This window comes from Drosophila innubila (assembly GCF_004354385.1).
Source record: "Drosophila innubila isolate TH190305 chromosome 2L unlocalized genomic scaffold, UK_Dinn_1.0 5_B_2L, whole genome shotgun sequence".
NCBI lineage: Eukaryota > Metazoa > Arthropoda > Insecta > Diptera > Drosophilidae > Drosophila > Drosophila innubila.
Window position 1 is genome coordinate 4836781 of NW_022995373.1, and position 144179 is coordinate 4980959.

General features: G+C 33.8%; 4 protein-coding genes and 1 long non-coding RNA gene across 6 annotated transcripts; 4 read left to right on the forward strand and 1 right to left on the reverse strand.

Annotated features, from left to right (window-relative positions):
* Nucleotides 1-6146: 6146 nt before the first annotated feature.
* LOC117782693 (casein kinase II subunit alpha) lies at nt 6147-8818 on the forward strand. Its single transcript, XM_034619722.1, has 3 exons — nt 6147-6283; nt 6889-7094; nt 7215-8818. Exon 3 carries the CDS (start codon nt 7345-7347, stop codon nt 8353-8355), a length of 1011 nt encoding a protein of 336 aa, XP_034475613.1. The 5' UTR covers nt 6147-6283; nt 6889-7094; nt 7215-7344; the 3' UTR covers nt 8356-8818.
* A 10607-nt stretch (nt 8819-19425) lies between these two features.
* LOC117782692 (acetylcholine receptor subunit alpha-like) lies at nt 19426-98304 on the forward strand. 2 transcript variants are annotated; one of them, XM_034619720.1, is made up of 11 exons: nt 19426-19655; nt 24825-24869; nt 28051-28160; nt 29513-29693; nt 47624-47739; nt 63525-63693; nt 86564-86700; nt 86761-86904; nt 97300-97422; nt 97497-97743; nt 97814-98304. In XM_034619720.1, the coding sequence occupies exons 1-11, from the start codon at nt 19452-19454 to the stop codon at nt 98009-98011; spliced, it is 1674 nt and encodes a 557-aa protein (XP_034475611.1). In that variant the 5' UTR covers nt 19426-19451; the 3' UTR covers nt 98012-98304. The 2 variants fall into 2 exon arrangements, with proteins under 2 accessions (XP_034475611.1, XP_034475612.1); XM_034619721.1 differs by lacking the exon at nt 29513-29693 and adding an exon at nt 31434-31614.
* Nucleotides 98305-113990: 15686 nt separating this feature from the next.
* LOC117782614 (seminal metalloprotease 1-like) lies at nt 113991-114978 on the forward strand. The gene is given in 2 exon segments (XM_034619635.1): nt 113991-114213; nt 114273-114978. Coding segments are annotated over 2 exon segments (771 nt in total). The 3' UTR covers nt 114821-114978.
* Nucleotides 114979-116148: 1170 nt separating this feature from the next.
* On the reverse strand, nt 116149-116875 carry LOC117782584. Its single transcript, XM_034619607.1, has 2 exons — nt 116799-116875; nt 116149-116737 (listed from the first exon to the last, which is right to left on the reverse strand). Exons 1-2 carry the CDS (start codon nt 116835-116837, stop codon nt 116222-116224), a joined length of 555 nt encoding a protein of 184 aa, XP_034475498.1. The 5' UTR covers nt 116838-116875; the 3' UTR covers nt 116149-116221.
* A 19409-nt stretch (nt 116876-136284) lies between these two features.
* LOC117782688 lies at nt 136285-137401 on the forward strand. The gene is made up of 2 exons (XR_004617314.1): nt 136285-136521; nt 137240-137401. It is a non-coding gene; the product is annotated as an uncharacterized LOC117782688 (long non-coding RNA).
* The last annotated feature ends 6778 nt before the right edge of the window (nt 137402-144179 follow it).

Here is a 144179-nt window from a genome sequence, read left to right on the forward strand (position 1 = left end):
TATTTAACATGAAATATTTAAAATTAATTTTAAAAATAGTTTTTAGTAATTCTTATCGGATTTAAGAGATAAATTGAAGATTGAATGTTTTTATTTTTGAATTCACGACAGCTCTGGTTCATGTCGATATGCACAAGCCAGGCAGCTGTGACATAAAAATTTAATGCAAAAATGCAAGCAAGCAATAACCATAATTGCCGGTATTTTGCAGAATTAAATTAGCAATTTAGATTATTTTTTTTATCAATTTCTACTTCTTCATTGGCTAAAACCGCTGATGCGGTGATGACTTACTGCTATCGAAACGCTTTCGAAACCGAGTTCGAAAAGTAAAAACAAGTCCATTTCGGTCGGAATTGGGAAGAGCAAATAGTGAAACGTTTGTTTTCGTTTTTACTCGAATACGTTGAATACGTTCGGAATTCGGAACAGGCCTGAATAAATACTTTTTGAGCAGTGTCAATGCCAATTTTCGTGCTCTATTTTATTTAATTTGTATTTTTTTTAAAAAGTATATTTGTCATAAATCGCCAAAATGAGTACTTTAGATAAAAATTATTTTACCAAAAGGCCCCAACTGCCTCATTAGCTGCAATCATTTAAATTTTGCCACTTACACCCCCGTTCACATGACCCAGGTGAGTTAGAAAAAGTTTAAGTATGTCATTTTGAAAGTTAGCACCTTTCGATTGGTATATAACTCGATTTGATCGGACTGTCTTAGCAAATTTTCCATATAAGCTGTATATATTGTTAGTCGCTTTTCAATAGCGCGAACTGACGTCCACAGTGATAAAAGAAGTAGGGAGGAACCCGATCCTATGACTTAAATAAAAATAGAATTTGGATCCAATTTTTATAGATTGACCCAATATGCGCGACGACTGCCAACTCCTCCTTTGCTTACAATCTCGTCTCCATATCTTAAAAACGTTCCATGTTTTTTATATTTCAAAATTGGCGCTTTATAAAATGTTAACAAAGCACAGCTGACGCACCAATGTGACCATTCAACATTAAGTTACTTTTTGGTGTTGCGTTGGTAACAGTAATTTTCGTCGCTGAGCGTCCAAATTTATCACTTTTCTTTTTCGCTCCTCACAAACATTGGTGAGTATCTACCTTAAGGTACTGATTTCCAATAGTTGGATGAAGCAGGCTATAAAATACGTTTTCGAATCGGTATCATTATTTTTCTTTCTATCGACGTTTGTTTTGACTAAAGGCCTGTCTCCAGCAGACCAGCAAATAAAAATTCCTGTCAAACTTCATATTAAAAAAAAACGAAAAAAATTCCTGCAGTTTTTTTTTATATAAAGTTTGACAGGCATTTTTATTTCTGGCCTGCTAGAGTCTGGCCTTAACGGTTGACACTTCAAATTTAAAATATCAGCACTATCTTAGATCACTAAGCAAATAACCTATAGAGTTTTCATTTCATACAACGAAAATATGTCATTTGCTTAGTGGTTATATGCATGCATAAGCAACATGTCTGCTGAAGCCATTATGTATTGCAACATAAATAAAATGCCGGGTTTATTGAAATAAAGAAATTGTATTTCTTCTGCGGAGGTTATTTGGTAGGAACATACAAATCTTTTTAAAATAACAAATTTCCTGTATGAATAAAAATTAAACATTTATATAATTAGGTCCCACAGATGTTTCAGCTGTATCACTGCGGACGGCAGTTCGCGTTAGTGACGAAAGCATCACGATGGGGGCGCAAGGCGACTAACTATATATACAGATAAGTTGGAAAATTTGCTACGACTGTCCGATCAGATCGAGTTATATACCGATCGAAAGGTTTAGTCCTTACTTACAAAATGGCATACTAAAACTTTTTCTAATCCACCTGGGTCATGAGATACGGGGGTGTAAGTGGGAGGGGAAAAATTTAAGTGATTGCAGCTAATGGGGCTGTTGAGGCCTTTTGGTAAAATTTTGTATTTTTTAAAAATTCTACTTCTATTAATACCTCAAGCACCCAAATCCGATAACTGGCTCAAAAGATAAATAAATTTGAAAATTTTAGTGGACTTCAGGTAACATTTTACAGGTGAAATAAAGTTTTTTAGCTTACATTTTGGCGATTACTGATAAAACGGCTCTAACGATTTCTGTTAATATTTTAATATGTTGTAATACGTACAATTTCGCGTTTTTTGGTATATAAAACATAAATTTTGGTTGAGGGGTTCGGAAGATATTACCTGTTAAGTGAATAAATACATTTTTCTATCGGTCGAAAATCATGTTTTAGTACGAAAAACTTTTTGGTTTTATGAGATATCTCAACCAAACTGATACAATATACATTTAACTTGGTTTTATATATTCTGACCAAAGTTGGTTTAAAGCATCTCCCAAACCAGAGCGAATAAATCGCAGCGGCAGCGGCGCGAATATATAATTACATTGCGTCTTATGAACGTATGCACACCAAAGCGGAGCGAATTCGTTTCGACGGCGAATGTGCAACGTTTTTTTCCACAACCGCGCATGCAGCGTTTTTTCCGCTTGCCGCCAAGAACGATAAAATTAGATTGCGCAGAAATTTGCTCATGTTCTGCGCTGATGACGTCACATGTGATGCATGTGTTGAATTTTTGCCTTGTTTACATGTTAAATTATTATATTTTGGCTTTTAATACAATATAATTATAATAATATAATACGAGACGCAGTTTTTAACTTATAATCATTCACTTTTATTGAAAAATATTTATTTAAAATCATCACATGTAACGTTTATGCGTTTAGCTGTTTATGCGCAATGTCTTTTTTCATGGCTGTCATTTGACGAAGACATTTTTGCGAATAAAGAAACCGCAAATAAATTCGCCGCGGTGTGAACACACTTGCGATTTTGGCGCGGAAAACATCACCCGGTTTATTCGCGCCGCTGCCGCTGCGATTTATTCGCTCTGGTTTGGGAGATGCTTAAATCGGATCACTATATCATTTAGCTGTCATAGGACCGATCGGGTCAAAATTAGGTTTTGGCATTCGGCACTGCGCAAAAAGTAATTTTTATGTACAAAGAAGCTCACCCTTTTTACTCACAGTGCACAATGCCAATTTTCGCTTTTTTTTATATTAATTTATATTTTTATTTAAAATTTTTAGATTAAACTGAATTTTGTTCGTCACAAAATTGGATATCACAAATTTTGGGTCTAGAAATTGCTTTCGTCACTAGACTTTTACCTCGTTTAGAGGTTTTTTTTGTGGGATCTTATATTCCAGCATTTTTTCATCGTTGAACGACTACAAAAATCTTTATTTTGAATTCAACAAAATGGCGACCATTTTTGTGATGGGGTGTAAAAAGATTAAAAATTTCAATTTTTTACAGGCAGCCGAGTGAAAATCAGACTTTTCACAAACAGTGCTGAAAACCGACAGACTCCTTGATCTGGAAACTCTGTCTTTTTGTTCTGAGGTCAGCTAAGCTGCTGCTAATTTTTGTTCTATCTTATTTTTCTACCGTTTTTTTTCATATAGAGTTGACAGCTCGCGAACAGCATTTTTCCGTCTAGAGTACTCTGCTTTATCTTGCTGTTTACTGAGGCTTAATAATTACCATTTTAGTTTTTTAATGAAAGTGCTTTACTAAATGCAGAACAACAACATTGGGAAGTAAGTGAAGACTGATTTGTCAGATAAAAATATTTGTTTATATATTATATAACAAAATTACAGATAGTGAGCTTGGAATATATATATTTAGGGTTTTCCATGGACAGAATTAGAAACTTTCAACATTCTCCAAACTAAAATGGTAATCATATATAATTCCGATCTTATCTCAAAAAATAAAAGAGCCCCATATAGGAAGTTATTTTTGGGGTCTCAAATCTATTTTTGTCTAGTAAATCCATGTTAAATCACATAAGTTTATTTTTAAAAAATCTTTGAAATTTTCATACAAAATGAAATTTTGCATGGTTGTTTTGTGTAATTTTCCACAATTATTGTCCATTAACCAAAAGTAATTTGGTCACACGGTCACATGTAGACAAATTTTTTTTTTTTTAAATATCGCTTTTTTAAATAAAAATTTTTGACTGCGGCGCTGTTTTCCCAAGTTCCCACAGACACCTCATGTAAAACAGTATTCTGCCAATGGTTCTCGAACTTTATCCAATGTATTCATAATTTTTCATGATATTATTTTCCTATTGAAATTTTTCACAATGAAATTGACAAGACCATTAGATTTAGATGGTAAAAAGATCATAAAATCGACGAGCCGAAGAAAATTAGTGTTGGCAAACAGGCCACAATAATGACAAGCTGCACAAAAAAACCGTAAAAGAGTTCATTTCGTATGAAAATATCAAAGATTTTTTAAAAAATAAGTTAAGTTAAACCCCAATCTAGTTTTTACTGGTAAATTCGTCATAAATCACGCCCTATTTGGAGTACTTTTTTTTTAATTTTCTTTTTTGAGATAGGACCGCCATGACAGACATTTACCATTAAAAAACTGCTGCTGCAGTTGCACATTGATAACAAAGAAAACCTTCGATAAGCATTTCATGTATTTCGATAAATATTTCTGGCGGGAGCAGAAAAGTAGCACAAGTAGATACGGTATCAGTCCCGTTCACCAGAAGTATCATAGGTATTACTACAACGATCAGGGAGCAATCGTGCCTGGAACGCGACCAATGTTATCGAAGTGAATGGGCACACAGATAATCCAATTGAAATCTGCCTTAGAGCAGACTGCACTTTCCGTCGGCAGAAATTGCAGTTGGGTGGTAGCACTAATGCGTCAGCTATGATTTGCCTATATGTTGAAAACGCTTAAATGCAATGGAAATGTCGATAATAAAGCTGAGTATGGACATAAGATTTGACACAAGCGAAGGAAAAGTGCTCAATACTTAGCTGTAGGCGAGCGAAAGCAGTGTTGCCAACGCAACACATAAAAATAACAAAAATTATGATGGTAACTCTGTTACGTCTGTTGTACTTTGTTTACCTTTTTAAAAACGCACAGCTGTATAGATTACATTGGGGAGGCATAGGGAATGGAAAAGTCCGAAAATTTAGGATATTTATTGTGTTGTAATTCAAGTAGGACGAATATGTAAAGACACATAAAAGTTATGTGCGTATTTCTCTATTTTATTAACAGAAATTAATAATTTATATAATTTGGGCTGACAGATTGTTTCAGTTTTAGCTAATATTCTTACAATTTTGTCCTGGCTGAAAAACACAAGACGTCTTTGTTTTGCTTTCAAATGAATAACGGCTATTTTTAGCTTGTCAGGCGTAAAATGTTTAAACAATTCCATATTTTCGCAGTCACCCGAGCTAAAAGCTAGCAGTGTTGAAAAACGACAATTTCTTGATCTGGCAACTCTGTGTTATCCGGTCTCCGAACAAGCCAGCTAAAACTCTGGCTGAATTTCTATCTAGCTAATTTAAGCTGGGTATGGACATAAGATAAAAGCTGTGCGCTAAATGTCAAATCCATATAAAATTTTATCTGGCTAATTTAGCAACTGTTTTTTTTTATATGGATTTGACATTTAGCGCCCAGCTTTTATCTTATGTCCATACCCAGCCTTAGCAACTGTTTTTTTTATATGGATTTGACATTTAGCGCACAGCTTTTATCTTATCTCCATACCTAGCCTAAAAGTTAAAGAAGGAGGAAACAAGCACATATCTGCTTTAACATTTTTTGCTTATATTTTGAAAACGCTTAAATGCAATAGGAAATGTCAATAGTAAAAATTCAAGGGGGAAACAAGCACATATTTGCATAAAACTGTTATGATGATTCTCCGCTTATATTAATAAAAATATACAGATAAATCTTTTTAATATATATGCACAGTTGTCATTGTCATTATTGACCATATTCAAACTTTTCTCTTGTGTGCCGGTACATTTTGAAGCGATTAGTGTTTATACGTTCATCTAAAGCGGATTGAAAAGTTACCGACGTTTTAACATGCAAACTTCGCTAAATCACTGTTCGCGTTAAGGCGCATTAAAAAAGTGTTTATAAAGGTGGGTTAAGGTAACTCGAGCTTAGTCAAAGCAGCTTAATCATTGTGTTTGATATTAAGCCAAATATATATATATATTGAGCAGCAATTTATTTAATCAGATGGTATGGTGATATGTCGTGTAAACGAAAAGTTGCTGTTGTTCATATTAACTAGTTCAGTGAACTGTCATATCAGTGATATCGGTTTAGCAACGAAAATAAAGAAATTTTCACGTCATCCACGCTGTTTGACATAAAGATGTAAGTATTTTATTTAAGTAGCAAATCTACATCTTTTATGTCTAATTGTTGTGCCAAAATGTGTATTCGCTCCATTCAAAAACGTGACATTAATTTTCAGTGTATTATATATATTACTTCATCCGCAAAAACTCATTGAGTGCAGCGATAAGTTTTTTTCTTTTTAATTTGTGTGCCTTTAACACCTTGAACATGCATTCCGATAAATGTATGTACATACATGTGTACATAAGTGTATTTCAATAGTTAATTTGTTTGTTAATTCGAAGGATGCTTATTGCGGGTACTTTAATGTGTGAATATATATGTGTGTGTAGGCTCTTGTATATACATATTCTTATACGTATCTATACATAAGCATTTCTACATCTTTAGGTATGTGTGTATGCATGTATGTACATATGCATGCATGTAGCGGAAAATGTGCGCCTGTAACTTGGTGGATAAATCAAAAATAAAACAGAACAGTGATTTATTTACTCATTAACATCAGTTTTTCGCATTACTTTCATTTTGTTTACCAACAATTTGGATTTCTATACAAACACGGCAAACACATGGATTCATTTATTTTTTCTTTCTCTTCCCCACATTACATAAATTAGTCCAACATTGGAAGTAACGTGCTCGCCGTCCACCGACAATTTGCTTTGTGCTGCAAATTACGTCGACTGCATATAGCGATCTCTCTCACAAGCTGTAAGGACAGGCATTCAAGATCCCGGCTCTCATTCGCAACAACATCCAGGTCCCATAAGGGGCCGACGCATCCTCATCCAAAGTTAGCTCGGAGGCAACCTGTTCAGCTCGGGTATGTTATTGTTGTTGTCACATTTGTTTAAATTCAAAATATTTACATTACATACAATGTGTGAAATTCAAGACACTTTTATATAAGCTAGTACTAATTTGTATTGTATTTATTTTGCAGTCAGTTTTATAACACGAATCTTGCTGCGTGGACCCATCAATTGACAACAAGCGAGTCCGAATACGAGTCCGAGTCTCCTGAGGATTCGACGACAATAGCTATTTCTGAAGTGGACAATAATTCGGCGGAGATGACACTACCAAGTGCCGCTCGCGTTTACACAGACGTGAACGCTCACAAGCCAGATGAATATTGGGACTATGAGAACTATGTAGTGGACTGGGGTAATCAGGATGATTATCAATTGGTACGCAAGTTGGGGCGTGGCAAGTACTCGGAGGTGTTTGAGGCTATCAACATAACGACGACCGAAAAGTGTGTTGTCAAAATATTGAAGCCCGTTAAAAAAAAGAAGATCAAGCGCGAAATCAAGATCTTGGAGAACTTGAGGGGTGGCACCAACATTATAACGCTTTTAGCTGTCGTCAAAGATCCAGTGTCCCGTACCCCAGCATTGATCTTTGAACACGTGAATAATACAGATTTTAAACAACTGTACCAAACACTAACAGACTACGAGATTCGCTACTATTTGTTTGAGTTACTCAAGGCCCTCGACTACTGCCACAGCATGGGCATAATGCATCGCGATGTGAAGCCACATAACGTGATGATCGATCATGAGAACAGGAAGTTGCGACTAATTGATTGGGGCCTAGCTGAATTCTATCATCCGGGTCAGGAGTATAACGTACGTGTGGCTTCCCGATATTTTAAGGGACCCGAACTTCTTGTCGATTATCAAATGTACGACTATTCACTGGACATGTGGTCGCTCGGCTGCATGCTTGCGTCTATGATTTTCCGCAAGGAGCCATTTTTCCATGGCCACGACAACTATGATCAACTAGTGCGAATTGCCAAGGTGCTGGGCACCGAAGAACTGTACGCCTATCTTGATAAGTACAACATTGATCTTGATCCGCGATTTCATGATATTTTACAACGCCATTCTCGCAAACGTTGGGAGCGATTCGTTCATTCTGACAACCAACATTTGGTGTCACCGGAAGCATTGGACTTTCTGGATAAACTATTACGTTACGATCACGTTGACCGTCTTACTGCTCGCGAAGCTATGGCGCATCCATACTTTCTGCCAATTGTCAATGGACAGGTTAATCCAAACAGCCAGCAATAGACAAGGATTCGCATTGTAAAGTAAACAAATTTATGTCAAAGTGAAAATTAAAAGAAAAAGAAAGCGGAATACAACAGCAGCACGATTAAGTTAAAAGAAGAAGAAGAACTGTTGTGCTAAAGATACAAATAAGATCACATTCAGCAAAATGCGTGGACTTGTAGTTCGAACCCATAATTAAATGGACATACACTGATTTCCCCCAACAACCACCACCACCACCACAATATTAAAACCATAGTAATGATACAATGAAAATGATTATTTCGAAAACATACACCGACAGTGATTATAAAACAACTAATTTTGAATTCACAGGCGTATTTTTTTCATTTTCAAATTATTATAAATACAAACTCATGTATGCACATGCTTAAAACAGAATTTCAAGCTACATTACAATTAACGTATATTTATATCAATAATTATAAATATAATCCAATAAATCTCCATTTCTTAAAAATCCTTGAATGCTAATCAACAATAACGAAGTCTCAGACTTCGTTCGATCAAAATACACTGTCAGTCAAAAATTACGGTATTATATTCGCAAAAGTCTGTTACCAAATTCTATAGTCATACATATATATGCGACTTTTTATAAATACAAAAAAAAAACCCTTTAAAGGTGATACATTTTATTTTCCATTCATATGACATCAAAATGTCAAGAATACGAGTATAACTAAATTCTAAATTGAAATAATTATATTTTGTCCACAACCCAACCATACGTTTTATTACTTTCACGAATGCATTTTAAATTGAAAATAGTACTCTTATAAATAAAAAAATATTAAAAAACACATTGTTAAAAAAAAATTTTGCCGAAAGTCACTGAAATTCGTGCGCGATTTCAACATTCTTAACAGAATAACAGAAAATTAATATTTTAGACAAAAATTGCGTTTACCAAAATTGATTAATCTTTATGGTCTTCCCAAAATAAGGTGCAGTCAGTTTGTCTGACGGTTGGACACACAAGTCGATATAAGAATGCTTTCGACGACTTTTACCGTGAATAAGGGTTTTTTTTAAAAGAACATGGGTACATATGTTTTATCTCAACTGTAATCTTAGCCATTTCAAAATGATCTAAAGAATTTGACGTTCGCATTAATGCATACGTAATTTCAATGAATCTACAACTTAAATTCTTATGACTATAAGGGATAGAATCTTAAAGTATGTTATGTACACAGGCTCCGGATCAAAAATCTAGTTTTTACACTCCTTATTTAACAAATATGTAAAAGGGTATATTGTGTTCGTTGGAATGTATGTAACAGGGAGAAGGAGGCATCTTCGACCCCATAAAGTATATATATTCTTGATCAGCATCAAAAGCCGAGTCGATATAGCCCTGTCCGTCCGATCTCGGAGACTATTAGAGAAGATTTCAGCTATCCATTTTTGAATTTCGAAAATTTTGATCTTTTTGTTTTTTAACTTTACAACTCGAAAAATTCGAAAAAAAATTCTTACATATGGTTTGAAACTAAATAGAGCTTCATTAATTAGACATCGTTAAAGATACAACTAGTTAAAATCAAGGATCGTAAATAATAGTTATGGATGCAAACTTTAACTTAATAAATCAATGTGAAGGAAATATATTACGACAACATGGAATATACAAAATTCATATTTTAGTCGTAATTAGCGATATCAACAAAAAACTTATATTTTTGAATTAAATAATATAAATCGTCTTTGTTTTTCATTTTATATTTTGATTCTAAAAATGAAAAATAATAATTAAATACCAATTATTATTTTACTTTCAATAGAAATAAATAAGAGATTTTTAAAGGCTACAAATTAGAGTTATTCCGTAACTCTTTTTTTTAGTTAAATAAAAATATGATTATAAAGCTCCTAAATTATGAATTTTGTATTGTCCTACACAACCTGACCAAATTTAGTTGAAATCGGAGCACTATAACAAATAGCTGTCATGGCGACTATCGGTCAAAAATCAACCTCCACTTGATATTAGTTTACTTAGGTGGGTTTGATTTTATGCTAATAACTTAGCCGTCTCTCCATAGAAACTAACGGCTAATATATTAAGCGAAACTTAATTTTAAAAGATGTGTAAATAATAAAAAAGCTTTCCCAGGTTTATAATTTCAAAAACTCGCACAAATACCAAAAGATATCTTCATTTTCCGAATTCAAAAATTTATTTCTGTAAAACTATTTGTTTACATTTTAAGCTGTGTACATTTACAGGTATATTCTGAAAAAGTAAGGCTGATTTTGGCATACTTGAAATATGCAAGCTAACCTCGTTAAAAAGCTAAAAAAGAACAAAATTTAGAAAACAACTACACCATATGGGGCTCCATATCTTAAAAATAAAGTGTGTTTGGTTCGTGTATTTTTTTTGGCTGTTATTAAGGACTGAGTTTGTCAAAGAACTAAACAAATTTTAAATGCTTTACTTGCCTTTTTAATAATATTGATGTAAAGAGAGTCTGGCGGTCAAGTCAGCAATGTGACATTTATGAACTGGATGTTTCTTAAGTAGGGTGAAGTAAAAAACACACCTTTTTTTTTTGAAACTGTATAATAAATGGTTGGTACTAGTGATATAAAAACAACTCTATATATTAACTTTTGTAGAACATGCATTTTTCTCGATCAAAACCCGATATTAGGTATTAGATATTAGTAGTCATTAATATGCCCTGTGCGGGTATATTAAGTTTTCTCGATCAAAAACCGATATTAGGTATTAGATATTAGTAGTCATTAATATGCCGTGTGCTGGTAAATTAAGTTTGTGAAAAGTATGTAACAGGAGAGCTTTTCAGACCACATACTAGTTCACTTGAAAAGTTTTGAAAGCGAAAATGAAAAAAAATGAATAAATGGGTTAAACTAAAATTATTCTTTAGTGTAATCTCTGAGCTTAATACATTTTTTCCATCGATTTTCCAATTCGTTTACACCCCCCTGATACTCATTTAGTGCAGTTATCACTTCAACATTTGTTGAAAAACGGGTCCCACGCAGTAATTTGTTGAGGTGTGGGAACAAATGGAAGTCAGAGGGTGCAAGAGGGTGATCTGGTGAATATGGTGGATGTACCAACAATTCATAACGTAAGGCATGCAATTTTCCCATCGCCAAAGTACCTTTGTGGGCCGGAGCATGGTCTTGATGATAGACGATTTTTTCTTCGCTAAGCCAGGTCTTTTTCACGAATCATCGCATCCAGTTGGTCCATTAGGCTGCATTAGTTATTGTTTTACTACTTTGCAAGTAGTCTATCAACAATATTCATTTCACATCCCAGAAAACTGAAGCCATAAACATTTCGATGATTTTAACCAACTTGGTTGCTTCGGAGCCGAAACACCGGCTTCAGTCCATTCTGAAGTTTGTTGTCGCAGTGCTACATCATAGTGGTAAACCCAAGTCTCATTCATAGCAATAAATCGACGCACAAAATCAGTTTTATTCTTCTGGACAAGATCCAATGTTGGGAAAATTGCATTTGATTGCATTCTTGACCAAACACTAATTCGTTCTTCAATATATGAAACACACGTTTCTCCGAGATGTGCACAACCTCTGCTATTGTCAATCATCTGTCTGCTATAAACATATCATGCACAGCATCAATCATTTCTTGGTTAGTTGCAGTTTTTGACCGTCCAGAACGTGGGTCATCATTGACACTCGTACGAACTCGTTTAAACTCTAAGGATCATCTATGAACAGTCTGAAACGAAGAAGCAGAGCCCTTTAATTCTTTTACCAACTTGGTATGAATCCCGCTTGCAGATAAACTATCCAAAACATAGAATTTTATCACTGCACGAATTTCCTATTTCTCCATGGTTGACATAATACCAAAACATATGCTGTTTAAACAGCTGATTAAAAAAGCTTTGTGACAGATCGACTTGAAAGCTCCGGCATATTTACTGTAAGAATGGAGCTTTCAAATGACATACAATATTTGGTTATAAAGTGACCTAGTATATTGGGAGCATTCAGCAGGTAATTCTGATCATCAATCATGATACCTGATCACTACTTTTTCTATTCAGCAGGAAATTTCCGACAGTCAAAAATACCAAATTTTGGTATCGGTACCACAAAAAATGTATCGAACAAATAGTGTGATACATGATACTGATTACTGATTCTTAACGGCAAACAACAGATTTTGTGTTGCTACTTTGTGTTTGTTAACGATTCTTGTCTTAAAAAATACCACAAAAAAGCCTATACACGAGGTAAAAGTCTAGTGACGAAAGCATATCACAGCCCCAAAATTTCTGATATCCTATTTTTCGACAAAAAAAAATAAAGTTCAATATACAAATTTTAAATAATAATATAAATTAATTTAAAAAAAAAAACGAAAATTGGAATTCTGCAGTGCTCAAAAAGGGTGAACTACCACGAACATAATAATTACTTTTTGCGCAGTGCCGAATGTCAATATTCGTTTTTTTTTTGCTTCGTCACTATACTTTTACGTTGTGTAAAGGTTTTTTTTTGTGGGAAATCAGAAATTTTTGCAATTGCATTTTTTTGACATTGTATTATAACTATTATTAATGCAGATAATAAAATATGTAAATTTATTTGTTGAATTTCTTTCATATTAAAAACAATTGTTTTCTTTAATAATAAAGAAAACAAGGAGGAGCACGCTCGACAGTAGGATACCCTGAGCCCAGGTACTCTTTTATTAAAGTTAATTTTGGACCAATTGTTCCTATGGCAGCTATATTATATATGGAACCGATTTGAACCAAATCTGGTTAGAATGTACAAAGCCAACATTAATGCGTATTGCAGTTTGGTTAAGATACCTCAAAAAACAAAAAACTTTTTCAAACTAAGACCTGATTTTTGTCCAATCGGTCCTATGACAGCTATATAATATAGTGGACCGATTTAAGCAAACTTCGGTCAGAAAGTACAAATCTAAGTTAAGTGCATATTCTATCAGTTTGGTTAAGATATCTCAAAAAACAAAAAACTTTTTCATACTAAGACTTAATTTTCCATTGACCGTCTCTATTGCACCTATATGATAAAGTAAACGGATCTTAACCAAATTTGGTCAGGCCTTGTGGCCTCGGAAATCGACGCGTTCAAACAGACGGACAGACGGACATGGCTCAATGGACTCGGCTGTTCATCCTGATCAAGAATATATACACTTTGGGGGTCTGCCACGCCCCCTTCTGCCTGTTACATATATTCTGCCAAACACATTATACCCTTTTTTTTTGCTTAGGGTATAAAAAGAATAAATAAATTTCATATATAACAAGTTTAGGTCAATTCAACTAGTTAAAGCCCGAATTGTTAAAAAACAAAACTAAACTATCTGGCAAAACTGGCTTTTTCTGCAAAACAAAACAAAATTTTTTGGCCGCACTGGTTATTTTTGTCGCGCAAAAGCTGTCTGCTACATGGGTTTTCTGATATGCCACTTTATTGCTGCTGTCGTCTTTGAACTTATAGTAATTTGTATATATACACTTAATCGGTAATATCTTGCCGAAACGAATTTTTACAGATAAGTGTGATATATCAAAATTTTATTTACTATAGCCTATTGAAATTTAATAAAGATGTCATGTGTCATTTTTTAACAAATCGCTAAAATGTAAGCTACAAAACCTTATTTTACCTGTAAAATGTTACCTGAGTAGTTTAGAAAAAAAATTTAAGGGTTCAAGTGTGTTGTATCGTGATATTTTATTAAAAATTATTTTTTTTTTTTTGAATTATTAAAAAAAAGCATGGATTTTACCGACAATAATAATGTTACGGAATATGATATTGACAGTCTTGGGCGCAGCTCACAGCTCCGCAGAGTCTTATTAAGTTCAACCTGCTCTACAATTTCAATAAAATATCACGATAAAACACACTTGAAAGCAATATATAGAAAGCAATATAAAATATCTCAAGTAAAAATATGTTGGAGATGAAATATGTCAAGTAAATATTTGCTTGATTAGAAAATCTTAAGTATATATATGACGGAAAGGAAAAATTTTAAGTAAAAATATGCTGGAGGTAAAAAATCCCAATTAAGAATAAAATCTCAAGTAAAAAAATGCTGAAGTATAATATCCCAAAAAATTAAATAGTTGATATAAATATCCCAATTAAAAATGTGGTGGTAAAAAAATTCCCAATAAATTTTTTTAAGGCTTGAAAAAATGGTAAGTAAAATTGTACTGGAAGGAATATAAATAAATAAATATATGCTGGTGCTGGAATATAAACCAGTGCCAGGAATAATTTACATTTTAAATGTCAACTGGAAAATTTCAATTAAAAATACAAATGATACAAAAAGTAGTTGTGACAGAATTGAAGCATTTTCTAAGCTATTTACTGTAGACTAGAATATTCAACAAAATTTATAAAAAATTATTTTTCGCTTGAAAAATTTCAGTATTTAAATATTTATTTATTTTTTAGTTAACAGGTGCTGATTAAAATTTTTAATCAGTGTTCCCAGCCCTGATGCCTATGTCTTATACTTACTAAACATCCTCTCAAAGGGAAAATCAAGTTTTAGTAAGAAAAACTTTCTTTTTATTTCAGCTATACCAACCAATAAAACAAAATATATAGGGCTCGACTGCATCAAATATTATGCGATGCAAGTATCTGAATGCCTGGGCTCTGGATATCCTAGAGTCGAGTAAGCTAAATGTTTTTAAATTTTTATTAGTCTTGGCATTTTCCATAACAAGTACAGGGTATTTTAAAATCGACAGCACCGCGAGCGAAGCGAGCAGGGTGCGGAGCCTTTTAGTTTTTTTGTACTGCACTGAGTGATATTTTCAGCTGTAATAGCATCATTTAAATCACATTTTTTAATTTTTTCCCTTAAAATAAAATACTTTTTAATTTTCAATATGAAAATAAAGAAAATATTTTAAAGGATTTGATGGGGCAGATGCCCATGCCCAGCACCGTTGCGACGAAAAGTTGCTCCCGGGGCAAAGATTTTGTCGGCGCCCCTCCACCCCCTACAATTTCTTTTTAGCAACACATTTTTTAAGCAAATAAACAAAACAAAGATAATTCCTTTAAAAACATATTAAATTGACAACTCCAGTGTCAAAAATGTTTACTAAAATTAATTAAATGTTACTACAATAAAAACTTATAACATGATAATTAGCTCGTTACATAAAAATGGGTACTATTAGATTCGTGACAGATTATGGTATACCAGTTTGAACACTTTTATCTCCGAGACTATAAGAGTTAGAGGAACCAAATTGGGTGACAATACTCTTATGATGTTAACCTACCGGAAGTTAATTTTAAAATGCTGAGTCGTTGCCATTTTAACCGCATATTGTCTGAATTAAACAATAACATCCTGAATACATACTTTAATAAAAATAAGAATTTTATACTTTAATTTTATAATGGTTTGTTATTTCTAAAATTGTAAAATTGATTTAAGGTCCCCCAAATTGAGGTATTATTTGTTAGCTTTTATGAAAGCAAACTAATAAATTACTTTATCCATATGTGGAGATATTCGATTGATACCAAACGGAGACTGCTAAGTTATCTTGTCCAATTGATGATCTTTAGTGGTTCAAATTTATTTGAAGTTTGCTAAATAAACGGTGTGCTAATGCTAATGTGATGTAAAGGATGTGATGTGAATCGTTAAAAAATCGTTGTCAAATTCATTGTATGCTTTTCAAGTTCACTGTCCAATTTGGATTTAGTGTTAAAGACCTGTTTATAAATTCAAATCATCAGAAACAATAAAAAGGGCTTAAATCTCAATTTTAGTTGCTTAATGATGGGGTCGATTGATTTTAAAAATAAAATTCGAAATGTAGCAGTTTCTGGTATGTTTTTGCTATCATCTGCAGACACACATTAAAATTGTTTTCGCACTTTTCGTTGTCTGATTTATTTAATTTCAGGCCCAACCCCTCAAATTTTTTCTAAGTTCAAACTCTTTTTGAAATATCGGCGCCCCTTATATCTTAGCGCCCGGGGCGGTTGCACCCCTTGCCCCCCCTCGAAACGGCGCTGCCCATGCCCATAACATTCTTTTTATATTAAAATAAATTTTAAACTTAATTTACAGAAAATAAGATAAAAGTTTTTCTGCATAAGGCCAGGTTACACTTGAAAAATAATAGTAAACAATTTTTTTGCTGTTTATTTTTATATGGATTTTTCATTTAACTCCATATACAAATAACAGTAAACAATTTTTTCGCTGTTTTCTATTTTATATGGAGTTTTTCATTCCGAGTTCGTTTTGCATCCAGTGTAACACGCCCTATAAAAAGATATATAAATATGAAGTAGCTGTACATTTCCATTGCATAATTTAATAATAAATGCAAAGTAAAACTTAAGACCATTTAACTTAATTTCCAGTTAAGAGCAATATAGTTGAATAGGCTTTTTTATGTTTGTTTAATTGATTTAGTGTAAATCAATACCTCTTCAAATGTTAGCAGATAAAATAGGGTGCACTACAGTACTCGCAGATATGTAGGGATAGGCTATAAGTATATTGCTGAATTGATAAATTTCTCGATTTCTAATAATCATCTTGATATTCCAGTTACTTTTGAAATAGTACCTTTGGCATTTGCACTTGTTACCCGCAGTTGTATTAAAGCCCGAGTTGATGATGCTTTAGCTGCTCTCGAATATCGTAACCGACTGACTAGCAGCTGATACATTTATGTGTCCAATTCTGATAAGAGAGCAATCAGTTTGAATCGAATTGTACTGAAGACCTTATTATTATTAACCGCTAACATACACAGTATACATTCGAATCGGTGTCTCCAAGTAAATCATATTCTATCATAACTATCATATTCTTATTGTTATTGTGTTGGCTGCTCTTGAATATGTTTGAATGTGACTAAGTCTGATAAGAATGCAATCAGTTTGAATTGGAGTTGATGATGGGGATGTGTAAGTATATATCTGTGTTAAAGTAAGTTACGTCTAAATGTATTTACATCTCACCAATATCGTATGGTTAGATACTTAAATAGTAAATAGAATAAATTATTATAATTATCAAATAAATATAAACTTCTTACACACATACTATACATTTTAATATGTGTCTGTAACTAAATTAAATTTTTTGGATGCTTTAATAAGGGAAGCATTCATATTGGAATAAATCTTTCCCATCTCTAGTTACCAAACAGCTGATTTTGGGGGTTGCATTTTGCATTCCATGACTCCTTATTCCATTTTGCTCTGGCATCGGGTTGGAAGGAAGACAGAACGATTACTGATTACACATGGACCACAGTACTCTGAGATTATTCATTCAGCGTAGTTTATTTATGTATTACGGTGTTAATAGTGTTGACATTAATATTTTTGGGTGTTTGCTACTCACATACATATGTATGTTACATTCAATTTCCAAGAAAATTGTGAATCGGAGTTAAAAGCGAAGAAAATTCAACGGTAAACTTTACAATGTTCTAAATACAGTGTGTGCTGTTTCTTTATATAAACGTATATAATCATTTTAATGTAGACTTGGCTAATGTTTAGGTGAAAGTTACATACACAAAAAAATTTAATAGAAAAAAACTAATAAGCCAGAAACACTTAAATTTAATAGTTGAAACAATACTGTTGTTGTTATTGTTGTTGAGCATTTTTTTATGTTACAAACAAAGTCGTCCACGCCCAGTTAACGTTTATGTATAACCAAGCAAATTCCGATTAAAGTACATATGTACATATGTATTTCCTTATATACAGATGTACGTACGTACGAATGTTTTTCATAGCGATTTAAAATTGAGTTTTTCTTGCACACTATCAAACGATAAGAACCTTAACACATACATTTGAATGTAGTAAGATATATACATGGTATGTATGTATGTATATATTTTAGAGTTATTCAATCATAACAGTCTCTTTTTTTTGTGGTCTGTGGCAAACTGAAGTCCAAAAAGAGTGCATGATAACTTTGTGCCAACAATTTTAAATACGTCTTAGGCAATCATAATAAATAATATACGTGTACATACATACATAAATGAATACATATTTGTGCATATTTCTAATTAACATCAATAACCGATTCAATTTGTACAAGTTTAAATTCAATACGCAAATCAAATGAATTCAACATTTTGCTTAACATCTTTTTTAACAGAGAAGATATTTTAAAAACTTAAAAAAAAGAAAAGTTCATAATCTTTGAAATAAGGGGTGCTCAAATTACAGGGTACTCGAATCTTTGAGGTCAAAGTTCCGTAATACTTTCTCTACATATATTACGAGTATTAATCTTATAGAATTTACTTTTTTAATCTTAATCATACTTTTTTGACCCGTTTTCTTTATTAAATTCATAAAATGATATATGTTTAAAATTATTTTCTAACAGTCAATTGAGCTGTTTCTACTCACACACTGAAGCCTCAGTTTTTGAGAATAGCTGATGAAACTAGGTATGGACCATCATAACAAAGATAACAAATTTTGTTTTCGGTATCGTCTTGTATATACTGTCAAACTTTGTATAAATTCGGTCTACTAAACCATTTAGTTATCATAGGAACGTTCGGTCGAAAATCAAAATAAATTAAAAAAGATATTTATTTTTTGAGATATCTCAAACAGTTCAAGTCGGTTCACTTTATCATTTAGCTATGATTGGAACAATAAGTCGAATATTTAACACAGCGCTCTGCAAGGGCATCAAATCTTTTGCGGCCCGAAGAGCATTTAGGTGCCTGGAGTCGGGGTATCCTACAGTCGGGCACAAGAGTATATTCCTTTAAGCCAATCGAGAGTTTATATATTTTATGTTTATGTAAATTTGTTTGTGGTTTTGGCTTTCCGAAAAGTCTTTTGAGCTAAGTTTACTTTAAGAACAAATATGTACATGTTTTGAACTTTGATCTTAAGTTTTATAATTATGTTTATTTTATGGATGTGCCCATTTACATAACAATAATATAGTTTTTTTTATGTACTTTACAGATAACTTTAGATCTAAATATTTAAATATTTAGGCACTTATGCAATTCGTAATTCTTTATTTACGAGCATTTGTTATGAAGCTAACATCCCAAGAAAGCATAAGAGCTTGGATACTATCAGCTCTTATGGTACATGGAGCAGTTGCAGGCAATCCAGATGCTAAGCGACTCTACGACGATCTTCTTAGTAATTATAACAAATTGGTTCGCCCGGTTGTTAATACCACAGATGTTCTTAAAGTCTGCATAAAGCTGAAGCTCTCCCAACTTATTGATGTGGTAAGTATTTTATTTTATTTTTTTTTATTTACTTATGCACGACTAAAAGTAGTCGGCAAAGGAAAATTACCAAGTATGTATAAAAATTAAGTTAAAGATTACAAATACAAATAAAATTAAATATAAGTTATGAACTGTAAAGAAAAAAAAATTAAAGTTAGATCTGGGGTAATCAAAAATTATAACTGATTCAACATTTGTTGCAAGGATTGGGGAAAACCCAGAAAAACCCAATCAGATCAATAAAGATTAGTGTTGTTACTAGTAATAGAATGAATTTTAGACTAGTATAAAGTAACATAACAAGTTATTAGTATTAGTAAGGTCAGTGATTCAACGAAAGGTATTGGAAAAGTGCGGATTTTAGGGAAGGGAGAGAGAGATCTGAGGGGATACCGTGAAAGAAGCTATTATAGTTAGTGCATAAAACACGAAACGAACTGTGTGAAGCGTAATCAGTTGTGCATGTAGATAAAAATAAAGGCTTGTAATTTATAGTAGACCTGCGGTGGACCGAAAAGGTGAGGCGGGCCAGAAGGGAACTAGAATCGATCTCGCCAAAAATCAATTTGTGAAGAAAAACAACACCAAGAGTTTTCTTACGATTCATTAAAGACGGAAGATTGAGAAGGCGAAGCCTATGGGAGTACGGTGGTAAACGAAGGTTGGGATCCCAGTTAAAACCACGTAAGACGAAAAGCAAAAATTGCTTTTGAACTGATTCAATTCGATTCTGGTTTATTTGATACTGCGGGCTCCAAATGCATGAACAGTATTCCAGGATGGGAGGAACTAAAGAGACGTGAACGAGTTTAGTGGTGAAAGTATCATTATATTCGTTCGACCAACGTTTAATAAAACCAAGTACTCCTTTGGCGTCATTAACTATAGTGGAGATGTGCAAATTGAAGCATAATTTGCAATCAAATAAAACTCCAAGACAACTTATTGGCCGAGCGCCATAGTTGCATAGCGTTCAAATCGTCTTGTAGACGATTATGAAGAAGGGTCAGTGTATGAAAATATAAGCTTTACATCATCCGCATATATTAAAACATATGAATGGGACAGAATGGTCGGTAGATCGGTAATGAATAGAGTAAGAAATAAAGGCCACAAGTGACTACCTTGAGGTACACCAGAAGTAACGTGAACCGAAACCCAACGTACAAAGGCGGGAGGGAAACCTATGCAATTAAGTTTGTAAAGTAAGAGGTCATGGTTCACAGAGTCAAAAGCTTTACTGAAGTCAGTGTATATGACATCAGTTTTCTTTTTCTCTGAAAATGTATCCTTTACCAGGGAGGTAAATTCAAGCAAGTTGGCTGTAGAGCACCGGCCCTTAATAAAGCCGTGTTGTGCAGGGGAAATGATCGATTTACAGAGATGCTGCAAAGGATTTTTTCAAATAATTTAGGAACGGCTGATAGCTTTGCAATGCCCCTGTAGTTCGAAATATCAGACTTACCACCTTTTTTGTGGAAGGGAATGATATAAGATTCTTTCCAAAATTATAGAAATATTGAAGATTCAAGGGATAAATTAAAAAGCTTATGCCACGGAGCAGCTAAAGAAGAGCAGCATTCCTTAAGGAGACAAAGAAATAGAGGGAGCAAACATAGTGTTTGATTGAAAAATAAAAAAAGGATAAGATGAGTTGGAAGTGAACATTGGAGAGTAGGTGGATTGAAAAAAGTTAGCAAATAGTTCAGCGGCTGCAGAGCCGTTGCTGGCATTATCTATCTCATGAGAAAAAGAGGAAGGTAAACTGTCATTAATAAATATTCTACATTTTAGTCATTGGGGCTGGTCGATGGTACAATAAAATATAAACGCTATGTTTGAGATATTAAAGAGATTTTATTTTTATTTGAAAGGCTTATGTATGCCATTATGAGTAAAATATATCACCATACTCACGGTTCTGCAGACTCGTAACCTCTGCGAGAGATAACCATACCATATAAATTGTGTAGTCCGGTGTAGGTCATGTAGCTCCGTCCTCCTGGAAACATATCGTCAATTTGGATGTTCTGTATCGTTCGTTTTTGGAGGTAATGGCCTGGCTATCGTACTTTCCGAAAACGCTTGTACTTTTCCAGTTTTTTAAATATCATCACTGGATCAAAAGATATGATTCTTGGAACGCAAATGCGAAAGGGACCTCCGGTTCAAAGTCCGCATAAAAATTTTTGTGGATGCATTACCTCCTGATGAGCCTCTTGCGGGTTCGCTTTGTGTCAAATGTGGAAATTATTCTTATTTAAATGGCCATTTATCCAATAATACGCCTTGTCGGTAATGATTCGTTGCAACGCTTGCACCAACGCATATTCTTTTGGTTTTTTTTGTATATGTTTATTAATCTTATGAGCACGCTACACGCTACTTAAAGCATTTTCAGTGCAATTTAAAGAATTAACAGAATGGGTAAGTTCAAGATTTTAAACATGGCAGGGCTCGAACCCAGTTATTTTTCAAACTGTAGTTCTAGTTATGTGATAGGTCAGCGACTCTAACAGCTGAGACACGGGACCACACATTCATTTTGGTAATGAAATTTTTCCACTTGAAAGTGCTGCTCAATCGTGTACGACTAAATATTTGTACATACGCCATCAGTTGCCAACATCGACCCGCACCAATTTAAAAACGCAGTACACTGTTAAAATAATGAACTAGAATTAGGATTATGGTCCCAAAACTATGAATTTAAAATAAGACCTTGGTTTTACTTTATGAATATATGTTCTTTAAATTTAGGTCAACAAATTTTAAAAGTCAGGATGATTTTAAAATTTATTTTTTTTTTTTTATATATACATATAAAATATGACATATTTATATGTTCCCATGTTCTTGATTTTTAAATTTTGGCTTTTTTTTAGGGTAGTTGATGCTGTTTAAAATAATATATATGTGGGACGTTCTTTGTCAAACGGAACAAGCCTCTGCCCAAAATTGACGTTTTTTTTTAAATTTCAAAAAGTGCCCATCGGCTTTCGAAAGAGTGATCAATATCAAAAATTTTAAGACCAAGATCATTAAAATCCCACAAAAAAACCTCTACACGAGGTAAAAGTCTAGTGACGAAAGCAATTTCTAGTCCCAAAATTTCTGATATCCAATTTTGTGACGAACAAAATTCAGTTTAATATAAAAATTTTAATCTAAAATATAAATTAATAATTAAAAAAAAGAAATTTGGCATTGTTTACTGTGCGCGAAAAGGGTGATCTTCTTTGTACATCAAAATTACTTTTTGCGCAATTTTCTTTTTTTTTTTTATTATTAATTTATGTTTTTATATAAAATTTGTATATTAAACTGAATTTTGTTCATCACAAAATTGGATATCAGAAATTTTGGGGCTAGCAATTGCTTTCGTCACTAGACTTTTACCTCGTGTAGATGTGATTTTGTAAGATATCAGAAGTTAATGCAGGCAGATATATACAATTTATTTGTTGAATTTCTTTCATATTAAAAATAATTTTTTCCTTTAATTATAAAGAAAAATAGGGTGCTCCGCCCGAGCATACTCTACTGTCGGAGACCCCGTACTTACTATGACAAAAAAATTTGTCTTACTAAGACTTGGACTTCACCCGATCGGTCCTATGACAGCTATATGATATAGTAGTTCAACAAGAACCAACTTTCGTCAGAATATATAAAACCAATTTAAATGCATACTTTATTAGTTTGGTTTAGATTTCTCATAAAACAAAAAAGTTTTTCACCGTAAAACTTGATTTTCGCCCGATCGGTCCCATGACAGCTATATGATATACTGGTCCGATTTGAACCAACATTGGTCAGGATATATAAAACCAAGTTAAATGCATATATTATTAGTTTGATTTAGATTTCTCATAAAACAAACAAGTTTTTCACCGTAAAACTTGATTTTCGCACGATTGGTACAATGACAGCTATACGATATACTGGTCCGATTTGAACCAACTTCAGTCAGGATGTATAAAACTAACATAAATGCATATTCTATCAATTTAGTTAAAATATCTCATAAAACAACAAAATTTTTCATAATAAAACCTAATTTTGACCCGATCGGTCTTATGACAGCTATATGATACAGTGGTCCGACTTAAGCCAACTTCGGTCAGGATATATAAAACCAAGTTAAATGCATATTGTATCAGTTTGGCTGAGATACCTCATAAAACAAAAAAGTTTTTCGTACTATAACGTGATTTTAGACCGATAGAAAAATGTGTATATGAAGTAAACAGGTAATATCTTCCAAACAGCCAGAATTTTACGTACTACGACATACTCAAATTTCATAAAAATCGTTAGAGCCGTTTTCTCAGAAATAGCCAAAATGTAAGCTAAAAAACCTTATATCACCTGTAATATCTTACCTGAATACTTTAGAAAAAAAGTTTAAAGGTACGCCTAAAAGCCCTCAAACATATATTTCCAATGATATATAGAACATATCTGTATCTTCTATGGCTTGGAAACTGTTGAGTTTTGAATTTTAGCGTGATTTAGCGTTTTTCGCTAAACTAGCGGGAAATTGAAAAAGTCGTAGAGCAAACATTTCTGGATTTTCGAAAAGGAATAATTCCCTGTCATAACATCTTAGGTGTTTTAGCGCTTTGATGCAAACAGACAAACAATTTTTTCATCTCATTTTGAGAAGTCCACTAAAAATTTCAAATTTATTTATCTTTTGCACTAGTTGTCGGATTCGGGTGATCGAGGTATCAATCGACGCGTATTTTTAATTATAATTTTTAAAAAGTAAAAAATGTTAATATTAGCGGCAATCATTTAAATTTTTCCCCTCCCACTTACACCCTCTTAGCTCATAATCCAGGTGAGTTAGAAAAAGTTTTAGTACGCCATTTTGTTAGTTTGGACTAAACCTTTCGATCGGTATATAAGTCCCTCTGATCGGACAGTCGTAGCAAATTGTCAATATTAGCTGTATATATTGCTAGTCGCCTTTCGCACCCTTCGTGTTGCTTTCGTCACTAGCGCAAACTGCCGTCCGCAGTAATCCATCGCGTCAATTTTGGGCAGAGGCTTGTTCCGTTTGACAAATAACGTCCCATGTATACCTTAAATTGTCAAAAATTTAGAATTATTCTTTAATTTGGTTCTAACTTCTAACTACATTATTTACCTTTTTTTTAGAACCTCAAAAATCAGATCATGACGACAAATCTTTGGGTGGAGCAGGTAAGAAAATATTTATTAAACATTAATGGAATAGATTTTAGATCGAGCTTTCGACTGCTGTAGTGTATCTATTCGAAGCTTATAAAAAAAAACAACACACACAGTTAAGCCCACCACGGTGTCAAACAATACTTATTTAGAGCATTAATAAGCATTTTCTGGTAAAAGTTTTTATTCAGTGCACATTAACTAAAGAACAAAAACAACTAATTTAGGGCTCCAGTAGCTGATCTGCCTGCGATCTATGTATGTATGCGTACATGTAATTTAAGCATAAGGACTTGGTTACACTAGGAGCGAAACGTCCGCGGAATCAAAAACTCCAAATAAAGAAAAACACCGATAAAAATTTTATGATTTGCAGTTTGAAATTTGTTTTACACTTCTCGCAACGTTCCGCAGGGATAGCAAAAATGGCAAAAATCATTAATCGATTAATGAATCATATGGTTAATTACACAGCCACACAAAAAAAGTGTTGTTCTGATTTTTGGGTCTCACTATGCGTACTATATGGTTTTTGGATCGCTGAATCCGAATCCGTAGTTAATTTTGATCCAGCACGTCAGGAAAGTCGTAAGGAAGTCGTTACTCGGGGGTTTTTGGGGTCGCTGATTACGAATTTAAAGTCAATTTTCAAAAATTTAAAATGGCGGATCAATTTGAAAATAAATCATATTTGATAATTCCGCCATTTTGAATTTTAAAAATTGACTTCAAATTCGTAATCAGCGACCCCCACAACCTCCGAGTAACGATTTTCATACGAATCCAATGAATTTTTTTTTTAAGTGTGTCCGCCCTAATGGATCCGTCATTTTGAATTTCTTGAAATTGACTTCAAATTCGTAATCGGCGACCCCCAAAAACCCCAAATAACAAGTTTTATACAAATCCGATAAAGTTTTCAAAAAAGTTTCCGCCATATTGGTTTTTTGGGGCTATTTCTAAAACATGACGTGCTGGGGCAAAATTGACTTCGGATTCAGCGACCCGAACACCATATAGTAAGCAAAGTGAGACTCCCAGATCAGAACAACACTTTTTTTTGTGTGGCTGTGTTATTAATCGTAATTAATCAAGAAAAATAACAATAATTGAATAATCAAATTATTTATTAAATTTGCACCAATTTTTAAATATTATTATGACATTAACATGTGTAATGCATTAGATATTAACAACAACTAGAAAATATGTAAGAGAGCACATAAGGGCTTAATTTTTATTTATTTAATGGGAAATTGAGGAACAGTAGTTGTGGTGGTCAACCTGTTCCACTTTTCAGTGCTAATAGCACCCGCCTTTGAAAAAATACACTCTGCTGGAAACGAATTGCTTATTCGAAAACAATAAGGACGAGAATAAGATATAGCTTAGTGTCATCATCAATCAATGAAAATCGCTCAGGCAACTTTTATTTGGCATTAACTCGCAAATAGTAATGCGATTATTTGAGCATTTAATCGTTTAAGATAAGACCGAAACATAGGCAACCCTAAGGATTTCAGTTCGTTTCGAGTGTAAACTAGGCTTAACAGCAAAAAATTACGAGTATATCGGACATGAAGCCCCAAAATTATTATGGACATAACGCCGGAATTTAGTTTTTTACTATAAGTAAAAAATTTGAACTGATACAACGCTTACAATTAATTTGACATTGGTCTGTATAAAAGGCTAATACTTTTATAATGAAACTACAAATAGGTAAGACAATCAACTTCTTTTAGGTTGAAGTTGGATCACCTGTTGATGCCATTACGCGACTGTATGCAAAAGACTCTGACACATTTCTGTTCGAGAAGGTATATCGCTCTTCAACACCTACCAGTTTAAGGAAGATCGGGCATATAAGGTAGTCATAAAAGAACTGCGCTATTCCACGCTGCACTCCGTTATCAAAAGCGAGCTCAAAAAATTACCAGTCAATAAACCTGTTCAACAAAGATGGGTTAATATCTTTCGCTTGCTCACGCTCTTATCAACTGACTAAGGCTATTGTGCTCACTAAAATAGGAGAAGTGAAGATTGGTTCCATCTACTACCCGCCCGTCATCTTTAGTCCAATATTAAAATGCATTGATCGCTGCCTAAATTTTAAATACTTAGTCGCTCAAGACAAAAACACTGGCGCTCTTCTAGAGGGAACAATTGAGACATCGAACTGATGGACTCAGCCCAAATACTCGCTTCAGATAGCCAAACTTGACGCTGCATGGCAATGCCCCACATATGTCAACTTTGGAATATACAAGAGAAGCTTAAGAGTTCCCAAAATATAGCTCTTAGCTCGGATCACCTACCACTCAGTATGCCGTTTCCATCCTCGGGTTACGAGATTAATCAACCAAAATACAGCCAATGGTTTCGCCCCAAGCAAGAGCAGACAGATGTATTTGCAGCTCATCTTAAAGATCGATTTTTGCCCTTCAAATAAGCTTCAAACGAGGAAACAAAAGGTTCCTTTATCCGCTCCACTCCTGCTAGATCTTGATCAAGCACTTGAAGCCTAATAAGGCCCCGGCGTGGAAGCTGGCAATCATCGCTATGATAATTATTATCTAAAAACCTAGTGATGCATAACGTACGAAGCAAAAAATACAGGGATAAAATTGTCTACAATTGTTCGATCACAACGAGTTTTAATCCGCAGGAAATGAATTGAAATAAGAAAAGTGCCAAAATGTGTTGGTAACTAACCGGAGCCCCATAATTATAATAAATAATGATTGAATATCCTTCGTCACCACCAAATTGAATATTGAAAGCTATAATGCTTCAATTTCCATTCGTCAACACACATTTTAACCATATATCGTGTAGAGGTGTTTTAAAATTTGATTTGAATAATGTAATACAAATTTTGTAATACAAAACTCCACTCATTCTAAAAAACTTTAAAGGTATTTTTAGTATTTCTAACTCTGATAAAAGAGCCCCAAATCCCCGTGTCCACGTATCGGTGTGTTTTCATAATTTGTAGCTTGCCAAACAAATTTCAACATAAAGATAAACACCTTACAAGTTAGAAATCCAGGAAAATGTCGTATTTTCAAAAATATAATGCCAAACTTGATCAAAAATACAAAATACAAAATTTAGTTTTTTACAGGGAAAAGAAAGTATAAGGTTATTATTGATAATAAATGTTATATATTATTATATTTTGTGATTATAGTCCTGGTATGACTACAAATTAAGATGGGAGCCGAAGGAATATGGAGGAGTACATATGTTACACGTTCCGTCTGATCATATTTGGAGGCCGGATATAGTGCTATATAATAAGTAAGTAACTAACATCTGCTAAAACAGTGATTTTTCAATGTCTGGTGTATATAATTAAAATATGATCACAAGAAATATAAAATAACCATACAAAACTAAATCTTCGATCTACATAAATATTACATATTTTTATATGATGATTAAGCACGATAAACTTTTAAATCGGTTGACTTTATATACATACTTTTGAAGTATATTGGATTTCATAAAGTTGATTTTCTTTGTATTTATTTTATTTGCTACATATTGTTAATTAGTAAATTCTGACTAACTTGGTCTAAACCAAACCAAAATAACTAAAATTAACATTAATTAATGAATAAATTGGTCGCTTAAGGCGAAGTAAACTACGCTTTTAAGCTCTACAGAATTTAAGAATAATGAATAAATTGTCATTTAAAATATTTATTAATAATAGGTATAGTAAAAGCGATATTACAGTTTCTAATATACATATGTATGTACAATAGGAAGAAGACTTTCACCAACGGATGAGGTTTAAATCTGAACAAATTTCTTTTTTTTATTTGAAGTTAGTTTGAAACAGACAATAATAATATAAATTTAAAAATAAAATACATTTCATAAATTAAATGACAAAAGGGTACAAATCTATCTGTTTGACATGTTGGGAAAGTATACAGTTTGTTTTTAAAATATGTTTATCTCATAAGTAATTGTTAAATGGTCATTGAATACAATTGCGGAAGTAACGTTATTTGTATATATCCAACCATGATTTATGTGAATAATAATGTGAACTCGTCGTCTTGTAAGAAAGGGAAAATGACTCTTAGCATACTCTTTATTTTTGTCAGGAGTCAGGTGCTTACCATAAAATTTCATTATTATACATTTTGATAGTACATATGTATTTTAAGTATTTTGAATATTATCAACCTAGTTGTTATCTTATTAAATAATATAAACAAGACAGGAATATATATATGCGTTTGCATTATTATCATACACTCTTTTGTTATGGTGACACACAAATTTAGTTTATACCAAAAAAACGTCGAAGCGATTTTTGTACAAGATTAAAAGTTTTTTTTTTGACCCGTTTAAGCTTTGCCCCTTCCTTATCTTATATTACTAGGATGTACATAGCGTTAAATAAGTAATAGGCATACTTGTATACAAAAGCAACGACATTAGAACTACACACTTTTGAAACAAAATTACAAAAGTATTTAATAAATATGTACTTATGTTAGACAAACAATCGTTTTGGAAAGTTAAAGGTCAAATTAAAAATGCAACAAATTTTATTCACCTAACTATTAAATATACAAAGAATTGTATTTATTATACGAATAACCATTGGAAAAAAAAACTATGATATTGTGTAGTGCCGATGGTAACTTCGAAGTGACTCTTGCAACAAAAGCTACAATTTACTCTGAAGGATTAGTTGAATGGAAACCACCAGCTATATACAAGTCATCCTGTGAGATAGATGTAGAATATTTCCCATTTGATGAACAGACATGTGTTCTAAAATTTGGCAGTTGGACTTATGACGGGTTTAAGGTAGGTTTGTCAATACTCTCGCACGATTTATTAACGACTACCTTATTGTTTTACTATCACTAAAACTCATATATATTACCATACATAATTTTTATTTGTGTTTTATGTACACTGATAAAAGTCGTTATTAAACCAATTAGCATTTGTGGCATCTAAATATACAAGCACAATAAACCCTTAAATAACACGGTATCCGTTGTGCACTGTTACGATTATACACAAGTTTAGAATTGCTCAAAGTTTTTGATTAAGACATTGATCAACTGTTACAAACAGTCTCAAGTATACATCGTAAACAAAAATACATAACAAATATTTTGATCAAAAAATTTCGTTTTTGTATGTTTTTGAAATTGATCGATTTCGTATTTTGGAAGCCTGGATTGTGACTGTGTTTTACTTTCGAATAGCTTAAGTTTGTTTTCATAGTTTTATTTATCTGTTTGGAACAAAACGACTGTGTTATTCAAGGGTACTCTGTATAACATTCACATTGTTATACCTACAATGCTTAGTAAACATACATAAATTATTTTACTTTATGTGTACAAAGATCAGAATTGTACATATAATTGTTTTATTGGATGTTAAAAAACTAAGTATATTTGTATATTTTCTGTCGTTTTTTTAAACAAATTTCTTCATAACATTTGCTTTCTTTAATATATATATACATATATAAAAATTCTTATGAATAACAGAAGAAGAGTTAACAAACAAACAAATATTAATTAATTTCGGTAATTTTAATAATTTCACTATCCCCATGCATATTCCTTTAAGTTAGACCTACCTATACAAAATTACTTTTGTATATAATTTTAATGTATGTATATAACTATCTTATTACGCATTGATATACAAAATATATATTTATATATATTTTGTGTATATAAATATATACTTTAAAATTACAATTGTTTTAATGTAGAATTGAATTTTTATTTTTGTATGCATATGACAGCTTTTAACAACTTTTTTTTCAAAAGATTTGTAAGAAACTTTAAAGAAAGCGATCCTTGAATACCTGAATACCTTTAATCTTATAAGTGACATAATACAGTTTAGTTTTTATGTAATTTGCTTTGATTTCACATGATAAATCATAGGTAAAATTGTATGGGATCACAGACTATTAACAAATTTTCATTTAATTATTTACGTTGTAATTAATATAATTTATATCGCAATAAATGTATTCAAATTAACGTGAACTTTCATGAAAACTGTGCTATATAATACTTACAATAATACAATTTATGGAAGTGGACGTTCATAAACTTACTTAAGAGTCATGCGATCATTTTTATAATTTATGGAATTTAAAGTGGATATTGCTCTCTCTCTCTCTCTGTCTCTCCCATGTGTTTAAGGCTAAGAGACCATAAAAATTACATAAATTTATATTGTATACATTCATGTCAATATTCGGCTTATATAGGAGGTTCTTGCGCAACGATAATTTTATATAAAAATCTGTAAATGTGCGATTCGAAAAGTTGTGTTTAATAGTGGTTGTTTTGAAGTTAATATTAAGACCAAAACTACGTATCTCATACGAACTATAAACGAAATAAACAACGGTAAAATAAATAATATAAATAAACAATTCTCTAAATAAGCCTCCTAAGTATAATTATGCTACACACAAACATATATGTATTACATATTAACTGTCAGTATAACATGAAAAACAATTTATTGGTAACAGGAGCTGTGTTCAAAATATATATTTTTCAGTGCTGATGGTCATTATGAAGTGACACTTATGACAAAAGCAATAGTCTATAGTAATGGATTGGTGATTTGGCAACCACCTGCCGTATATAAATCCTCTTGTTCAATCGATGTGGAATATTTTCCATATGACGTGCAGACGTGCATCTTAAAATTAGGAAGTTGGACCTATGATGGTTTTAAGGTGCTAATAAAATCTTTTTTAATTCAGAATCATTTGAAAATCAAATATTTGGTTATGTTACATCACTTGTACGTCAATATGTAATCACTAATCAGTAAAAAGGCGTATACTTATATATGTTATTGTTATTGAATTGGAATGACACGAAATATGTTTAGTTTTCTGTTCTATATGAGTTTAACAATGCATTAAAATTTATGTATAACTATAATGTTATTATATAATCGACGTAGCATTGATGTTTACTGCCCGCTCTGTAGAATAAAAATTGTTAAGCGGGAAATATATTAATAAGTAGTTGAAATTGAATATTCAATGATACATAGCATGATATATATGACGCCCACAATAATTTACTCAATATTGCATGTAATTAAACAAAAAAATTAAATTTAATAAGATATTCTTACGGAGACTTTTTGTCCCTTTTACGTTGAAAATTTCTTTGCTATCCAATGTCCAATATAAAGAATATGTGCATGAAAATCTGTTAAAATATTAGGTAAGCAATATTTTTGAAATATATAACTAATTGCGTAAAAAAGATGCATGTATTAGTTGGCATCTACTAATTTTAAAAGGAGTGCTATGTTATGCTAAGTTTCCATAAAACACATTTTCTAAGAAAATTAAAATTATTTATTGAAAGACAAGATTCATCTATATCATTTAGCGGCGCCACTGAAATTTTTAAAGGCTATATTTGAAATTAATGGTCACATAATCGATTTAAATACCATAAGTCAAAACGAGAAGGTGAACAGCAATAATCGATTTAAAATAATAATTTGTAAAAACACTAACAACATCAAATCTTGTGGCATGCAACCAGATATAATTCAACAATTTTAAGCTATTCGCATCTGTGAAGCTTTCAAACCTACAGACCTGCACTTAAACCGACTTCTACAAAGCACGGTTCAATCTTCTATTACAGTTTTAATTGGTATCTACAGTATGCTGCATGATAATTTTTAGAAATCTTCAAATAAGGAATTTGGAGGTAAAATAATAAATATATTCGAAATTTGTACTTAAAATCCAGCGGACTTTAATATCTATGTTATTTGATAATGCATTTGAACTTTATCCGGAATGCTATAATGCTTGCGATGGCCTTATTTGATTTATATATCTAGCGGGTCTTGTGGGCATGACCTTATCTTTTGCATGAATTTGATTGCATTAAAAGCTTTTATTTATTTTATGTGCATACTTTAATAACGTCAACTGAAATACATAATGTGCTTTGGGTTTATAAAATTAAGCGTTCGAATGGCATGTGCAAATCTTAATCATAAATATGCGTTAATTTCTCAGGAATGTGTTAATATTGTTATGCATTGTATTTAAATAAGTCTCCGAATTTAACCCCTTTTGTTGTTGAATGAGCATGGAAACAATTATATTATTTGAATTGAATATCGTATTTAAATTGCAGCAATTCATTGAATATTCAAACCAATTCGTTAATCTTTTCAGCATTTTTACTTAACCATATTTCATTGCTATGATTTAAATATGTAAAAATAGTATATGGTTATAGTTCTCCTCTTTTGGAGAAATTTTGGAAAAAGATAAGCAAAGAAAGAAAACTTATATTATTTTCATTTTAGTTATAGTCGTTTTGCAAAGCAGAGATATAATGAATCGCTTCACTAATTTTTTATAAATAACTCTGTAAAAACAATTGAAATTGTTTGATTGGAATATTTATATAATAAAGTATATATATATTTATATATATATAGTATGTATATTTAGTGTTATAAGTATACGAGTACCTATAGATGAAATGAAAAAAGAATCTTCTGAAACTGGCGTAAAATGGAACTTTCATCGTTATATAAATCGTAGGCATCTAAGTACTGTTGGAAAAATTATGAATATTCTAATTTTGTCACACTGCTGAAAATAATTTTATATTTGTACTAATAAGTTGATAATGGCTATTGAAAATTTCAATGACCGTATTTAGGAAGCAAATAACACAGCCAACCGAAAAAAATTTTTTTTTTCTGATCTGGAGGACGCTAAATCCTAATTCGAAGTCCATTTAACCCCAGCTTGTTAGGGTTTTGAAATAACCCAAAAAAAAAAAACAATATGACGGACTTTTTTTTTTTTTTAATTCATCGGACTCGCTTAAAACTTATTACTCGAGTGTTTTTTGGGCCGCTGATTACCAATTTGAAGTACATTTTTCAAACGAATCCGATGAAGTTCTTAAGAAAGTGTCCGTCATTTCGACTTGGACTTCGAATTCGGATTCAGCGTCCAAAAAACATATTGTAAGCGTAGTGAGACCCCCAGATAAGAAACTAAATACTTTTTTTTTTGTGTGGCTGTGTAATTTACAAATATCGATCTATTTTTATTTTTAAATATGATTATAATATTTATATAATTTTCAAATTAAATATTTTATTGTTCGTCACAAAGTTGGATATCAGAAATTTTGGGACATCTAGCCTTTCGTCACTAGACTTTTACCTCGTAAAGAGGTTTTTTTTGGAATATTTCAGAAATGTTTTTGTTTCAAATGCTTTTGCTTGTTATGCTACAATGCTACAAAAAAACTTTCTGGCAACACTGATTATTTTTGCCACGCAAAGCACTCGCCAAATTTTATTGACTATAACAAATTAATATTTGATAAAAATGATGAATGCCAATTTTCCTTAAATCGCCAAAATGTTAGCCAAAAAACATTTTTTCACCTGTAAAATTTTATCTGAGCATTCAAAGTTAAAATAAAAAATGACACTATATTTTTTTAATTTGACTTAAGAAGCAGCTTACAGATATTGATTAGCATTATAATTGGTGTTAAGGTTGATTTTAAAAAATGCTTCGTTTTCAAAAAAATTCAAAAAATCCAAGGCCTTCGCATGCTACAAAAACAAAAGTTTTTTTTCCCGGCGTAGAGTACAATAACTGATAAACTGAGGGACTAATTTTAAAATTTTATTCATTGATTTATTTTAAAGATGCTTGTTATTTAATTCAAAAAGATTAAGAAGTCTATTTATTTTCACTGTGAACGGCAGTCCGAAGGGCGCAAAAGGCGATTAGCAATATATATAGCTTAGATGAAAATTTTGTTACGACTGTCCGATCAGATCGAGTTATATACCGATCAAAAGGTATGGCATAACTTACCAATTTTCTAGCACACCCGGTTATTGAGATAATGGCGTGTAAGAAGAAGTGTATAATTTAAATGATTGCAGCTAATGGGGCCGTAAGAGCCCTTTCAAAAATACGCGTCGAGTGATACCTCGATCATCCCAATCCAATAACTGGCTCAAAAGATAATAAAATGAGATGAAAAGTTTGTTTGTCTGTCTTTGTTTGTGTGTATCAAAGCGTTGAGAAAGCTTAGATTGATGATGAGGAATTACTTCTTATAGAAAATCTAGAAATATTTGGTCTACGACTTTTTGAAAAAACCGCCAGTTTAGCTGGAAAACCCTAAAATTCGCTAAAATTGAAACCCCCAAAGTTTCCAAACTATAGAGGCTATAGATATGTTCCATAATTGTGATAATTGTGAGAGGTTCTAGGCGTACCATTAAAATTTTTTTCTAAAGAACTCAGAAAAAATTTTACAAGTGAAATATGGTTTTTTTTATCTGATATTCGTGCGATTTAATAGAAATTTCTATTTGACAACACATATCTTGCAAAATTTGCAGAATTTTGACTGTTCAGTGTCTATATACGTATTACTGCAAAATTAATCAGTGTTGCCAGAAAGTTTTTCGTGGCAGTGTCGGAATTAACTAGTGAAATAAAAATCGAAAGCATATGAAACATAACTTTATTTTTGATATCTTAAAAAAAACACTACGAGGTAAAAGTCTAGTGACGAAAGTTTTTAGATGCCCCGAAATTCCTGATATCTAATTTTGTGACGAGCGATATCAGGTCTGAGGCTTATTTCGTTTTGATTTCATTTCTATAACATGTGAGACCGTGCATTTCGATAACATTATTTGGCCACAATTGGTGTTTGTTTACATTTCGTGGTGATTTTAATTTGGAGAATGTATAAAGTTTCAAGAATGGATAATTTAATTACTATATATTTAATGCAGAATGGGCTGGCATAATTGAACCTAATGCACGAAAATAGCTTAAAAGGATGCAGATAATAAGGGAGCTGTTAATGTGTAAATTTGCAGCTTAAGCATAATAAACATATAGTATTATTCTAATAATACTATTCTGCAGACAAACTATAAATAAAGCGTCTAAGAAAAACAGTTTTCACACTTTCATTTGTCAATTTGTGTTTTCTCGCCGTGCTCGACCTTTAAATCGCTCCATTGCGATCGGCCTTTCAAACGGTCTATTGCGATCGGCGTTTCAAACGGTTCATTGCGATCAGCCCAGCTGAGCTCCTTATACAAAATTACGTGGTTAGTAATTCATAGAATTGTCATGATTACACAGCTCCAAACCTTTCACCCAATTGTTCTAACCGCCAAACCGAACCTTTAACAAAATCTTAGAAGTTTTCAGCCTTGAAATTGAGGAATTACAAAATATTAAAACTTACAAGATAGAGCTCGAAGATGAGAAGTCTGATGGTATCGCATGGAATCCGAAGGCACTAGGATGGGAAAAAAAAGTCTGCAGAGGAGATCAAAAACATATTGCTGACAATATGTGGCGGGCCAAAAATCAAGCGAAAAAGTTTCCCTTATTGATAAAATAATGCAATATAATCTAAAACTTCAAAAAAAAAAAAAAAGGAACCGTCCGACTGCTTTCTCAACTGCTTGACTTATAAATTACACTTGTCCGACTATATATGTCAGATAAAGTAACCTATAGTGTTAAAAAATCACATGAAGTTATTGAGATATTATTTAGGGTTTTCACTTGACAGAGGCAGCATGGCAGTGAGCACATGTGCCAGGCTTCACAACAACAACTTGTACTGAAAAATTTCCTGCCAGGGTGCTAAACCCAGACCCTTGACTACGAAATGTCCGGCACATATGCCCATGTAGAGATGATAGAAAAAACGATTAAAAGTCGATAATTTCAATCGAAAGTTAGTATTTTAGGCATATTTAAGTGTGAAAGTTTTGACAAAACTTGTTTAGCGACGTCACGACACAAAAGCATTTGTTTGAAAATTGTAGGAAAATTTTACAATGCAATCCACAAATTATTTTGAAAGTCGAAACAAAAAATAATTAACGTATTTTCATATTTTAAAAATATATAAATTGTTAATAAATCGAATAAAAATAAATAAAAAACATTAAAAGAGATTCCAGATTATAACCGGCAACTTTTGTACGTAGATCGACAACTCTAGCATCTAGACTACCAGGAGGCTCAAACCAAATTATAAAACTGAAATCCTAATTCCTGGGCAGGACTGAAAAGTAAAGGGATGCTCACGATTTTAGTAAAGCACATGTGCCCGCTGACATGCTGCCACTGTGAAAAAAACACCCTAATTAAAAAAACAAAATTGACTCTTTATGATAGATTTTTTAAGGAGACCCTAAAAAACCTGCTCTTAATATGTTCAATTAGTTTTTGAATTGGGCATTAATTGTATGAGCCTTGCACTGACTTTGTTGTTTTTAATTTTTGGACAATGGGAGGGACCATTGATATTTTTTAAAATGAGTTACGTATATTAATTATTAAAATCTAAATAAATTAATTACATTTTTTTTTTGACCACAATAAATACGTACTCGAGTACTTACACGAAAATATGCAACAACTCTGTGCAGTTACCAAAAGGGACATATTTCTAGAATTTCTGCACTTTTTTGTTTATAATAATTTTGGGTTTTCTTGTTTTTCAGCGTATAATGCGATATAAACATTTTAATAAATAGAGCCATTTTTCAAAAGCATGATAAACTACTATTAATAAATTTCACTTGGCTACATTAAAATTATAATGTTCGCATGAAGTACATTTAAGTTTTTATTTTGCATCTTGCAAAGAAACGTCGAGAATTTACACTCAAATCATTCTCTGTTACTTGAAACTTTCCATATTTTAAATGTTGTTAACAGATGGGACCCAGAAAAAACAAGTCGGCTCTGCCCTCTAATCACTTCGCTCTCGTTAACGTAACGTAACGTAATAACGTAAGCGACATTTTTATGAAAATGTGTTCATTAATACCAATAGCATCTGCAGCCCACTTATTTAAATTTAATTGTATATACAGGGTTGCCCATATTCGACGGACCCATCTAGCAACTCCATAACTTTTGACAGAGATGTCAGATCGCTTAATGACATACCACGTTTGAAGCGTCAGTCCAAGCAGATTTTTACCATGGAACAATACACGCCACGCGAGCGCTCTGAAATAGTTGAAATTTACATTCAACAGAACAAGTCAATTGTGAAAACTCAACGTGCTTTTAAAAAATTAAAAAATGTGAAAAGTGCGCCTTCTAAGAACACCATTAAGCGTTTATACGAAAAATTTTCGACTGGTGAAAATCCTCAGGAGATTGAAGAAGTGCCTCTTAATGACGAAAAGTCACAGTTTGGTGCGGCGTTAGTGCGAAAACGGTCATTGGGCCGTTTTCTTCCAAAATGAAAATGGCCATGCTGTTACCGTCAACCAGGAGCGTTATCGCGACATGATGACCAATTTTGTGATGCCAATTATTCGTCGAAAGCGTATGGGGCAGTTCTGGTTTCAACAAGACGGCGCTCCACCGCCCACAAGTCGCATAACAATCGATTTTCTGAAGAAATTGTTTCCGGGCCGTTTGATGTCGAAAAGTGGTGATTTGGACTGGCCACCGCGTTCGCCCGATTTGTGGGGATATTTGAAGTCAAAGGCTTACGTTAACAAGCCAAGGACCGTAGAAGAGCTCAAGGACAACATTCGTGAAGAAATAGCCGCTATTCCGGCCGAAATGTTGGCGAAAACGATGGAAAATGCTGCAAAAAGGGCACAATACGCCATCAACGCCAGAGGCGGCCATTTGAGAGATATCATATTCAAAAATTGATGTAAACAAATCTACTTGGAACAAATTAAATGATTAAGATTGCCAACCGCCAAATTTTTATTTTTTTCTTTGATTTTTTTAAAAAAAACATGGGTCCGTCGAATATGGGCAACCCTGTATATATATATGAAGATATTGGCCTCTTAATTATAACGCAAGCTTAACACACGACACACCTGTAAACTTAGCTTTTTGTCTCTCGATTTGAACCAATTTTAGTCGGGATGTATAATGCCAACCCTATGTGCATATTATGCCAGATTGGTTGAGATATCTCAAAAAACAAAGAGGTTTTTCATACTTAAACTAGATTTTCAAACGTCTCTATGGCAGCTATATGATATAGTGAGCAATAGTACAATGCAGTTTACACAATATGTGAGTTTGAATTATATTAGAAAATAAGAAAGTTTTTCATACTTTGTTTGTTTTAGACCGAGCGATTCTATGACAGATACATGAGAAAATGAATCGATTTGAACTGAATTCGGTAGGGATATTTAACACATTACCAGATGCATAGTCTGTCAGATTGGTTGATAAATCTCAAAAACAACAGCACTTTTCCTACTAATGGCTGATTCTCAACCAATCCCTCCTGTGGCAGCTATATGGTATAATAATCCGACTTTAACTAAGTATGGGCAAAATGTGTAAGACAACAACAGTTTAATATTCTGTTAGATTGGTTAAAATATCTCAAAAAACAAGCTTTTTTCATATGTACATATTGTTACGAATTTTAGATGTGGTTCGTATCTCTGGATTGAGAACCCTGTGGGTTTTATTCGTATCACATATTTTGGAAGGATGTTTTTTTGGAAACAAATATTTTTTTAATGCTAGAGCGTATCGACTGCCTGTCCATATTGTTTCATTTCACTAGCATCAGACATCGATATCTTAAGACTTCTTCAAAGCCTTCTCGATTGCAACAATATGTACATTGGACATACGGGCACTTGAAAGATTAAAAAGAAATTTAATTTTGTTTAGTAATATATATGCTAAAAAAACTAAAAATTTTTATAAACAAATAAAAACAATTGGGATAAGCCCCCTGATCGCTTCACAACATACATATATATGTATGTCTGATGGTTACATACATGTATATATATACAAATATAACATTTGGAGATAAATATTACTATTACAAATAAATTCACAGAATATCTAACATAAATTATACTATGTGGGAACAGGATAGTAATGCTATTCCTGCCTTTGCAGCTCAGGCGAATTATCCATTCACTTAAAGATTAATTGACCAATTTGACGTTACATACAAAGGGAGCTTGTTTGAGTACTGGGTGCACTGTCTTGTGAACATGTGCAGCCTCGACAAATTAGAACATCATCAAAATGTTTATTGACCCATTTAACGCAATTACCACCTTTGGCTTGCCAAAATCAAAGTTGATATCTCCTCTGATTGGGAGCTTTTTCGGGTCATAGGAGTCCTGTCTGACGGAGATGTGCAGCTTAGGCGAATTATGCCTTCACTTGTCTATGAATGCCTTCCTAAAGAATTACAATCTCCAATGGATAAGTCATATAACTTGAAAGGTGCTAAGGTAATTCCGTACCAACAATTTGGTTTCCGTGCCGCCCAAGTATGACGATACTTGCGGTATAATTAGATTGAAGTAGTCCTGCGTTTTTTGGTAGAGAAAATTTTCCGTTTACCGTTGTTATGACCAAGGTTGCAAACCGGTTTTGAACCGAACCTCGCTGAACTGGTTAGGTTTGGGCTTTTAAGCAATCCAAAGCAGATCATGAACCGAAGCTTTAATATTGTATACTTCGTAATCCCAAACCTGATCCGAACGAGTTTCTTAAGTTAACGGCTCGGCTCGAAAATAAAATTATTTCATACTTTTTAATAGTGATATAATAATACATCAAAATATCGACAGCTGGATTTTCGCAAAAGAGATTATCGAGTACTTAACTTCGAAGATCTAACGATTTGATAAAATCGGTTTTCATAAAAACACCGACACCTAACTGGGGTTTTTTCATCGTGTTTTATTCACAGATCTAAAATCGAAACTTTTCTTGAAATTAAATGCTTATTGAGAAGTGATGTGAACTCAAAAAAGTTTACTCAAATTATATTATAACATTAAAATCATAAAATAACAAGTCATCTTAAAACTATTTAACTTACACTTTTATAAAAATAGATTTTTTGTTTTTAAATTTACTTTGTTATAGAATCATAAAAATCAAGAAAAATTATATCGGACAAAAATTTTTTTTTTTTGCATAAAATTGAACCGAGGCTCGCACCCAAACCTGTATAGGAGGTATATTAACCAGTTTGCGTACCGAACCTAAGTTTTTCTCTATGGTTCGAACCATATATATATATATATATGTAAAAAAAAAAAAATATATATATATATATATATTTTTGACCTATAAAAGGGTGCGTTGAATTTATAGAGAATTCAAAAACAACAATTAAACATGGCGAGTTGAGCGGGTGGAAATTTTGATGAATTCTCTCCACTAAAAAAGATGTAACTCCTTAACTAAAGACATTTCACGGCAAACTATGCTAGGTGACTGACCGTATTAATCAGATTAATATACAGAATGGTGTCATCCGGATTTTTATAATAAACTTGATTTATAGTTCCTATCAAGTTTATACGATTTTAAATTAAGTCTGCTGTATACTTAACTCAAGTATTATGTTCACGTATTACCATGTGCCAAAAAAAAAATGGTACAATGTGTTTGGGTGACTATATGTAACAGGCAAAATGAGGCGTGACAGTCCTATTAAAGTATATATATTCTTAATCAGTATCAAGAGCCGAGGCGATTTAGCAATATCAGTCTGTTTAAACGCGTCTCAAAATCTATACGAGCTAGAGACTTCTAATTTGGTGTGTAGGTTCCTGAATACAAAACTCAGATCAAGTTAGCTTTTATTTTATCATTATCATTTTATCATCACTATATCATTTAGCTACAAGAGAAACAAAACAGAATAACTTATTTTGAGATATCTAAGACAATCTGATAAATATGCATTTCGGTCCTATTTATCATGACTTAAGTTGGTTCAAATCGGTTCAATATATCATACAGCTGTCATTGAAACAATCAGTCAACAACAATCAAATCTTCAGCGTGCCGAACGGCATCTAAGTGCCTAAGCGCAGTGCACTGACTTATCCGCTTGTTTTGATTTAATTTTAATTTGTTTTAAAAGATTGGAGCAAGTATATTGATAACCTTCTATCAAAATACTATAACAATGGCAGAAGCAAATGCCTTTCAAAAAATTTCTGGTATCTTAGAAATAAAATGTCTTTACCAGTTCAAATTCTAGTGAAGATAGCATTTCCATGTTCAAACATTTCTGACATCCAATTTTGTGAAGTACGATATTAAATTTAAAAAATTAATTATTCTTAAATAAAAAAAAATTCCGATTCCTTTCATCCATAAATAGAATTTTTTGCACAGTACACTGTGGGCGATTTTCGATTTGGGCGGCATAAACTCGAAATTTGAAGCTAAAGGCTTGAAATTTTTTTGTGTACGTTAGTTAGACTAAAGTAAAATAAAATTTTTTTTTTTTGGAAATAGGACCCTCTCGGCTCTGGGCACAAAATTCGACGTATTTGCAAAAACTCTAAAAGTGAAGCTAAGCACTTAAAATTTTGTACAAATATTACCTACGTGTATATTAAAAAAGATTTTTGGAAACAATTTGTCAATTGTGCCACTCCTTTACTTCCCGCCCCTGAGTTTGTACAAGCAAAAGGAAATTTTTAAATGTGATTTATTCGAAAAGGAGCAAAAAAGGATAATAAAATTGGGTTCATTCAGCAGGTTTTTCAAACAGTAATCGCTCCCTTACTTGTGATGGATCAGAAATCAGTACCTGCTGAATGACATGATACCTTTTTAATAAATCAGCCTACTATGTTAGTGAAAAATCTCCTTTCATCGTTCGTAATAATCAATCAGTATCAGGTATCACACTATTTGTACGATACATTTTTTGTGATACCGATACCAAATGTTGACATTTTCGATTGTTAAAAACTCCCTGCCAAGGGCGTACGCATGGGGGGCCGTTTTATGGCAGTCGACTTCAGTGACTTCGGAAATACATATTGTATATCAAAAATATGAAATCACTGACATTTTGTAAACTCCGAATTTTTCAATATAATCATTATAATCATTTATTTAAAAAATCTCTAGAGATTCTTGGTGTGTGGATATACAATGATAATTTTTTTTTGGCTTTTTGACTTCGGAAATACATATTGTATATCAAAAATATGAAATCACTGACATCACTATGCACAAAGCTGCCTACACCCTTGATCCCTGCTGAATGTGAAAAGTACTAATCAGGTATCACGATTGGGGATCAAAATTACCTACTGAATTTCCCAATTATAGACTATATTCCTTAACAACAAAAATTTGTCATCTTTAGTTGTAACACAACTTGTTTGATTAGATTTTTGATACAATGCAAAGATACTAACCATAACAGCGGAGAACAACGACACAAAATAGATAAATTTACTTATGGCAGCAGATAAATATTTTAAATACCTCAAGAATATTTATCCATATAAAACTTATTTTATTTTGAGCAAGGCTGCAAACCGGCTCTGAACCTAACCTCGTAGAACCGGTTCGGTTCGCGTCTTTAAACAGCCTGAACCGGTCATGAACCCAACCCTTAAAATTATTTACTTTGCGAACCCGAACCTAAACCGAACCACTTTCTAAAAAAAGGTTCTTTTCGAAAAAAAGATAATCACATAAATTTTATGTTTTTCTAATTACTCAATTATTTAAGACTTCGGATTAAAAAAGGTCATATCTAAATCTTCAAATAAATTTAAATTTAAATCAAAATTTGATTTCCTTTAAAAAAAAAATTAAGTTAGTTAAAAATTTAGAGAAAAATGTATAACAATAAAAATATTTTTTTTTTTATAGAATTGAACCAAGGTTCGAACCCAAGCCTTGGGTTCAGGCGGTATATAAACCTATACACGAACCGAACCGATGTCTCGCTCTATGGTTCGAACCGTCGAACCGAACCTTTAAGAAAATTTTTGAGGTTTGAAGCCTTGATTTTGAGCGTTTTTGCTTATTTATTAGCTTTTAAAAGTTACTTTTTATTCAATCTAACTGATGTATCTAATTTTAATAAATTTTAGCCAATTGTTAATTATGCTACCATGAAATATTGGACTTTATGCCGACTAAGCCGAAAATTCGACCATAGTGCAGTGCCGAATGCCAAAATTTCTTCATTTTTTTAATGAAAAATACATGTATTAAATTTAATATCGTTCGTCACGAAATTGGATTTCTGAAAATGTAAGGCATGATTATGCTAAACTTTAGCCTTGTAAGAAGTTTTTTTTAATGCACAAAGAATAAAAGAGATAACACAAAAATTGTTCGGAAGAGTGAGAAACCAAATTTATTAAATATTTTCGGGTTTTGATGTGAGCAGACCACTCTCTGCTATTTTTTGAAGAACAAATTTGGCATTCAGTGACGAAAATCGTAATTTAATGAACGTCTGCTCATAAACATGCTATTATACAGACCTGTTCCGATGTTCACTTTGAAAAAATTTTCATTGAATTTCCCTGACATTGACTTGTTGAATTAAAATTTAAAAAGTGAAGATGCGTAATCTTGACATACTTAAGTGCTTAAAACTTTAATATTTAGTAAATAAAAAAAAATAATAATATTTTATGACCGATGTTACATCAACAGCAATCATTCATTTTTTTTTTTTTGATTTCTTAATCATGTATCATACATCGACATCGGTTAGACTCTGACCTAAACTTTGGCTCTAACCTGTTCTTATTTCCACAACTGTTTGTGAATATAAAGTGAATTGTATTAAGGGTACCCTTGTTTGCTCAGAAATGAATTAATATTTTGATAAATTTTTGAAAGAATAATTTGATTGATAATTAGATATTGGTCAAAAAATTGTGCGGCACTGTCATAAGAACAGATGACTTCCATACAAAACTTGACAATTAATAACAATGTTTTTGGAAAAATTCATACATATACATTTGAGAGGATAACTTTCCAACTGTTATCAATTTTTAATGCATAAATTGCTGAATTGCTCTGATCGTTTCCCAAACACTTCTGTTGGAATGCTTCCAGTAACATTAGGTAGAAAGGACTTAAAGTGGGTAGTCCGCAAAAAATTAAAATTAACTTCTGTCAAAATTTTTAGATTAAAGTTCGCATAATATAAGTGAAAATCAGAACAGGCATAAAAAGCTTTTCAGAATCATTATTAATCGAAGTAAGTGTATCGATGTAATCTGTAAACATTATCTAATAACACTTGGGGCTCACAATATAAATAAAAGAGCTCGTTTATTTTTCGTTATCGGTCAGCAATTGAGCTTTTGCATGATGACTTTTGTGTTTTTTTCAGGGAGAGATAATTATCATAATTACATGATATAATACATGAAATACACAGTGTGCGCTCGAATAACATTCTTACACCAATCGTGTGCATGTTTATAATATATTGCATGAAATGACTGATCGGATTGTGATCATTTAAAAATGTGACGCATGTTAATTATACAACTTAAGAGAGTATTAAAAAATATATTATTTATTTAGAAACACATTTACAAGTTTTTTCATAATATTGGGCGCTTAAAGTTTTAATCTGATAAAAGTTAAGTTCTGTAGCCTTCTAGTATCGATGAAACGCAGATTATAGGATACAATTTTCAATTTAGGCAGAAACTGGAAAATCAAAGATAGGTTAGCATACATACGTTAAAATGAAATGGATCGAAAAAAAAAATGAGAAATAGAATGAGATGTATGCCACGAAGAGCAGCAGCTAAGTACCTTAAACATATAAATATACATAACATGCCGTTAAGTTTTGGAAATCGGAGCCCCAATGCCGCCATCTTCATCGTCGTAAAGAAAAAAACAACTATTTATGTACGTGATCTGTCATTACGGCTGACTGACAAAAAATTATGATATTGTTGTAGAGGTTTTTAGAGAGTTCATATGCATGTATGTTCACTTTCCACACATTTAAGTTATTAGGAGTTATCAGTTTAAAAAAAAGTTAGTCTTCTGAAGCTCTGAAGATAAAAAATAATAAACAAGTGGGAAAGGCTATAGTCGAGGTCCCGAAAATGGGATACCCCCCACTTATTTCAATATATATAAAAGTACTTTATAAAAATTACTTGTATTACTGTGAAAACATTAATTCGTCATAACTGCTGTTCTACTTGTCCGATCTTGATGCGATTTAGTGGGATAATAGATACTATTAATATAAAACAGTTATTACCATAAAAAACGTATAATCTTAAAAACTGTTGCTGTGGTGGTATTTCACGATTTGCGGGGGCGGTGCGGGGTGTGGCCTAAATTTCGTGGGGTATATAGAAATATGTGTGCCAAATTTGGTTACTCTACCTCTCATAGTCTCTGAGATCCATTTGTTCATACGGACGGGCAGATGGACGGATGGACAGACGGACACGGCTATATCAACTCGGCTGTTGATGCTGATCAAGAATATATAATTTATAGGGTCGGAGATGCCTCCTTCACCCTGTTACATACATTCTAACAAACACAATTATTTACTTATTTTTCTGAAATTAAATATTGTGACAAAGGATATTAATTAGTGCAAAGCAAATTTTTCATACATTATGTATTGCTGCCGTCCACAGTGATTGGCATGATAGCTGAAGTAATTTTAGCTGGATTGTGCCCAAAATAAAATCCATCATCCTGATGACTTTCACCTCGAAGCGGTCTTCAGGTCCTTAGTAAACATGCTCCTTTTTTTTCTCATCTTATCATGCACTAGAATGATTTCTCTTAGTTCACTGTCAATTCTTAAACTTGTGTAGGCCAGAGTCTTTACGATATAAAGGTCAACCTATTATAAAAACGAGCTTAATTCATAGAATGTGCGTATTTCTTAAGGTCCACAGGAGGCCTCTCGACCGCGGGGCCCGGTGCATATTGAAAAAGATATTTATCTTATCAGAAGTTTAAGCAAGTAAAATGTAAAAGTTCGAATTTTGAGTTTTGCTTCTTTCCTTAAATGTGTGTGATGGACACAATAAAATCTTAATTCCAATATTGCTTTTTGAGGCAGTAGAACACAACTAATTGTAAAAAGAGTAAGAGAATACTTAAATAGACTGCAGCAGATAATTTATGGTTTCTTAGTTATCTATACACAATATAAAAAATTGTATTTACATATGTAAATATATATATCTTAATAAATATACAAAGTCTTATAATAAGCATAGATATTATTGAATGCCTTTTTGTTTGCGAATTCACTAATATACATACAACTGTAGGTCGTACTCTTAATGTAATTGGCTCAATAGATAAAAAGATGGCAATGTTATGAGGCAAATTGTTATTAATTATTAAATAAATAAATAAATAATTATTATTTCTACAATAAATGTAAAATTGAAACTATAATTTAACTAAAATGGGACTTAATGCATGCCAATTGTTCACTAATATGTACAAGTTAAAGGAAATTTTTTGATTAATATGTGTATTTGACATTCATGAAAACATATTCTTAGATTGGCCAAGTTCTCTTTAGAAGCTTTATATTCATATTCATAAAAACATGCTAACAACAGTGGTACACTACTCTTGCTATCCGAAGTAGATATAAAAAACAAAGTAAAACAACAATTATTAATTTACGAATGAGCATGCATTAGTAACAAGTTCATAATGTGGCACCTCGTGTTCAATACGCACACGAAAGATTGGCCTTCTTTCATAAACCATAGGGATGTGCACCACTGTTCTCCATCTACATTATTATTTACATATCCTACATTAATGTTTTTTCAAATAATTTATATACATATTAAAATTAATTTAATTTCTTATATTTGTTATGGCTTCTTAGGTGGACTTGAGACATATGGACGAGCAACAAGGCAGCAATGTTGTTGACGTTGGTGTAGATCTATCCGAATTTTATATGTCAGTCGAATGGGATATTCTTGAAGTACCAGCTGTTAGGTAAGTTTCATCTCTTGGCTCAATTTTTACAACATATTTTAGTCTTACTTCTGTCTTCATTCTTAAATTATATCAACCTTAAATAATTTCCTGGATCGAAGTTAAAGCATAATACTCACCATTTGATAAATACTGTTATCTGGGCCTCAACTCTATATATGTACAGACGTGTCCAAAATATTAAGAACAGCATATGTGAAAATTTATGTCGATCAATCCTTCGAACCCTAATCCAATAGATCGCTATGGATGAACGTTAAGACAGAAGTCACAGATGCTAGAGACAAAAAATGGTGGACAATTATATCAAGAAGAATAAAATATTTGATTGAATATAAAAAAAATTTGCCACGCTTTAATAGGATATGTAGACAGTGGTGGGGCTTCATCATCACTGCGGACGGCAGTTCGCGCTAGTGACGAAAGCAGCACGAAGGGTGCGAAAGGCGACTAGCAATACATACAGCTAATATGGAAAATTTGTATCGACTGTCCGATTAGATCGAGTTATAAACCGATCGATAGGTTTAGTCCTAATTAACAAAATGGCATACTACCTACAACTTATGCTAACTCACCTGGTTCTTAAGGTAAAATTTTATAGGTGAAAATTTAAATTGAACATTTTTATCAAATTTTAAAATGTTATATCACATGTCAGTAAAAATTCGCTGTCTCAAGATATTAACAAATAAGTGTATATATACATATTACGTAGAGTTGAAATATGATAGCAGCAGGAACTTGACATAGCAGAAAACCTATGTAGCAAACAGCTTTTGCGATGCAGTAATAACCAGTGTTGGCAAAAAGTTTTTTTTAACCATTGCGGGCAGTTATAAGTTAAAAGAATTAAATTTTTGGGGTCTTTCTTCAACTGTTCTTTAATATTAGTGAAATAACAAGCAGAAACATTTGAAACAAAAAAATTTCTGATATATTTCAAAAAAAAAATTTTTTTCACGAGGTAAAAGTCTAGTGACGAAAGGCTAGATACCCCAAAATTTCTGATATCCAATTTTGTGACTAACAATAAGAAATTTAATATGAAAATTATATAAATATTACAATTATATTTAAAAATAAAAATAGTTCGGCATTCGTCTTGTTGGGCAAAAAGCCTACATACCTTTTACCCAAAAATACCTTTTTTGCCAGTGCCGATTGTCGAACTATTTTTATACCCTGATCACATTGAAAATGGGCAAAAAAGGGTATAATGTGTAAGGTATGTAATAGGCATAAGGGAGCGCGGCAGACCCCACAAAGTATGTTTATTCTTGATCAGGATCAACAGCCGAGTCGATTGAACCATGTCCGTCTGTCTGTCCGTTTGTTTGAACTCCTCGATTTCAGAGACCATAAGAGCTAGAGACTTTAAACTTGATATGTACACTGAAAAACAAGACCAACTTCTGAAATCAAGACCAACTTACTAAAACTAAGATTATTAATCTAAAAAATCTTAATATCTAATACAAGAACAAAAATCTTAAATTATAAATTAAAAAAATTTTAAATATAAAAAATAATTTTTATTTATTTAATTTTTAGATTTCAATTTTAAGAACATTTTTTCTTAAAATAAGAATTTGGTCTTATTTAAAATGTTCTTAAAATCAAGATGTGTTCTCTTAATTTAAAAATTTTATGTTCTCGACGCATTTTTATACCCTGAGCCCATTGAAAATGGGCAAAAAAGGGTATAATGTGTTTGGCAGAATGTATGTAACAGGCAGAAGGAGGGGTGGCAGACCCCATAAAGTATATATATTCTTGATCAGGATCAACAGCCGAGTCGATCTAGCCCTGTCCGTCTGTCTGTCCGTCTGTCTGTCCGTCCGTCCGTCTGTCCGTCTGTTTGAACGCGTCGATCTCAGAGACTGTAAGTGCTAGAGACTTCAAATTTGGAATGCAGGTTTGTGAATACCATACGCAGGTCAAGTTTGCTTCCAATTTTTAATGCCACGCCCCCTTCGCCCACAAATTGCAAAAAAACGATTTAAAGGCGCAATTTTTGACATAGCACTGCCTAACTGAACAATCAGTTGAGAAGTATGCGTATTAAACGACCCTGAAATTTCAAAGCGATTGACCCATAAATAAAGAAGTTATTTCGGAGTTTACATTTAATTCAATAATTACATTTGCATGGCAAATCAAACGTGCGAGCGAGACAGCATGTTCACGTTTGTATGCAAGGCGCGCACAAAGACAGTACGAATTAGTACCCATTTTTTTTTTGGGTACCAAATAAGAATCAAGCGATAAGCAAAAATATTATGGATATCATGTAATGAAAATGATAATGAATAATTTACGTATATCCAAATATACAATTTGATTAAAATAAAATTGTGTTAATATATAAATATGTATTTTTGCATGGCAAAAATCAGCAGAAGCTGATAGCTATGTATGAAATTGCATGAGAGAAATAGCGATCATTTTGCAGCACTACTCTTGCATCTTTGCCGAGCACTGAAAGCTGCAAAATAATAATTTTAATTATTAATATTTTCGATTCCTTACACATATATATAATAAGTATCTGCTTATTATCGTTGTAAAAAAAAACTTAGCATTTTCGGCTTTAAGAATCTCATAAAATTAGACATTGCCTTTTATTTCAAATTTCGCGCGCACTGCAGCAGCCTTTGGCAGGCTTGAATTTGTTGCGTAAGAGGGAGAGAGTGAGAGAGGAAAATGGGTGCTGCCAGATTGCAGGCTGAGCAAAGTTGTAGTTTGTGGCTACTCTTGACACACGCTACATCGATTGCAAGCGATTACGATTACAACTTGCGATTTACCAATTTATCAATTTCTAATAAATTTTAAATAAGTTTAATATAATACAATAAACTTTAATATAATAAACTTATTTAAAATTAATTAGAAATTGATAAATTGGTAAATCGCAAGTCGTAATCGTAATCGAGTGATGTATTAGTTCAGTGAGGCATTAATAACGTAGTCTGCAGTTATAAGCACAGTGATTCAAGAAACCGAAAGTTGTTCATAGTTTCGCGTGTGTAATTTTTGATACCCTGAGCCCATTGAAAATGGGCAACAATCAACTTTTATAAAAGAGTTCATGGGCTCAGGGTATCCTACTGTCGAGCGTGCTCGACTGTAGCCGCACCTCACCGCGAGCAAAGCGAGCCGGGGGTAGGCGAGCGAAGCGAGAAGGGGGCGGAGCCCCCTTGTTTACAGGCGCAATTTGCGAGGTAGCACTCCCTAACTGAACAAGCAGTTGAGAAGAAAGCCTATTTAACGACCCTGAACATTTTAAAAAGATTGACCCATAAATAGAGAAGATACTTCGGAATTAGTTTTAATTCAAAATTTTTGTTGCCAGAATTGAGACTGACTAAAATTGTAGTTTGGGGCTACTCTTGATATGTAGAGTCTACATCGACGATTACGATTACGATTTGCAACTTATCAATTTAAATTTAATTATACCCTAAACCCAATATTTTTTGAGGGGGCGGAGCCCCCTTGTTTACAGGCGCAATTTGCGAGGTAGCACTCCCTAACTGAACAAGCAGTTGAGAAGTAAGCCTATTTAACGACCCTGAACATTTTAAACAGATTGACCCATAAATAGAGAAGATACTTCGGAATTAGTTTTAATTCAATAATTACATCTGCATGGCAAATTGAGCGTGCGAGCGAGGGAGCATATACGTTTATATGTAAGCCGCGCGCAATGTAAGCGTACAAAGAGAGTACGAACGAGTGCCCATTTTTTGGGAACCTCCTAAAAATCGAGCGATAAACAAAAATGTTATCGTTATCATCTGATGAAAATGTTGATGTATAATTTGTGTACATACTAATATACAATTAGTTTAAAATATTATTGTGTTGATATGATTTTAAGTACTTTTGCATGGCAAAGTTCGATATGACATCACATTTTTTAATAAAGTCGGACAAGAGAGGAAAAGCGATCATTTTGATGCACTACATTTGCATCGTTGCCGAGCACTGAAAGCTGCAAAACCAAATTTTACTTATAAATATTTCCGATTTCTTACACATATATTCATTTAATTTCCGCTTATTATCATTGTAAGAAAATACTTAACATTTTCCGCTTGTAAAATCACATAAAGCTAGACTTTGCATTTTGTTTTAAATTGCGCGCGCAATGCAGCAGCCTTTGGCAGACTCTAATTTGTTTCGAGTGAGAGCGGAAAATTTTTGTTGCCAGAATTGAGACTGACTAAAATTGTAGTTTGGGGCTACTCTTGATATGTAGAGTCTACATCGACTCCGAGCGATTACGATTTGCAACTTGTCAATTTAAATTTAATTATACCCTAAACCCAATATTTTTTGAGATATCTTAACCAAACTGAAAGAATATGCATTTAACTTAGTTTTGTACACCCTGATCGAAGTTCGTTTACATCGGTCCACTATATTATATAGTAGCTGTCATAGGACCGATCGGTAAAAAATCAAATTTTAGTATGAAAAAGTTGATGGAATATGCATTCATGTTGGTTTTGTACAGATTTGGTTCAAATCGGTTCCATAAATCGTATAGCTGCCATAGAAACAATTGGTCGAAAATCAACTTTTATAAAAGAGTACCTGGGCTCAGTGTATCCTACTGTCGAGCATGCTCGACTGTAGCCGCTCCTCACCGCAAGCGAAGCGAGCACGCGGCGGAGCACCCTTGTTATTTTTAAATTTAATTATAATATTTATATTATTTTCATATTAAATTTTTTAATGTTCGTCACAAAATTGGACACCAGAAATTTTGGGGCATCGAGCCTTTCGTAGAAATCGTAGAAATCGACGATCCATTTATTCGCACAGTTGAGTTTCGACTTAACATAACAAAGTTTATATAATAAAAAATAAGGACATAACAGGATATGCCTTCATTTTTATGTGTACTATTAAAATAAAATAAAGACTTATTGTTTAAATAGAATTACAGCAATTCTTTGATCATGTGAAGTTTTCACATGTGCTGTTATTATTTCGCACACGTCTGTACATAAAAACTAGAGGGACGGAGCTACAGTCGAGCATTCTCGATGTTTAGCTCACTGGACGCCCTTGCAGAGCGTTGTATTACATTTTCGACAACTTGTTCCAATGGCAGCTAAATGACATAGTAAACCTATTTGAACTGGTAAGGATGTATAAAACAAACTTGAAAGCATCCTCTGTCAGTTGGTTTACGATATCTCATAAAACAAAAAGCTTTTCATGCTAAGACTTGATTTTCGACCGATCGGTCCTATAACAGCTACATGATAAAGGGGTCAGGACATATAAAACAAAGTCAGATACATATGGCATCAGTTTGGTTAAGATATATCGAAAAACCAAAACAAAATTTTCATACTAAGACCGGTCCTATAACAGCTATATGATTTAGGTGTCCGATTTGAATCAACTTCGGTAAGGATGTATAAGACTAACTTAAATGCATTATGATATCTCATAAATCAAAAGTACTAAAATTTGATTTAAGCCCGGCGAAATTTAATATAGTGGTCCGATCGAAAAAAGAATCTAGCTTAATCTGCCTGTAATACAGAGGTTTTTACACACCAAGTTTGGTGTCACTAGTTTTTAAAATGTTCTTACAATTTGGGTATGCAATTTTCTATGTCGATTTTTTGGCGGTTAAGGGGGCGTTGCCAAATTCTGAAACAAACTTGATCTGCTCGCAGTTTAGAGGAATCTACATACCAAGTTTGGTGTCTGTAGCTCTTTTAGTCTCTGAAATCTAGGTGCTCATACGGACAGACGAACATTGCTATATCGACTCGGCTATTGATGCTGATCAAGAATATATGTGGGATCCGATAGGCAATGACATAACTGTCACCCCAAAATACACATTACATACGTAATACAAAATAAAATTCAGTCTGAATCAAGCTGCGTAAGATTAAACATTAAATAATTAAATCATTAAATTCAGAAATACACATAACCTATAGTAGTTTTGGTTTTATATTTCAAAATAACACCTCAACCCTACAAATTTTGTGGCTCAACCAAAGAAAATTTTTTTCAAAATTTTAAACTCAACATTTTGAATATCAATTAAAGAATTTCACGATCGAGAACAAGTTGTAAGTCGCAAGTTTTCTGATCGAGAGTTTCTGGTCGAGGATATCCAGAAGGATATTTGCTCGAAGAAACTTAGACGAGGATAGTTAGACGAATATGTCTGGCCGAGAGTTTCTGGTCGAGGATATCAAGAAACTTAGTCGAGGATATATATCTAGTCGAGAGTTTCTAGTTGAGGATATCAAGAAGGATATTTGCCCGAAGAAACTTAGTCGAGGATAATTAGACGAATATATCTGGATGAGAGTTTTTGGTCGAAGATGTTAAGAGGATATTGGCTTGAGGACATAGAGACGAAGTATATAGATACCAAGGAAGTCACGGCTTGCAGAGTTATGTTTGACGGAGGATGATGTTAGAAAACTGGGATATTCTCCAATTACTTTGGAAGATGTTGAAGAATATGTGTCATTTTATTACGGCGATGCAGACATTGATATTTGGCTTGCACAATTCGAGGATGTTGCAACTTCTGTACGATAGGATAATTTAAAAATGTACTTTTATGAAAGAAAAAAAAAAATACTCCAGGGATTTGCTAGAGGAGTTGTCGTTTTATTGCTCGGGAATTCAACCGTATGAGATGATGAGGTCCAAGATGAAAGAAGAATTTCTAAAGATTGATCCAGAAGTTTTCTATAAGCATGTGATAGATAGAAGGCAAAAAGTTGTTTCAACAGAAAAAAGAAGAGGAGCGTTTACGGAATCAGTTGAAAGGGAACTGCCGGAGAAAGCAGCTGGAAGCGCAGCGTCGTCAACAGAAGCTGAAAGAAGAGCGACTGCAACAGAAGCTGGAAGAAGAGCGACTGCAACAGAAGCTGGAAGAAGAGCGACTGCAACAGAAGCTGGAAGAAGAGCGACTGCAACAGAAGCTAGAAGAAAAGCGTCTGCAACGGAAGCTGGAAGAAAAGCGTCTGCAACGGAAGTTAGAAGAGCGTCTGCAACGGAAGCTAGAAGAGCGTCTGCAACGGAAGCTAGAAGAGCGTCTGCAACGGAAGCTAGAAGAAGAGCGACAGCAACAGAAGCTAGAAGAAGAGCAACAGCAACAGATGCTTGAGGAAAAAGAGCGACAGCAACAGATGCTTGAGGGAGAAGAGCGACAGCAACAGAAACTTAAGGAAGAAGAGATGGAGACGATTGAGAAAGAAGAAAAGAGAAAGATGCGTAAAAAAAAGAGAAAGATGCGTGCAGAAGATAAGAAGAAAGAGATTAAGGAAGAAGAAAGAAAGAAGATGCATGAAGAAAGGAAAAGTTGTGAGCAAAAAGGAAGCAGAAGTGTGAGGAAGAAAGGAAGAAGCTGCATAAGGAGAATCGAAATAAAAAAAGTCTTTGGAAGCAAAGAGAAATTGAGAAAGGGAAAGCAGATCGACCACGGAATCAGATAAGTGTGGAAAAAAATAATTGGAAATATAAACAAAAAGAAGTAATTGATGAAGGAAAATGATGATTACCTAGACTAACGGATAATGTTTATGATGATGATATGATAATGACGATGATGAAACAATGATATGACAACAACAATGACAAACGCTGAAGACAGACAACCACGTGTGCCGAGTACTTGAAGTATTGGATTCTAGTCGATAATGATTTGAATGCATTCGGGACGAATGCGATGTAGGATGGCCGAGTTGTGGGATCCGATAGGCAATGACAAAACTGTCACTCCAAAATACACATTACACACGTAATACAAAATACAATTCAGTATGAATCAAACTGTTTAAGAGTGAACATTAAATAATTAAATCATTAAATTCAGAAATACACATAACCTGTAGTAGTTTTGGTTTTATATTTTGAAATAGAACCTCAACCCTACATATATATATTATACTGGGTCTGCCACACTTTCTGCCTGTTACGCACATTTTCTTTAAAACAAACTTAATAGACCCGTGTACATTTTTTAAGTACGGTTTGAGCTACAACAAACGCCACCTCTGCATCTGAGCGGAGGGAAGTTGCTAGAAATCTTCAGACTGATAAACGCAATTTATGAGCAATGATATAAAAGAGGAAGATTTTATTCTTTTTGATCTCAGTATAGTACAAAATATTAAACTTATTTCTTACCGCAGTGACTGCTTCCTATCCCGCGTACTAAACAACAAGTCACTCAAAATTCCAATACAATTCCTTAAATTGAAATAAGTGTGATCAGCACAGCTGGGATACAAAATGCTTAAACGCATATTCCAATACTTACCATGAACTATCGAAACGAAACAAATTCGGCCCGCGACATCCCCTCCCCCGTGAAGCAGCTGCTTCACTTACTTCCAAAATTGATCGGGACTTTATGAAACTTCATAATGAACTTGAAGTCTTCCGTGACTGGCTGCCCGTACATTCCCAATATCTTTTCCTCAGCGTCGCTCCATCTGACGTCGTAAGCTGCCCCATGTTGGCCCAAGGCGTCGATCACAAATGGCGAGCTGGAAGCAAATTGCCACAAATCGATTTCAGAATAAGCGTGAATTTCTCTCACCCGTGTTGATGCAGCGATGGGCTTCAGTTCTGTCGCGAAGCAATCCACGTAATCTTCTACGTAGTTGTAATCCGTAATAGCTTTGACTGACCGTGGATCCGTGTGTTGATGCTCCAGGGCATTGATGGTTACTATTTCGTTAACACTTGGATCCCGTCGATCATCGCCGTGTCTCCACAGAAATCGCTGTGCACATTGATCCTGTGGGTGTATCAGTACCTGGTGAAACATCTCCTTGATGTTTCCGCAAACTCCAACGGCGCCTTCCCGAAAGTAGAAGAGCACGACTGGCAGTGCATTGTAGTGATGTGGACCTTTCTCCAGTACTGAGCTTAATGATTTGTCGCCCACTTTGGCTGCTGCATCGAAGACCAGACGAAGTTTTTCTGGTTTGTTGGGATTCACAACTCCGAAATGTGACAAGTACCAAACTGTGTCAGGGCGCTTCAGCTCGTCGTCAATTATGGATATGGATGATCTTTCATCAAAGAGTGCGTACGTGTCCAGTCGCTTATTTTCTGCTCCGAACACTTTGACAGGCAATATGCGAAACAACAGACGTGTTCCATTCGGGTCGACACAACTCATGTTCCTTTGTGGTACCGCTTGGATTGCCTTTGTTGGCGTCCTCCAGCCCGTATTTCCATTCAGATCAACTGGCGGCATTGTTTTAACATCTATAGATAGCAGATCCACTGGCTGTGGTGATCTCCTAGAGGTACTCAAAGCTACATGCAGCAGGCGGTGATGTCTTCTGTGGCATCCATTTACTTGTCATTCGCTGTCTACACGACAGGATCCGGTCAAGTGACCGCCTCGTAGGCACGAGAAACAGAGCCGGTGCTCCTTCACAAACCTTATCCTCGTTGGTGGTGAAGTTTGGTTGAAATCCTCACAATTTTTCACTCCATGTTGCCCGTCATATATTGGGCAATGTGTGCTCCAATTTCCATCCTGTCGATCGGTGCTCACGTGCAACATCCGACGTTTTGGTTCCTTTAGCTCGATATCAGAGATCGTACAAACGACGTTTGCAAGTTCGCTGAGCCACCTGCTGAAGCGTACGATCGTCGGGTAAGTATTCAATGTTGCAGCAATTCTGGTCCGTTCCAGTCTCCTGCCCGTTGGCAGTTTGGTGACCAGTTCCTCAATTAGGGTAGGGTTTCCCAAATGCCCCAATGGATATCATTGACTGACTGAAGAAAGGCGGCAAGATTACTTACACTTGTAGCGAGCGGAACGATTTTCATCAACTGGTGCTCCTGAATCTTTTTCAACTAGCGTACGCTTTGAAGTTGGCTATGTATGAGTTGCTCTGGGCGTCCATACCGAAAGCGTATTTGCTCAAGCACAGCGTTCACGTTGCTTGGGTGGATAAGCAGGGACTTGACAGTGTCGCGTGTTTCACCCTTCAACGCTTTCAGCAATCGCGAATTCTTTTCCAAATCAGTGCAGCCATATGTTGTAGTTTTTTCTGTGTATGCGTGGAAGACTATGGGCCAATCCTCAGGCTGACCTCCAAACTCGTTGAGATCTGGTAATTTGCGTGTCGCCCTCATAGTCGAAGTCGTAGATCCTCATATTACAGTTGATGGTGCTAGCACCATATTGGCATCTCCTGGAGTCGAGTGCGCTGACGCCCATACAATTGCTGTGTGCTCAGATCCATATGGCCTTGCGTGGCTCATAGTCACATAACAGTTGAATGCTGGCGGCAACAATTCTTTTGAGTGTGTAGACGACGCGCTAAAATATGGCGGCTAAGTTCAACTCAAAGATGTCTGACCAATTGCGTTGCTTTGCAGCGGGAAGTTTCCACTCAAAGCCAACTGTAAATTTTCACTCAATTTTGCCGGCATAATGCGCGCACTATGCACAGGTTGATTTGCACTCACAGCCAGCGGAAAATTTGCTGTCAAAAATGGCGCCAGCGTGCTAGCTGCGCTGCTCACTCCAACGCTGCTGCGTCCAACGGGATCACATGCTTGATTCACCGTTGCAGGCTGTAGCTCCTTCGCCAAGATGGCGTTCCTCTGCATTAGTCGCGCAAAAGGGGTATCACTTGTGTCCATTTGCCCTTGCGTTGGATCTTCCAGCGGCAGTTTGCACAGTCATACCTCCAGATGTTGTGCGGGGTGTGTGCTGCTGCTGCTCCTCACTGTAGACGTCGCCGTCAGTATGACGGACTCTGCAGTGGTAGTCTGGGCCATGTCAAGTATTCGGGCGCTTCTTCTGGGTGAATGTTGCGTAGCCATCCTCAACTTTCGTCCCAGGAATCTGACAGCCTTCTAACTGAGGTGGAAGCTCTTGGCCTGTGTTGCGAGGTAGTCAGTACCAGCGTACACATACACTGCAGTTTTAATAGCTGCACCACGTCAGTCTCCAGCGTAAGTTGTCCCTGCAGACTCCAAGTTCACAGTTGCGGCGAATAAGCCAGACGCCGCGCATGTGGTCTGCAAATAAAAGAAAGAGGCCTGTCGTTCGCGGAGGGAAGTTGCTCGGGATCTTCAGACTGATGGACACCTATCGATTGATTTCAACGTAATTTATAAGCAATGATATAAAAGAGGATTTTTTTCTTTAACAAGTTTCATCTCAGTACAGTACAAAATAAATTACTTATTTCTTACCGCAGTGACTGCTTCCCATCCCGTGTACTAAACACCAAGTAACTCAAAATTCAACTACAATTCCTTAAATACAAAAAAGACCAGCACAGTTGGGATACAAAATGCCAATTCCAATACTTAACATAAACTATCTATAATAAATACTGCATTACTTATCAAACTAATTAGTCCCGCGACAGCAGACATAAATTTAAGCCAACTGAACACTTTTATGGTCCAAGAATCGCTGTGTTGTTGTTTGTTGTTTTTGTGAGTTTCTGTGCAAACCTAATGGATTAAGCAGCGTCGAGCTCTGCATGTATTTTTCTGAGCACTGCATGTATTTTGATTTTGTAAGCTCGCTCGATATCAGCACTTGTGTGCTATGACAATTTAGGTTCGGTCTCATCTCTGGTGAGTACCAGAGAGACGGAAGGGGCTATGCTCGAGTATGATTGATCACCAGTGCCAAAAATTAAATCAAATCAACTCAGCGGTTCTGTCGCAACGTGTTCGTTCGAGTCACGAGTCTCTTTGTTTAAGGCCTGGTTACACTCGGAGCGAAACGACCCCGGAATAAAGAACTCCATATAAGAAAAACAGTGAAAGCTAGTTGGATGGCTATAGTCGAGATTCCGACCATAGAATACCCGTTTCTTATTTCAATATATATAAAAGTACATTTAGCAAATTACTTGTATTACTTTGAAAACATTAAATCGGCATAGCTGCTTGTCCGATCTTGATGCGAATCAGTGGGATAACACTAGGCAACAAATTTGAACTATTTGGCTATTAAACGAACGAAACCCACTTTTTGGATAGATTTGGGGCCACAAACGACGAAAAAAATTTGTTTTTTTTCAATGCAGTGCATTTTTAGACCTTTTTAAAAATCCGGCTTTTTTTCCTCTCTTTTTTTAGAGGTGCGCCAACTTTTGTCATTATTACTTGTGAATGCCAAAACCGACAAAACCGTTTTAGTGCTATCAATTTTTGAATTAAGAAAATACTGATTTTTTGCTTAGCTTTTTTCAGCTTTTTTAGACCCCGTACTTAAAATAAACTGATAGAATATGCGTATAACTTGGTTTTATATATCCTGACCAAAGTTGGTTCAAATCGGACCACTATATCATACAGCAGACATAGGACCAATCAGGCGAAAATAAAAAAAACTAGTCGGCCGGTGCTACAGTCGGCATACTCGACTGTCGGAGACCCCGCACTTACTATTTAAAAGCAGCCACTTCTAAAAATTAAATTATATTTAACAAACTTAAATTCTTATATATAAGCCGACATAAATGTAAATCTTTAACAGAGATTAAATTAAAACTACATGTTCAATATGCAAAATTTTGTTATAAATAAACTAACCAACACTTAAGTCATATAGTAACAAATTTGAAGCTCAAAATTTAATTAAATAAAATATTTGTTTCAAAAAAAGTTAACAGATAAATTTATTAAAAACATAAATTTACATACTAAATTTATAAAACATTAAATTTACATAGAATTTTAACATGACATTTATATAAATGTCAAAAATTATTTAAATAAAATATTAGACATATATTCAATATAATATGTCGATATAACATTCATAAATAATAATTTATAAAATTTTTGAAGTTAAATAATAATTTGAAAAAAATTAAAAAATAGCTAAAAAAAATCGGGTAAAAAAAGTTGTCCCCGGCGGGAATTGAACCCGCAACAAAACTTCAAAAAATATTAAATGACAGAGGTTTAAGATATTGAGCCAGACTTTATTTAGCCTCCCAAATTGCCATATTACTTCTTTTATTACTCAATTACAAAACTAAAAAATTTTATTTTAGCCTTTAATCATCTTAATAATACATATATTTATTTTAAATGAAAAAGAAAAAAGTATAAAATTTTAATGACTTTCGCCCACGGCAGAGCTCGAACCCACGAACATTTTCTGACCTCCCGTCTCTTAGCACGCTACGCCACAGAAGCACATGACTGATCGGAAGCAAATTTGTTATATAATAAGTTAACTCAATTTTCATGTTATCAAGTTATTCAAGATTTAATTACTTGCCAACGCTCCCTTATCAAATCAAACAGTAAAATTTATTATTTGAATATCTTGACTATTTACTGTCCGATCGAAGTGTTATTTTCAGCAAAAATCTAGAATACTTTTCTCTTCGGCTATGCAAAATCTTAAGTCTCAAGCTTTTCAATTGCTCTTATAATTTTGATATGCAATTTTTTTTTAGATTTGTAGGCGGTTAAGGGGGCGTGGCCAAATTTTGTAACATACTTCATCTGCCTGCAATATAGAGCAACCTCCATACCAAGTTTGGTGTCTCTAGCTTTTAAATTGTTCTTATAATTTGGATATGAAATTTTCTATGTCGATTTTTGGGCGGTAAAGGGGGCGTGGTCGAATTCTAAAACAAACTTGATCTGCTTGCAGTATAGAGGAACCTACATACCAAGTTTGAAGTCTCTAGCTCTCATGGTTTCTAAATCAACGCGGTCAAACCAACGGAAAGACAGACGGACATGGCTCAATCAACTCGGCTGCTGACCCATTTCAAGAATATATATACTTTGGGGGGTCTGCCACGCCTCCTTCCGCCTGTTACATATATTCTGCCAAAAACCCATTATAGCCTTTTTTGCGTTTTGCCTTTTTCAATGGGCTCAGGGTATAAAAACACATAGTGAAAACAAATATAACCATATTTAATTTTATTATTTTAGAATTAAATAGAAAATTACACATAATAAACTTTAATTTAACTAAAAAACTTACTTAAATGTAAAAGTTAATAGATATATAGTAAAACCAAAGAGAAAAAACTTCAATTTATAAATACCATATTTCTTTTAAATTAAAATCATACTTATTTTAAATATGCGAAAGTGTTAAAAAAATTGTATTGGAATTGATGTCAGATTTTAATAGAATTAAATGTAATAAACTTTAATTTAACTCAAAACCTATAAGAATTGTAGCCGGTTGGTACATTGTTGTTAGACAAAAAATAGGAAAACATTTATTTAAAATCCGATCGATTAATGGTAGAGTGGACGACGTGCTACAGACAGGGTTCGAAACCCACTCTGTGCCATGCTAAGAAGAAGAGTCAGGAAAAAATTAAATTGAGTTAAAAGTTTTTAAATTCATCAAATTAAAAAACAATAAAAAAATAAAAAAAAAGAACAATAAATAAGTTGAATAATGTCATGTTTGTTTTTAAATACTATAATACTTAAATTCAATATAAAATAAATTTAAAATGAATACATTCATCACTGCGGACGGCAGTTCGCGTTAGTGACGAAAGCATCACGAAGGATGCGAAAGGCGACTAACTATATATACAGCTAAGTTGGAAAATTTGCTACGACTGTCCGATCAGATCGAGTTATATACCGATCGAAAGGTATAGTCTTACTTACAAAATGGCATACTAAAACTTTTTCTAACCAACTTAGGTCATGAGATACGGGGGTGTAAGTGGGAGGGGAAAAATTTAAATGATTGCAGCTAATGGGGCTGTTGGGGCCTTTTGGTAACATTTTTTATTTTTTCAAAATTCTACTTAAAAATACGCGTCGATTGATACCTCAATCACCCAAATCCGATTACTGGTTCAAAAGATAAATAAAAATACAAATTTTAGTGGACTTCTCAAAATGAAATGAAAAGTCAGTTTGTTTGTCTGTTTGCATCAAACCGCTAAAGGAGCTTAAATGTAATGGTGGGCATTTATTCCTTTTCGAAAATCTAGAAATGTTTGTTCTACGACATTTTGAAAAAACCGCTAGTTTAGCGGGAAAACGCTAAATCCCGCTAAAATTGAAACAGTTTCCAAACCATAAAAGCTACAGATATGTTCTATATATCATTGGAAAGGTGTGTTTGAGGGCTTTTAGGCGTACCTTTAATTTTTTTTACCTAACTGCACTGCGCAAAAAGTAATTTTTATGTACAAAGAAGCTCACCCTTTTTACTCACAGTGCACAATGCCAATTTTCGCTATTTTTTTTTATTAATTTATATTTTTATTTAAAATTTTTAGATTAAACTGAATTTTGTTCGTCACAAAATTGGATATCAGAAATTTTGGGGCTAGAAATTGTTTTCGTCACTAGACTTTTACCTCGTGTAGAGGTATCTCCAACTCTATAAATTATATATATATACTTGATTAGCATCAACAGCCGAGTCGATATAGCCATGTGTGTCTGTCCGTCCGTCCGTCCATCCGTCTGTCTGCCTGTCCGTCCCTGGGAGCACCTAGATCTCAGAGACTATAAGAGAATTTCTAACCTTTTTTTCGAGAGATCGGACACGCTCTCCTCGTCTTTTGACTAAGGGCTTAAGGGCTCTCACAAGGTAGGCGACACTAGGATGTTGACCCCTTACATAAGACGTCAGCTTTCCTTTTATGGTGAATCCAGTATACGAATGTTCATTTTAATAACTGGTTTCAACGCTTTGTTTTTTATTCACAGTACATTTTGTTGCATTTCTTTCAAACCATATTTATATTTCATTCAACTTCTTATCTTTGTAGAAATGAAAAGTTTTACACTTGTTGTGATGAGCCTTATTTGGACATTACTTTTAACATTACTATGCGAAGAAAGACTCTTTTCTACACCGTAAACATCATAATACCTTGTATGGGTATCTCATTTTTAACTGTACTCACTTTTTACTTGCCATCGGACAGTGGAGAGAAGGTAAGTACATATACTTGAAACATGTATAAATGAAACCCAAACTACGAGTACTTTTAAAAGTAAATTACTTTGAGAGGCTAGGCTGATAATTTATTGGCCTAATTTGGGAAACGCTTTTTTTTTTACTAAACTACATTTTCGTTAGATAGAAAATACATCAACTGATGTCCCGACAATTTTTATTAAGTCATCGACACACAAGAATGTAGTTAGCAAGTCAAAATTTTAAACTCAGAAAAAGTTGTTATGCATTCTAGCTCGCTCTGTTTTGGTTTAAGAATAATTTCGTAATAAACAACTTTAAGTTTGCTTTAAAATAATATTCAGGGCATTTAGGTAGTTCTGATCATCAATACCTGGTCACTTCTTACATTCAGCAGGTAATTGAAAAAAATCAAACATACCAAATTATGGTATCGGTATCACAAAATATGTATCTTAAAAATAGTGTCAAGTATTATACTGATTACCGACACTTAGCAACAGTTTTCGTGTTGACTTAAATAAAAACTAAAACTAACTTAAATGAGGTAAGTGAATTTATATTACGCATTGTAAATACCAGTGATGGCATGAAGCTCTCACATTTTTATAAAAAGGTACTGATAACTGATCGATCACAAATAAAATAGCAATTATTGATCTAATTTCTTGCTGTGAATGCCCCCATTACTTAACTGATAAAAAATCTTACTTATGCTTTCAAATAAGTTTGTGTTTTCTTGAATCAATAACATAATGCTGAGTACTATACAACTTCGTACCTAAAATATGGATGTTTGTATTCTGTATGTATGTGAGAACATTGTAGCAAACGAGATAATGAGCTTCTGGTGCAGAGAGAGCAGGACTGTATGCTGTGAATCGTCAAGGAATGTTCCGTAATTCTTGAGGAATCTTTAAATAAAATATCATCGAGGAGCTTAACATTGTTAGTTTCAAAACTCAAAGTGTAAGAAAGCTCCTTGGGAAAACCTCCCAGCAAAAAAAAATTTTATCAAAGAAGCCGAAGCGCTTTCTATTTTTGATTTCGACCTTACTGACTGAAAAATTGATGTGGGCTCGATGGTGTATTAAAAGCTCGAAAATATTCGATCGGTAGACACAGCGAGCATTTATATAACATTTCAGCGGCTGATTGCAACAATCTATTGCATTGCAACCAATATATTCCTTAAATTCGGGCCTATCAAACTACGATTCCCGAAATTTTTTTAATATAATTTCTTAAATGAACTGGCGTAAACTTGGCGCATTTTATCTCAGTTTTATCGAGTCATAATTCAATGATGGTCAGTGGCGCAGTGATGAGAGTCGTCGCTTCAGTCTCGAATACCGACACGGGCAGAATTGGAAATTTAATTTAAAAATGAAAAACAAATAGATCAAGCATTTCAGAAGCCTATCGCTTCTAAAAAAAATCATAAATGTAATATAAATCAAAGTGAAAAACAAGAAAATATTGTTAAGTAAAAATCTGCTTATTTATTATACCCGTCACTTAAAAAATAAGTAAAAGGGTATATTGTGTTCGTTGGAATGTATGTAACAGGGAGAAGGAGGCATCTATAATGTATATATATTCTTGATCACCATCAATAGCCGAGTCGATATAGCCATGTGTGTCTGTCCGTCCGTATGAACAAAAGGATCTCAGAGACTATAAGAGTGGAGATACCAAACTTTCACTCACAGACGTCTATGTACCCACGCAGATCATGTTTGTTTCAAATTGTAGCCACGCCCCCCTTCGCCCCCGCAAATAGCGAAAAACCGTTCGCTCGTCTGTTTGAACAAAGGGATCTCAGAGACTATAAGAGATAGCGTAACCAAATTTGACACACAGATTTCTATATACCTCACGCAGATCAAGTTTGTTTCAAATTAAAGCCACGACCCCCTCCGACCCCGCAAATCGCGAAAAACCACCACACCCACAGTTTTTAAGATAATAAATTTTTTGTGATTATTAACGTGATATATTAGTATTATCTATCATCCCACTGAATCGCATCAAGATCGACAAGTAGAACGGCCGTTATGGCGAATACAAGTTTTCAGAGCAGAACAAGTATTTACTTTAAAGTCCTTTTATATATATTGAAGTAAGTAACGGGTATCCTATGGTCGGGATCTCGACTATAGCCTTTCCGACTAGTTTTTAATTTGCAGTAGTTACTTTGTTCCAGCGAAATACCCATCTACAACGTCCTAACTATTGTTCGTCCCACTTGGTACTAGGGAAGTTGCTAGCTAAGGGCACTAAGCAAATAACCTATACAGAAGTCTGAACGACTGAAAGTGTCTCAGCTAAAAGCATGACGGGGCGTCCACTGGGTAATTTTTCGGTGGACGTGTCGTCTGAGGGAAATAATTTTTGGTTTCGATTCAGTTGGCTGGCCGAGCTCGTTGCTGGCACAGCAAGCGAAACACAAAAAATTCGTGCTATGAAGTACCCTTTAGCTCTACAAATTATTGTCTTTAATATTTTATAAAGAAAAACACCGTAAATCTAATAAATTTGTAAATGTAGATAATAAAAAAAATCCGATGTGTTGATTTAATAATTTTTAATATTTTTTGTGCTTGAAATTTCTTCATTAAAAAATTTATTTGTACAGGGTATTAGAGCTTACATAGAAATTTTAATGGGAAACAACTTATAAACAAAGCGATGTTGTCAATTCTCTCAGCAGCCCATACATATGCACACACTTTTTGTAAGATGCAGGCATACATAGAGATGAGCCTGCGCGCCCAAATACATATCTCTCTGTCTGGCTACTAAGGGACACGTATGTGCAAAGAGAGCAAGAGATGAATATTCTCATTTTGTGTGACTTTTCGACGCATGCTGCTTGCGCGCTAACAGAGTACTATGGGGACTTTGAGCAGTTTTATGAAATGAATTAATAACTTGTAAACTGCCCAAGATATTCTGATATTGTATTTTATAGTATTGCTATTTAGCATTCCTCCTTACTCTCAAATTTTCATCCGTATTCTCATTCGGGACTTCACAGTATATATCTCTCATTCATTCTGAAAATCTTTCTAATGCTCTATACTCTTATTTTAGAATACTATGTCATCATTAGAATTTTAAATGTTCACTTCATCTACGATTATATCCATTTTTGACATACACATCAAATGATTTTTCGTTTTAGACCCATTGACTAAAGCACGAGGCTTTTAAGTGAAAGTCCTGATCCCCGTTAAGACACACCGCTTGACTGAGAAGTATGTGGGATTGTCAAATGATATGTTGCCTTTTTCAATGCAATAATTTCGTATTTCGTTTGACAAATATTTAGGGTATTCACATGTGCTTTATTGTGCTTCACAGAAATCGTGAGCATCGCTTTTCATTTCAATCCAAGCCCAGGAATTTGTATTTGAGTTTTAAAATTTGGTTTGAAAATGTTTGAGCTTCCTGGTAGTCTAGATGCTAGAGTTGACGATCTATGTACAAAAGTGGCCGGTTCAAATCTGGTTTCAATGTTTTGAATTTATATTTATTCGATGCGTCCATTATTAACAATTTATATATTTTTAAAATATGCAAATACGTTAATTTTTTGTTGTTTCGACTTGCAAAAAAAGTTGTGGGTTGCAATGTAAAATTTTCCTACAATCAAACAAATGTTTTTGTGGCGTGACTTCACTAAACAAGTGTTGTCAAAACTTTTACACAAAATATGCTAAAAATACTAACTTTCGATTGAAATTATCGACTTTTAATCGTTTTTTTATCATCTTTACATGGGCATATGTGCCTGACATTTCGTAGTCAAGGGTCTGGGTCTAGCACCCTGGCAGTAAATTTTTCAGTACAAGTTGTTGTTGTGACGTCTGACACGTGTGCTCACTGCCATGCTGCCACTGTTAAGTGAAAACCCTAATTGTGTTTTTGTGTGTTGCTTTGAAATTAATAGAAGTTTTTCACTAATTTTTGGTCGCTGATTCTGATCTCCATTTTCCTCTATCAGTTCGCTTTTTTGAGTTATAGGTACTTATCGAATTTCTTACTTTTTTCCATCAATAAAAGTTCAAAAAATCATAGCTTAACTCCCCATTGAACGAAAATTGAAAATATCTTTACTGTCTCAAAAGATATAATTTTTTAAACGCAAAATGAGAAATGGCCCCACTGTGCCACCTTAAATTAGTTAACAACAGCAGTTAATTTCCAGAAAACAAAGCTGAGTAAAAAAAAAAATTTTTAGTTCAAATTAATATTTTCAATTTAGCTTTAAAAAAATCATATTATGATAGCTTTCCATGTACATTTAATCTATTTGAATTACCAACCCAAGCCCCATGAGATTGCACAGAAATTTCTAAACCCTCCAAAAAAGATAATTTAAGAAAATCATATGAAAGAAATTTTAAGTAACTTCATTGAAATGTTAATAGCTTTTGAATTTGTAAGCCAATTATCTTGAAATGCAGATCCTTTTATTCGAAACATGTTCAGGTAAACGATTTTAGAATAAAACTTTGATATTTTGTTATCTTTTTTAAAGAATTTTTAAAAAACAAAATTTTTTTATATTTTATTTTGCCCAAAATTGACAAAGTAAAAGACAATGTAGGCACGGCTTAAAGATAGTAATAGATATCTTTTTTAAAAGTAAAAGCCATTAAAGATAGTATTGGATATTTTTTTTTACCTGAATATGGTTAACCGTTTTCCAGATATTTCAATATATGTAGTGGCAAAGCCTTAATTTTGGAAATATTAATAAATAAAAAAAAAAAGTACAGACTTGAATTTAGCGCCCCTAAGTACATTATAAACAAATATCAATTCTTGATCAACAAATTCTTGTTCCCTTGTGTTATCAATAAAGAGATTGACAACCTTTGAAGTAAAATAGACATCGACTTTAGCTACAAAATCTTTGAAACTAGCGAGTACTTCAGATTTATTGGTTATTTAATAAGTAACACAATAATGCGTGTATTGATCGTAGTGCGTATTAAAATCTGCTATATATTTTTTCACTAAACCATTACAGCCTTTTAACCCATTTTAAATGTGATCAGTTCATAAAAAGAAAGAAGAACAGAATAAAAAAGGATGGAAGAGAGAAAATGGGATAGAGTAAAAGAGAAGATAGAAGGATGAAGTGGACTTTTATTAAAAACCAAAATAAAGAATTATTTTCTTCTCAAAAGTTGGGAACACTGGTGGAAGGTATCAAAGAGCTCTTGCGACCGCAGCAAGAGAGCGAGACGCTTTTTCGTAGACTGCGTCGCAAGAAGTTCATCCGCTGTTATAGTCTTTTTACACTGAGACCGGTATGACGTTGTATCGAAAAAATTCCGGTATAGAGCCTTAAAGTATGCTCTTACCATTCAAAAATTTGACAGTAAGGTTTAAATACAAAGGCTTTAGGAGCATTAACGGCGTCATTAATGTCGATTTTTTTGTCAAAAGTTGGCAGCCCTGGCAATAAAATTGATTAAAAATCGATTTACCACTACAAAATAGGACAGTTAATAGTAAGATCCCTGAAACAGATTCGGATTTGATTTCGATTTGGCTTAAGTAAATCTGAATCAGTTTCTGGAACGAACCTTTTTGCACACTGATTTGATTTTGATTTCGAGAATTAAAAATAATGACGGCAAAACACAAATCGACAAATAAAAGGGGGGAAATCTGTTTTTCTAAGACTTTTTATTAATAGTTTGGTTGCAGAACAGTATAATAAGAATAATACTAATTGTTTAAAATGCTTTAGCTGCAGTTTTACACATTAACAGCTCCTATTTTATCTGCCTATTTTTAAGCTATTCATCTAGGAAATCTTTGGTAATTTTTCTGCATTAAATATATAGTTATTAAACTATCCATTCCATGCAAAAGCCTTTCAACATTCTCCAAATCACCACAAAAAGTAAGCAAACACCAAGTGTGGCCAAATAATGTTATCGAAACGCACGGTCTCAAATATTATCGAAATGAAATCAAACGAAATCAGCCCCAGCCCTGATTTTCTTAAATCTCTAAGGGCTTCCACACTTTCCGTATTATTTTGTTATTTTGCCTGGCAACCCCACACATTTTGTATGGAGCAGCTGTGAATAGCTGATCGGCGATCCGAAACTGTTTCAGGAATCCCACCAATTTTTGAAATATGCCTTGGAAAACCCTTATTAATTCAACTAGGCAACTAACTAGTCGCGGGACATACATGATAGATACGTTACAGAGTTGTTCCTAATTAACTACTTTTTTAATTAAATCGTCATTTCACTAGCATTAAAAAAAGTAGTGCTAATGAAATCGTCATTTCATTAAGTAATGCCATTTTAATTAGCATTGAAAATAATTTTTTTGGATATTAAAAAAAAAAACCAACTGAAAAATTGTTTTAATATAATGCCAATTAAATAATTTTTCACTAGCACTACTTTTTTCAATGCTAGTGAAATGAAAATTCATTAGCACAACTTTTTTCAATCCTAGTGAATTGACGATTTCATTAGCACTACTTTTTTTAATGCTAATTAAAAAGTAATGATAATGCTTATGGACCCAACTATGATACGTTATTTACATTTGAATACAAATTTTATGTAAAATTTATAATAAAACAACTAGACTTCAAATATCGGCTTTCGCCGTAAGCTAAGGCTTTTGCTTACCGGCCTCAGTTTAAATTGACTTTTAGCCTTCTTTCTTTGAAAACAGCTGAGTTTGAAGAGCTTTCGGGAAAAAATTAGTTTTGAGATGATAATTTTATTTTATTTTTGTATTTATTTATTTATTTATGCACGACTAAAAGCAGTCGGCAAAGAAAAAATTACCAAGTATAAAAATTAAGTTAAAGATTACAAATACAAATAAAATTAAATAATAAAGTATGAACTGTAAAAAATGATCCAGCATTTGTTGCAAGGATTGGGGAAAACCCAGAAAAACCCAATCAGATCAATAAAGATTAGTGTTGTTAATAGTAATAGAATGAATGTAAGACTATTATTAAGAAAAATAACAAGTTATTAGTATTAGTAAGGTCAGGGATTTAACGATAGGTATTGGATAAGTGCGGATTTTAGGGAAGGGAGAGGGAAACCTTATAAGACTGCATAAACGACTTTTTAATTGGAACAAGTAAGTTTGCTTCTCAAATATTGTTTATTAATAATAAGTGGTAATAAAAATGTATTTAATTTACAATTTTTAAATCAGTTAATACCAAATTAAAAATGACGGCTTGACGTTTCTCGCAAATAAATCGCGGTAAAGTTTCGCATTAAGACTGGGCTTATCACTAGGACTATCTTTAAAACCGAGCTCATCACACCGTTCATTTGCATTTCTGTTATTGTTAGGCTCTCCTGGTGCCAATATATCTTTTAAATTTATCGGTTGACCATTTAAAAGCCACACATGTATAAACTGTTCGGATAGATCATTAACTTTAAACCAGTTAACTTCTAAATTTGGTTCTATATAATATAATCCTTTACCAATCTTAAGAAAAGGATTTGTTTTTAAGCCATCGGGTATACCTTTTTAATGAATCATTTTTCATTCTAGCTATAATTGAGTAAAACTTTCTTATCTTACCATCTATAACTTCAGTGCTTATATTAAAAGCAAAACTAATTGCCAATCAGCTGAAAAATAGCACGAAATAAACTAGAGCTTTGAAAATTTCGCTATTACTGAATTATCTTGCAGAATGCTGGTCTTTGAATAGTCGAAGCAATGCCATGTCAATGGCTAGCACCCTCCCTACCCTTTCATCCACGTGAGAGTACTTAACTTATAGAATGTAAATTACTTAAGGCTATCTTAATTGGTAAACAAACTTTCCGGAACCCTCTCAATTCCATTCATGCGATAATTATCGCAAACTAAGTCACGATAATGATTATTGATTAAAAATGTACACACTACATTTGAAAATACTTAAAATTTTTATCTTGACAATGTGAAAGAATTCACTGTTAAAAAATTTTTAGTTGTGTGCATGTAACTCCCTTCAGCAAAAGTTTGAATGTTGTTCGATTAAGAATTGGTTCTAGTAATTTATACAGAAAGCTTTATATTTTTAGTTAAACTTTTGTGACGTGTGGAGAATAATTTCAATTTGAACGAGATAAAATATGCGTTTTAAGTTCTACTTTTGATTAGCATATCTTTAAACCGAGGTGAGGTTTGGAAATTTTTGACTTTTAGTAACAAAACCCACGATATTTTTCCATTTTACGCCATAGAGATAGCCTATGCTTAGGAGCAAATAATTTGAAACGTTAAAAGGCTTTACTATGGCAGGTTTGGCTGATGTTGATGGGGAAAAGCTCTAGCTATTGAACTGGGTGAGACATCGGTCTAAAATTCAAAATATATGTTAAGAACAGCTCAGAGAAAATTCCAACTACAAAATAAAAGTAGGCGTGTCATTAAAAAAGGGCGCAAATTAACGTTAAAGGGACTTATTGACCTAAGAAGTTGAAAAAAAAATTATTTTTTTTTACTTAAATTTTTTTTAAAAACTTTATGATATTTTAAAAACAAAATATAAGAAAATAAAATTTTTGCTTTTAAAATGTAAAAAGTTACAGATTTTGGCCACCTTATTTCCTGAAATATATACGTGTGCGTCGTTTTGGAAAATTCGATCTGCAAGTGCGATAAATTCGATGTCAAAGTCCGAAATAAGTTCAATTTAATATTTAGTAGTGTTTGTGAAAAGTGGCGCAGAGTTTGATGTGTTGATCTAATGAGCAAGAACTCGCCGGATCAAATCCCTATACGGACTAGGCAATATATTATTTTTATTTTTTTAATTTTACTATCGGGCAAAATGCGCTTAAAATCGAGTTACTATGTATTAAGGCTGCCATAAGAATAATCGGGCTCAAATTTACCTATAGGTGCCCCAAAATTTGTGATATCAAAATTTGTGACTAACGATACTTAATTTAATATATAAATTATATAAAAATTATAATTATAATTATATAGAAAAATAGTTCGGCAATCAGCACTGCGCAAAAATGCAATTTTTAGGTAAAAAGAATGTCGACTATTTTACGAAATGTGCCATTCGATTGGTATTTCGATTTGATCGCACAGTCGTATCAAATATTCCATATACTATATAAAGTCTATATATATAAAGATGTTTATCCAACTGATTGAGCATTGTACAGGCCAAACGGATCAAGATACAAGTGTGAAATTTTAACGCAACACAGATATGACAAATTAATCAGCGTTCGAGACGGCGTTTTGGCAAATTCGCCCTGCAAGTGCGTTAAATTCGATGTCAAAGTTCGTGTTTATTTTGATTTACATATAGAAGTGTTTGGTCAGTCGGCGAGTTCAGAACCTAGGTAGATTCAAGCACACGGTAACGTGGGTTCAAGCACAGGCAGACCAAGCAAGATTTAATTTTTTTTAAATCTAAAATAAAATATTGCAACATTTTGCATTTTTGTTGTTGTTTGTTATGCTGCTTTGTCACTTTTATTCTTTTGTGCTAATCTCGCACAAAATCTTAAAGGGCTGCAACATAAAATTTGTTTAACATATGCTAAAGCTGCTGTTAATAGAATGATTTAAATAAGACATTTTTTCTTTTTAAATTTTTTGTATAAAAAATAATGTGTTGCTACATTCCGTATATTTGTTGTTGTTTGTTTTTGTTAAAACATAAGAAAACTAAACCCAGGGCTGTGGCATATCATATTTGTTTATCAGCTGTTAAAGGTTCTGTAAAGAAGCTGATTTACACTAAAAAATAATTTTATTTAAATTAATAATAGTTTTGTCAAATTAATATAATGAAAGCTGAATAAACCGTAAATTGTTAATTAAAAAATGCCGCATTTAGTATGCTTATCGATACATTGCTTTGAATGTCATATTGAGAGCATAAAGCACGAAACGAACCGTGTGAAGCGTAATCAGTTGTGCATGTAGATAAAAATAAAGGCTTGCAATTTATAGTAGACCTGCGGGGGAACGAAAAGGTGAGGCGGGCCAGAAGGGAACTAGAATCGATCTCGCCAAAAATCAATTTGTGAAGAAAAACAACACCAAGAATTTTCTTACGATTAATTAAATACGGAAGATTGAGAAGACGAAGCCTATGGGAGTACGGTGGTAAACGAAGGTTGGGCGAAAGGCAAGAATTGCTTTTGAACTGATTCAATTCGATTCTGGTTTATTTGATACTGCGGGCTCCAAATGCATGAACAGTATTCCAGGATAGGACGAAGTAAAGAGACGTAAAGAAGTTTAGTGGTGAAAGTATCATTAAATTCTTTCGACCAACGTTTAATAAAACCAAATACTCCTTTGGCGTCATTAACTATAGTGGAGATGTGCAAATTGAAGCATAATTTACAATCAAATAAAACTCCAAGATCCTTTACAGATTTTATACGTTGCAACGGGGTATTGTCAATCGTATAAGAACCTAAATAGGGCCTAGAACGACTAAATGTCATGAACATACACTTTGAACAATGGAGATACAACTTATTGGCCGAGCACCACATATGCATAGAATGGAGGCATACATTAAAATATATGAATGGGACAGAAAAGTGGGTAGATCGTTAATGAACAAAGTAAAAAATAAAGGCCCCAAGTAACTACCTTGAGGTACACCAGAAGTAACGTGAACCGAACTCGAAATGGTTGACCTAAGAAGCACTTTTTGGGTCCTACCTTTTAAGTAGGTGGAAGCCCAACGTACAAAGGCGGTAGGGAAATCTATGCAATTATGTTTGTAAAGTAAGAGGTCATGGCTCACAGAGTCAAAGGCTTTACTGAAGTCAGTGAATATGACATCAGTTTGCTTTTTCTCTGAAAATGCATCATTTACCAGGAAGGTCAATTCAATAATTAATAAAGCCGTATTGTGCAGTGGAAATTATCGATTTACAGAGATGCTGCAAAGAAACAAGGGTTTTTTCAAATAATTTGGGAATGGCTGATAGCTTTGCAATACCTCTGTAGCTCGAAATATTAGACTTACCACCTTTTTTTGTGGAGGAGAATGATATAAGATTCTTTCCAATATGATATGATATGGAAAGACTGAAGATTCAAGGGATAGATTAAAAAGCTTATGCAACGGATCAGCTCAAAAGGAGAGAATTCCTTAAGGAGACAACTAGGAATGTTGTCTGGCCCAGGAATGCAAGAAGATTTTAAAGAGCTAATAGAAGAGATTATAGTGTGTTGTATGAGTTGCATGAGTATGAGTTCGAAGTGGAGATTGGAGAGTAGGTGGATTGAAAAAAGTTAGCAAATAGTTCAGCATCTGCAGGGTCGTTGCTAACATTATCTATCCCATAAAATAAAGAGGAAGGTAAACTGGGGGATTTACGCTTCAAGTCAACAAATTTGTAAAATTATTTAGGGTCACGGGAAAACTATCTTTTACATCGAGTTATATAGTTCTCGTAGCATAGCGAGTTTAAATTGGCGAAGTCCGACTTGGTTACTGTGTACTTAGACCAGTCAAGACTTGAACCAAACTTCTAAATATTTAGATTAATATTCTTTAAATAAGAAAGTCTAGGTGTAAACCAAGGAGGCTTTATAGAACCAGACGGTGGAACATAATCTAAGAGTGCATTTAGGGTCTCATAAAAACAACTAAGGGCAATATCGATGTCAGTCGCTTTTTCTAAAAGCACCAGTCGGTAGCAAGAATAAGTTCATTAAGCAATGCATAATTTCCCATGCGAAAACATACGAGGTGATTGCTAACATAATAGAGGTGGACTAAAAGGTTTTGAGATTGAGATAGAATTCTATAGTAGGATGATATAAATCTTCAGGAGTGCTTAATAGGGAAGCCCTAGAGACGGCAGTATTTGCGAAATCATTTAATAAAACCAGATCAAGAATTCGATCATTATGATTTCTGATTGAACTCATTTGAAACAATGAGAGATCCAGCAGGTAATCTAAAAAATTATCTTGGGAACAAGGTAATTTGTGCTAATGAAAAATTACCAAAAAATCTTAGGCAAAATAAAATCACCCAGCACAGTAAATAAGTCGTTATCTTTGACTTGAAGATTAATTTCTTCAATACAAGCAAAATGCTGCATGTTAACTGCCGTAGGAGCCTTTGGAGGGATATAAGAGCAGGTGATAAAAATTGATAGAGTTGAAAAGTTACTTTGACAGCAACAATTTCAACATCAGTAGTCACATTAAAAGTTATGCGTTCCGACTGAAGTGCCGATTTAGTGGCAATAAGTACGCCACCACTTCTAATCGGTTGATCATTTATATCAGCGATGGGCAAGCCCTTGCTCGCGCTACTCACAAAACTCAGACAACAACAACAACTTTTGACGACGCGCGCAACTCATTTATGACCCCCAATAAAAATAAACAACAAAAACACAGCAAATGCTCGAGTTTCGGCTGCGACGCGTACGGTCATAAAACTGTTAATTTTGCTATGATTTATGACTTCAGCAGCGTCTTGTACACTGTGTGAAAAGGTAAAGTTGGTTTTGATGCGTTTTGATGCGTTTTGATTTTTACCACATAAGCGTGCGACTTGCAAATAAGATTAATTAGAACTTATTTTAGTGTATAATTGTTTTGGTTTGTCAAAACCAACAAAAACCACACAGATTTTTCGTCGCGACGCACAGAGTCATGTGTGTCTATTTCGCTTTAATTTATGACTTCAGAAGTTGTGTTTGTTGTAGATGTTGTTGTAGTGCTCATGATTGCAAATTCCGTGCCCACCGCTGATTTATATAAAAAAGATAATTACTTGACATAACTGGGAGTTTACCAAGTTTCTGACAAAGCAATTATATCAGAATCAAAGAACATACTACTAAAATATAGTTTATTTTGGCTTAGTGAGGAGGCCTCTAACATTTTGATAATGAATACAGGCAAAATCGGTGGGCTCCTGTGCGTTGGAGCTGCCGGGATGTGAGAGAAACAGGCAAGGATTCATTACGCCTTTTGGGCTTAAGCACTTGAACAATCATATGTGGTGGCCAAAATTTTGGATCACAAATGACAGTAAGTGAGTCGTGAGGACATTTATTTAATAAACAGCTATTTCACGGGCAATAGCAAAATTAAATTTAGTGATTGAGACATTAGCAGAGACTTTGCTAGAAATGTATGCAGATTCACAAGTAGTGTCCCAGGATAACCTAGACACAAGTACTTGCTTACGAGGCGCAACAGCATTTAAAATAGGGATCTCAGATGTAGAGGCAGCTACGTTATCAGTGCTAATGTTAGGCGTTGCATTGCGAGTAGGTCTTCCATTCCGACCAGATCCAGCCCGCACCGAAGACACGATGACTTGGGCTGATTCAGTTGTCTGAAGAAAAAATCACCTGCAGAAGGTGCAGGAGAATTGAAAAGGTTAACAATACCCAAAGAGGCCGATAAAGACAAAGTTGGCGTAGCGTCTTGATAGTGACGAGATGCCAATGAAGTCACGAGAGGCTGAGTAACTAGTATATAAGGGGGAACTGAGAATTCAATTTGTATGTCGATGCATACTAGACAATTATTTAGGGGAAACTGCAAATCTAAGTTTATCAAAAATAAAATGCTATATATTTGGACCACAATGCACAAATGATTGCAACTTGCACAGCAAGTCGATAGCTTTTTCACTTATGCACAATTTTAGATCTAACAAGGGGGCTCCGCCCCAAGCTCGCTTCGCTCGCGGTGAGGTGCGGCTACAGTCGAGCACGCTCGACAGTAGGATACCCTGGGCCCATGTACTCTTTTTTGAAAAGTTGATTTCCAACAATTGTTCCTATGGCAATTATATGATATATGGAACCAAATTAATCCAAATTTTGTCAGAATGTTAAAAACGAACTTAAATGCATATTCTTACAGTTTGGATAAGATATCTCAAAAAAAAAAAATTTTTTTTCATACTAAAAGTTGATTTTTGACCGATCGGTCCTATGACAGCTACATGATATAGTCGACCAATTTGAACGAACTTTAACCAGAATAGACAAAACCAAGTTAAATGCATAGTCTATCAGTTTGGTTCTGATATCTCAACAAATAAAAAACTTTTCCATACTAAAACTTCATTTTCGATGTATTGTTTCTAAAGCAGCTATATTTTTAGCTTTCAACAACTTTCGGCTTTCTTAAGTCACTGTGTTTATCACTGCAGACTACGTTTTAAATGCACCACTGAACTAATATGTCACTCGTTATTATATTAAACTTATGTGAAATTAATTAGAATTTGATAAATCGCAAATGGGAATCGCTCGGAATCGATGTAGAGTGTGTCAAGAGTAGCCACAAACTACAACTTTGCTCAGCCTGCATTCTGGCAGCACCCATTTTCCTCTCTCACTCTCACGCAACAAATGCTGCAGTGCGCGCGAAATTTGAAATAAAAGACAATATCTAATTTTGTGAAATTTTTAAAGCGGAAAATGTTAAGTTTTTTTTTACAATGATAATAAGCAGATACTTATTATATATATGTGTGAGGAATCGGAAATATTAATAATATAACATTATTATTTTGCAGCTTTCAGTGCTCGGCAAAGATACAAAATTGATTCTGCCAAATTATCGCTTTTCCTCTCATGCAATTTTATGCATAGCAATCAACTTCTGCTCGACGATATTGAAAATTGTGACGTCATAAGGAATTTTGCCATGCAAAAATACATTTTTATATTTTTAAACAATTATAGTCCTTACATGATATCGATAATACTTTTGCTTATCGCTCGATTCTTACTCGGTACCCAAAAAATAATGGATACTATTTCGTACTGTCCTACATAAAAAATTTGCAGTCTCTAGCTCTTATATTTTCTGAGATGGACGCGTTCAAATAGACGGACAGACAGGACTCAATCGACTCGGCTGTTAATCCTGATCAAGAATATATATACTTTATGGGGTCTGCCACGCCTCCTTCTGCCTGTTACATACATTCTGCCAAACACATTATACCTTCTTTGACCATTTTCAATGGGCTCAGGGTATAAACATATAAAAACGGTGTATTATAATTCACAGAAACGGATGAAAACTATAGAGCCAAATTAAACACGTCTGAATCGCTCAAACAAAGAACTCTCTCTGATGAAGATAAAGAGGCAACCAGAAAACTCAAATATTATGAAAAACTTCTTTCCTTTTTAAGTTATCTCAACCAAACTCACTGTTTGCTTTTGCACGCCAAGCTTCAAATTTTTTACCAAGTCTAGATTTTTACCGCCAAACCTGGCTTTTTTCCCACTAAATCTAGCGATTTTCCCAAAGTCCAATTGAAGAGGCAGCGTGCATAGTGTTTGGATCTACATATTGAAGTGTTTGGTCAGCTGTCGAGTTTAGTGGTGCAGAGGATGATGTGTCAGATGCAATAAGGCGCGGGTTCATTTCCCACATCACGCAAGATTTAATTATTATTTTTTAATTAAGTTTTATTAATGTTTTTTAAATTTAATGTTATTTGATAATTTGGTCAAAATCGGGTTACTTTATAATTACATATCTGCCATAGGAACAATCGGGTTCACAATAACTCTTGTTTGCCAAATTTTTTTTTTATTTTAAGTTATCTCAACCAAACTAAAAGATTGCAAGGGCAGTGGGCAAGGTGAATATAATGATTCGTTTCTCTTTCAAAAAATGTTATCTATATATATATAAAATTCTTTGTCCAGTACACTCATTTGCTCATCCCAGATCTAACTTTAATTTTTTTATTTACAGTTCATAATTTATATTTAATTTTATTTGTATTTGTAATCTTAAACTTAATTTTTATACTTGGTAATTTTTTCTTTGCCGACCGCTTTAGTCGTGCATAAATAAATAAATAAATAAAACAAATAAAATAAAATATCAACGTACAGGCCAAACGGCTCAAGGTACAAGTTTAAAATTTTGGGACAACTAAGCTATGACAATTTCATCTGGAAATAAGGCTGCGTTTTTCCAAATTCGACCTGTAAAAGCGTCAAAATGAAGTTCAAAGTTCACATGTATTTTCAGTTTACATGTAGTAGAGGTTGGTTAGGCGCTGTATTCAAAGTACTTTTACTTTTTTTTTAAATTTATTGTTATTCGTTTTTTTTTAAATCAAAATAGAAGAGTTTGGTCAGTCGCGGCATACAGTGGCAAATTAGTGCAGAGGATGGATTAGACTCACGCGCAAGGCTTCACGGGTTTAAGACCTACCGGTTCAGACCAGGAAAATAATACTTTTTTTTTTTTAAATTTATTGTTATTCGTATTTTTTAAATTCAAAACTAATATTTAGATACATTCTGCATTTTTATTGTTGTTTGCAGCCTGCTAATTACTTGGGGCAGAGGATGGGCACGGGGTCGAAAGGTTCGAACCCAGACCGAGAAAGATTTTATTTTTATTTATTAATTTCGTTTTATTAACATTTTTATAAATTTTACGATATTTAACAATTTGGTCAAAATAGCTTTCATAGGAACAATCGGGATCATATTAAGCTTTAGTATGACAAACTGTTTTGTTTTTAAAGTTATCTCAACCAAACTCACAGACTCGCTTTTGCACGCCAAGTCTCAAATTGTTCTGCCAAATCTGGATTTTTCCCGCCAAATTTGGCTTTTCCCCGCCAAATCTGGCAGCATATATATTATAATTCTTTTCTTTTTCAAAAAATGTTATAGTATATATATATTGATGCTACTTATTACATTCAGCAGGAAGTTTTCAACTAAAAATTTTAAATTCTTCTCAAATAACTGATCCTTCACTTGCAATTATACGTTTAATCTAGTCTTACATACAAGCACGTTTGTGTGGTGCCCGTGTTACAGAATATTTTATAGATAAAAATTGAAAGTCCGAAATACCAGGTTGTCCTAATTAACAAGTGTTCCAATTATTGAAGTAGAACAGCATCCCAGTATCCCCCCAGTATCCCGAATGCCAATTTTCGCTATTTTTTTTTATTAATTTATATTTTTATTTACAATTTTTAGATTAAACTGAATTTTGTTCGTCACAAAATTGGATATCAGAAATTTTGGGGCTAGAAATTGCTTTCGTCACTAGACTTTTACCTCGAGTATATGTTTTTTTGTGGGATATCAGAAATTTGTGCAATTGCTTTTGCTTTTGACATTGTAACTTTATCATTAACGCAGGCAGATAGTAAAATATATAAATTGAGTTGTTAAACATATTTCATATTATCATATATCCGCCCCTTGCTCGCGTTGCTACAGCCGAGCATACCCTACTGTCGGATACCCCGTACTTAAAAAAAAGTTTTTCATACTAAGACTTGGATTTCGCCCGATCGGTCCAATAACAGCTATATGATATAGTGGTTAGATTAGAACGAACTTTGGTCAGGATATACAAGTCCAACTTAAATGCATATTCTATTGTTTTGGTTACGATATCTCGTAAAACAAAAAAGTTTTTCATACTAAGACTTAATACTGGACCGATCGGTCCTATGACAGCTATATGATATAGTGGTACGATTTGATCCAACTTAAGTCAGGATTTATAAAACCAAGTTAAATGCATATTGTATCTGTTTGGTTGAGATATCTCATAAAACCAAAAAGTTTTTCGTACTAAGACGTGAATTTCGACCGATAGGAAAATGTATTTATTCACTTAACAGGTAATATCTTCCAAACCCCTCAACCAAAATTTATGTTTCATATACCAAAATACGCGAAATTGTACGTATTACAACATATTAGAGCCGTTTTGTCAGAAATCGCCAAAATGTAAGCTAAAAAAAACTTAATTTCACTTGTAAAATGTTACCTGGGTACTTTAGAAAAAAAGCTTAAAGGTACGCCTAAATACACAACTTTCTAATGATATATAGAACATATCTGTAGCTTCTATGGTTTGGAAAATGTTGAGGTTTAAATTTTACCGGTATTTAGAGTTTTTCCGATAAGCTAGCGGTTTTTTCAAAAAGTCATAGAACAAATATTTCTAGACTTTCGAAAATGAATAAGTCCCCATCATTACATTTAAGCTTCTTTAGCGCTTTGATACAAACAGAAAAACAAAGAAACTAACATTTCATTTCATTTTGAGAAGTCCACTAAAATTTTCAAATTTATTTATCTTTTGAACCAGTTATCGGATTTGGGTGATTGAGGTATTAAAAAATCACACTTACACTCTCGTATCTCATGACCGAGGTTGGTTAGAAAAAGTTTTAGTATGCCATTTTGTAAGTTAGGACTAAACCTTTCGACCGGCACACAACTCGATCTGATCGGACAGTCGTAGCAAATTTCCCAACTTAGCTGTATATATTGTTCGTCGCCTTGCGCACTCTTCGTGATGCTTTAGTCACTAACGCGAATTGCCGTCCGCAGTGATATTATGTTTTCGTTAAAGAAGTTTATTCAAGAAAAATTTAAGAAGTGCTCCTCTTTATCACGTTTTAGTTTCGCGGTGCTACTTATTACATTCAGAAGGAAATTTCCAACAACAAAAAATGTTAAATTCTTCTCAAATAACTGATAATAATTACTTTGTACGAACGGTGAAAAAACGTAGTAGTCTGAATTGTACAAGAAGTTATCATGTCATTTAGCTGGTACGGATTTCTGATTACTTATCAGAAGTAAAGAAGGCATAACTGATTAAAAAACCTGTCGAATAAATCCAATGTTAGATAAAACGACCCTATGCTCTTGAATTACAGAAACTGCAGTTGAAATGCCTTTTCTTGCACATATTTTTGCTACTTTTATTCTTTTCTTACATACAAACTCTTTAATATGATCGGATTTCAAAATAAATAAGTTTGTGTGGTGCTCGGGTGACAAAAAATTTCTAGCCTCAAAATTTCTGATATCCAATTTTGTGACGAACAAAATTTAGTTAAATATAAAAATTTTAAATTAAAATATACATTAATAAAAAAAACATGAAAATTGGCATTGTGCACTGCGCGCAAAAAGGGTGAGCTTTTTTGTACATAAAAATTACATTTTGCGCAGCGCCGAATTCCAATTTTCGTTTTTTTTTAAATAAATTTATATTTTTATTACACACCTTTCCAATCATATATGAAAACTGTTGAGGTTTAAATTTTAGTGGGATTTAACGTATTCCGGCTAAACTAGCGGTCTTTTTAAAAAGTCGTAGAACAAACATTTCTAGACTTTCGAAAAGGAATAAATCCCCATTTCATCTAAGTTTTTTCTATCGCTTTGGTACAAACAAACAAATAAACAAACTGACTTTTCATCTCATTTTGAGAAATCCACAAAAATTTTCAAATTTATTTATCTTTTGAACCAATTATCGGATTTGAGTGATCGAAGTATCAATCGACGCTACTGAACGAATTTAAGTTTTTTAAGTATTTATTAAATTATTAATGGTCACTAAATTGCACGGCCGCGAAGATGTGGGAAGTGAGCATATAACTGTGGGTTCGACTGTAGCCCTCTTACACCTAACCGCGATTGAAGCGAGCTGGGGCGTAGCCCCTTGTTTATTTTGTCCATTCAGAGTGGCATTATTTATTTATTATTATTTTGTATCATATGGTATATACATACATATATACAAAATTTTTCGAGTGTATTACTATATCAGCAAAGCTGTCTTATGTCTTGTCCAATCTTCTTACTGAAAAAGCATTAAAAGCAGGGAGTAATACTGGAGCTGGTATCGAACTAACTTTTTCTAACTTTTTTCAATCCACCTACTCTTCAATCTCCACTTCCAACTCATCTTACCCTTATTCTATTTTTCAATCAAACACTATGTTTGCTCCCTCTATTGCTTATAACACTATAATCTCTTCTATTAGCTCTTTAAAATCTTCTTGCATTCCTGGGCCAGACAACATTCCTAGTTGTCTCCTTAAGGAATTCTCTCCTTTTTAGCTGATCCGTTGCATAAGCTTTCTAATCTATCCCTTGAATCTTCAATCTTTCCATATTTTTGGAAAGAATCTTATATCATTCCCCTCCACAAAAAAGGTGGTAAGTCTGATATTTCGAGCTACAGAGGCATTGCAAAGCTATCAGCCATTCCTAAATTATTTGAAAAAATCCTTGTTTCTTCTTTGCAGCATCTCTGTAAATCGATCATTTCCCCTGATCATTTCGCGGCTTTATTAAGGGTCGTTCCACCACGACCAACTTTTTTGAATTGACCTTCCTGGTAAATGATGCATTTTCAGAGAAAAAGCAAACTGATTTGTACCTCAAGGTAGTCACTTGGAGCCTTTATTTTTTACTCTGTTCAATAACGATCTACCCACCATTCTGTCCCATTCATATATTTTAGTGTATGCGGATGATGTAAAGCTTATCTTTTCATGCACTAACCCCCTTCTTCATAATCGTCTGCAGGACGATTTGAACGCTATGCTACTATGGTGCTCGGCCAATAAGTTGTATCTCAATTGTTCAAAGTGTATGTTAATGACATTTAGTCGTACTAGGCCCTATTTAAGTTCTTATACGATTGACAATACCCCTTTGCAACGTATTAAATCTGTACAGGATCTTGGAGTTTTATTTGATTGCAAATATGCTTCAATTTGCACATCTCCTCTATAATAAATGACGCCAAAGGAGTACTTGGTTTTATTAAACGTTGGTCTAAAGAATTTAATGATACTTTCACCACTAAACTCCTTTACCTCTCTTTAGTTCGTCTCATCCTGGAATACTTTTCATGCATTTGGAGCCCGCAGCATCAAATAAACCAGAATCGAATTGAATCAGTTCAAAAGCAATTCGTGCCTTTTGCCTTACGTGGCTTTAACTGAGATCTCAACCTTCGTTTACCACCGTGCTTCCATAGGCTTTAATTTTTTTACAGTTCATAATTTTTATTAAATTTTATTTGTATTTGTAATCTTTAACTTAATTTGTATGCTTGATAATTTTTTCTTTGCCGACTGCATTTAGTCGTGCATAAATAAATAAATAAATAAACCGTTACCCGAAGTTAACCGTTTCATTTTGAACCGTAACCGTAATTGAAATAAATTATTTTATAAGAACCGAATACCGAAACGTTTTTACAGGTACGCTGTCAATACACTTATCCAAAATTTATTTGTTGTTTTGGTATGAATATAATTTTGTTTATTTTGCTTTATATTAAAAAATAGCTTTAAATTTAAGTAAGGTTTATCTCGATAAATTACAAACATATAGTACGCATGTGTTAATATTGTTAGTGTTATAACATTAAACTAATTTTTGTTTTAATTTAATTGCTATACCGGTGCGTACTGGTACTGAAACCGGAACCGAAAAAAAAAACCTGAAATAGAACCGTTTGTTTGAACACTTTAATTTCAAAAACTATAAGAGCTAGTGACTTCAAATTTAGTTTGTAGGTTTCTGGATACCATACGCAGATCAAGTTTGTTTCCAATTTTGGATGCCCCGCCCCCTTCGCCCACAAATCGCTCAAAAGGATTTACAGGCCTAATTTGTAAGGTAGCATTCCCTAACTGAACAATTAGCTGAGAAGTTAGCCTATTTAGCGATCCTGAAAATTTCAAAGCGATTGACCCATAAATAGAGAAGATATTTCGGAATTAGTTTTAATTCAATAATTACATCTGCATGGCAAATTGAGCGTGCGAGCGAGAGAGCATTTACGTTTATATGCAAGCCGCGCGCAAAGTAAGCGTACAAAGAGATTACGAACGAGTACCCATTTTTTGGGAACCTACTAAAAATCGAGCGATAAACAAAAATGTTATCGTCATCATGTGATGAAAATGTTCATGTATACAATTAGTTTAAAATATAATTGTATTGATATGTAGTTATGTATTTTTTCATGGAAAAATTCGATATGACATCACATTTTTCAATAAAGTCGGACAGAAGCTGATTGCTATGCATGAAATTGCATGAGAGGAAAAGCGATAATTTTGCAGCACTACTTTTGCATCGTTGCTGAGCACTGAAAGCTGCAAAACCATAATTTTAACTATAAATATTTCCGATTCCTTACACATATATTCATTAAGTTTCTGCTTTTTATTATTGTAATACTTAATTAAATACTTAAAATTTTCCGCTTGTAAAATCGCATAAAACTAGACTTTGCATTTTATTTTAAATTGCGCGCGCAATGCAGCAGCCTTTGGCAGACTCTAATTTGTTTCGAGTGAGAGAGGAAAATGTTTGCTGCCAGAATTTAGACAGACTAAAATTGTAGTTTGTGGCTACTCTTGATATGTAGAGTCTACATCGACTCCGAGCGATTACGATTACGGTTTGCGACTTATCAATTTAAATTTAATTATACCCTGAGCCCATTATTTCTTGTTTTTTGAGATATCTAAACCAAACTTTTAGAATATGCATTTAACTTAGTTTTGTACATCCTGACCGAAGTTCGTTTACATCGGTCCATATATTATATAGTAGCTGTCATAGGACCGATCGGCAAAAAATCAAGTTTTAGTATGGAAAAGTTGATGGAATATGCAATTATGTTGGTTTTCTACAGATTTGGATCAAATCGGTTCCATAAATCGTATAGCTGCCATAGAAACAATTGGTCTAAAATCAACTTTTATATAAGAGTACCTGGGCTCAGGGTATTCTACTGTCGAGCGTGCTCGACTGTAGCCGCACCTCACCGCGAGCGAAGCGAGCCGGTTTGATTCCCTGAGTAAAAGATTGGGGGACATTAGAAAAATTCTATAGAAGTAAAATTACATTAAAAAGTAAAATTTTATCTTTCAATAAAGTCGTGTTTTCCCAATAAAATCATTTGATTAATCAGCCTACCCTTAAAAACGTAGGTTAAAATTAAATCTGATAATTTTAAATGGATTTTTATTATATAATTGCTTCTTGTATATTTCAGGTTACTTTATCAATTTCAATTCTTATTAGTCTTCATGTGTTCTTTCTCCTGGTCGTTGAAATTATTCCTCCAACCTCCTTGGTTGTACCTCTGTTGGGGAAATACTTAATATTTGCGATGATTTTAGTTTCTATAAGGTAATGTAAAAAAATTATATTATTTTTAATGGACATGATAAATTTTGTATATTTCATTAGCATTTGCGTAACAGTTGTGGTGCTCAACGTACATTTTCGTTCTCCTCAAACACACCGGATGGCACCCTGGGTTAAGCGTGTTTTTATTAACTTTTTGCCTAAATTTTTATTTATAAAACGACCAACATATAACTTTGAGACGAGGTAAGTATTTAAAAATTTTCAAATACGTGTATATTCTACAAACCCGTAATTAAGCCAATTTCCAAATATCACAAATTAAAAAATGTTGAAAATAAAATGACTTAATCAAATAGTAGCCAGGGCGCAGCTAAGGGTGGCAATTTCCACTGGGTTAAGCCGTCAATGGGCCCCTCGGTGGAGGGGTCTACTGTACACAAAATTGCTGGCCTTTATTGAGATTTACCCTCTAATGCCTATTCATGGCCGGGCTTAAAAACTCCATTATTACTACAAAATTTAATATTTTAAATAAAGGGAATTTTTTAAATGTAAGTAGTAAAAGCACGCATGTGTTGGTAACAAGCATGGCCTTAAGCCAATTCGATTTGCAGAAATATTATTTTAAAGTCAAATCTCATCGTATAGAGTTAAAAACTAGTCCAAAAGACTATAGTCGAGATCCTGACTATAGGATACCCATTACTATTTCAATATATATGAAAGTACTTTGAAGAAATTACTTGTATAGCTTTGAAAACATTAATTCGCAATTACTACCATTCTACTTGTCCGATCTTACATTGAAAACGTTTTTCATACTAAAACTTGATTTTCTACCGATCGTTCCTATGGCATATATGATATAGTCGACCGATTTGAACCAACTTTGGTCATAATGTGTAAGACCAAAACAAATTCAAATTCTGTGAGCTTGGTTAGGATATCTCAAAGCACACAAAAAATGTTCATACTAAAGAAAAACATGCATAGATATAAAATTTTATTATATCGCCGTTTCTCCATAGATTTGAATAATTTGAGGGCGCACCTCTATAAAACGGCAAGAAAAAATGACAAAATTTAAAAAGTTATAAAAAAAAACTCTGCCATAAAAAAATAAATGTTTTTCGTCGTTTCTAGTCCCATATCAATCCAAAAAAGTCGGCTTGGTTCAAATCAGATTCGGGCTGTTGCCTATTATAATAGAAAACGTTAATTACCAAAAAAAAAAAAAGCTTTGAATCTTGAAAACTGTGAAAGTGGTGGTTTTTCACGTCTTGCGGGTGCGGAAAGGACCGTGGCTCAAATTTGAATTAAACTTGATCTGCGTGGGGCATACAGTAATCTTTGAAATTTTCCCTGTAGCTCGAGGGGCCGGCGAAAAGCTAGCGAATTGCTTAGGGAATTGGTGATGAGTACTAGAACCACATGGAACACCAGCAATGCACTTTTCTGACTATTTTTTGCACTGCATGTCCGCAAACGACTTCCCTAGTACAAAGTGGGTTGAATAATCGTTGGAAAAAAAATTAACAAGTTTTTAAATTAACAATTTTTTAAATTTTGTTTTTAACTTTAATATTTTTATGAATTTTTCTTGTATTGGAAGCTTAGGGAATTAGAAGAGCTCTCTCTGCTTAAATTGATAGTTTTTCGTTTTTAAGTTTGATTTACAAAACTGACCGTGTGGGTATTCGAACTCCCATTTTTTGAGACTGAAGCGGCGACTCTAACCAGTGCGCCGCGGACCATCATTGAAATATAACTTGATAAAACGGATATAAAATGCGCCTGGCAAAAGGTGAAAAATAAAATCATTGGTTTGCCTAAGGGATACCAATGATTCTGAAACAATCCCTCCTATGGCAGCTATATGATATAGTAGTCCGATTTAAACCAAATATGATCACAATGTGAAAGACAACAACAAATTGATATTCTGTGAGATTAGTTAAGGCATCTCAAAACATACAAAAAATTTTCATACTAAAGGTCATGCTGCTCTACAAGGCAGTCATAAAAATCGAAATAAAACATCGATACAGATAAAAAACGTTTATATCGCCGTTTCGCCATAGATTTTAAAAAATCATATCTTAAACGACGCGAATTTAATGCAACTATGTAAATATAATAGAAAAGAAAATGTATTCGAATTTTAAAGTAAAAAAGCTGAATAATAACTAAGCAAAAAATCACCATTTTCGTAATTCAAAAATTGATAGCTCTAAAACTACTGGTTTAAGTCTAATACTGAGTATAAATGAAATATCACTGCGGACGGCAGTTCGCGTTAGTGACGAAAGCATCACGAAGTGTGCGAAAGGCGACTAACAATGTATACAGCTAAGTTGGAAAATTTGCTACGACTGTCCGATTAGATCGAGTTATATACCAATCGAAAGGTCTAGTCCTAGCTTACAAATGGCATACTTTTTCTAATTCACCTGGGTCATGAGATACGGGGGTGTAAGTGGGAGGGGAAAAATTTATATGATCGCAGCCTATGGAGCCGTTGGAGCTTTTTGGTAAATTTTTTTTTTTTAATTTTTATCAAAAATACGCGTCGATTGATACCTTGATTACCCAAATCCGACAACTGGTTCAAAGGATAACTAAATTTTAAATTTTTAGTAATCATCTTAAAATGAAATAAAAAGTCAGTTTGTTTGTTTGTCTGTTTGTATCAAAGCGCTAAAAAAGCTTAGATGTAATGATGGGGATTCATTTCTTTTCGAAAATCTAGAAAAAAAAATAGCAAAAATTGGCATTCGGCACTGCGCAAAAAGTAATTTTTATGTACAAAGAAGCTCACCCGCACAATGCCAATTTTCGCTTTTTTTGTATTAATTCATATTTTTAGTTAAAATTTTTAGATTAAACTGAATTTGTTCGTCACAAAATTGGATATCAGAAATTTTGGGGCTAGAAATTGCTTTCGTCACTAGACTTTTACCTCATGTAAAGGTTTTTTTTGTAGGATAACTTTTTTCAATAATATTTTTAATTATAGTTCTAGTGTACAGCAAAAAAATTTCCAAAACGTTTTGTGTTCTACTTCAACAAGCTTCTAGATCTGTATGGTTCTAGTTTTGTTGTGTTTTGAATGTTTTGCCTCTATTTGGCTTGTGTTCTATTAGTTCTATTCCTTGACGTATAGTATTTGTTGATATATCAAAAACTTTTGACACTGAAGTATTTGTTTTGAATTTGAGCAGAGTGCTTGTAAAACATAATTTTTGTGCTTGTGCAGCTCTTTAGTAAATAAAATAAAAATTTCTAAGTAAAAAAGCTGGAAAAAAGATTTGCAAGAAATCATCATTTTCTAAATTCATAAATTGATAGCTGCTGATTCAAATCTTAAACTGTGTATGAGTGAAATATAGATATATTCATTAGCTTTTTGAAAAATTAAAGCTTTTGAAAATGTAGATTTCGTTCGTTTAATAGCCTTATTATTATTTTTGCGCACTTTGCTCGAGCTTTCCTCTGCGCTCGTAGTTCGTTAGGGCATTTTGCATTCTTGCTCATCTTTGCGTTCGTTTTCAATGAATATACACGCATATTGAATTAGCTTCACAGTTAAACACTCATTTTAAAAATTTTGAAAGTGGCTAATTAGAAAGTATAAAGAACTATCATTTTGATGTTGTCGGATGCCACAAAGCTAAATACAACTATTTTATTATTTCATTATTTTATACAAGTTAAATGTATCTTAACCCTTTATCACCTAAGACCGTCTTCAGACGGTCATCACTAAAATCCAATTATATCTGAATCTCAACGTTCTTGCGCTCTAGCCGTCAAATATGATTTTCGGCACTTTCTTCACTAATTGATAGATGCAAGCTTGAGTGCGATGAGTTAAGTATTTTGAGAGCCACAGCGTTTTGCGTCTCTATTTTTGTAAAAACAGGTGCAAAATTATTTGGAATTTTTGTGACTGTTTACAATAAAAAAAAGTACTTTGCAGCATTTCAATTGAGTCGGGAATTTTTTTGGTAAGATGTTTATAGTTGTTTTGTAATAAGTAATTATAATTTTGATTTAAAAACTAAGATTTTTCTTTAATTCAAGCCATTTAAGATGACCGTCTGTAGACGGTCGAGACGGTCGAGACAATGTCTCGATAATCAAAACAGGTATAGCTTGCGATAAAGGCAAAAAATTCAAACACTCTTTGAAAGTGATATGGAATCCGAGGAATTTAATAAGAAAAGCGAAGATCCACCCTCGCCGCACTGCCGAGTACCAGCTTTGCCGTTGGTAAGAAAGCAGTTCAACCAGTGGAAAGTGTGAGATTCGATTAAATAAAACAATTTTTTGAAAAAACATAAATAAAATAAATAAATATAAATTGTCTAGCGCCTATGTATCACTTGACCTTACGACTTAGTTAGCTACTAGTGATTTACCACGGGGCTAGAACTGGGTGATGCCTAACCACCAGCCGTTCTACAGGGATACATACATACACACACATACATACACATAAACAAACATACATACGTAAACTCATGTACACATACATAAACATACACATACATACACATACACACACATACATACATACATACATACACCAATTCATACATACATTATTGCCATCCTAAGCGAACCTTACCAACCAAAATCCTCCAATAAAGTACGCAGAACCATTACCTACAAAATAGGGTCGATGGACAGAGAAGTATTTAGCAGTGTGCTTGAAGGACTTCATCACGAAGGAACGGCTGAAAACATGGCATCCTCACTGATGCCATGCATTTTTCAAGCATGCGACGCCTCTATGATGAAAACCAGAACGGGATGTAGACGAGGAGCCCGTGGAACGACCGGATTGCAAAGGCTCGAAAACAATGTTTCCACGCAAGGCGAATACACCAAAGAGCGTTTAGAAGCGGCAGCTTTCGCAACCAACTGGAAGAACTTTTTGAAGAAACTGATCCGCTTGAGCAAGCAACTATCTTATCAGGAGCTGTGCGAGACGGCCGACTCGGACCCCTGGGGATTATTATACCGCTTGGTAATGAAAAAGCTACACGCGATTAAGGCAACGAGTCCAACGGACCCAATCAAGCCGGATTGTCGCAGAGCTGTTTCCTCAACACACAAGCAGTCCTGGCCAATCGACTGTGGCTTTTGTATCTTACTATCCGCCGCCGGTGTGCTCCGAGGAGATTCTCAGCACTTCTAGAGCAATTAAGCCTAGGAAAACCCCAGGACTTGACAGCGTACCCGGTGGCGCTATCCGATATGCCATGGAAACGCACGTAGAGTACTTCAAGAAGACCTTCGATACCTGCCTAAGGGAGGGTGTGTTTCCAGCCCGTTGGAAGCGACAGAACCTAGTTCTAATCCCAAAAGGAACGGACTCGCCGGAAAGGCATCGTCTAACCGCTCGATCTGTCTGTTTGACATCGCGGGCAAGGCATTCGAACGCATCACTTGTGGCAGATTAGATGAAGCAGTAAGTCATGCTGGAGGCCTGTCTCCCAACCAATTCGAACATACATAGTGAAAGTCATTGGAAACTACTTCAGCCAAAGGAAGTTAAGATACCACACTGATAAGAGGTGTAAAGAGTACCTTGTAACGGGCGGAGCTCAACAGGGATTGGTCCTTGGGCCTTAACTGTGGAACATAATGTACGACGGCATCCTGACAACGTCGCTATTGTAACGGTGGCCAAGCACATATACGAAGTGGAGGCCTTCACCAACGAGGCTATTATTAGGGCGCAAGACTGGCTGAAGAAGGCTGGACCCAAGCTAGCGGAGCACAAAACCGAAGTAGTGCTCATAAGCACCCGGAAGGCAGTAGAGTCACTATTACATGCGCTGACCTTTCGCGCGTTATGCCTATGCTACTGGCTAGCTTAGTAAAATCCGTCACACAGGAATGAGCGTCGAGCGCTATAACGAAGGGTAGTCACTAGGGCTGCAACCCTCCCCCCTTTGAAGTAATCCCTCACGGGAGTTTCGTGGGAGTGGGTTTGTGTGCAATACTAGGCCCAGGCCTAATTCGTGGGGCCAATTGAATGTGCAGCGGCACGTCAACGTCCCATTGTTTAAAAACAAATAAACACCAATTCATACATACACAAATTCATACATACAGGCAGGCAGGCATACATATATATATGCACACATACATAGCTAAATTGTATGCAAAAGCTTGAATATCGACCCATTGCTCCTGTGGCATAGTGAACCAATTTAAATAACATCTAGTCAGGATGTATAAAACTAGTCAAGATGAATATTTTGTCAGATAGGTTGAGAAATATCAAGAACCAAGAAGCTTATCCTACCAAATCTTCATTATGATCTACATCGAATCGTCTTTAAAAATAATTAGTAATGGCACATAATCGATTTTCTAACCTACTGTGGACTATCCCGCAAAATTTAGATTATGTTCAGGATAATTCAGACTGTATATCCATGACAAAAATTACAAGAATGAAATAAGAGTAAAAAAAATTACAAGAATGAAATAAGAGTAAAAAAGAAAGAGGAGAAAATAAAAGAAAAAATTATAAATTGCGTGTCAAAGCAGAGAGCAGTGATCGAAGCGAGTGCAGCGACCCATGCGAGTCAGAGCACATACATTTGAAAATTAAACAAGTGGGCGGTTACAATCGAGCATGCCCGACAGTGGGATACCCTGTGCCCAGGTCCTCTGTACTAAAAGTTGATTGGAACAATTGGTTTCCATGGCAGCTATATGATATATGGAACCAACCAAATTTGGACAGAATATATATGATATATGGAACCAATTTGAACCAAACTAGGGAACTAGAATCGATCTCGCCAGTAATCAATTAGTGAAGAAAAATAACACCAAGAGTTTTCCTACGATTAATTAAGGACGGAAGATTAAAAAGACGATGCCTATGAGAGTAGGGTGGTAAACGAAGGTTGGGATCCCAGTTAACTGCTTTTGAACTGATTCAATTCGATTCTGGTTTATTTGATACTGTGGGCTCCAAATGCCTGAACAGTATTCCAGGATGGGATGAACTACAGAGACGTAAAGCTGTTTAGTGGTGATCATTAAATTCTTTCGACAAATGTTTAATCAAACTAAGTACTCCTTTGGCGTCATTAACTATAGTGGAGATGTGCAAATTGAAGCATAATTTGCAATCAAATAAAACTCCAAGATCCCTTACAGATTTTATACGTTGCAAAGGGTATTGTCAATCGTATAAGAACTTAAATTGGGCCTAGTACGACTAAATGTCATGAACATACACTTTGAACAATTGAGATACAACTTATTGGCCGAGCACCACATATGCATAGAATGGGGGCATACATTAAAATATATGAATGGGACAGAAAAGTAGGTAGATCGTTAATGAACAAAGTAAAAAATAAAGGCCCCAAGTAACTACCTTGAGGTACACCAGAAGTAACGTGAACCGAACTCGAAATGGTTGACCTACTAAGCACTTTTTGGGTCCTACCTTTTAAGTAGGTGGAAACCCAACGTACAAAGGCGGGAGGGAAATCTATGCAATTATGTTTGTAAAGTAAGAGGTCATGGCTCACAGAGTCAAAGACTTTACTGAAGTCAGTGTATATGACATCAGTTTGCTTTTTCTCTGAAAATGCATCATTTACCAGGAAGGTCAATTCAAACAAGTTGGTCGTAGTGGAACGACCCTTAATAAAGCCGTGAAATGATCAGGGGAAAAGATCGATTTACAGAAACAAGGATTTTTTCAAATAATTTAGGAATGGCTGATAGCTTTGCAATACCTCTGTAGCTCGAAATATCAGACTTACCACCTTTTTTGTGGAGGGGAATGATATAAGATTCTATCCAATATGATATGATATGGAAAGATTGAAGATTCAAGGGAAAGATTAAAAAGCTTATGCAACGGAGCAGCTAAAAAGGAGAGAATTCCTTAAGGAGACAACTAGGGATGTTGCCTGGCCCAGGAATGCAAGAAGATTTTAAAGAGCTAATAGAAGAGAGTATAGTGTGTTGTATGAGTTGTATGAGAATGAGTTGGAAGTGGAGATTGGAGAGTAGGTGGGTTGAAAAAAGTTAGCAAATAGTTCAGCATCTGCAGGGTCGTTGCTAAAATTATCTATCCCATAAAATAAAGAGGAAGGTAAACTGGGGGATTTACGCTTCAAGTCAACAAATTTGTAAAATTATTTAGGGTCACGGGAAAACTGTCTTTTACATCGAGTTATATAGTTCTCGTAGCATAGAGAGTTTAAATTGGCGAAGTCCGACTTGCCTACTGTGTACTTAGACCAGTCAAGACTTGAACCAGACAGCTTTTTTTTTTTTAAATATTTAGATTTAATATTCATTAAATAAGAAAGTCTAGGTGTAAACCAAGGAGGCTTTATAGAACCAGACGGTGGAACATAATCTAAGAGTGCATTTAGGGTCTCATAAAAAGAACTAAGGGCAATATCGATGTCAGTCGCTTTTTCTAAAAGCACCAGTCGGTAGCAAGGATAAGTTAATTAAGCAATGCATAATTTCCCTTGCGAAAACATACGAGGTGATTGCTAACATAATAGAGGTGGACTAAAAGGTTTTGAGATTGAGATAGAAATTTCTATAGTAGGATGATGTAAATCTTCAGGAGTGCTTAATAGGGATGCCCTAGAGACGGCAGTATTTGCGAAATTATTTATTAAAACCAGATCAAGAATTCGGTCATTATGATTTCTTATTGAATTCATTTCAAACAATGAGAGATCAAGCAAGTTATCTAAAAATTATCTTGGTTTAAGGGAACAAGGTTATTAGTGTTACTGAAAAATGACCAAGAAATGTTAGCCAAATTAATATCACTTAGCACAATAAATAAGTCGTTATCTTTGACTTGAAGATTTATTTCTTCAATACAGGCAAAATGCTGCAAGTAAACTTCCGGAGAAGCTTTTGGAAGGATATAAGAGCAAGTGATTGAGTTGAAAAAGTTACTTTGACAGCAACAATTTCAATAGCGGTAGTCACATTAAAAGTAATGCGTTCTGACTGAAGTGCCGATTTAGTGGCTATAAATACTTGCTTACGAGGAGCAACATTTAAAATAAGGATCTCAGATGTAGGGGCAGCTACGTTAGTCCTATTGTAAGACGTTGCAGGGCGAGGAGGTCTACGCTTCCGACCAGATTCAGCGCGCACCGAAGACACGATGAGTTGGGCTGATTCAGTTGTCTGAGTGATAGAATCACCTGCAGAAGGCTTAGGAGAATTGAATAGGTTAACAATACCCGGAGAGGCCGATGAAGATAACATTGACAAAGCGTCTTGATAGGGACGAGATGCCAATGGAGTCACGGGAGGCTGAGTAACTTGTATATTAGGGGGAACAGCTCAAAATTAAGAACAGGCTTTGAGTTAAATTTATATTGGTTAAGCAACTCGAGACTAGAGTCAAAAGCAAAGAAGCTTAGCCATTTTATTAAGTTTTAAGAATTGGTTTCTCACAGAACTATACATTCTTGAGAAATCCATTTGTATTCGATGCATACTGGACAAGATCATTTCACTGCACCACATTCCTTTTTAGAAATGGCAATGATCTTATCTTATCTTATCTCGACCTGTAAGACCAGCACACTCACACAATCAACAATAAAAAAGTCTCGGTTGCTCAAAATTTTCAGCACACTTGATAAAGCAGCTTTCTTGAAGCACGCCATATTTCCAATAGGGGTTAAACAGATAAATAAATAGGCGGAATTGCGAGCGTAAATAGAGCGGGAGGCACTCAAATGAAGCTCTAAACAACAGAGCAAAACACAAAAACAATTTGATTGTGAGAGCGCGCTACTAAACAAAAACGAAATGCAAAAAAAAAACGAAAATTGGCATTCGGCACTGCGCAAAAAGTAACTTTTATTTACAAAGAAGCTCACCCTTTTTGCTCACAGTGCACAATACAATTTTCGTTTTTTTTTTATTAATTTATATTTTTATTTAAAATTTTTAGATTATACTGAATTTTGTTTGTCCCAAGATTGGATATCAGAAATTTTGGGGCTAAAAATTGCTTTTGTGACTAGACTTTTACCTCGTGTAGAGGTTTTTTTGTTTAAGGGAAACGGCAAAACTAAGTTTAGCAAAAATAAAATGCTATATATTTGGACCACAATGCACAAATGATTACAACTTACACAGCAAGTCGATAGCTTGTTCACATATGCACAATTTTATATCAAAAAATATAATATCGGTGAGTTAAAATTTACAGAAACGGATGAAAATTTAAGAGCCAAATAAAACACGTCAGAATCGCTCAAACAAAGAGCTCTCTCTCCCTACGGTATCCAGGAACCTACTTACCAAGTTTGAAGTCTCTAGCTCTTATAGTCTCTGAGGTCGACGCGTTCAAGCAGACGGACGGACAGACAGAAGGACATGGCTCAATTGTCTTGTCTGTTGATTCTGATCAAGAATATATATACTTTGGGGGTCTGCCACGCCCACTTATGCCTGTTACATACATTCTGCCAAACGCATTATACCCTTTTTTGCCCATTTTCAATGGCTCATTGTATAAAAATCGAAAATCTTTAAGGTTTGCGATATACGGCGCACGCTTGCACATTTCATCTACATGATATGGTTATTCATTTTCAGCAAATTACTTTTGAAGGACGCCCATGCATGTTTCTACCCTTATTACTCTTCAACCAATATTGATCGCCTCGTGACATCAGGTTATAGTCACACACCCTCGAAAGAAGAGTTGACCACTCAAAGGTAAATTTTTATTATTTTGTTTACTTTTTGACATGCTTAGAGTATTAAAAAAATATATTAATTTTAAACTATAGCTTAACAAGCACCGGACCATTTGGAGGAAGCTGTCAAGTTCATGGTCCACTCCCACAACTTACGCATTCCAGCTCTGAAGATTTGACAGCTGTCCCCGATTTAGACATTGGAAATTCTGGAATAAAGAGCCCCATATTAAATAATCCGGCGTTTTCTCATTCCAAGTGCCCACCCAGAGTTCATCGTAGCTGTTTTTGTGTAAGATTTATAGCAGAGCATACTAAAATGCAAGAGGATTCTACGAAAGTAAGTTGTTTGAGTAACGCAAAAAAAAATCAATTAAATTGCACAGCAAAGTATTTTTTCTTTATAAAAGGTAAAAGAAGATTGGAAGTATGTAGCGATGGTATTGGATAGACTCTTTCTATGGATATTTACGTTAGCTGTTTTAGCTGGTACAGCTGGAATCATTTTACAAGCCCCAACTCTGTACGACGATCGGATTCCTATTATTGAGCAAAAAGACCTAGAGTTTTCAGGAACTTCAGCTGGACGCTGTAGACCTCCCCAATAGCGTTTTTATTCCAATAACGCCCACTTAATTTTAAATTGACCACTTTTGAGTAACCTTTTAAACCTGAAAGGTACATCATTAATTCAGTTGTTTCAAATATTTTGTTGGTTTTAAAAACAGATAAGTTACAAGGTGTGTTACTCTACAATCTCATAAAATTATAATAGAACCTACATTATTTAATAAGCACTTCAGTTACAGTAATTTAAAAAATTATTTTATTTATATTTGATAAGCAAAGCATGAAGTTTATGGAATAAATATATACATAGAGTTTATTGAAGCTACAGAAATCCTTAAAAATATTCCGTTGCAATATAATGAGATCGGAGATGACTGCTGCTCTAGGTTATTCAAGTGGACTTAATTTTCTGTTCTTATAAGTTACACAATTTTTTTAATCAAAATTTTAGTTCAATTGTAAAATACTTGATTGGATAGTGCATTGATATTTCGAATCGGGTTGATTGCATACTCGAATAGTATTAACTAAAATGTTCGAGTAAAGCTACGACTATAGCAGTAGCAGTAGTCGAAAATTTTGTTAGCTCTGCTACTTTTTGTGCTCTAAATTTTTGCTATTGCTATAACTACAAATAGCATATCATGTTTTTTTTGCTATTGCTATTGCTCTGCTCCAATACGAAACATAGCAGAGAGCATAACATAGCATATGCTATTCGAATATTATGCTATGTGCTCTGCTACTGCTCCATAGAAAGTCGGAGAAGTAGCAAAAGAAAAACTACAAAACTACGGAGTAGCATAGCATTACCAAACCCTGACCATGAGCCCATTTTTTATGATTTGTATTTTTTTAAAATATGAACATTACGTTAATTTTTTGTTGTGCCGACTTGCAAATTAATTTGGGGGTTGAATTGTTAAATTTTTTTACAATCAAACAATGCTTTTGTGTCGCGACGTCACAAGTGTTGTCAAAATTTTCACACTAAAATAATCCAAAAATACTAACTTCGATTGAAATAATCGACTTTTAATCGTTTTTTTATCATCTTTACATGAGCATATGTGCCTGACCTTTCGTAGTCAAGCGTCTGAGTCTAGCACCGTGGCAGGAAATTTTTCAGTACAAGTAGTTGCTGGGACGTCTGGCACATGTGCCCACTGCCATGCTGTCACTGTCAAGTGAAAACCCTAATTTTGTTGTGATTTTAATATGGCAAATTTTGAAAGTTTCCTGTACCTTAAAATCTTATAATTATAGAATGTAGAATATAGAAAGTTGAATGAATGCACTCAAAATGGCATACATATGAAGCCAAGGAGCTCCAAATGAATGAATGAAATTGAGCTCAAAATCGACTGTATTATAATGAATTTGAGTTCTCGTATAAAGTTCACATTGACAACATTCACTTGACGATACATGATTTTGAATGAGTGAAAATTCGAGCCCATTTGAATTAACCAGAATAAACTACTCGACAAACAAAAATCAGCTTGCTACGTCATTTCGCTCCAAAGCAAAAATATGCATGAAGTACACACAAGTGTATTAAAATAAAAACTGTAAATTAAATTTGTCCTACTCGTTTTATGCTGTGTATTGTAGTTTTGGTAAAAATATATCGAAATATCGACAACTCGATTTTCGCGCAAACAATTATCGAGTACTTTAACTCGATGATTTTTTTGACGATCTATCGAGTTGATTTAATCGATTTACAGGATAATCGATAACTCACTGGGGCTTGTTCATCGTAGTTAATTTGCAAAATTAAGTTTAGTCGTTCAATTTTTGATGAACGTACGTAGCAAATAATCTACAAAATTGTCAAAGCTTGAATTAGGCATGAAACGATGCAAGAAAAATAAGATTTATACTAAAAGCTCGCGTGTATTTTATAATTACAATTGCGTTTTCAAATAAAAAAATTTTTTTTTTAGAAAACTCGATATTTGCATCTCAATCTACTATTTTCCGATATATCGAAAGCTCGATACTTATATTTGGCGATTTTCTATTTCGATATAAAACTCGATCTTAAGTTTGGATTTACATTACTAGTATAAATTGTATATAAATTAAAAATTAATAATAACATTAAAATCAACTTATATAATAATAATATAAAGAAAAGTAAAATATAATTTTGAGGTTCGAACCCTCGCCGACGGATTCGCATGCGCCTCTAACCACCTAGCTACGAAGTACAAAAACAGATTCAAGTCATCTCGTTATCTTGATTTCTACGTTCTTTACTTGTCAAAAAAAATAGGAAACAGTTGTCTTAAGAACCTTCGAGTTTATCAAAAATACTTTTTCATTTAAATTCAGTTTAAAAAAACCAAGTTGACTAGCAGCACAACTTAGCTCAAATTCATATAATCTCAATTCGTTCTCTCTAACGCATTCAATCATTATAGACTCTATAATATAGAGCATTCAATTGAACTCAATAGAACTTATGCATTGAATGATTTAATGAAGCTCTCTACTATCAACTATGTAAGTAAGTTTTGATAAGTTAGAATAGTGGAAACACTAAGCGAGATACTTTTGTTAACATTTATTCGAGCGATACGCTTCCTGGTGATACAAAATAAGATCTAAATCTAAAGAACATAAAAGCTTAACGTCTAACCTAAGCTCGCCGGCAGCGCTGCCGCTGAAGCCGTCAGCCTCACATTGCTGTCCCACGGTAATGCAGCGTAAGCGCCTCGTGCATAGTGTCGCGTTACCCAGCGGATGTTGGGCAACATAATTGCAAGTTGTTGACCGATGGAGTTTGCCGAATTTGACGCTTTTGTTTACGCTAACTCGCTGACCACTGATAACGTTGAGTCAGCAAGTCTGGGGAGCGCGTGTGGCAAATTCTCTTCTCTACTTCGGTTAGCGGGAAGCTCGTAGTTAACTTGTATGTCGGTCACTCTGCGGTTGGTCAGTTTAAATCAGCGGTGGGCAAAGAATTTGCAATCGTGAGCACTACAACAACATCTATTGTATTGTTGTATTGTCGAAAATCGCGAGCAAGCCAATTTACCGGTTTGAGTTTTGTCCGTAGCTCGAGCAATGGCTTGCCCACCGCTGGTTTAAATATTTTTTTTTCATATATTTTTTAACCTTTTGATAAAAAACACGATTAAAAGTCGGCAATTTCAATCGAATGTAAGTATTTTTGGCATATTTGTTTGCTTGTGTGAAAATTTTACAATGCAACCCACAAATTATGTTGCAGGTCGAAAAAACAAAAAATTAACGGTATTTTCATATTTTATAAATATATAAATTGTTAATAATGTGCGCATCGACTTAAAATAAATAAAAAAACATTGAAATTGATTCCAGATTTGAACCGGCAACTTTTGTACGTAGATCGTATGTTACAGAAAGCTCAAACATTTTCAAAAAAAATTATAAAACTGAAATACAAATTCTTGGGCAGGACTGAAATGTAAAGGGATGCTCACGATTTCAGTAAAGCACATGTGCCCGCTGTCATGCTGCCAATGTGAAGTGAACACCCTAAATAGTTTTTTTTTTAAATGTTCTACAATGGGATTGAATTTCTTCATTATTTACATATGACAATATATCAATGGGCGTAGGGTAGACATACAACACAAACAAATTGAAATTATTTTCGAAAACTAATAAGCATTTTGTAGCAACATTATTAAAATTATCAGATATTCAGAATACCTGACTGTTGCCCTTGATGCACTTGCATCATATTTAAAGTATATTGCATTAAATTATTCTTTTTTCTTTAGAGGATCCTACTGCAAATATAGCTATGGCAGTTCCCTTTGTTCAATGATATCAATTCGAATTGGTGTGCCCTTTTCCGCCAAGGAAGACTTTAGGCCACAACCTGCCTCTAAATAGATCCCGTACGTTTTTAAAACACATTTTGTTTGTTTATTTATTTTAAAGCAAGAGACATACATAAATAAAGACATACGTATGGTCAGGCACTTCGCAATGATTTTTCTAGATCGTTTCCAATCCGACAAAAGTTGATAATCTTTTGAACATCAAAGATTCTGCTTTTAGCAACAAAATTAGATCAAAATCTAATTATGATTGACAAACAATTTGTAAGCAGAGTAAAACTGCTCTGTAAATGCTAAATGCTAACTATAAAGTCACTTACTTATCGATAGCCCCGATTTTTTTTTTATTAAATGTACATCCTTAAGAAGTGAATGAGTATTATTCAGTTCATGATTAATTGAAAAAACATTGTAATAATAATAAATTCGTTTTCAAGAACAAAGTAACATATACTCGAGCTGTTGTGTTGTGTTTATTGAACATGTTTTTTCGTTATTTTCAGATGCTTAAGCAGAAGTTAAAGTTTCTTAAACTGATAAGATCAAACGCAATACAAATTAAAAATATTTTCTAACAAGCAAGGTTGAAGTGCTTATTGACCATGCTTATATAATATATTGTCATCAGTTGATACCAATGAATGAAACATTTTCGAATCAGTCGTTTGATTTTATAGCTCCTGCCCATTGAATATGTACAAAAATTAAATAAAATGGTTTTATGTAATGTATGCAACAGGATTAAGAAAGCCTTTTCATTTTTATAAAGTATAAAAATTTTTGATCCATAACAGTAGCATAGTCGATTATGTCTGTTGGTCAAAATAAAATGAAAACCCTACTTTGTATTCATAGCTGTGTGATCATTTACACACTGGCGCTACTTAAAATCATTGCAATATTGTTCTATTAAGTACATAAATATTTATAAGCCAACGATGATTGCAAAGCAACTTTATTTTTAACAAGACAACACCTTTAGCTACTTTGGAAAAATATTGCAAGCAGGCGAATAATTTACTATCAGCCACTGCCTTAAGCATACTGCCTGTATTTAAATGTGGTCATTCATATGTTAGTGAACCCAAATTTTTATATAAAATTGTTTTACCGAATCTTCTCAGTACATTAATCACAGGTCACCAAATGTACATTATTCTTAAAGATATTGATTGATACATGCAATTAGTTAATTTTTAATTAAATTTTTCATAGATCATCGATGTAGAATCTCACAAATTTAGAGAGTAGGAACTGAGATCAAACACAATGATCTTGATAAACCAGTTAACACAACGAAATCAAATAGGATACTTATTTAGTTAGATATATTTTTATTTTAAGAATAATTATTTTGCTATTAAAAATTGTCAATTAACCGTAAAGACTTTATATTATTTTTTTCATAACTTGAATGTTTTTTTTTTTTAATCAAGAAAATCTAAGCAAAGAAATTTCTATATACATTTAAAAATCAAGTACAAGCCATTGTCAAGGCTTATTAAAAATTTCATCTGCAATCTATATTAACGCAAAACAATACAATCTATAAAACTTTTATTTTTATTATTAATTAAAAATTGTAATGCTCGACTACAGCAGTAATTACCTTGATTCGAATGTGGTATACGAGAACCTGAATATTATAGCTAGTTCACTATCTTATAAATGTATGTATGAATATACTAAGCTTATTCATATAGCTGGACACACGGAAATGGATGATTATTCTGATCGATAACACTAGGCAACAGCCATAAAATTACAAGAACCAAACCAACATTTTTGGATGGATTTGGGGCCCCATATGACAAAAAACATTTTTTTTTAAGGTAAGATTTTATTTTTTTTAAATTTTTTTTTAAATCTATCTTTTTTTCGTACCTTAGAGGTGCAACCACATTTGTCATCATTACTCGAGAATGACAAAACCGATTTTCAAAAGCTTTACTTTTTCTGAAAACTAATAAATATATATAATTCAATAAAAAATTTTCGAATTAAGAAAATTATGATATTTTGTTTAGCTTATTTTAATTTTTTTTGTTTACAATTCAAGGAAAAGTCGAAAAAATTAATTACATTTATTGTTATTTACAAAGCTGCATTAATAACGCGTCGTTTAAGATATGATTCATTCAAATCCATGGAGAGGCGGCTAAGTAATTAGCATATAAACAATGAGAAAAGTTTTACGCAAAGGTTGATTTTCGACTGTTCGGTCCCGTGGAAGCTACATGTTATAGTGGTCTGATTCCAACCAAATTTGGACAGGTATTAAAAGGAAATACGAGGTTTATAATTTGTAAGTTTGGTACAGATAACTTTAAAAATAATAAAGTTTTTTATACTAAAGGTTGCTTATCGACCGTTCGTATCGATCGTTCCTATGGCAGCTATATGATATAGTGGTCCGATTTCTACCAAATTTTAGTAGGATGTAATGGGCAATTAAAGATACCCAATTTATGAGTTTGATTGAGATATCTCCAAAAACAAAAAAGTTTTTATACTAAATCTTGATTTTCTACCGTTTGGCCCTATGGCAGCTATATGATATAGTTGACCGATTTAAACCAACTTCGGTAAGTTATGAATATTAGAGTGGGTCATTTTTTTTTCGTGACAAAGCGGTTATGAAATTCGTAATCTGCGATGAATTCTAAGATGAATTGCCCAAGAAACCATATGCTTAAAATAAATATCGAGCTTCCACTTTTTTCGAGGAAGTTGTCGTGTGTTTTGTATGGCGAAACTGTCTGTTAGGTAAAACTTAGCTCAAAAAAAAAAAAGTAAGAAACCACAGATAGAGGCCGAATTATAATGAATTTAGAGATAAGAATTAGTTGGCGATCTTAACTAGTTTTTTTTAAATTGAATTTTAAACATAAGCACTTTTGTCAAGTTTCAATAAAAAAGTAAACTTTGCATTAATTTTAAAATTCAATTAAAAAGAGAACGCCAAGTTATTCTTATCTTTTAATTCATCATAAATCGCCCTCTATTTGGGTTTTTAATTTTTTTTTTTCGTTTTAGAGGAAAGTTATACCTAACGGACAATTACCAATATATGAAATAGTTATAACTTTTCTGTAAAAAGTGGAAGCTCGATATTAATTTTAGACCCATGGTTTCTTTTGCAATTCTTCTTAGAATTCATCGCAGATTACGAATTTCATTACCGCTTTGTGCATTTTTTTTTAAATCCATACAAATTGACCCACTCTTATGCATACTCTATGAGTTTAGTTAAGATATCTTAAAAAACAAAAATGTTTTTCTTAATAAAGCTTGATTTTAGACCGATCGGTCCTATGGCAGCTATATGATAGTGAACAGACTCGAACCAAAATTGGTGAAGATGTCAAGGACAATATAGAATACACAATTTGTGAGTAAGGTTAAAATATCTTAGAAAATAAAAGAGTTTTTCATACTAAAGGTGTATTTTTGACCGATCGATCTTATTGAAAAGTCAACCGATTTAACCAAATTCAAAAAATCATACTTTTCTTAATTCAAAAATTGATTGCTCTAAAGCTACTGGTTTAAATCTTAGACTGAGTATAAATGAAATATTTATTTGCTTTCAGAAAAAGTAAAGCTTTTAAAAATCGGGTTTGGCATTATTGATGACAAATGTGGACGAACCTCTGAAAAAAGTAATAAAAAAAAGACAAATTTTAAAATTCTAAAAAAAAATCTCACCCTAAAAAACAAATGTTTTTCGACATATGGGGCTAGAAATCTTTCCAAAAAAGTGGGTTTGGTTCTTGTAATAGCAAAAAATTTCAAATTCGTTGCCTTGTGTAATTTGCCGGGAAATGTATTAATTTGCCTGTTGCATACATTTGCACTCTTTCACATCCAATTTTAAATGCCAGTTTTAATGGATGGTAGATATAAAAGTAGAAATAAATTGTTAAGTGTTGGCTGCAAATAAAATAATCCGATTTCAACTGAACATTGTAAAGAGAAATATAAGAAATACATAAGTAGTAGTCTGAATTTGATTGACCAAGGTATCAGTAATAACATCGCATTTCTTAATAAAACAAATTATTAAGCGAACGTTCTAGACATAATAAGTAAAATTTTCCGGCCGGATGTGACAAATCTATGTACGAAGATTTATTAGCATAAAAATTAGTAACTTCCACACTACATAGATGGCATAGAAAATATAGCCAGCCAGACAAACATGGCTTCTTCGCCTTAGCTTATAACAAAATTATTATACATACACATCACAAGAAATACAAGTAAATGCAAGTTTAGAACAGTTAAAATGTAGGAAAAAATATAATTGAATATTCACTAACTTTAGACAAAAAAAATAATTGATCAACTTGTGTTGTATTTGTTGCTCTCTTGCTTTAATTTTAAGGCTTTTTACCAAGAGATAGACAAGGGAGTTTGTTAAATTTTTAAAGTTATTCAAGAATAAAAAATATACAAGAGCAATATATAGGTGGATAAAAATTTATTTTGATTACTATATTTATACTCATACAAAAAATGTAAGCAAAATTAAATTTAAAATCTAAGTATGTAAGTATTCAAATACTCTTGGCTAATAAGAATACAAAAGGAACAGGATAAATCACAAAAAATAAAATTTTTGTGGGAAGGCATTCTTTTCTTTTTTATTTTTAAAATATTTTGTATTAAATTTAAATACATGTATATACACACATTAGCTAAAATATTTTTAATGAAAATTATATATTCACACATAGAGTTAATTAATACATACATGCTTAGAGTTTACAATAAACCGAAGTAAAAAAAACCGTTCAGCAATTATGTGTAACAGGGAGGACATATCGGCCCGAGAAAGTTTAAAAATACAAGTAAATTTTCTGTCTGACCGTCTGCCTGTCTGTACCTATAAATAAGTCAATATAATTGAGCATAACAGCTAGGGAGGCCAAATTCGCTATAAAGGTTCTTGTTTACCATGCTAGGATCAAGTTTGGATGCGTACCCCTGTACTAGCCTTTAATTTTGTCTCCCTTTTATGTTTCCAAAGCTATTTAACCAGAAAATAATATTAATATTGGATATGTTGTTAAATAAACTATTAGATGTAGTGCATTGTAGAGGAGGAAATAATTGTGTTTGAAAATCGCTTAGTCGAGCACTGAACTGGAGACATTATTTTGTTGAGCAACCCTGGAGGTTTCCAATAACAGTTTGATTTTAATTTACATTGATAATAAATCTAGGAAACTTAAGCCGTAAATTATGCAAAAATTAATCTGAATAGTCTTGTATACACATATACCTCCAAATGCATACATATGTGCTTATGTGTGTCGTATACTTGAAATTATCATACAAAATGTGAAATAGAAAGTTAACATTATAATTAATAAGTCAAAATGTTAGTTTAAAGTTCATATGGATTTGTTACTTAATAAAGTTGGACATAAAAAACAATGGATCTATTATATTCACTTATCTAAATTAAAGGGAGAAAACAAATTGGTAAGTACAATAGATACATTGAATGTTTATTTATTTAACGTCAACTAAGCGCTGTCGATAGCAAAGATTAACAATTAAAGTAAAACAAATTTTTTAAGACTTTTATATGTCTTGCACTTCACTTCTTTGCAGTCTATTATTTAAATTAAAATAAACACAAATAAAATTGTAGAGAAAACTAACAGAAAAGTTTCAATTCAAGGTCTGAAATTCCTATTCCTATTCCTACTCTGAAAGTCAAATCCTTTTCATAAAGTGTTGCATAGCTGACAAACTGACGCAAGGCTGCAAAGCTACAAATGAGATGTCAGAGAACGATCAGAAATTATCTCTCCTTTTAAGATTTCCACATACATATTTTGTACTCATTCGCGTCCCCACATTTAAAAAAAGGTGGCTTTTGAAAAATTTAAGATAACTAGACAAAAGATTGGGGGCAATGAGCAGGTAAATCCTGGTTACTACTTTTTGCATTCAGCAGAATATTCCGACCGAATTTTGGAATCGGTATCAAAAAAAAAAATGTATCGTACATATAATGTGATAATTGATACTGATTACTGATACTTAACGATAAACAACAGTTTTCGTGTTTTCCAAATAGTTCGACTTTTCCTCGAATTTTAAAGTAAAAAAGCTGAAAAATAACTAAGCAAACATTCACCATTTTCTTATATCTTATAAATGAAATATAGATATATTCATTAACTTTTAAAAAAATAAATCTCTCGAAAATCGTTTTTGGCATTCTCGAGTAATGATGACAAATGTGGGCGCACCTCTGAAAAAAGTATTAAAAAAATGAGCCAATTTTTAAAAAATTTTAAATTTTTTTCACCATAGAAAAAAAAATGTTTTTCGTCGTTTGGGGCCCCATATCTATAAAAAAGTAGGTTTAGCTCTTGTAAAAGCCAAAAAGTTCAAATTTGTTGCCTAGTGTTATCCATGGCCCTAACTTCTGCATTGGATCTTTTATTTCTATGGACCTCTGCTACTCTAATATCAGGGTTAAGACTTCTAGACCGACCACGCTGTGTATTGTTTCCCTGTTCTTCCTGCCTTACAATTCGATCCTGTCGAGCATCAGATCTACCTTGAGTATTAACTGCTTGCACTTTTGCCCTAAGTCTGGTATTGTACCGTCGCCTGAAGAGCGCCGCTGCGTGTTATAAATTTGTTTTTCGGCCCTAAATTCTTCGTCTGCTTTATAGCATTAATTTCAGTGCTGCTAGAATCTCTAAAACAAAAATAGCTAGATTTTAATAAAAAGGTGCTTAAAATTGATAAAAATGTTGTAAAAATTGCCAGAGAAATTGCTACCCTGAGCCCATTGAAAATGGGCAAAAAAGGGAATAATGTGTTTGGCAGAATGTATGTAACAGGCAGAAGGAGGGGTGGCAGACCCCATAAAGTATATATATTCTTGATCAGCCGAGACGATTTAGCCCTGTCCGTCTGTTTGAACGCGTCGATCTCAGATACTATAAGTGCTAGAGACTTCAAATTTGTCATGAAGGTTCCTGAATACCATACGCAGGTCAAGTATGTTTCCAATTTTAGGTACAACGCCCCCTTCGCCCACAAATTGCACAAAACGAATTACAGGCGCAATTTTTGACATAGCACTCCCTTACTGAACAATCAGTTGAGAAGTATGCGTATTAAACGACCCTAAAAATTTCAAAGCGATTGACCCATAAATAAAGTAGTTATTTTGGAATTTACGTTTAATTCAATAATTACATTTGCATGGCAAATCAAACCTGAGAGCCAGACAGCATGTTCACGTTTGTATGCAAGGCGCGCACAAAGACAGTTCGAATTAGTACCCATTTAGAATTAAGCGAATTACCAAAAAGAATTAAGCGATAAGCAAAAATATTATCGATATCATGTAATGAAAATCCCACAAAAAAAACCTCTAAACGAGGTAAAAGTCTAGTGACGAAAGCAATTTCTAGATCCAAAATTTCTGATATCCAATTTTGTGACGAACAAAATTCAGTTTAATCTAAAAATTTTAAATAAAAATATAAATAAATATAAAAAAACGAAAATTGGCATTGTGCACTGTGAGTAAAAAGGGTGATCTTCTTTGTACATAAAAATAACTTTTTGCGCAGTGCCGAATGCCAATTTTCGTTTTTTTATATTAATTTATATTTTTATTTAAAATTTTTAGATTAAACTGAATTTTGTTCGTCACAAAATTGATATCAGAAATTTTGATCTAGAAATTGCTTTCACTAGACTTTACCTCGTTTAGAGGTTTTTTTGTGGATATCAGAAATTTTGCAATTGCTTTTGCTTTTGACATTGTAACTTTATCATTAATGCAAGCAAATAGTAAAATATAAAAATTTAGTTGTTGAACGTATTTCATATTTAAAAAATTTTTTTTCTTTAATTATAAAGAAAAACTAGCGGGCTCCGCCCCCTGCTTGCTTTGCTCGCGTTGTTACAGTCGAGCATACTCTACTGTCGGAGACCCCGAATTTACTATGAAAAAAAAAAAGTTTTTCATACTAAGACTTGGATTTCACCCGATCGGTCCTATGACAGCTATATGATATAGTGGTTCCGATTAGAACCAACTTTGTTCAGGATATATAAGTCTTAAATAAATGCATATTCTATTAGTTTGGTTACGATATCTAGTAAAACAAAAAAGTTTTTCATACTAAGACTTAATATTGGACCGATCGGTCCTATGACAGCTATATGATATAGTGGTCCGATTTGAACCAACTTTGGCCAGGATATATAAAACCAAGATAAATGCATATTGTATTAGTTTGGTTAAGATTTCTCATTAAACAAAAAAGTTTTTCATACTAAAACCTAATTTTGACCCGATCGGTCATATGACAGCTATATGATATAGTGGTCCGATTTGAACCAACTTTGGTCAGAATATATAAAACCAAGTTAAATGCATATTGTATCATTTTGGTTGAGATATCTCATAAAACCAAAAAGTTTTTCGTGCTAAAACGTGATTTTCGACCGATAGATAATTGTATTTATTCACTTAAAAGGTAATATCTTCCAAACCTCTCAACCAAAATTTATGTTTCATATACCAAAAAACGCGAAATTGTACGTATTACAACATATTAAAATTTAACGTTAGAGACGTTTTGTCAGAAATTGCCTTAATGTAAGCTAAAAAACTTTATTTCACCTTTAAAATGTTATCTGAGTACTTAAGAAAAAAGTTTAAAGGTACGCCTAAAAGCCCTCAAACACACCTTTCCAATGATATATAGAACATATCTGTAGCTTCTGTGGCTTGGAAACTGTTGAGGTTTAGCGGGATTTAGCGTTTTCCCGCTAAACTAGCGGGAAATTGAAAAAGTCGTAGAACAAACATTTCTAGATTTTTGAAAAGGAATCAATCCCCATCATTACATTTAAGCTTCTTTAGCGCTTTGATGCAAACAGACAAACAGACAAACAAACTGACTTTTCATTTCATTTTGAGAAGTCCACTAAAATTTTCAAATTTATTTATCTTTTGAACCAGTTATCGGATTTGGGTGATTGAGGTATCAATCGACGCGTATTTTTAATTAGAATTTTTAAAAAATAAAAAATTTTACCAAAAGCCCCAACGGCCCCATAAGCTGCAATTATCAAAATTTTCCCTCCCACTTACACCCCGTATCTCATGACCCAGGTTGGTTAAAAAAAGTTTTAGTACGCCATTTTGTAAGTTAGAACTAAACCTGTCGATCGGTATATAACTCGATCTGATCGGACAGTCGTAGCAAATTTTCCAACTTAGCTGTATATATAGTTAGTCGCCTTTCGCACCCTTCGTGCTGCTTTCGTCACTAACGCGAACTGCCGTCCGCAGTGATGTTAATGTATAATTTATGTATACAAATATACAATTTAATTAAAATATAATTGTGTTAATATATAAATATGTATTTTTGCATGGCAAAAATCAGCAGAAGCTGATAGCTATGCATGAAATTGCATGAAAAAAAAAAACGATCATTTTGCAGCACTACTTTTGCATCTTTGCCGAGCACTGAATGCCGCAAAATAATAATTTTAATTATTAATATTTCCGATTCCTTACACATATATATAATAAGTATCTGCTTATTATCGTTTTAAAAAAAAACTTAGCATTTTCCGCCTTAAGAATCTCATAAAATTAGACATTGTCTTTTATTTCAAATTTCGCGCGCACTGCAGCAGCCTTTGGCAGGCTCGAATTTGTTGCGTAAGAGCACTAAGCAAATAACCTATAGAGAAGTCATCCCATACAACTGTCTCAGCCCATGACACTGGGTACTGAAAGTGTTTCGATTCAGTTGGCTGGCCGAGCTCGTTGCTGGCACAGCAAACGAAACACAAAACATGCGTGCTATGAAATACCCTATAGCTATAAAAAATAATTGTCTTTAATATTTTATAAAGAAAAACATCGTAAATCTTATAATTTTATAAATTTAGATAATAAAAAATATGCGATGTGTTGTTTTTATAATTTTAAATATTTATTTGCGCTTGAAATTTCTTCATTAAAAAATTTATTTGTACAGGGTATTAGAGCTTACATACAAATTTTAAAGGGAAGCAACTTATAAACAAAGCGATGTTGTCAATTCTCTCAGCAGCCCATACATATGCACACACTTATTGTTAGATGCACGCGTACATAGAGATAAGCCTGCGCGCCCAAATACATCTCTCTCTGTCTGGCTCCATAGGGACAAGTATGTGCAAAGAGGGCGAGAGATGAATATTCTCATTTTGTATGACTTTTCGACGCGCGCTGCTTGCGCGCTAACAGAGCACTATGGGGAATTTGAGCAGTTTTATAAAATTAATTAATAACTTGTAAACTGAGAAAGATATTCTGATATTGTTTTTTTAGTATTATTATAATTTGTTGTTGGAAACGCCACTGATCCATATTACTGCCATTTAGCAAAAAAATAGTGATTTTAAGCATTATTTTATTAAATATAATTTATATGAAAAACAAGGGGGCTGCGCCCCCTGCTCGCTCGCCTACCCCCGGCTCCTGATCGCGGTGAGGTGCTACAGTCGAGCGCGCTCGACAGTAGGATACCCTGAGCCCATGTACTTTCTTTTATAAAAGTTGATTGTTGCCCATTTTCAATGGGCTCAGGAATCAAAAATTACACGCGAAACTATGAACAACTTTCGGTTTTCTTAAATCACTGTGCTTATCTGCAGACTACGTTATTAATGTGAACTATACATCACTCGATTACGATTACGACTTGCGATTTACCAATTTATCAATTTCTTATTAATTTTAAATAAGTTTAATATAATAAACTTTAATATAATAAACTTATTTAAAACTAATTAGAAATTGATAAATTGGTAAATCGCAAGTCGTAATCGTAATCGCTTGCAATCGATGTAGCGTGTGTCAAGAGTAGCCACAAACTACAACTTTGCTCAGCCTGCAATCTGGCAGGCGGGAAATTGAAAAACTCGTAAAACAAACATTTCTAGATTTTCAAAGAGGAATAAATCCCCATCATTTCATCTTAGCTTTTTTAGCGCTTTGATACAAACAGACAAACAAAGAAACTAACTTTTCATTTCATTTTGAGAAGTCCACTAAAAATTTCAAATTTATTTATCTTTTGAACCAGCTAACGGATTTGGGTCATCGAGGTATCAATCGACGCGTATTTTTGATAAGAATTTTTAAAAAATAAAAATTTTACCAAAAAGCCCCAACGGCTCCACAAGCTGCGATTATACAAATTTTTCCCCTCCCACTTACACCCCCGTATCTCATGACCCAGGTGAATTAGAAAAAGTTTTAGTATGCCATTTTGTAAGTTAGGACTAAACCTTTCGATCAATATATAACTAGATCTGATCGGAGAGTCGTAGCAAATTTTCCAACTTAGCTGTATATATAGTTAGTCGCCTTTCGCACCCTTCGTGCTGTTTTCGTCAGTAACGCGAACTGCCGTCCGCAGTGATCAAAACGTTTTCGAAACCGAGTTCCAAAAGTAAAAAGAAGTCCATTTCGGTCGGAATTGGGAATACTTTTTGAAAACGTTCGGAAATTAAAACAGGCCTGTATATCTTTTTTTAAACTTGGTACGCATGTTCCTGGATACTGACAACAGAACGATCGGTCTTTACTAATGCTTAATTTACGACCTATCCTATGATATAAAATTTACATTCCGAAAGTGAATCGGTTAAGTTTTGACAAGGCTATAAGATTTTAAAGCTTTCGAAAATGGCTCATTACGGTTACTGTTAATAGTACTTACCAAAATCAGCATATAAAATTAGCAATTGTTTAAATTCTGTCATGTCAGTTACATTTATTTTTCAGTTTTTTTTCGATTCATATCTGTTTTAAAATGATGCAAAAATTTGTCGTTCTGTTAAACGAATTTTGGTTTTTTATTTTTTATTTTTGCATTTGTAGTCCCCTAAAGAGACTGTAATTCTAATCCAGCAATAAAAACAAAAAAGCCAGCAGCTGGAAAAATGAAAACAATGTTGACCTGATATCGAGAGAACGTTTTCGACCGCCATAAGAAACTAATAACATCTTAGATTTTTGATTAAAGCACCTCAATCAGACCAAGATAAGAATGCCAAAAATTTTTTAGCAATTATGGTTCAATTAATCTAATTGTAAATTTTAGTGGATTAGTTGAAAATGTGCAGAGCGTGTAGTAGTTTCGTCTTTCTGTTGCTGGGCTGTCTGTGGCTGTGTGTCTTTTCTGCACCACACAGCATACCACGGGTGGAAACTGATCCGGAGTTGACAGCGGGATATTTTCAGGGTGACATGGACGTGGACTTTCTACGGAATGGCGAAATAGCTCCAACTCGTCACTGGCCTAATGCCACAGTCTACTACAAAATTGATAAGGAGTTTGGTGGGTTGTATGACAAATAAAAAATTCATATTTTCCATTTCAATAATTGATTATTTTAGGCGCTCCATATGTGGCATATATTGAAATAGCCATGAAGTTCATTGAGCGCGTCTCCTGCATAAGATTTCTTCCTGCCTTTGAGGAGACTTTGGACTATGTTTATATTATCGTCTCCAGCTCGAGCTGTGGCTCCAAGGTTGGTTATCGTGGCGGTGAACAGACAATAAAATTAACACCCGGCACTTTGGACAGCGGTTGCTTTAAATTGGGCACCATTCAACACGAACTACTTCACACCTAGGGCTTCCATCATCAACAATGCTCCCCAAATCGTGATGAGTTTGTCCAAATTGTCGAAGAAAACATCACCGAGGGCAAGGAGAATAATTTCCAAAAGTATGAGGAAGATCGTGTGGGTGATTTTGATGTGGCCTACGACTACGGCAGCATTCTCCATTATAGCTCAATGGCCAGGACACGAGGAGGGGGCCAAGGGAACAAGTGGATTTGCGGCCATTACATCTTTGGTCTGGGACAACTGCAACTGAGCCATGGACTCAAAATCTACACTCAGAAAAAAAACTCAAGATTTCCATACTTAAACTGAGTAACTGAAAAGCTGACTAAGTTCGGTAATTCCAAAACTGAGTACAAATATCTTATTTCTAACTCATTTTTGCAATAAGGAAAATCTTAAAATGCTAATTTTCTGGAATACTTTAAGTGCGCTTTGGGATTAATTGCAGTCTTCAAACGATCCAAATATACGAGTTGAAGTACATTAAAATTTAACTGATAGATGTACTTTCTAGTAAAAAAAATTCTCTCTTATTTAGTTCATTTCAATCTTGAAACACTATTTTAAGTATACACAAGAAATTTACATAATATTAGTGTGAAAAGCTCTGTTACCTCTATGGAGGTATATCAAAAAAACTCATAGTTTTTATATTTGGCATGGTTAAAGTTCGGTTAAACTCTTTGTACTGACTGACTGGGCTACTGATCACAACCCAAACCGTAAGACATAGAGAGTTAAATTTTCACACAACATAGGAAATGAATTGTGTCGTGCAATAAGTCGGCGTTTTTCGAAATTTGAATTGCACGGGGGTCAAATCCGAGGTCACGCATTGAATAAATTAAAATTATAAAAATAACTAAATTTTTGAATTTTGGAGCACCGGAAGCTCAAGGTGTGCTGTTAAGTAGCCTCGAGTCCCGAGTCAACGTCGCGTCCTGGTTAACGATCAACTTGTAGCAACTGGCAACTAGCAACCGGACTTGAAGTTTTTTCGATGCAGATGCAACGGATGGAAGTGTTTCATTCAACCAGCGAGTGTATTTCTCTCCCTATCCCTATCACTTCATCTTGAAATGCAGCCACAATCTCTTTATGACTAATTCATTGCCAGTTCAACAGCTGTTTTACTGCAGGATATAACTGCTAGCTATCTTAAATCCTTACTGAGCTGGATTAAGTCTTTTCTATAAATTTCTTGGAAATAAAATCCATTAAGAAGTGAACTTATGTCAAATAGCAGAGTTATAAATTAAAATTGTTTTTTTTTTTTATTTTATTGAATGAAACGTTTAAACAAAATATCAGTTTGTCGTCATGTCAAGCTTTTTTGTTCACAAGAAAATATATATAAATCTCATTTGTCATTTGTCCCAGGCACAGTTGTCGGTCGACTAAAGTAAAGCAAGTGATCATAAGGTGATAAGTTCAACATTGTTATCATTTTCCCCACGTGCTGATTTTTTGTTTCGCTCTCACAGCAACAAAAAGCCATCAATGTAAAGATTAATAATACACATTTAATCATTAGTTCATTGAAATCCAGACACTTCAGTTGATAATCTGAAACAAAGTCAACCTTAAGCACATATTCGCAGTTATTAAGCCCTTGCTATTTATTGAGAACTTTAAGATTTAAAGATCTGTGAAATTCTAATATTTTATTTGATTGTATTTTTCCTTATTAAATGTTTCTTACTTGAGCAATTACAGATCGATAACATTCAGATAATTTAGCAAACTAACGAAATGCATAATTTTAGAGTTAATATGATTATCCTTAGCAAATTTATCGTATAATTCATCGAGGAAATCGTCAGTGTATCCAGCTTCTTTGGCCACACGTATCATTCCAGTAGCCCTACTCTGAAATTCAGCTAATCGATCTTCAGCAAATTCGTTCACCTCCATCAGTTTTGGGATAAAGACCTTCGCTACTGGACTATCTTCTCGATATTTAGACAAAATTTCGACAAAATCCCGTTCAAACGTAAAAACTTGCTTGGCATTTTGTGCCAAGCTTTCATTTCGGTTTTCCCAATGATCGACAAAATGCTGCATCTTTTCCATATCCGGTGGTTCAATCAAATTGTTGTCTAGAATCGTTTTGGCCATGGGAAAGGTTCGCCTTACAGCCTCCTGGCCCATCCTCATAAAAGTCTGCTCAGCAGCGTCCTTTAGCTCATCCTTGAAATTGCTGACTGGAACAGCACTCACGATGACCTGCAATCACTTCAAGTATTATAATATCATACTTTGTCCCTGTTCTTTTAAGGGTACATACCAAGAGAGCGAGACTGACTGTGACGAGAATAATACGCATTCTTATTAGTTTAAAAAACACACTAAAATCAGAATGCCATTCACCGGCTTATATATACGACTTGAAGAGATTATTCAAATTTACCCTGATAGTATAAATATGAATTTCGACATAATGTCAAAATTTGAGGCTATCAACAAATGTTTTTTTGACCCTATTAACCCAGAATCAACGAAATTTCCGTTCTATGAAAATCAAATAAATCTGTTTGTTATTTGTTCGTTGAATGCAAAACAGCAAATTAGGATTTTCTAGCAGATAAGACACCACATTATCGGGCCTCTTCCGAATTCCAAAAACGAGTGGAATTGCCGCAAATCAAGTTAATTGCTGTTCCGAATTTCGCAAACCGATAAGAATTGTCGTTTTGAAAACGTGTGTTGTTAAACGAGCGGACTCAAAAGTAAATGCTACAAAAAGCATTAAAATAATTCCCTTAAACACTAAACTGAAAATTTGAATAACCTTGAACATTTTCAAAATAGTTTAACATCACTACTTCAACTGTTTAAAGTTGAAGTATATTTTAAAAGAATTTTTAATAAACATCTATAAAATATTGCATACAAAACAAAACCGAGTGGCAATGACAATGTTGTTTTTATAATTTTAAATATTTATTTGCGCTTTAAATTTCTTCATTAAAAAAATTTTTTTAACAGGGTATTAGAGCTTACATACAATATTTAAAGGGAAGCAACTTATAAACAAAGCGATGTTGTCAATTCTCTCAGCAGCCCATACATATGCACACGCTGCTCATGTCTGCGCAAGTAACAGAGCACTATGGGGAATTTGAGCAGTTTTATAAAATTAATTAATAACTTGTAAACTGAGAAAGATATTCTGATATTGTTTTTTTAGTATTATTATAATTTGTTGTTGGAAACGCCACTGATCCATATTACTGCCATTTAGCAAAAAAATAGTGATTTTAAGCATTATTTTATTAAATATAATTTATATGAAAAACAAGGGGGCTCCGCCCCCTGCTCGCTTCGCTCGCCTACCCTGGCTCGCTTCGCTCGCGGTGAGGTGCGGCTACAGTCGAGCACGCTCGACAGTAGGATACCCTGAGCCCATGTACTCTTTTATAAAAGTTGATTGTTGCCCATTTTCAATGGGCTCAGGGTATCAAAAATTACACACGCGAAACTATGAACAACTTTCGGTTTTCTTAAATCACTGTGCTTATCACTGCAGACTACGTTATTAATGCCTCACTGAACTAATACATCACTCGATTACGATTACGACTTGCGATTTACCAATTTATCAATTTCTAATTAATTTTAAATAAGTTTAATATAATAAACTTTAATATAATAAACTTAATTAAAATTAATTAGAAATTGATAAATTGGTAAATCGCAAGTCGTAAGTGTCAAGAGTAGCCACAAACTACAACTTTGCTCAGCCTGCAATCTGGCAGCACCCATTTTCCTCTCTCACTCTCTCCCTCACGCAACAAATTCAAGCCTGCCAAAGGCTGCTGCAGTGCGCGCGAAATTTGAAATAAAAGGCAATGTCTAATTTTATGAGATTCTTAGAGCGGAAAATGCTAAGTTTTTACAACGACAATAAGCAGATACTTATTATATATATGTGTAAGGAATCGAAAATATTAATAATTAAAATTATTATTTTGCAGCTTTCAGTGCTCGGCAAAGATGCAAGAGTAGTGCTGCAAAATGATCGCTATTTCTCTCATGCAATTTCATACATAGCTATCAGCTTCTGCTGATTTTTGCCATGCAAAAATACATATTTATATATTAACACAATTATATTTTAATCAAATTGTATATTTGTATATACATAAATTATACATTAACATTTTCATTACATGATATCGATAATATTTTTGCTTATCGCTTAATTCTTATTTGGTACCCAAAAAAAAAATGGGTACTAATTCGTTCTGTCTTTGTGCGCGCCTTGCATACAAACGTGAACATGCTGTCTCGCCCGCACGTTTGATTTGCCATGCAAATGTAATTATTGAATTGAATGTAAACTCCGAAATAACTTCTTTATTTAAGGGTCAATCGCTTTGAAATTTTCAGGATCGTTTAATACGCATACTTCTCAACTGATTGTTCAGTTGGGGAGTGCTATGTCAAAAATTGCGCCTGTAAATCGTTTTTTTGCAATTTGTGGGCGAAGGGGGCGTGGAATCAAAAATTGGAAACAAACTTGACCTGCGTATGGTATTCACAAACCTGCATTCCAAATTTGAAGTCTCTAGCACTTACAGTCTCTGAGATCGACGCGTTCAAACAGACGGACAGACGGACAGACGGACGGACGGACAGACAGACGGACAGGGCTAGATCGACTCGGCTGTTGATCCTGATCAAGAATATACATACTTTGTGGGGTCTGCCACCCCTCCTTCTGCCTGTTAATACATTCTGCCAAACACATTATACCCTTTTTTTGCCAATTTTCAATGGGCTCAGGGTATAAAAATATATAATATAAAATAAAATTATGTTAAGATTTTCTGCATTTATGTTTGTGGCTGATGTGGTGTTTTGGTTCCTCTTCTATTCCGATCCAAGTGTAAAAGTTTAATTAGTTTTTATATTACACACTAGCTGTGTGAAAACTAAAGATTAATTAATTTTTAAATTATTTAACTATTTTTATATATTATTCAAATAATATTTAATAAAATAAAGCTTAAAATCACTATTTTTTTGCTAAATGGCAGTAATATGGGTCAGTGGCGTTTCCAACAACAAATAATAATAATACTAAGAAAAAACAATATCAGAATATCTTTCTCAGTTTTCAAGTTATTTATTAGTTTCATAAAACTGCTCAAATTCCCCATAGTGCTCTGTTAGCGCGCAAGCAGCGCGCGTCGAAAAGTCATACAAAATGAGAATATTCATCTCTCGCCCTCTTCGCACATACATGTCCTTATGTAGCCAGACAGAGAGAGATGTATTCGGGCGCGCAGGCTCATCTCTATGTATGCGTGCATCTTACAATAAGTGTGTGCATATGTATGGGCTGCTGAGAGAATTGACAACATCGCTTTGTTTATAAGTTGCTTCCCTTTAAAATTTGTATGTAAGCTCTAATACCCTGTACAAATAAATTTTTTAATGAAGAAATTTCAAGCGCAAATAAATATTTAAAATTATAAAAACAACACATCGCATATTTTTTATTATCTAAATTTATAAAATAATAAGATTTACGATGTTTTTCTTTATAAAATATTAAAGACAATTATTTTTTATAGCTATAGGGTATTTCATAGCACGCATGTTTTGTGTTTCGCTTGCTGTGCCAGCAACGAGCTCGGCCAGCCAACTGAATCGAAACCAAAAATAATTTCCCTCAAAGGACGCATCCACCGAAAAATTACCCAGTGGACGCCCCGTCATGGTTTTAGCTGAGACACTTTCAGTTGTATGGGATGACTTCTCTATAGGTTATTTGCTTAGTGGTAAGAGGGAGAGAGTGAGAGAGGAAAATGGGTGCTGCCAGATTGCAGGCTGAGCAAAGTTGTAGTTTGTGGCTACTCTTGACACACGCTACATCGATTGCAAGCGATTACGATAGCGACTTGCGATTTAACAATTTATCAATTTCTAATTAATTTTAAATAAGTTAAATATAATACCGAGTGATGTATTAGTTCAGTGAGGCATTTATAATGTAGTCTGCAGTGATAAGAACAGTGATTAAAGAAAACCGAAAGTTGTTCATAGTTTCGCGTGTGTAATTTTTGATACCCTGAGCCCATTGAAAATGGGCAACAATCAACTTTTATAAAAGAGTACATGGGCTCAGGGTATCCTACTGTCGTGCGTGCTCGACTGTAGCCGCACCTCACCGCGAGCGAAGCGAGCCGGGGGTAGGCGAGCGAAGCGAGCAGGGGGTGGAGCCCCCTTGTTTTGCTTGAATGCGCCCACTGCATTACTTATCGTAATATGTGTGATCAATTAAAAAATGTACAAAAATGGGCAAAAATGTTATAGCAAATTTAAAAACAGCTAGATTTGGAATAAAGTTGCTAAAATTGCTAAAGAAAAATTAAAAGTTGCTAGATTTGTGGCTAATAGCATTTTTAAAAAAAAAGTTGCAAATTTTTTTAAAAGTTGCCAGATCTAGCAACTAAATTGTTAAACTGGCAGCACTGATAAATTTTGGTCCAACTTTAAATTCAATTATTAGAAAATATGAAAATCGAAAAGCAAGGCATTTGTCCAATTCAGGTTAAAAATTGATATTAGTTATCAACTTCATCATGTTCACAATTGATCAGTACAGTTATTTTATACCAACCATTCATGTAACAACTGCTTCAGGTTGTAAAAAAAAATTTGACAAGGCTCAATATTTGAACCAGCCTTTATGATCTTCAAAATATTGTCTTGAAACCAATGGCAATTTCTCAGGTTAACAATGGTTTTTGGTTATCAACTACTTTATACTAGCAACTGCTTTAGGTTTAAATCAAGTAACAACTGCGTCAGGTCAAGAAAACAATTCTGCATAGTTTGAAATCAATTTAAGCCTTTCTGGCTTAAAAAATATTGTGTGAGATAAAATAGGCAAAAACGAAAATTGTGTCGTTTGTTGGTTTTAGGGTTGGTTATTTTTTTGGGATATTTTATGATATTTTTGCGTTGGTCACTCTGTAGTCTGAAAAGCGAGCGAAAACGACCCCGAAAATAGTGAGCTAAAGTTATTTCTAAGCTTGCCGACTGCTTCATGGGAAAGTGATCCCTTGCAGTTCTGGAATTCGCATAAGCCGTCCATGCCGGGACTTTATAAGATCGCCTTAAGATACCTCATCAGCCCTGGTAGTTCAGTGCCTTCGGAGCGGCTAGCGTCTGCTATAAAATGTGTCATCTGTGACACTTGTAGCCGAATAACAGATCTCCACGTAACGCAACGCGTATTTTTAAAGTCCGTGAAATTATATAATTAAATTCGCTTAGTTATAAACCATATTTTTATCGAATATAAAAAAATATAGTATCACATTACATACCAATATCAAAGTAATAAACAATGTATCTTTTTATAACCGTTACTTAAAAAATAAGTTAAAGGGTATATTGTGTTCGTTGGAATATATGTAACAGGGAGAAGGAGGCATCTCCGACCCCATAAAGTATATATATTCTTGATCAGAATCAACAGCCGAGTCGATTTAGCCATGTGTGTCTGTCCGTCCGTCCGTCTGTCTGTCTGTCTGTCCGTCTGTGTGAGAGCCTAGATCTCAGAGACTATAATAACTAGAGATACCAGACTTTTACCCACTGACTTCAAATTCGTTGAAGCAGGTCAAGTTTATTTAAAATTTTAGACACGCCCCCTTCCGCGCCCGTAAATCCGTCCGTCCGTCTGTGTAAACACAAGGATCTTAGAGACTATAAGAGATTGAGTAACCAAATTTGGCACAACCCCACGCAGATCAAGTTTGTTTCAAATTCAAGCCACGCCCCTTTCCGCTCCCACAAATCGCGAAAAACCACCACACCCGCAGGCTATAAGATAATACAGTTTTTAGGTTAAATAACGTTATCTAATATTATTATATTAATATATATTATATCAGTTAACCGCAGCAAGATCGGACATGTAGAACGGCAGTAAAAGCTAACCAAAGTTATTTATGAAGTTATTATTTAAATACAATCACCCAACAGTATACAGTAGTTTTTATTAGGCATTAATTTCTTTAAAATACTTTTATTATATCGGGATTGGTCGGGATCTCGACTATTGCCTTTCCCACTTGTTATATACTAAAATCAAAGGTATAAACAATGTATTTTATTACATACTAAAATCAAAGAAATAAACAATCCCACAAAAAAAAACCTCTACAAATTAATAAAAAAAAAAAAAGCGTAAACTGGCATCGTGCACTGTGAGCAAAAGGGTGAGCTTCTTTGTACATCAAAATTACTTTTTGCGCAGTGCCGAATGCCAATTTTCGCTTTTTTATTAATTAATATTTTTGTTTAAAATTTTTAGAATAAACTGAATTTTGTTCTTCAAAAAATTAGATATTAGAAATTTTGGGGCTAGAAATTGCTTTCGTCACTAGATATCAAAAATTTTTGCAATTGCTTTTGCTTTTGACATTGTAACTTTATCATTAATGCAGGCTGATAGTAAAATATATAAATTTAGGTCTTGACCGTATTTCATATTAAAAAATTTTTTTTCTTTAATTATAAAGAAAAACTAGGGGCTCCGCCCCCTGCTCGCATTGCTACATACGAGCATACTCTATTGTCGGAGACCCCGTACTTACTATGAAAAAAAAAGTTTTTCATACTATGTATGTTTAGTATCACTGTGAACGGCAGTTCGCGCTTGCGACGAAAGCAGCACGAAGGGTGCGAAAGGCGACTAGCAATATATACAGCTAACAATGAAAATTTGCTACGACTGTCCGATCAGATAAGTTATATACCGAAAGGCTTAGTCCTAACTTACAAAATGGCATACTAAAACTTTTGCCAACTCACCTGGTTTATGAGATAAGAGGGTGTAAATGGGAGGGGAAAAATCTTAATGATTGCAGCTAATGGCGACGTTGGGGCTATTTGGTAAAATTTGTTTTTTATTTAAAATTCTTATTAAAAATACTCGTCGATTGTTACCTCGATCACCCAAATCCGACAACTATTTCAAAAGATAATTAAGTTTTGAATTTTTAGTGGACTTCTTAAAATGAGATGAAAAGTCTGTTTGTTTGTTTGTCTGTTTGCATCAAACCGCTAAAAAAAGCTTAAATGTAATGATAGAAATGTTTGTTCTACGATATTTTGAAAAGCCTCTAGTTTAGCGGGAAAACACTAAATCCCGCTAAAATTGAAGCCTCAACAGTTCCCAAACCATAGAAGCTACAGATGTGTTCTATATATCATTGGTGTGTTTGAGGGCTTTTAGGCGTACCTTTAAACTTTTTTTCTTAAGTACTCAGGTAACACCTTGCTGTTAAAATAAGGTTTTTTAGCTTACATGTTAGCGATTTTTGAAAAATTGACATATGACATCTTTATCAAATTTCAATAAGTTATAGTCAATAAAATTCCGCGTTTTTTGGTTTATCACACTTATTCATTTCGGCAAGATATTATCGATTAAGTGTATATATACATATTACTAAGAGTCCAAAAATGACAGCAGCAATAGAGTGGCATATCAGCAAACCTATGTAGCAGACAGCATTTGCGCGAAAAAAATAGGCAGTGTTGTCAGAAATTTTTGTTTTGTGTTGCAGAAAAATCCAGTGTAGCCAGATAGTTTAGTTTTGTTTTTTGACAATTCGGGCTCAAACTAGTTGAATTGACCTAAACTTGTTGTGTCTTTCAGCAACGCATATGAAATTTATTGGGGGGGTAGACCCCCCAAAGTATATATATTCTTGATCAGAATCCGTCCGTCTGTTTGAACGCGTCGATTTCGGAGACCATAAGAGCTAGAGACTTCCAACTTGGTATGTAGGTTCCTGGATACCATAGGCAGATCAAGTTTTATTTTTGGATCGGAGTACTATAGCATATAGCTGCCACAGGAGCAATACATCGAAAATGAAGTTTAAATATGAAAAAGTTATTTGTTTGTTGAGATATTAGAACCAAACTGATAGAATAAGCATCTGGGCTTCTATTATACATCCTGACCAAATTTGGTCAAAATCGGTTTACTATAACATATAGAGACATATAGACTATGCAATAGAGACGTTTTTTGTTTTGAGATATCTTAACCAAACTGATAGAATATGCATTTAACTCAGATTTGTACATCCTGACCGAAGTTCGTTAAAATCGGCCCACTATATTATATAGCTGTCATAGGACGGATCGGACAAAAATCAAGTCTTAATTTGAATAAGTTTTTTGTTTTTTTGAGATATCTTAACCAAACTGTTAGAATATGCATTTAGCTTGGTTTTTTACATTCTGACCGAATTTGGTTTAATTCGGTTTCATATATCATATAATTGCCATAGGAACAATTGGTCGAAAATCAACTTTTATAAAAGAGTACATGGGCTCAGGGTATCCTACCGTCGAGCGTGCTCCACTGTAGTCGCACCTCACCGCGAGCAAAGCGAGCAGGGGACGGAGCCCTCTTGTTCTCTTTATTATTAAAGAAAACAATTTTATTTAAATATGAAAGAAATTCAACAAATAAATTAACATATTTTATTATCTGTCTGCATTAATGATAGTTATAATATAATAAAAAAAAAAAAACTTTACACAAGGTAAAAGTCTATTGACGAAAGCATATTCCAGCCCCAAAATTTCTGACGAAAAAAATAAAGTTTAAAATAAAAATTGTAAATAAAAATATAAATTAATAAAAAAAAAAACACGAAAATTGGCATTCGGCACTACGCAAGAAGTAATTATTATGTTCGTGATAGCTCACCCTTTTTGCGCACAGTGTGTAGAATGCCAATTTTTGAGATTTATTTTTATTAATTTATAACATTTTTTAAAATTTTTATTTTAAACTTTATTTTTCTCATCACAAAATTGGATATCAGAAATTTGTGGGCTGGAATATGCTTTCGTCACTAGACTTTTACCTAGTGTAGACGTTTTTTTTGTTATCATATAGCTGTCATAGGACCGATCGGTCTTAAAACAAGTTTAGTATAAAAGATATCTTAACTAAACTGATAGAATATGCATTGAAGTTGGTCTTATGCATCCTTACCGAAGCTGGTTCAAATCGGTCTACTAAATCATATTGCTGCCATAGGACCGATCGATACAAAACCAAGTATTAGTATAAAAAAATTTTTTATTTTTGGAGATATTTCAATTACACAATTCAACATGAATTGGGTATTTTTGATTGATCTTCACAGCCTTACCGAATTTGGTTGAAATCGGAGCACAATATCATATAGCTGTCGAAAATCAACCTTTGCGAAAAACTTGTTGTATTGCTTATATGCTAATTACTTAGCCGTCTTTCCATAGATTTTAACGGTAAACATACTTAACGATGGGTAGTTAATATAGCTATATATATAAAACAAATTTAATAGTTCAAATGACCATCTTAAATGCATATTCTGTCAGTTTAGCTAAAATATCTCAAAAAACAAAAAAGTTTTTCATACTAAAACTTGATTTTCGACCGATCGTTCCTATGGCATAATCGATCGTTCATAATGTGTGAGACAATAAAAAATTCAGATTCTGTGAGTTTGGTTATGATATCTCAAAAAACACAAACAATTTTCATACAAAAGGTCATGCCGCTCCACATGGAAGTCATCATAGTCGACAAAAACATGCCTGGACACAAAATAATATTATATTGCCGTCTCTCCGACGCGTAATTAATGCAGCTATTCAAATAAAATAGAAAACAAAATGCAATATTTTTTTTTCGACGTTTTCTCGAATTTTAAAGTAAAAAACTAAGAAAATAGCTAAAAAAATATCATAATTTTTTTAATTCTAGAATTGATATTGATATTAAACTACTGGTTTAAATCATAAGTTTCAATGAATTAGAGATATATTCATTAACTTTCAGAAAGAGTAAAGCTTTTTAAAATCGATTTTGGCATTCTCGAGAAATTATGACAAATGTGGGCGCACCTCTGAAAAAAAATAATTAAAAAGCTAGATTTTTAAAAAATTCTAAAAAATAAATCTCAATATAGAAAAAAAAAAATGTTTTTCGTCGTTTGGGGCCCCAAATCTATCCAAAAAAGTAGGTTTGGTTCATGTAATTTTTTGGCTGTTGCCTAGTGTAATTCATGTTTTAGACAAGTGCGAAATCAGTTCATATGCCGATGTGGTATTTCATTTCCTCCTATGCCTTATACCAATATTTTAATGCCACTACCCGAAAAAACTCCAAATCTTCCTCATCATTAGGAAAATTTAAAGAAAATTTGCAGCATATTAGCTCAACAGCATTCAAATGACATGATTGCCAACTTAAGCATATTTGAAAACTTTCTATCACACGAAGAATTTAACCTCACTTGCAAGAACTACAATTTTAGATCTTGTTTAAAAAATCTCAAGTTTTTGTTATGAGGAGACTTGCAGAAATTAATGTGAATGCCTTTAATAAACACCTTCTTTCTATGCAAAGGGCAAATATGGATATTCAAATCAAAATGGATCCATAAGTTTGCTGTTGTTATATGATCAATTATATTAAAAAATTACTGAGGGGCATTTCAAAGCTGATGCGCAATGAAATTCAAACAGGCAATTTAGCCATCGGACAAAAACTTCAATTTATTGGTAATAAATTCATTTCTGGCACTGATATATTTATTTATTTATTTATTGTCAAGCTATAAGCAGCCGACACTTAACTATACATTTAAATTAACAAATAAATTAAAATATTACTGTGTAATGTAAATGTAAATATAAATATCTGCTCAAAAAGCCGTTTATTGCTGCCTATGAATGCCATTTATTTATTAATTTATTTTATTTTAAAAAACATTACAATGTACAGTAACGATAGTAAGAAATTTAGGAAAAATTCTGCACCACCGCTCTATGGCGTATTTCAGGAAAGTACGTGCCAAAAATCAGTTTTGAGTTGTTCCATTTAGCAAAAATTTGAATGTGGTTCAATTGAGAAATGGTTCGAGTAATTTAAACAGAAAGTTTTATGATTAACTAAAATTTTTGTGGCGTTTGGAGAATTCCAAAGCTGGGGTCATTTTCGAAAAATTTCTGAACGAGAGAAAATATGCGTTTGAAGTAAAACTGCAAGCCACAAAAATTTTGGAAATAGTTCGGTTCGATGGTTCGAACCATAAAGCAAAACTAAGGTTCGGCTCGCAAACCGGTTTATATACCTCCTAAACCAAAGGTTTGGGTTTGAGCCTTAGTTTAATTTTATTCAACGAAATATTTATATTGTGTATAATTTTTCTTGAAATTAATTTAAAAAAAATAAAATTTTATAAAAGTCTAAACTAGTTTTAAGATGACTTATTATTTTGTGATTTTTATGTTAAAATATAAATAAAGTGAGCTTATTTTGTTTCCGCGCGATTGAATCACTTCACTTCTCGATTAGCACTAAGTTACAAGAAAAGTTTAGATTGAAGATCATTTAGTTCTGAAAATAAACTACTACCATGTCGATGTGTTCATGGAAACCGATGGATCGTAGAGTTGAAGTACTCGATTATCGCTTCCGCGAAAATTTAGTTGTCGATATTTCGATGTATTTTTACATCACTAATAAAAAGTACATTTGTAAATATTTTTTTTTGAACCGAACCTATTATTGAAGAATTTGGTTCGGTTCGGGTTCACAGAGTTTATAGTTTCAGTGGTTCGGTTCATGATCCGACTCGGATAGCTTTAAAAACCCGAACCGAACCGGTTTAACGAGGCTCTGCTCAGAACCGGCTTGCAGCCTTGGTTATAAGTGCAACTTTTGATCAGTATATCTTTAAATCGAGGTGAGGTTTGGTATCAAACTTATTTCTTTCTTTAAAAGATAGTTGATAAAAAAAAAATTTTAAAAATTGTTAAATTTTTTTTTTTTTTCTATGAACCTAATTTTGGGGAATTTTTCAACTATAGGTTGATTTTCAAAACCGAGTCCAGTCGAGTCCACCAAATTTGACTTTTGTTTTTGATTCTGTGAATATTCAAGGAGAGATTATAAAAAAAACCATTGCCACAATTGTGCCCGATTGGAGATTTTTTACTTTTAGTAACACAACAAACGGAATTTTTCTATGTTACGCCATAGAGATAGCCTATGCTTAGAAGCAAATAATCTGATACGTTCATAGGCTTTACTATGGCAGGTTTTTACTTTTAGTAACACAACAAACGGAATTTTTCCATGTTACACCATAGAGGTAGCCTATGCTTAGAAGCAAATAATTTGAAACGTTCATAGGCTTTACTATGGCAGGTTTGGCTGAAGTTGATGGGAAAAAACTTTAGCTTTTAAGCTGGTTGAGATATCAGTCTTAAATTTAAAACATATATTTAGAACACTTTAAAATAAATATCAACTACAAAATAAAAGTAGGCGTGTCATGAGAAAGGGCGCAAATTAGCGGTAAAAGGCACTTACTGACATACAAAAAAATTTTTTTTCATAAAATCTTAAAATAAGAACACAAAATTAAAAATAAATGATATATATTTTATAAATTTGCTATCGCATTTTCAATGTTGAAAAACATGAAAGAAACATGAAAAACATGAAACATTTCTAGATTTTCGAAAAGGATTAAGTCCCCATAATAACATCTAATGTGTTTTAGCGCTTTGATGCAAACAGACAAACAATTTTTTCATCTCTATATGTATATATAGATGCCAGCCTGCCGCACTTGTTATCTTTCCACAATACCAAATTTACGATAACTCCTTCAATCTTGGAGCAGAACTCGGCGGGAAGTAGACTGGATTTAAGGACTAGTTGGTTCAAGTATGGGCAATGAAGATCGAAGGCTTTAGAAATGTTTGAAGCATGCAGTTGTTAATGAGGATAGTTCTTCTATATCAAAGGGTATAGGATCAAAACTTTACATGAAACTGTTGCGTGAGCGTCTTGGGAAGCATTGAATGAGAGGCTTAAATCTTGAAGAAATGCATCGGAATTATCATTTTCAATATTTTTCCAACTTTCTAATGGTTTTGAAATAGTATGGGTCTTTAGATTAAATGTTGTCGACAACATAATTGGAGTCCCATCACTTTTATCACTGCTAAACTTATCGTCGCTTCTACCGAATCTATCAACTCAAGAAATTGTTCATTTTAAATTGCTTACAAATTTATATCTTTTATAAATAATAGACAACTAAATTTAAGTAAATTGCATATTTATAGTTATATTAGTGATTACCAACTCAAAAAGAACATTAGAATCAAGAAATGACAAAACTTATCGTTAAAAGTCGCGTACGATATTCCCTTGTGATGCAAGTGAACGGCCATATTCTTTTCCGATCAAACCGACAAGACAGTCTACAGACGGTCATCCGTTTTTATAATATAAATGGAAAACTAATAAATATTTATTTTTGAATATATAAAGTATAATATACAAATTTGAAATATATATATATATAAATCTCTTTGTCAAACTGACTCACTGACTGACTTAGCATTGTACAGCCCAGACGGGCGTATGACCTCAAAACTTGGCCACAATATTCTTAAGATAATTTCATCGGGAGATAACGCTGGGTTTTTCCAAAATCGAAGTGAAAGTGCCTTAAATTAAAGTTCAAAGTTCCCATGTATTTTCTGTTTACATGTGTTTGTAGTGTAACAGAGATTGGTTAGGCGCGGCAAAGTGGTGCAGAGGATGGTGTGTTAGATTTAGAAGCAGAAGCTCCGGGTTCGAATCTTGCTTGATCATGGCTTTTTAGACACCGTACTAAACAAAAGTACAGGGGTCTATTGGGTTTGTTTTTAACGAATATGTGCGTAACACGCAGAAGGAGGCATGGCAGACCCTATAAAGTATATATATTCTTGATCAGCATCAACAGCCGAGTCTTTATAGCAATGTCCGTCTGTCCGCTTAGATCTCTATAGAGACTATAAGAGATAGAGACACCAAACTTTTTATGTAGAGGTTCCTCTATATTGCAAGATCAAGTTTGTTTCAAAATTCGGCCACGCATTGCATATCCAAATTATAAGAACAATTTAAAAGCTAGTGACACCAAATTTGGTATGTAGATTCCACTATATTGCAGGCAGGTCAAGTTTGTTTCTTTTTCGAATCGGATCACTATATCATATAGCGCCCATAGGAACAATCGGTCGAAAATCAAGCTTTAGTATGAAAAACTTTTTTGTTTTATGAGATATCGTAACCAAACTAATAGAATATAAATAAAACTTGTCTTTATATATCTAGTCCAAAGTTGGTTCAAATCGGACCACTACATCATATAGCTGTCATAGGACCGATCGGGCGAAAATCAAGTCTTAGTATGAAAAACTTTTTAGTTTATAGAATATGCATTTAAGTTAGTCATATACATCCTTATCAAAGTTGGTTCTAATCATATAGCTGTCATAGGACCGATCGTGTGAAAAGTAAGTCTTAGTATAAAAAACTTTTTCAATTAATGAGATATCGTATCCAAACTGATTGAATAAGCATAAAACTTTTATATATCCTGTCCAAAGTTGGTTCAAATCGGACCACTATATCATATAGCTGTCATAGAACCGATCGGGCGAAAATCAAGTCTTAGTATGAAAATCTTTTATGTTTTATGAGACATTGTAACCAATATGATAGAACATGCATTTAAGTTAACTAAATATTTTTTAACTTTTCCATTATTTGTTTTTGCCATAGTGAGTACGGGGTCTCCAACAGTAGTGTATGCTCGACTGTAGCATCGGTCCTCTAGTTTTTTATTAAACAAAAAAAACCTCTACACGAGGTAAAAGCCTAGTGACGAAAGCAATTTCTAGCCCCAAAATTTCTGATATCCAATTTTGTGACGAACAAAATTCAGTTTAATCTAAAAATTTAAAAAAAAAATATAAATTAATAAAAAAAAGCGAAAATTGGCATTGTGCACTGTGAGCAAAAAGGGTAAGCTTCTTTGTAAATAAAAATTACTTTTTGCGCAGTGCAGTTAGGTAAAAAGTTTAAAGGTACGCCTAAAAGCCCTCAAACACACCTTTCAAATAATATATAGAAGATATCTGTAGCTTCTATGGTTTGGAAACTGTTGAGGTTTCAATTTTACCGGGATTAAGCGTTTTCACGCAAAACTAGCGGTTTTTTCAAAAAGTCGTAGAACAAACATTTCTAGATTTTCGAAATTAATAAGTTCCCATCATTACATTTAAGTTTCTTTAGCGCTTTGATGCAAACAGACAAACAGACAAACAAACTGACTTTTCACTTAATTTTGAGAAGTCCACTAAAAATTTCAAATTGATTTATCTTTTGAACCAGTTATCGGATTTGGGTGATTGAAGTATCAATCAACGCGTATTTTTAAGTAGAATTTTAAAAAAAAGAAACAATTTTACCAAAAGTTTTAATATGCCATTTTGTAAGTTAGGACTAAACCTTTCGATCGTTTTATAACTCGATCTGATCGGACAGTCGTAGCAAATTTTCCAACTTAGCTGTATATATTGTTAGTCGCCTCTCGCACCCTTCATAATGCTTTCGTCACTAACGCGAACTGCCGTCCGCAGTGACCGACGATTTAGACCAAACTAGACTACATATTCTGTGAGTTTGGTTGAGAGAGCTCAAAAAAAAATAATTTTCATGCTAAAAGTTAATTTGCATCCAATTGTTCCAATGGCAGCTATATGATATAGTTACCCGATGCTCACCAAATTTGGTCTTGGTGTAACAGGCAGTCTCAAATATACCATCTGCGAGTTTGGTTGATATGTAATAGGGTACAAAAAAGTTTATCATACTAAAGGTTAACTTGAGCTTGATTGTACCTATGACAGCTATATGATATATTCATTCGATTTTGACGAAGTTGACAGGGTGTAACATATGTTAAAAAAGACATGTTCCGTAAGTTTGGTTGAAATAGCTAAAAAAAATCAAAAGAGTTGTTCATACTAAAGGTTATATTACATCCGATTGTTCCTATGGCGGCCGATGTAAATCAAATTGTTTAATATTGTGTGTGGTCCCGTGGCTCAGAAGTTAGAGTCGCCGACCTATCACATAACTAGAACTACAGTTTGAAAAATAACTCGGTTCGAGCCCTGCCATGATACAAAATCAGAAACTTACCTGTTTTATAAATTCTTAAAATTGCACTGAAAATGCTTTAAATATCATGTAGGGGGCCCAAAATACTAATGAATGTAAAAAAAAATATTTAAAAAAAAAAAATAAAAAATTAAAATAAAATCTTGGCGGGTCCGGGGATTGAACCGAGGGCCTCTTGCGAATGAGTCTAACACACAATCCTCTGCACTACCTAAGTACCAACCCCGCTAGCTGACCAAACAACGTCTGTTAAACAAATCTTATGTTGCAGTCTTTTGAGATTTTGTGCGAAATTAATAAAAAGAATAACAATTATAAAGCAGCATAAGAAACAAAAATGCAAAATGTTGCAATATTTTTTTGATTTCAAAAATATTGATAAAATAAAAAATATAAAAAATCAAAATAAAAACCTGGCTTTTCGGGAGATCGAGCCGCGGACCTCTAGCGCCTTAGTCTATACACCATCCTCTGCGCCACCTAGATTCTGAGGCCGTCACCTGACCAAACTCTAATAAATGTAAACTTAAAGTGAATGCGAACTTTGACTTCGAATTTAACGCACTTGTAGGGTGAATTTTGGAAAACGACGTCCTAAGCGCCGATGAATTTGTCATATATGTGTTGTGTTAAAATTTCAAGCTTGTACCTTGAGCCGTTTAGCCTGTATAAAGCTAAATGAGTCAGTTGGACAAAAAGATTTACACATATATATATAGATTGATATGAATAACAAAAAGTCAGCATACTCAGTTTTCAAATTAAAATCGCAGAGAATATCACTACAATCTGAGGAATTGTGTTCTGTGAAAATTGGCTATAATTTTTTCGTTTCCTGTATCCTCTGCGGTAGAGCATATTTTATCAGTCGCCTGCGTTTCGATTTATTTTGAGTCGCATAATAAAAATCAGACTCCTTAAAATGCTTATCGCAAATCCTGTCCTTCTCGTTAAAAGCGGCTCGAGCGGCACAAATTGCAACATTGCTTTGACATTTTTATTTAAATTTAAAAGTAACCCAAAATTCACAATTCTGAAAAACTGTTTGTTGATTTCACTTGAGAGAGAGAACACAAACTACAAAAATTAGCTACATAAACAAACTCTCTCTCGTTGACGTTTGCTGTCAAGCTGTCAGAAAAGGTACCTCAAAGAGGCCAACTGTATCGAAGACGTCACCTTAAATAAGCACACCTTGGTCTGAAAACTGTTGAAGTAATGTTTTAAATATAAATGTATCAATTTACTATATGAACTAGTTCTTTAAGCTGAAAGTATCATCTCTAAAACGCACACACACATACTTACGAAGAAAAAGAAGCTGTAGTGTCATTTTAAGTTTTTATATGCAAATGACTTGATAAACTCCATCCTGAGAAGAGTAAAGATCTACTTTAACAGGTTATGGGCCCCAGATGAGTGTAGATGCGCAAGACTAAAGAAAGAATTATGGATTTTGCAAAGGTTTTAAGTATAAAGCCATTGGCTGGTAAAACAGATTGGCCACTATGGAAGAGAAAGACACGTGATATGCTGGATTATCACGATGGATCTCTAGATGTACTGGATGATGAAATAGTAAAATCAGAGCCACCAGAAGGTGCAGCGGCTTCTGAAATTAAAAAGCATAAAGAAAAGTTCGATTTGTATCGTAAGGCGAGCAGCTATGCTAAAACGATGATTTTGGGTGCCGTAACAGATGAGGTGTATCAGAAGATAACGAACAAAGAAACAGCACATGAGAGGCTCTAAAGCAGCAGTTTGAAGCGACGTCCAAGGATCAGCTTTTTAACGAGGTTTTGATACATATTGCAAGGCTTAAGAATTTTTGGATCGAATAAAACAATGGACTAGAGGCAAAATATGAGCACAGACTTCCGGATTTGATTTTGGTGTGTAAAACGTTGCATATTTTTCTAAGAGTTTTTAGAATTTTCGTCAGAGTTGCATGCTTTTGACCAAAGATACTGAAAAAATATTTGACGAGTTGACACGCAGCTAGGCATGTCGGAAAAAAGTTTATTTGACCTATGGATGGGTAAGAAGCCGAGAATCAAACATTTTCGTTACGCACATATTCCTGCAGAGAAAGGGAATAAAATGGATAAAAAGGTGGTAAAAGGCTACCTAGTTGGATGCGATGGTGATAAGCCATTCAGATTTTACTTAAAAGAAAAAAAACAAAATAGTCTTGTCTAGACATGTCAAGTATTTAGAGAATATTGGTTATTGCGAACAACCTGCCAGATACTCAATAAAGGACATGCCAAGACAGAATCAAAGAAAATCAAAGTGAACCATTTTCTGAAAGAAGCGAAAATGAAGAAACCTTACAGGAAAGAGACAACGAAGAAGAATATGAGACTGGAGAAGAGAATTTAGAAAGTCCCAGGAAGCTAAGAGACAGATCAACGGTAAGAAAGTTAATACATTTCAATGACTTTGTTTTGGAAACACAAGGATTATTCACCGGTTCTGAGCAAGAGACGTTTCAAGAAGTTATCAACAGCAAAATGGGTGTTGAATTTCGCAATGCAATGAATAATATCCCCCTGTGCTATTACTCCTATAATTAATTACATATTGTTATTCAAAACGAAAAATTAATAAATTCTTAAAAATAATGTATTTGAATATAAATCAGAGCTTGCAAAAAAAGGTCAACACTTTCATACTACCTGAAAAAAACCTGTTTCATTCGGACAGATCCCAAAAAGGTTGAGAGAAAACACACTCAATTGTGTTTAAGGGAAATCCTCAAGCAATGACCACTCGATTCGATTTTATTTCGGTCGGGCTTTTCAGAGACCGGTTTTCTCGGCTCAAACAAAAATAGGGTAATTTCTGGATGAAATTGTGTACAATAAACTTCGAATTTTGTGAAGAAAAATTAAAATTTAAAAAACTAACAAAAATAAAAATAATTAAATAATAAAATGAGCTGCGAAATTACTAAAAAGTCCATGCCTTTTTTCAATTTGATCAAAGCACTAACAAGTCAGTATGTAACGTGCGCAGCTAGTTGGAAAGCACCTGACAAATCTTCGAAGGCACGTGCTTGCCAAACACCATGAGCTTTTTGAAGACTTTCAAGTTTGTGTCGACCAAAATAAAGAAAGTCCGGCAAAGATGAAAAGAATTTCATATGAAACAAATGAGGAAAAAATTGTGTCTTCTTTAGTAAAAATGGTGACCAAGGACGGAAGACCATTCAAGCATTTGGATAGCGAGGGATTTCGTGAAATAATATGCCCAATTTTTCAAGCGCTTGGAATGCCCCAAACTACATCGAGGAATATTATAAGTTATGTAAAAACTCGCGAGAAAGCAATTATAAATTAAAGTAAAGCTCTTACAAAAGGAAAGCTTTTTTCATTAAAAATTGATGTGGCAACAAGGATGGAAAAAGCAATCCTAGGTATCAACTTGCAACTAATTAGCTCGACCAACTTGAAATCGGAAATTATTGTAAAAACCCTTGGGATGATTCAGTTGTTCCAGTCACATACAGGTGCTTATATAAATAAAGAAATTATAGATACCATAAAAGAGTACGACATGAGGCTGGATCAAATTTTTAGGTAAGAATAATATAATAGGCAATCTAAATATTCTTTTCTACAATATTCTATAATAAAATGAATTTATTATAAATATGTAGCATCACATCCGACAATGAAAGAAATATGATAAAGGTCATTGAGTTATTAAATGATAATGCCACTAAAGAAGCAATAGTCTACAATGATGATAGTGACGACGAACTAATGGAAAAAATTGAGTCGATTGAATTCACAAACATACATCTGGTGCGGTGTGCTGCGCACACACTTCAGTTGTGCTCGTGTGATGTTAATAAGCAAGGCGACATTACGGAAAAGGTCAACAATTGCCGCCAACTGTGTAAAACTCTGCGTACTAGGAAATACAGGTAAGTTTAGAGCTTATTACCCACACATTACAATACATATGAATTAGCACAGACGTATCTTGGTTGAACATAATATATGCATACCAACACTGGATGTCATCACAAGATGGAACTCCACCTACAATATGTTGGTAAAATTAGTAGATTTTAAAGATTTTACTATCAAGAAGCTGTCTATTTCAAGCCGTTTTGATTGGGACTAGGTCAAATTATATGTTGATGTGTTTAAGGACCCATATGATGTGACCCTAAAATTGCAAAAAGAGCAAATGCTATGTTATATAGTGACTTTTTTATGTCATGGATGGAGCTGAAGTTAAAGTTTGAAAAAAGCCAAAATTATTTGGGAAAAAAATTGTTAGCCCAACTTAAAGTTAAATAAAGTAAATTACTTAAAAATTAAGCATTGTTATCAGCCATTTACATGGATCCGCGCATCAATTTAATATTCAATGACCATCAAAAAATGCTGGCTAAGCAAAATTTAAAAAAAATTGCCTACCGTTTGTTTGAACTGAAGCAAGTAAGATACAAAAACTTATGTAAAAGTGTTTTTAAAACGTCTGAGTCCTTTAGAGCATGTAAATATATGAAGTAGTTATGTTGCTGAATATTGTATGTATTTTTGTGTGCTTTTAATAAAACTATCCTTGTAAAAACTTAATTATGTGTCTGCAATTAAGGACATAATAACAATGCTGACAATTGTATTTTTAAGGTGAATGCGGCAACAGGCTCTGGTGCAGAACCTACCCCACCCCAGAAAGATCACAATTCATCAAATGATTCCAGTGCTTCCAAAGAAAGTTCGCTATTTTCATCATATTTGGATGACATGCAGCCCCTTCAGCAAAACTAAAATGAGCCAGCATCGGAGAAATTAAAAAAATAGTTTATTGAAATTGAAAATTTTAATGTAGCAAATGGTTTTTTACCATTAAATAGTAATATAAATCAATTTTACCACACAATGAAATTAAAATCACCCCACTTGAGTGAGCTTGCTTAAATTGTTTTGGCCACACCAGCAACTCAGGTGTCGGTTGAAAGATGCTTTTCAGCACTAAGCTTTATTCTTTCCGAAAAAAGAAGCTCACTAAGCCCTGAAAATTTAAATACACGTTGAATTGAAAAACTTAACACATAATAAACTAATGAAAAAACATTAAAAAAAATTATTGAAAAAGACCGTTTTTGTTCCCCTTTTTACGCTTTGCTCATCTGTAGACCCTTATTTCATGAGAGCCCGAAAATTTGTTCCTGATCGAGTTGTCATGGCAAGACCCATTTGTGTGTTTGTTCAGTAAAAAATTCAAGACCGAGAGCTTGACTAAAATTAAAAAATGGGTCTTGCTCAGAGAGTAACAGACCTTACTCAGCTTTTTTCTGTCATTTGTGTGAGGGGATTGCTTTAATAATTTCGGTTGACCTGTTTTTGGGAGATGTGATAAAAATACTAGTGAAGTAAATCCAAACTTAAGATCGAGTTCTATATTGAAATAAAAAATTGCCAAAATAAAGAGCGAGTTGTCGATATATTGAAAAAAAGTAGATCAAGTTGCAAATTTTGTAATCACAAAAGATACGAGTACTTTTATTACACATCTTTTTTTTCTAGTATAGTTTTTATGCAAAATTCAAGCTTTGACAGTTTTTTCGATCATTCATTATGGTCTTTCATTAAAATTTCTAACGATTAAACTTAATTCTGAAAATTAACTACGAAGAACAAGACCCAATGAGTTGTTGATTTTTCTCGGAAATCGTTTTAATCAATTCGATACATCGTTAATAAAATGGTCGAGTTAAAGTACTCGATATTTTTCCATCACTAATATATACCCTTAACAGTATATTTCTCAATCAGGTTTAGAGCGGTGTATATATATAAATACAAGCTGATTTGAATTTTTTATATTATTGCTAAATAATCCAGAGAATTACAAAAGTAATACGTTTTTTGGTAAATTAGTCGCTGTGTGCAAAATTTGTGACGTTAATTTGCAGTGTGCATATGTTACCAACATGTAACGGCATTTAAGAAACAAACATACAAAGGAGTTAAAAGAAGTTGAAAAATTGGACATCATTCAGGGTATAAAAAGTTGTTGTATACGTGAACGAAAGCGACCTAAAAACTTGTGAGAAACTTATCACCGAACGAAAATTACCGTTTTCGTTTCTGGACTTAACCCAAGTAAGTATTTTACCGAGCAAATTTTCAATGGTTTAAATATGAATCTAATAAATTCATAAAAAATGAAGGAGAAGATTAAAAAAAAAAAATAGCAAAATGCTCAACAAGAAAATTGTTTGTTTAAAAATTGATTCAGCAACCAGGCATAGCCGTAGTGTTCTTGGAATAAATGTGCAATACTATAGAGAGCTGCACAATAGGCACCAAGCCATCAGCCTATGTAGCGAAATACAATCGGTTTTAGAAGATTTCAATTTAACAAAAGAACAAATTCACTCCGTTACGTCGAATAATGGACGTAACATGATAAAAGCTATAGAAATTTTTAGTGACTAGTCTAATACTTTTGAGTAGGAAACTGACTTGGCATATGAAGATATGATTAATAATGTTAAAGTGCACAATATAATTTCAGTAAGATGTGCGGCACTCCCTGAAACTGCCTGTCAACGATTTTTTGAAATCTATTAGTTGCCAGTCTGCAATTAATAATGCCAGATCTTTAGCAAAAGCATTAAGGTGCCCGTCTAATAGGTAAGTTTATCTTATACTTGCAATTATATTCTCTGAGCTCTTCTATCAGTGAAATTAAATCATAGTGTTTTTTGGAGATATTTTTTAAACAGCAAAAATCTATCAATATCAGTAATTGACGTACAAACGCGTTGAAACTAAACATATAACATGTTGATGAAATTAATAAACTAAAAGGATGTTTTTAAAGAGTTTTTCGAGGCAAAAAATTTGTCTGGATCAGATTGGAAGCAGATAGAGCCTGTGGTTACCGCACTGGAATCTGTAAATTGCACTACGCTGAAGCTGCAGGCAGAGCAACTAGTGATTTGTTGGCTAAATGCCACGACAAAAGAGAAAAGTCTTTGTTGGAAAACGAAATATTGGTTTCCGCATTACACCTATGATCCGAGACTTCGTAGAACGCTGAAAACCCCAAGTCAGCTGGCAATAGCGGAAAATTATTTAAAACGGCTGTTTCGTAATATGTAAAACGTTCAGAACAATATAAATATTATTATTGATTATTATACTTTTCCTATACATCCTATAGATATTTTTCGCACAGCAAGAAGTCAGTAAGGACTCATGCTCACACTTAAATGCATTTTTAAACGCAATCGAAATAGACGTTGCGGAATCCGCAGCCGATGACGATCTATAGTTTAGATTCTAAAGACAGCATTCTCAGAAATTTCATGCGACGATCCTAAGCCACTTTGCATTGAGAAGGATTTGATGTACTAATGGCAAACAAATTTTAGTTTCCGAACCTGTATCACTTGGCTCAGGTTATTCAAAGCGTGCCTGCAACTCAAATGAGCGTTGAGCGGGCATTTTCTGCACTTCGTTTGGTGCTAACCGACAACTGGTGCAATTTATCAGAGGAGTCTGTACAAAAAATATTGTTTTTACAGTTAAATAAAAAAAAAACAAAATAAAACAAGCCTTAGTAAATTAGTTAACTAATTGCCCTATGACTTAAGCGGTGTAGGATGTCGGGTGGTTGCTTACTCGGATAATGTTGCTTTATTCCTTAAGCCAAGACTGGGACCCACACATATGCAAAAATATAAACTCTTAAATTGTTGACAAGTTATGCGATGAACCTTCCTTTTTTATAGTTGATAAAAGATAACTAATCACCTTCTTCTACTGCCAATTTTCCACTTTTTATACCCTGAGCCCATTGAAAATGTGCAAAAAAGGGTATAATGTGTTTGGCAGAATGTATGTAACAGGTAGAAGGAGGGGTGGCAGACCCCATAAAGTATATATATTCTTGATCAGGAGCAACAGCCGAGTCGATTCAGCCCTGTCCGTCTGTTTGAACGCGGCGATCTCAGAGACTGTAAGTGCTAGAGACTTCAAATTTGGAATGCAGGTTTGTGAATACCATACGCAGGTCAAGTTTGTTTCCAATTTTTGATGTCACGCCCCCTTCGCCCACAAATTGAAAAAAAAACGATTTACAGGAGCAATTTTTGACATAGCACTCCCTAACTGAACAATCAGTTGAGAAGTATGCGTATTAAACGACCCTGAAAATTTCAAAGCGATTGACCCATAAATAAAGAAGTTATTTCAGTGTTTACATTTAATTCAATAATTACATTTGCATGGCAAATCAAACGTGCGAGCGAGACAGCATGTTCACGTTTGTATGCAAGGCGCGCACAAAGACAGTTCGAATTAGTACCCATTTAGAATTAAGCGAATTACCAAAAAGAATTAAGCGATAAGCAAAAATATTATCGATATCATATAATGAAAATGTTAATGTATAATTTATGTATATAGAAATATACAATTTAATTAAAATATAATTGTGTTAATATATAAATATGTATTTTTGCATGGCAAAAATCAGCAGAAGCTGATAGCTATGCATGAAATTGCATGAAAAAAAAACCGATCATTTTGCAGCACTACTTTTGCATCTTTGCCGAGCACTGAATGCCGCAAAATAATAATTTTAATTATTAATTTTTCCGATTCCTTACACATATATATAATAAGTATCTGCTTATTATCGTTTTAAAAAAAACTTAGCATTTTCCGCCATAAGAATCTCATAAAATTAGACATTGTCTTTTATTTCAAATTTCGCGCGCACTGCAGCAGCCTTTGGCAGGCTTGAATTTGTTGCGTAAGAGGGAGAGAGTGAGAGAGGAAAATGGGTGCTGCCAGATTGCAGGCTGAGCAAAGTTGTAGTTTGTGGCTACTCTTGACACACGCTACATCGATTGCAACGATTATGATTATGACTTGATTTACATTTATCAATTTCTAATTAATTTTAAATAAGTTTATTATATTAAAGTTTATTATATAAAACTTATTTAAAATTAATTAGAAATTGATAAATTGGTAAATCGCAAGTCGTAATCGTAATCGAGTGATGTATTAGTTCAGTGAGGCATTAATAACGTAGTCTGCAGTGATAAGCACAGTGACTTCAGAAAACCGGAAGTTGTTCATAGTTTCGCGTGTGTAATTTTTGATACCCTGAGCCCATTGAAAATGGGCAACAATCAACTTTTACATGGGCTCAGGGTATCCTACTGTCGAGCGTGCTCGACTGTAGCCGCACCTCACCGCGAGCGAAGCGAGCCGGGGGTAGGCTAGCGAAGCGAGCAGGGGGCGGAGCCCCCTTGTTTTAATTGAAATATCTTTATTGGATCAATAGTTATGATTATTACAACAAAAAACAAGTGGTAAAGTCTATAGTCGAGATCTGTTGATGCTGATCAAGAACATATATACTTTAAAGGGTTGAAGATGCCTCCTTCTCCCTGTTACGTACACTCCAACGAACAAAATATACCCTTTTACTTGTTTTTTAAGTAACGGGCATAAAAAGAGACGTTAAGGAAATAGAAAAGACGCATATATTAAGAAATAAATAAAACGTGTTTCGTACACTTTTAACATGGTGTCAGAACATAAGGATTCACAATGTCTTTGACCGAGCGTGGACTACCAGGCCTGGACTGTTCAGATTGGCCAAACTGTAAAAGTACATTTCATATGTACTTAATGGCAAGTGGCAAGAATATCGAGCCCTGTTTGCATAAAAGACGTCTGCCGCTTACGTTATAATTGGCAGGTTAATAACTCCGTTAAAGTTTAATATTTTATGCAAATAGGGCTCGATATGGACAGTGAACCGAAGAAAATAACAACTTTTCCGTTGACAATTGGGTCTTCAAGTGGCATGCTGTGAGTCGAGGCGAGTGCAACAACAGCGGATAAGCGAGAAACATCAGCAGCGGCAGAAGTGACAGTAGCGACAAAATAGCAGCAGCGTCAGCAGCAGCAACGAAAATAAAATCTGCAGCAATGACGTCTTCACGAAGTGTAACGACAGATCGTACGCTGCAGATTGTGATATAAGCTTTTAATAACTATTGTGTTAAGAATAAGAAGCTTAAGAATCGTTAAGTTTCACAACATCTTTCAAACTAACGGACAAGCATTTGCTGATTTTGAAACAAACCTAAGAGAGCAAGTTCTGCGAGTTCAGATGTGAATGTGGAAAGTCTTATGAAGACCGATTGCTTTGCGATCGAATCATTATTGGAGTAAATGATAGAAAACTGCAATTGGAATTGCTAGGTACAAAAAAGAACACAATTGGAGATCTTCTCATGGAATGCAAAATATTTAAGGCAGCAAATACAAATAAAAGTTTATTGGTAGGCATATTGACGCGGCGTAGAGCATCAGCGTTATAAGCAGTACGTCAAAAGAATGATATAACACTGTGTCTGATATAACACTCGTCATGTCAAAATTAACACTCTCTACCGACCCAGAACGATAGTTCGGTCATCATTTTATTTGTGTTAAAACCGTATCATGGACCGTATCATCTAAAATAATGTAAGGCTGATGTCAGAGTGCAAGCGAGAAGCGATGCGATAAGATTGGGCGACAAGGCGCGATAAAGCTCGGCAAGCTGTTTCAAAGGCAATCGCGTAAAAGCAAAGGTGTCAAAGTAAAAGCGGAGAGAAATGCGAGTTAAAGAGGCAAAGCGGGAGAGCAGTTTGAAACCTACTTTATCGCAAGATCTCGCTCTGAGCGTACATGTTGTTGTTTGTTCTTAGCTTTAAAACCCGGTTTATTCAGAACATGCATATTTGTAAGCTTTAAGCTTAGTATTCTTGGCTAGTATTTATTTTTGTGCTCACTTTTATACGCTCCACTATGGGAAAAAGTCCGATAGTTTCACCTTTAATTAAACTTTTTTGTTGTGAACATTTTTTTATTTTCTAAATCTGGTTTCTCAGGATACAACTAACACCAATGTTTGAGGCTCGATCAAAGTCAGCCGATTTAGAGTTGTCTTTTTTTTTCAATTGTCGTAGCTCCTTCACTATCTTTTCAAGGAAATACTTTACTTTAGCGGTCTGTCCCTCAAAATTAATGTAAAAAATGTAAAATATATGTCGGCCATGGTTCTCTTGTAATTCTCTTGTCAACGTTGGGTGTTTTGCTATAAAAAACAAGTAGGCTTTTCAACATTTTCCTATAAAACAGAGGTAGGCTATTCAATTTTTGACGTACAAAAATTGCAGTTATTCATTTAATTCTTTACAAAATGGGTGTGTGTAATAATTGCTCAATGTCTTTTGGAAGTTTTTTGGAAATAGATGCAGAATCTATGCTCCAATTTCTGCAAGCTCATGAAGTGGTTTTAAAGGAGAGGGAGTGTCCCAAATGCTGCAACCGGCAAATTGTTGCTTGAAGAATGGTGACCTGCCGTTTTGGAGATGCTCTGTTAAAGGGTCTGCATCCAATAAAAAAAGAGGATGAGCATGCAGTGCGACTTTAGGGAAAGTACTTTAGTTATATTTACATATTAATTAAGTTTCTTTCTTAGGAAAGTGCACTGAAAGGCACATTCTTTGCGAAGGCACGTGCATCGATTAAAGATGTATGCAAA

What these genes read in the sequence shown, in the direction of transcription:
- LOC117782693 (XM_034619722.1), top strand. Translation starts at nt 7,345, where the DNA reads ATGACACTACCAAGTGCCGCTCGCGTTTACACAGACGTGAACGCTCAC.
- LOC117782692 (XM_034619720.1), top strand. Translation starts at nt 19,452, where the DNA reads ATGAAGCTAACATCCCAAGAAAGCATAAGAGCTTGGATACTATCAGCT. An exon ending in TCTCCCAACTTATTGATGTG is followed by an intron (nt 19,656 to 24,824) that starts GTAAGTATTTTA and finishes CCTTTTTTTTAG; the next exon opens with AACCTCAAAAATCAGATCAT. An exon ending in TGCAAGAGGATTCTACGAAA is followed by an intron (nt 97,744 to 97,813) that starts GTAAGTTGTTTG and finishes TCTTTATAAAAG; the next exon opens with GTAAAAGAAGATTGGAAGTA.
- LOC117782584 (XM_034619607.1), bottom strand. Translation starts at nt 116,837, where the DNA reads ATGCGTATTATTCTCGTCACAGTCAGTCTCGCTCTCTTG. An exon ending in CAGTCAGTCTCGCTCTCTTG is followed by an intron (nt 116,738 to 116,798) that starts GTATGTACCCTT and finishes AAGTGATTGCAG; the next exon opens with GTCATCGTGAGTGCTGTTCC.